Raw genomic sequence first — 141,924 nt, 5'->3', positions numbered from 1 at the left:
ACGTGGACAAAGGGTCTGCAGACGATGACGCTGATCTGTCCGCTCAGGTTACGGAGGAACTGCAAAGCGCCCTGTCCACAACTTGTAAGAGAACGAGTAGTGAACCGTGTTTGCAGCATGAAAAGGCTAAACTGGAACAGTGGTGGTTTAGTTGGTTGTTTCTGTCACAGGTCTCCTGATGTGAACACGGTCCGGTTGCATCTGCTTGATGAGCAACACATCAGTGAAAGGAAAACTGTTCATCTGGGCTGAACGTCACTAGGACCATGAATCATTACGTCAGTGTATTTATGGCCAAAGTAATGTTTAGTTTCACCTAAATTGTACATAATGTCCATGTTAAATATTTAACATTAATATATTTAGGTTCCATCTTTTGGGGTTCTTTTAATGAAAGTAAATAGTCCATTTGATATTTGGTTGAAGTAAACACAAGACTATTAACTGATGAGTTGAATGAGTTCTGTAGTGGCAAAGTGTTTGGTTAAAGTTATGTAACAACCTGAGTTTGATAATGGACATAAACAGTTGTGTGCTCCTTACAATTAGTGTCTTGTCTTTACTGGGTTTTAAGTTAAGTTTGAACTACAGCTGATTCTTCACCAGATGGCGTAATGAAGTCAGGAATATCGTCATGCTGGAGTCTGACAGAGGGAACAGTGAACACTAGAAAAGGCAGCTGCTGCCATGAAGACGCCAAGGTCGAACAGCAGTTTATAGCGCAGACGTTCGTCACATTAATTTTGGAAATGATTTTCTAGTTTTGTACGGAATAAAGGTTTCTGTGAGGAGAAACTGCGACCCGAACGCTCGGCCATCGTGGTACAGCTTTACACCATTTCAGAATAGACCCTGTACGACACAAACGGTGATGACGTAGAAATCACAGCAACTATCTGAGCCCTGTTTAAGGGTGGCGTCAGCATGATTTAAAACACACATGGCTTCACTCTGACGTCCACGTACATACAGTAGTAAAATGCTGACAGTGACAACACAGTAAACAGTAACACACCACACGTCCAGCCGAGACTGTTGAAAAATCTGTGTTTATTAATGATTTACAAAAGGCTAAACATGAAACCATTTCAATGACTCAGTTCATTTGGGGGCGGAGGACAAAGGCGACGCAGCTGTAGTGTTTTTACAGGTCAGTTATTCTAACAGCGTCTCATCTCGTGGTGTAGAATCTGTTTTAGTGGAGGCTCCTGGAGAGAGAAAATAAATCCACACACAAGCTGGTCACTCAAACGAACCGCAGAGAAACACGTGAAGTATCACTATTCAGATTTTATTTGTTAACTGGGAGACACTGGGTTTGAAGTGTCTTCCTTTTCTACAACAGCAGAGGTGGTGAAGGTGATTACGTAAATTGTGTGTATACATATATTTATATAGTCACAATTCTGTCACCTTAACTTCAGTCCTTTTAACTACACCTGGTGCAAAACCCAACAGCTTCTCTTGAACACAAAAAGCAACAGATTACCACAGTATGAGAGGTCCCAAATAGAATCCACTTCTTAAACAGCTTCCGATAGATTAGATAGATAGAATATTAAAAACAAGGTTTTGTGCAAGTATGATTTTTTTTTCCACAAGGTTTGAAATAAATATTCTTCAAGCAAAGGAGCAAGGATTTAAAGTAGTGTTAACTTTGTGTTTAAATTCTGAAACCAACCAACAATCACACCAAGTTAAAGAAGTGTTCTGGGCTTGAATTTAGGTTCTAATCACTCCAGTTAACTTCATACAACCAAGCAAAAGGATGATGAAGACAGTAAAGTTGCGTCAGACTAGGGCCAAACACCAAAAACAAATCAACCCACTGACGGCGAGGAGCAGCAGAAAACCCAGCTTTGGCCGAAACCCCCGTCACCAAAGTTCTGTTAAATCACATTAGTTCTGCAGTTTGGAGTCTGGCGTGTTTCTACAGTAGTAAATAAGTGAGACAGTTGTGGACCTGAATATTTACAGTAATGTTGTGCACTTAAAGATCCTCCTCCTGACTGTACGGCGCCGCCAGAGGAATCATTCTAAAACATCACAAGAAAAACAAAAATCAAAAATCCCATGCTTCCTTGCTACAGAATGAAATAACAGTGTCTCCACTCACTGAGTCATTAAAAAAACAACAAAATAAAAAGAGAGAGATTGGTCTGGAGCTCAGCTTTGAGCGTCTGAGTGGAAAGAAAAATACAAACAAAAAGCATAAAACACCATAAAATCCACATTTGTGTTTCTGCGAGCTTTTTAAAAAAAATGAAGGTGAAAATAAACCTCTCTCCTTCCCTCGCCCCAAGAACCATTTTACAAACAAAAATAGACCCCCTCTGTTGTGATTCTCAAATTGTCACTTGATATAATTAGACCTTTTTTACAGTGCTTTATCGTTACATATCTCTGACAACAGATCATTAAACAAACGCTTCTGTTGCAACGATAACGCGAGGGCAAAAGTGAACAGTCCAGTTACTCAATGGTTAAAATAAAAAAAATGAAGGGGAAAAGAACAATAAAGGAGGAGGCGGTCAGCGCTGCCGGCTCCGGACCCAGATCCGCCCCTGGGGCACCTCAACGCTCCTGTTACGGGGGCTCAAGCCGGGTCTACTGCTTGGTGTTGAGCTCGTTCTCCAGCTCCATGAGTTTGCGAGAAGCTTTGACCTTGTTGGAAACCTCCTTCCCCTGAGAGAAGAGACGCTGGCGCTCCTTGAAGGTCAGACTCTCCGGAGCGCCGCTGGGGATCGAGTTCTCCTGCTCCTGACTGCAAGACACAAGGCAGCGAGAGCTACAGCGTCACTCGCCACGACACGAGAGGCCCGAGAACTGAACCCAGGACCCGACTTACTTCTTCGTCCATTTGTCTCTCGGGTCCTTGTAGATTTCTCCTGATCCTACAACTCCTGTTGAGTTTCCAGTGTACGAGTTAAATCCTGTTGGAGGTTCAGGGAACCACAGACAGAGCAGTAAAACACAGTCAGCATTGTTCAGACGCAGCGTGTGATGCAGGAAAACATGAGACCGCAGCTGCTGGGTGACGGCTGACGAGGCCCTGGCGCTTCAACCTTGACCTACTGGTCAGAGTTACGGTCGAGGCTTTCACAACTACTGTGCTTAAACACACAGAAACTTGGCAAAAGCTACACTTTTAGTCTGAGGTCTGTCCCGAGGCCGCGATCGCCGGCACACAGCAGCTTCGAGCTTCATTTCCCACAGACCGAGAAAGGAAAGCAGCGAGCTCTGGAGAAGCGTTAGGCAGAAACTGGAACCATTAATCTAGAGCAGCGAGCAGAGAAAAGAGAGAGCATTAAAACAAGAGGCCAAGGCCATTCAAGCAGTAGAACGGCCTGTGGACGTGTCTGTGGGGCCTGAGGTCGGGATCTTCATCAAACATGTCGCATCTTCACTGATGATGCGTCTTACATAATTTGTGTTGAGTGTGTGTGAGAAACACACTGGGTTTAATCAAAATCAGTGGCCTCGACATGAAGAGGGAGATCCCGACCTTTGACCCCAGAGAAGATGTTAATCACTGGGCTCATGTGTCGGTGTCGTTCCAAACCACAGCAGCGTTGAGGTTTAAAGGAGATGCGGGTGAACCAGTTATTAACCAATTAGCTGAGCAGGTTCTTGTTTCAGTCAGCGTGTCGCTCCGTATGGAGGCAAGAATGTGTGGAGAGGCTGACGTCAGGAGCTACGTGTGTTTATGTTGAGTAAAAACCTGCAGACACCTTTCATGGCTCTGGGTTCAGACAGTGAATTCTGCTGACGCAGCAGGTTCTGACCAGGATCAACTCAGGACTTAGACATGAAACGCTGAGTGTTGACTCTACTTGTGGTTGGTTCTATGAATGAGTGCAGATGAAAGGTGGGGCTGGTGCAGTTCAGACGCAGACACAGCGACAGCGTGAGCCCCTCCAGCTGGCAGCTCCAGGCCTTTTCTCAGGGCGAGATCTGACACTGGACTGGGACGGGAACAAAGGAACCGCAGGGAACGAGCCTCGTTCAAGGCCAGTGTCGTTCCTGTGCAGAAGTTACACGTCGGCAGAGGAAGAACATCCTTCAGAATGACACAGAACAGTGTGTCAGACTGTGAAGGCTTCCGGGTCCAGCGTTTGTGCTAGTGGAGCTGCCAGCTGGTCAAATAACACTTGAAAACACGCTCGGATCCGTGGCGTTAGAGGAGCCAGAAGCTCAGGTGCCGTTCGTCACCTGAGCCTGACGCAAAGCCTTGTGGGAGCTGTAGTAAAGGTTTAGTCAAGCGCAGCGTTAGACAGCGACAGCAGACACACACACGGGACGGCCATGAGCTGACAGACGGACACAAGCAAAGGTCGGAAAGAGTGGAGGAGGAAGCGAAACGTGGATGAGGGAGCGGCTGGAAGCTGCGCACAGGCAGGAAAAAGCAATAGACATCAAGCCGGTTACTGAGTGGAGCTGCCGTCAGCCAGCTGATGGTGTGAGTGAGTGCGTGGGTGGGTGGGTGGGTGGGGCGACATGCAGATGTGCTTCTGGAGGGGGTGGGGTGGGCGGGGCGGGGGTCACGTGTTAGTGTGGGGGTGTTCCTCTGTCCTTTTCCTGAGTCGTGAGCAGCGCGAGGTGGAGGAGCTGACGCTGAGGATGCAGCGTTTACACTCAAAGCTGCGTTTGTCTGTGGATGCTCAAACGGCGGAAAGGTCCACGGGCAGCGACCCAGCTCCGACTCTGATTCACTAGAAGCTAGTGTTTTACTCATTTCCTTGCGAGGACCAGTAGTAATCACATAGTGACACAGAACAGGAGCATTTAATCTGAGCGAAAACTGGAAGGAACTCAACCTGACCTTAATCCAACAGTCATATGGACTTTAAAAAGCAGTCACATTTGTGACCTTTGCTTTGAGGAGCCTGAGGTCTGAGTCAGAGAAGTCCTCAGGTGGAATGAACCCCTGAAGTCTTTACAACGCACAGACAAAGGAAGCCTTTCTGTCGCACGGCTGCATGTTTGTTCATGAAATGGGGGCTTTTTAATCAGGTGACTGATGACGTGTGCGAAGCCAAATGACTCTTCCCTTTGAAGCCAACACCGCGAAGCAGAGCCACGGGCAGGAAGGGGGCCGGCAGGCAGCAGGCAGGCAGGCAGGCAGCTGACGGCTGGCCTCACCCGCCCCCGGTCCCAAGCAGCAACCAACCACACACAAGGAGGCGGCGGGCGACAACACCAACAGTACTATGATCGGCTCTGATGGGTCTCAGTCTGCAGCGAAAAGGGGTGGCGTGATTATCGATTGCTTTTTCTGTTCGCTAGTGCTGATCGAGGAGGGAGGGGGTGATTGGAGGAGGATGAGGAGGAGGGGAAAATAATTACTGAGGACAGGAGCGTCCCAACAAATCAACACGGGGAAAAATACAGAACAAATACTGATTCACTGAAGAGGAGCGAGGGAAACGTTCACACATAAAATAACCAACGTGAAGGTGATGGTCGACAACAAGTAAATCGGGACAAACATGTAGAGGAGGAATGAGACGGCAGAACACGCGTCTACTGGAAACGAGGGCACGAGAAACAGTAGCACTAGTGGGTATAAATGAAAAGATGAGCGAGTGAGAGGGAGGGAGGGAGGACGAGCTGTGGAGGGCGCCGCTGAGCCTGACTCCTCTCTCCTCTCTGCGCGTCTACCTTTAAAGCCTCCTGGGGGCACGGAGCTGGGTTTGGCAGGAAGGGGGGGGCCTGTACTGTTGGAGTTGTTGACTGGCGGCTGGAACGAGCCAGACAGGAAGATGCCGTCAGAAAGAGGGCGGGGCTTGCGCGCAGTGGGCGGCGGCTGGCGCCGGTGGTCGGGCGAGGCGGAGGCCGGGAGGTCGCCGTACGACTTCCGGGTCGCCGACAGCTTCCCCTGACCCGACCGGCCGCCGCCACCGCTTCCTGCTCTGGTGGCTTCCTTGCCTTCCTCCTCGTCTTCCTCATCGCCCGCGTAGGAGACAAACTTGGCGGTGTAGAGCGTGTCGGGCGAGGCCACCTGGGTTTTGAGGTAGGAGGTGTTTCTCTGTGGCGGGGGCGGGGGGGTGTTAGTAGGGCTGTAGGGGGTGGGGGGTTGGTAATCCCTGGGCAGCGGGGGCCGATACAGACCGGCCGGCTCGTCAGGCGTCAGCAGCTTTCTCTCAGCCTCATCGTGCTGCCGGCGCCGCTCGGCCTCCAGGCGAGCGTAGTACTCCTCCTCCTGCCTCCTCTGGTTGGATGGAGGGGACAACCTGTTAGTATACTCTGCTCCCATTGGCTGACAGCTCACTAACGGACACCAACTCACCAACAGCTACGGCTACACCTACGAGACTGGGACTATTACATAGAAATGGCCAAATTCTTTCCAGTTCCAAATAGAAAAATCCCCTTTAACACGTTTGAACACTGCACTGACTAGAAAACCAAACACTTCCTGCTTCCTCTCATTGTACGTCGGACCCTGTTGACTGAGTGTAAACACCAAAACCAACTAATCTAAGCAGGTTCCTGTTCTAGAGCTAGACCCCCCTGTGAACCTGGGCCCCTTCCCTTATGCATGTGTCTGTGTGACGCTCTGTGGGCAGGACTTCCACCTCCACCCGTCTCCAGTGGCTTCAGGGCAAGATCTGGGACGCGACACGCTTGAATCTACATCTACTCGAGGCTCGCGCTTAGATTTCGGGGTTTGGAGCCCGACCAGCTGCTGCGGGTCGTTTGTGGTCAATGTCGACATCTTGGTCCGTTTGACGTCCGCCGGGGGGCGACTGTGGTCACGCTCTCATGTGTCCTCACCCTGATCACTGAGGCTGAATCCAAACTGATCTGATGTTGGAATCTGGAGAAACTGGGAGGGATTAGTGGGTGTGTGGCTGTGGATGAGCATGGATGACTGGGAGGCGGGTGTGCACGTCTGTGTGTGATGAGGTGGATGTAGAGCATGTGGTCTCGGGTGGAGGACGGGCGGCATTCCCTAAACGCAGCTTCTGCAGCGATGCTGGATGAAGATGATAACAAAAATAATACAGGAAAACCAAAACCCTGCTTCCCCAAATAACTGAAACAACTCAACTCCCTGACACACACCGACAACAACGACGACAGCAACACGATGGAGTCCCATGCTTCAGGTGGGGGGGGGCACATAACATGACACGGGGGGTGAACGGGATGAGGACATGCAGCTGGACACACAACAGCGCTCACTTAAACACTGAGACCAAACATTACGGCTCCTTAAACTACTGCTGTTCATTTAAACGCTTCACGGCCTCTGCCCTGGTTTTACTGCATGTAAGTCTATTACTGAACAGAGATCCACTGAAACACAAGAACTTGACTTTAGACACAAACAGTAGGTTACTAGTAGCCAATGCTAAACGTGAGCAACAGGAGTGTTGATGCTTAAAATGCTTCAGTAATATTTAAATACAAGGTAAATGCATCTTAAATAAGTGATAATAAGGTCATTTAAGGCTCATCTCTTAGCTGGTGGATGACGTAGCTATGAATCCAGTATCTTTCAGAGATTTCAGGGCGACAGACACCGACCTTCTCCTCAGCCTCTCGTCGGACGCGCTCCTCTTCCCTCCACCTCCTCTCCTCCTCCTGCTTCGCCCGCTCCTCCGCCTCCCGCTTGCGAATCTCCTCCAGCTGCTGCTTGCGGCGGCGCTCCTCGTCCTGCAACTGGTCGCACACAAAGAGGCACGCGTGCAGAGCGACACGCCGGAGGCGCGCGTGGAGAAGCACACACGCAGAGAAGCAAAGGTTAGTTCCTCGTCGCGTCGCACACAAGCCCCAAAACAGCTCCACCGCCACTGCTGCAACACTGGATAGCGTGAGGTCGTTGGATTCGCCCACCAGGACCGCGCTGGAGGGGAGGAGCAGTGTGCACTGCAAACACAGCACGAGCAGGCGCGCACGCACGCACACACGCAGCTGAACATGCGACAACAACATGCGACAGAACAAGGCAGACACAGGGACCGCCCTCCGTCAGCTACTTCAGGTTCACCTGATTTGGACTGGCTGGTCGGCGTGCCGCTGAGCAAGAGGAGGCAAATCAAGCGTCCTTGAAGTAACTGCACGCTGAACGGGCTGTTCTGATGAGAACCCCAGCACGAAGCCCACGAAACACGGCGACACACACAACAAACAGCGTCTCCGGTCCGACGGCAGCTAAAGGGTCAGTTCAACCAAATCACAAAAGCACGTTCTCATCGCTGGAGCTTCCTTCAACACGTCCACGTATGGATCGGATCATAAACTGCTTATGTTCTCAACAGCCACTCGGTTTCCTATTGGTGCTTGATTTTTACCATTTTATTTTGCTGATAAATCATTTAAATCATTTTATAATTACTTGTGTTTTATTTAAGTTAAGTTTATTATAGTGTACTATAGTGTTCTATCCATATTTATCTGTATTTGTGCTGTAGTTTGTTTTGTTATTACCTTTATTAGTTTGTTGCTTTTTATTGACAATTTTACTTCAAACAATATGTTTTGTGTCACCTTTTAATATTTTTATGATGTCATGGTCTGTCCAGATTTCTAATCCTGACACCCCAGAAGTCATAAAACCAAGATGACCTGCACGTCCGAACTATACACCCGTTTTTGTTCCTTGCAATTGTAGTTTAACAGACCCTTTAAAACAACATAAGGAGCTGAGCTGGTCACGGACGGATGGACAGTAACACCATGGTGTCAGCGCTGGGGGCTCACAGGATCTCATGCATGGATCTTGACCCGGACGCCCCCGTGATGCAGCCATGCGGGTTCCACCTCAGTATTCACTCAAAACGCGACCGTCAACCTGCAACGGCTGTGAGATTCTAAAGGATAGCAAGCAGCCGCTTCACTCCCAGCAGCTGGTTTGAGTGGACAAAGAGGTGGACAACATGTGCAGCCAAACGCCATTAAGCATCCCAGCAAGCCCCGCCCCCAAGCCAAAGGCCCGCCCCCAGTGACAATGACAACAGCTGGCCAGATGGGTGGGGAGAGACACACAGGAAACATGGGCAGGTGGCAGCCCACACAGAACAGAGTGATGTAAGGGCTGTGAGGGGAGGAGGGGGACAGGAAACTCGTCATTAACAGGAAAAACATACCAAGTCTAGAACAGAGATAGCTGGGACAGCAGTCTGCTGCTGAAGAGGAAGAAGAGAATAAAGAGTGAGAGGAGGAGGGGAGACAGGGAGCAGGAGGAAGAAGGTGAGGAGGACAGCAAATCAATTAGCAAAAGGGGGGGGGGGTGACCGAGGAGTGACGTAGAAATAAGGGAGGGAGAGGACAAACAGTAAAGCACCACTGACCTGACCTCACTATTAGAAAACACCCTGATCACTGAGAGTTCACACATGAAGGGGAATCTGTCAGTGGCAACTTTTAGTATTTAGGGGTGGAGCTAAAGCGTCATTTCTATTTCCCCTTTTGCATCATGTTATATCGATTTGCTTTTAGTGTTGCTTTTATTCTAAAGTCTTAATTATAATTATCATGAAGAAAAACTTTTGATTTCTACTCCAGTATATCTAAAGGACTGAACATTTACGAAACGTTGGCGTAAGGACTGCACAACTAACCTAGACCTCCTCTATAGGAGTTATATATAGTGACTCTACTTTACTATAGTAAATATAGACGGACTCTAATGCTGCTGAAGTCCAGGTGAATGTGTCTACATTACAAAAACGTCCTGGCATCTCCGGGTGTAACTGCTTTAATTCTCCCAAACCAAGCGCACCCTCACAGATTCAGCCTCCACCACATCCAGCCACTCACCTGCCTGTCACACAAAAGGTACAATAATAATAGACGTAAAAAGCGTTTGGGGATCTCTTACAGCTCCAGACTTCACTTAAGGCGGAAAATAAGGAAGTGGGATAAAGTAAAGAGCCATCCAACTCCAACCAGTGACATAATCGAGGCTCCTTCTCGTTTCCTTCTTATGCTGCATTAGCATCATACAGATAAGAAAAATGTGAGTTAAGGTCAAAGACAATTATTCTCTTATTGCATTAGTGTAGGAGACTCAAATCTGAGCCCTAGATGTGAATGCAGCATCAACAGCATGGTTGCCTGCTCCCTCCACCCACCATGCCCCCTAGCAGTCAGTCAGGCTGAAGCAGCTCAGCATGGCAAAGCGATGACAGAAGCATGTTGCAGGTGCACATTGCAGGACATTCATAGTTGGAGCGCTGCCGCGGAGGAACCCCCAGCTGCTTCTCACTCATTTCCTGTGGCTCTGGACTCCTCTATAGGAGCTGATGGGGATCATTTAGTGACTCGGCTTTTATTCCGTCTACTGGGCTTCTCCTCCTCCTGTCTCAGCGCCCCCCTCCCTCCACCCCAGCAGCCGTCTCACCTTGGCTCTCCTCTCCGCCTCCAGCCTCTGCATCATTATTATGGTGTCCATGTCTTCGTCGTCCTCCTCCTCCTCGTCTTCGTCGCTCTGCTTGGACTCCTGCAGACGCTTCTGGAACTGCCACTCCAGCATCAGCTTCCTGAGGCGGTCGCTTTCCTCCGCTGTTCGCTCCGGCTTTGCCTGAAAAATAAAGTGTGTTGGCAACAACTTGACTCCTACAACTAATGGTTATGTCTGGGAGCGAGCAGATCCAAACTGCTGAACTGCTCCTTTACATGACCAGCGCACTCACCTGCAGCTCCTGGATCTCCTTGTCCAGCAGGTCCACGATGTGAAGCTGCTGCTGCTTCTCGGCCTTCTCGCGTGCGTCCCTCTTCCAGGGGTCTGGGGACAGACTGTCGCTGGACGTCAGCTCCTCTTTACTAATGGTGATGTACTGCAGGTCTCGCCTCTCGATGGTCCGCGGCTGCTGCTGTGGTAGGAGCTCCCTGATCACAGTGTCCATGCCTGTGATTACATCACACTTTGTTTTAGCAAAGTGTTACAAGTTAGATGTCCTGAGATACGCTAAAGCGCTAGTGATGCGTTACCGGCAGGACCGCCCGGGGTGGAGGCACTAGCTGGTGGGGGTCCCGTCGACCGCGGCAGGCTGGCCAGTTTCTCTGGTCTGGATGGGGGCGGCTGTGGCTGAGGCTGTGGGGGGAGGTAGGACTGCGGTGCCATGGGGGGCAGGTGGTGAGGGGGGGGCATGACGCCTCCATTGTTGTGAGGTTGGACGGGCATGACGGGGTTGGCCCGGATCTGGCCCAGCTTCCTCTCCTGCTCTCTCCTCTTCCTCTCCCTGGGAAACCAGCAACATCAACCATCACCCGATCAATTACTGGGTCGCATAAAACACTAATACTAGAGCGTGAAGCGTACCTCTCCTCCTCCAACCGAGCTTTCTCCTTCTCGTACCAGCGCTGCTGCTCCTCTCGCTTCTTGCGGTCGGCCGCCTGCTGGGCCGTGATGGGCGTCACGGCGGCGGGAGGCGGCGGCAGCGGCAGGTCGGGCTGTGGGTCGTAGGCGTCGGGGTAGGCGGCGGGTGGAGGCGGCGGCGGAGGCGGCAGGTCGGAGCGGGAGGGCTGAGCCGTGTGCGGCGGCACAGAGTGGGGGGTGTTGGGCGTCTTCCATCGGCCCGGACCCGTCTTCTGGTTCTGGGTCTTGTTGGAGGAGGAGGAGGAGGCGGAGAAGTTGAGGTGCTCTTGGCTCGACGTGGACGACTCCAGCGAGGAGGAGACCTGCGGCTGAGGAGCCCAGTGGTCGAGTCCTCCTACTACTGCAGACACAGTATACACAGTGTCAGATGAGCACAGATTCAAATAAAAACATACGACGTACAAGATTATTGTATTTGAGCGACAGTTCTTTAAAAACAGCGTTGGAGACACGTCAGTAGAGCCACAGTGACGTCTGTTTCTGCCCCAGGCTGCTCATCAGGGCAGTCCTAACAGTATTTGGCTACCTCCTTGTGGACCTCGCTGGGTACTCCATGTCCCGGTGCTGGTAGTCCATTTCACGGTGCTGGTACTCCATGTCCCGGTGCTGGTAGTCCTGCTGGTAGTGAGGCTGCATGCGCTCATCTGGCCGCTTCACATGAGGACAAGGAATTAGACAAAATGAGAGGGATTTTTGTCCAAAGCGCTTTTTCTAGACACACATACGCCGTCGGGTGCAGCGCGTACCTGCATGCTGTTGCTGAGGATGTTGTCGATCCCAGGGAGGTGTTCTCTGTCCTCCACACCCTGCCAGTGCTGTGGAGGCCCCTGCCCCGGGGCCAGGACCCGATCCTGGCTCTTGGATGCAGGAATAGTGAAGTACTCCCTGGAGTAGGTCTGGGTGGGGATTGGATAGGCTTCAGGGCGCGGCGGAGAGGGCTCGTCCTAAAACAGAAACCCAGACATCACAATCGCTATGTGACACATTTAAACAGACGATTTCCCATCTGTGGTACAAATATCGAGCGTCCTCGAGGAGTCCTGTCACTCTAGTGTCACATAGTCAGCGCCAACATTCCTCATCCATGACGCTGCAGTTACTCACGTCTGCACAAAGGTTTCCAGTGGACACAGAGGTGATCTTAGTTCCAGGTCCTCCGGGGTAAACTGCTTTGCCTGCAGGACTCTGGCCTTGATCTGAGGATGAGGAGGGAATCATTTCAGTGTAGTTAAACACAAAGACGACTCAATAATAAAAGAGGAGTTGGGACATAACATGTGCCTCAGTCCAACACTGGCTTGTTTGTCCCAGAGTGATGGGAAGTGGAGGCTCTGAACTTACTGGCTACGTTGGGACTGGAGCGGTGGTCGGCTCGGTTCTTCAGGAGCCGATCTTCACCGCTCATCTTCTTTGGTTCAGGGTAGGAGTCCCATCCCGCCGGTGGGATCTCCGGAGAGCCGTTCTGCACAGAGTTGCTGTACAGCTCGAAGCCCTCGCTCTTTGGTCGCATCTTCCCGTTCTTCTCACGGCCTCTGTCTGACGCTGCCATGTGGAGGATTAGATGATTACTATTTGTTTCTGCTGTTTAAACCGTTATAATCACGAGAGCAGCTGCTTCAGTCCCTGCTGGGCTACATCCACAGTCTGCTCTGGTAAACACACTGTGGCCGAGGGAATTTCAAAGAAACACCCCTTTAGCATCATCTGGCACTGACAGACTTCCTTCATGAATCTGGGGTCACATTCCAGCAGACAAAGACCAGCCCAGAGCCAGACATGCACAGGAACACACGGAGCTCTGGCCTCAAACACTCTTTGGAGCCTTTGAGTCTGCAAACAACAACGGCCAATGTCTGGAAAAGTCTGCTTCTCGTCCGTCATCCACAACACCAGCGTCTTGACAGCCGCTAATAGAGGAACTAACAATGAGTCCATTCATTACAGTGAATGGAAAATCTGTTTCTTTAAATGGTTTGACAGGAGCTGAATTATGTTGCACCTAAAACTGGACATGTAGCGAAAGGGCTGCACATATTAACTATATCAACTGTACACACTGTGTGTGTGTGTGTGTGTGTGTGTGTGTGTGTGTGTGTGTGTGTGTACCTCTGGGCATCATGGGACTGGGCTGGTTGAGGAGCGTGGCCAGTCCATGGTAAATGGCTCCCTGCTTGGCGACCTCCAGAGTCACGACTGAGCCCGTCCTCGTCATCAGCTCCGCTGCCCTGAACGCGGGGAGAGTGAGGGTGATGTCAGACACACGCTTGGTACAAATATATATGTATAAATAAGAGAATGTAGTAAACGCGTGAGAAGGTGGTTGATTCCAGAATAACCACGTTCATCCACTGAACAGAGTTTAACACCTTGATGCGACTGATACGATAATGTGTTTATCCTCTTTTATTTAAGTTTATTAGAGAGTTGAAGATTAATCTCTAGTTCCAGCAGGAAGAACAGACTCAAAACAGCAGCAAACTGTTTCCAAGCGTCAACGCTACAAAACATTTATTATCAAGCAGGAAAGCCAGGGATTATATGAGCCTCTGCCAGGAAGTCACTTCAGTCTAATTTAAATGCAATCCCACACACACACACACACGCGCGCGCACACACACACACACACGCGCACACACGCGCCTGTAATTTTGTGTAATAGCCACATGTGCACTGGCCAATCCTATAAATGTGCGAGGGCCAGATTGGACTAATGAGGCGTGTGTTCCACAGGCTCCAGCTCTGGGAATGTCACATCCACCTGACGATGAGCAAACCCACTCATTTCTGTCTACACACCTTTCACACACGCTCATGTCACTGCGACTGTGGCTCCTGACGCTCCAACCTGCTGCTTGTGCACAGAAGCAATTAAAAGCAATTATCCTAAATCCGGCTCTATCTGAGCTGACACCCAGCGAGCGCTTCAACAGCAGTGAACAACAGGCCCGGACACGCCGAGCCAGAGGAACCGGCGGGTCGCCCTGAGCGGGAGGGGCCGCCAGCACCACTGCTGATCCCACAACACGCTGGAGACTCTCTTTACGAGGACAACTGGGAAACCTCAAAACGTCTGAACCCGAGGCTTCCAGGATGCGGCCGACCCACTGTCACCTCCCCAGCATTTACTGCTTCAGCTCAGCCGAGCGCTGGGGGTGGACGGATCCTAACTAGCATGGACGGACTTTTACTGCATCTGAACGGGTCCGGCATGAAGTCGTTGCGTTACCTCTCCTGTGATAAACCGACCAGACTGCGTCCGTCCACACTCAGCAGCTGGTCGCCTGCAGCCAGGCGGCCGTCCTGTACAAACACACAGGCAACAGTCAGTTGTTTTACTTCGCTGCTTTGTGCCAAGGTCCCAGTGTTGACACGCACCATGTCGGCGGCTCCTCCTTTGACGACTGACTTGATGTAAATGCCGAGCTTCTCCTGTCCAGCGCCCTGCAGAGAGACCACAAGACACATCAATAAACAACTCATTCAAATCATTACAGCAACACAAAACATTCTTCACTGTGCGTTCATGTCACTGTAGCTCATCACATTATGTCACATGGTTTATTTTTCAAGCGGCTCGTTTATTATTAAATGTGTGTCATTTACATGTGGACCAACAACGTGACCGGCTTTATAGCAGATGGGTTGAAGGTTGAAGGCAGATGATCCTGAACCTAAGAGTTTATTTGCTTCCTGGGCACAAACCCAACAACTGTCCCTCACAAGGTTTCAGCAGCAAAATTTGAATGTGATTTGAATGTTGACTCTTCTGGACACAGGAGCTGTGTGTAGTACCCACATCCTAGTGTGACATGCATCATTCCAGAAGACATAAATGCTGTGTGGTCCGATCCCGGCTCCAGTCCAGATTACCTTTAAACTAAATCCTTACTTTACCAGGTAGCAACAAAGGACTGAAACCAGAGACTAAACAGCAACAGCTGGAACCTCTGGGTGGTTCCTCTGAAGCTGGTTCACAGCGGAGCAAAGTGCTGCCGTGCTGTCGGGTACATCGCACGCTTTGCTTTAGCATCTTGACATGTTTATCCCCAGTCTGTAGACAACAGCTGAGCCAGAAGCATGAAAACTATTTCACAAACCCTCCATCGCAGACAAACTGGGCCAACCTAAATAAGAAGCCTCTCTTTATTCTAGGTCCAAATACATTCCTCTGGTTTAAATGCTCCAAAGAATAAAGGAAATCAGCCTCTGCACTGCTGCAGACTAAAACTACAGACACCTTTAATCATTTCCAGAGTGAATCCAGCTGCACAGACTCACTGCAGTACCTAGACATGAAGACAAGAGATTCTCATTGCTCACATCAGTCAAAGATAACAATATTTTCTACATCCTCCATTAGTCACCGATCCCTGTTCTAGTTTTAGAGTTAGTCAACCTCAGCAGACACAACATGCCTTCAAATTATTTGACCCACATTGTTTAAACTCTCTGGAGAACTGTGTGTACACTGTATATACAATAACGAGTCTGGATCCACACAGGCATGAATTTCCTGAGAGTGACATTAAGATGAGAGAAGAGCACTAAATCATCTTGACAGTTTGAAGTCTGTTGTGCATTAAAAGGACGTCTGTTCAAGACCGAGCCGCAGCCTCTTAGACGTGTATAGAAAAGGGCTCCAGAGACACTTGTGGGGTTTCCCCAGATCCCCCGAGGATATTCAGACGGACAGAGTGAGTTGAAGGGGTCCCACAGAGGCCATACCCTCAACGTCTGCTGCTGAAACGCTGGGACTCAGCAGAACAAGCACAAATGTTCACGTTGTTCACTGTGACCCTGCGTTAAAGGCGTTTGAATATAAGGCTGAGCAGAGTTATTAAATATCATACACACATCAGAATATAAAGCGTTTCAGACGGAGATGGATGTGTGACTTAAAGCAGAGCCACGATCTATAACAGGAGCTCCACATTACAACCCAACAGCTGGAACACCTGGGCAGCTTTACTGTTTACAGGACGGCTGTGCTCCTGGTAGCAACAGGCTGCTCCCCACCATGGCGTCATCAAAAAGCTGACAATGATGTTCCCATGAATCAGACCATCACAATGATGATGAGCAGGTTGTTTGTTGATGAGCACACAGATGAGCACATTCCAGTCAGTTTCTGAGGTCATCTGTGGCTGCACTTCACAAACCTGCCTCAGCGCGACAGTCAGCGTGATGGGGCGCTTTTCCTTTGAGCTACAGCATCGGAGCTTATGGGACGTGCAGGTCAACCTGCTGCCACTGAGGTTAAAACCACGTATGAATAAGAGGCTGGAGAAGACAGAGGTGCCACACGGGAATTTTCCATCATTGTGGTGGATTATAGTTGTTCTCTGACACTGGACGGTGGCCTAAAAACCTGAGTCAGACCTCCCAGCGCTGCCAGCAGCAACAGGCCAGTCACTACGAGAAGTTTGATGAAGGACAAAAACACGCTTGACCCAGGTCAGAGTTCAAAGGCAACGAGGACAAACAGCACAGGTTGAATGTGACGTAATGTCAAGAGTGTTTGAGCGTCTCAAAATTTACGGACACGACGGCGTCGCTGATATACTGGATTTCTTAAAACAAGCGCCAAGACATACAAAGATTCTCCCTCACACACCTCCTGCTCACGGTTCACAGGAAAGCCGGCGAGCGCGCTGAGGTACATCCTCCCATTGTTCCAGCCTCGCAGGGGAACCCTCCGACACCATTGTTCCAGCAGCTCTTCAGTATCAGCCAGAAAACAAACACCACAAATACTTCAAACACGCTGGGAACGAGTGCACGAGGAGCATTTTTAAGTTATGAATTCCCAAGCATCGCCTTTGTTACTTGAGACTTTTGAAGCTGGTTTGAAGTTCTCTCGTTCAGATTTCAGATTGCACCGTGCTGTAAACACACGTAGCTGCTTTAACTCTGAACACAGTGAATGTTCTGATAAACAGGCCGGAGGACAGAGTTTCCTCCTCTCCAGCTGGAAGCCGTCCGTAGGAAAGACAAACACCGACGTGGGGGTTTGATGCAGGACGTCAGCAGCACAGGATGCATGGACCCTACAGGTCCTACGGTGCCGGGCCCTGAGTCCATGTGTCCCCGTACGTGCCCTGTGTGACTTGGCTTAACCATTAACACTCTGAAGACAAACACGACGAGCCCGGAGGCCGTCGCACCGCAGGACGCTCCGTACACACAGCTGCCGCGTTACGCAACGCAGGCCGGGTGTTTACAGAGACAGCAGGTGAACAAAGACGTCCCAGCGTGAAGACGGCGCTGGGGAATCTCACCCATCCAGACAGGACCGGGTCACACACACCCATGTGCTCCAGCCCGTACACACCCTTCAAAACCGCACGCCGGAGACGAGTCTCGTCTCCCAGCTCGTTACCTCGTCTCTCCTGCCCACCACCGAAAACCACATGGTCTGCTGCTCGTCAGGGTCCAGACCGGTTCACAGCGGGACGCCTAGAGCGGGACACGCATGTAGAACCACCCACAAGCCTCAAAAAAGTCCTCTAGAGTCGCTCTCTGCACATCAGAACTCCTTTAATCAGTCCAGGACATTTGAAATGGGAGTAAAATCCAAAAATCCAGAAATGCCTCTAAAAACAGAATAGTGTCGCTGCAGAACGCTGTGTAGTGTCAGCATGTGGTTTTGTGAGTGGCAGCAGATGCAGGCAGAGCTCCAGACGCACAGTGAGCTGGGACGGAGCTGGTCAGACTGAGGTGGAGCTGCCGCGGCTCCACTAGGCAAATACCACACACACACTTATATAACAGGACGCGGCTCAGCCCAGTTCCGTGGCAGCTGCTTGGGAAAAGTCACTCTACCTGGCTTTCCTGTCCCACACACTAACCCGCCCTGCTCTCCAATAATAAACGGAGCGTGGAGGTTTCCTCAGTGGGTCCTTCCTCCCTAAACGCACACGCATGCACGGACACACACACGCACAAGCACACACCAGCACACACGCTTAGCAGGAAACGCTCTGGAGAGGGAGAGTCTCAGGAAACATATTGGTCTCACTGCCTCATGCACTTTTTCTTTTGGAGTTTATTCAAAAGATGCCAGATTCAGTTTACAGCTTTTAGTGCAGACTTGTATGACTGTTCAACAATTTCAACCCTTAGATGATTTGCATCCAATATCACTGATATCGGATTGTGATATTATTTCGTCCACCAGACGGCGCCACTGTGCAAAACATCAGCTTCTTAGACGACGATCATTTAATAAGCTCCCAGTTTGTTTGGAGTCTTAAATCAAGCAGTATGTTCTTGAGTCTTGAGTGTAAAATCATAATCTAACCAAACAATGCTCTCAGCTTTCCCCAGTTCCTCAGGCCATATAATTGAGTTCATACCAATTTGGCATTAGAAGCTACAAAAATCGAGTATGTTTGTTAAGTTTGCGCCAGACGTGAGTCAGGATTTATTTTTCCTGAGGCACTGAGGACAAGAACGTGGTGAAATGTTTAATTTACCCAAGTTTCTTCAATAAATCAGACGTGTGAACAAATATACACAGGGGCAGAAAGTGATCCACAACACACACACACACACACATCACCCAGCTCTCCAACTCCTACAGCAGCAACTCCTTCCAGCACTGATCCACGAGTTTCCCTGCAGAACTGCTGTTTAGTCTCTGCTCCGCTGTCAGACTCAACACTGAGAGCAGCCTATTTAAAACAGCCTGTCGTTCCGCCTCACACAGACACACACAACACACGCCGTCTCCACAGCCAAGATGAAAACATTTTTATTTTTGGACTTCCTGTCAAAAATATACGCTCATCCCTTAAAGTAAGAAAAACTATATGACTTGTGCCTCAAAAGACAAGTTCACTGAGAAAAAGTTTCTTAAAAAGTTCCAACAAATCCCAGATCTGCTGGATTTTGGGTGAACCTACAGTGTAACACGCACAGTAACACGCACGCACAGTAACACGCACGCACAGTAACACGCACGCACAGTAACACACACGCACAGTAACACACAGTACACACACACACACAGTAACACACAGTAACACACACACACACCCTTACCTTGGCGGCAACGATGCTCAGGCCCATGCCGTTGTGCTTCTTCAGCGTTACCGTGACAACCTCTGGCTCTTTCCTCATTGGCTACAAGAAGAGATGGACAGAAAAAAGGAAGCTGTGAGTGAGGATGAAACCTCTTCGACCGATCTGTAACAGGGTCTGGGCACCGATGCACAACCGTCCGCTAGCGTGTTCCCTCGGTTTGCTTCTCAAACATCACCAGCGAAAATAAGGAGTAAAAAAAAAAAAAAAAAAAAAAAAAAAAAGGGAGGGATGAGAAGAAGTGAGAGAAGGAATGAAGGAGGGATAGAGGGGAAAAAGGGAAGACCACAGAGGAACCTGTGGTTGCTGGAATAGAGTCAAGAATGAAAACCACATTGTGGATACCCATACAAAGTCATACACACACGACGGCTGAGGAGGGCTGGGTGGGGAGGGAGAAACAAAGAAAGAGAGAGAGCTACCAGGGTTTCCCACATCACCAATACACACACTGGCTAAAGTCTCCAAAGTAAATAGAGTCATGCCAGGTCTGTACAGCACGTCTGCACCATCTATTTGTGTGACGCTACAACCGCCTCCACGGTGACAGCGACATCGAAAATAAGCAACAAACTATGTCATTACTACCGAAGCACAGATGCCCATGTGATGCACGAGCGCTACAGATAAGCCAGACCACACCCTCCGCTGACTAGCTGCACACACCACTAATCAGGAGTGTGTGCATGTGTTTGAGAGAGACGCCTGCATTATGTCGAGACAACAGTCATGTAATAGTAGAGGAGGGATAAACAGAGCAATTACAGAGGAAGTGGATGTATGAAAGAGTGTGTGTGTGTGTGTGTGTGTGTGTGTGTGTGTGTGTGTGTGTGTGTGTGTGTGTGTGTGTGTGTGTGTGTGTGTGTGTGTGTGTGTGTGTGTGTGTGTGTGTGATCCAAAGAAGTCTGTCATTTACCGCTCAGGCTTGCTAACTAACGCTGCAGCGATTGGTGTTGATTAAATAGCGTGCGTGCAAAAAACTAAATTGTCTTTTCTGAAGTCACTAATCACTGCTTTTCACTTTGAGACCACACACAATCTGAATCAAAGCAACGTCTAAGTTTAAACCTTTTCTAAAAATAGTCAAATGTTCGTTGTGCTGTTAAATTGTCTCCTGTTGAGGAATTTTACCTTTTTTAGTTCGTGTTTCACCTCATGTCTACGCTACTGGAATTCCAGCATGATCTCTAATAACTCTGGTAAATCCAGCATAATTTCCATCTGCATCATTCAGCAGAGTGCTCTGACAGCTGGACTGGAGCGATGTCTCTATTTCGCCTCCTGATGCTGCTGCGCTCTGAAAACCTGGAGCTGCTCTTATGTGATCGGACTCGTCTGTCGCTCAAAGGCTGCGTGTCCTCACTCTGCTCAGCCTCAGCTGTCACATCTACTGCAGCTTCTGTGAGTCAGCAACGCAGAGGCCCCTCGGCCAGCTTCACCTGGGATGCGCCTGAAGACACATGGTGGCTGCGTTAGCGACCTACCATCTCAGCGCTGTCAATGGCGGAGAAGTGGCTGTCACAGTCGGCTCCTTCAAAGTGGACAGTCCAGGTACCAGGCGAGCGGGGATGTGGGATCAATCGACAGAAACCTGTTCACGAAAAATTTTTTTGATATTAGTTCACATTTACAGGAAATGAAAAATAATGTATTTTCTGTACCTGATGCACAAACTACAGACACGCAGCCTAAAGACATCTTCAATAAACTCCCTCACCTCTCTGCAGCAGTGGCTCCAGAAAGTCCTGCAGGCCATTAGGGAGGCTCCGCACCACATCACAGGAGTAGCCGTCTTCAGGGAGGAGGAAAGGCAGCTGGAGGTCTGGGTCCTCCTCCAGCTGAACCTCTCTCCCGTCGCTCCTCGCCAGCTCATCCGCAGTGTTTTCTGCCACTGCCACCACGTGGTCTATGAGCTCCTGCACACAAAAACACACGCCATGCAACCAAAACAGGATAGTTACATTCACCAGAACCTGTGTTTACCCCACAATGTTACAGCCTTGAAGGTGGTAAACGTTTGTCTTACAGGCGGGATGGGAGGCTCCTCTGGAGCACAGTGGTAATTGGTCATGAGGGCGTTCAGCTGCAGGGAGTTAAGCTTGAAGCAGGTGTTATGGATGTTCTGCACATCCTGCATGGAGTATTTGTCCATGGTCAGGAGGGTGGTGGCCTGAAAACAGAGGCAAACCCATGTGTGTGTGTTTCAGCTGGTTTTCATGGCACACGGTTCTCTGGAGGAGTCCCATGGTCTCACCTGCACTATTCGACTGAGGTGGCAGTCAGCAGCCAGCTCCAGACCCTGCTTCTCAGCCCAGGCCTCGATGTGGCTGAGCTGCTGCCGGAGGATGGCGCCCCAGTAGTGACAGCACAGCCCCGACTCCGTGTCCGTCACCAGCTTGTTGAACAGCCACATGTTGATGAAGTGGAAGAGCTGCGAGAAGAGCTGGATGGTGAGCGCGGCGTTGACCCGACACCGCCTCAGCAGAGACATGGCTCCTGTCAGGGTGTGTAGGACGTCCTCTGCACGAGACGCAAGTAGAACAAGGGTTATTCTGCAGTCAAGGCAGTTCAGATGGTGTGAAAGTCCACATCCTCCCAGGTGTGTGTCTTACCGATCTTGGGCCTCTGTGGATTGTGTTCCTCTGGGTCGTCCAGGAAGGCAGGCATGTAGTTGTTCAGATCAGCCTGGAGACAGTGGACCAGGTACCTGAAGCCAAATATGACATCTCATCAGACAGCAAACCTCCATAAACCACAAAGGTCCTAAATACTAACTGAGCATCACAAAAATTAACTTTGCATGACACAGCCTGAAATACATTAGAGCTTCCATTACACAGAATTTTATCACCATCTTCCTCATTCAGACTGACTTGAAAGCCATCTGCACCAGATGGGCGAGGATGTCCTGCGCGTCCAGTGTGATGCGACTCAGGTCTCTGTCCTGCTTGATGAAGTTGAGCAGCTCCGAGGCGTTGGCCATCCAGAAAGCCAGAGCTCCTGCGATGTTCTTCTGCTTCTGTAACATACAATACAGCCACGAACAGGACAAGAAAAACAAACATGGAGGAAGTTAGAGCGGCAGGAAGCAGTGGAGAGGGAATTGGTTGGAGGTTGAAGAGGGGTTTCTGTTTGAGTAGCAGCCAGAAGGAGCAGTTACTTAGGGATAGACTCACGCCCTGCCCTCCTGCCCTCCTGCCCCCTCCTCTAAGCCACCTGATGCCCCGAAGCACAGTGGTCAGCGCTGTCACGTGAGTCAATCTTTATTTCTCCACATCCTTTAAACTATGGGAGTAGAGACATGAGTGACAACTCTTCCAGACACCTTCATCTACCAGGTCACCAGACACTCGTCTCCTCCACTAGGCACCTTTTGCTTCTATGATCAATCCAGTGTTTAGTCTGTAGAAGTTCAATGTGCTGAATGTGTCTACAGCCTAAAAGACCGTTTGTGGCACAAAGACCAACAGGAAGGATGGAGCTCAGTGTCTGATGAGCTGATTGGTTAATGTTGCTGCCAATCACCGAGGGAGGAAGGTGCACAGCTGACTCCCCTGGACTCATCTATCCCCGCTGAGAGAAAACATAAAACAAATCAAACAAAAAGACCCTTCATTCAGAACAGCCAGAGGATGAGAGATGGAGCCGAGAGCATCCAAAATGAAACAAGACGTTAAAACATGTAAACACAGACGCATGGCGGGACATTAAACAAACGTCCAAACAGACAAATGAAGCAGGAGCTCTGAGGACGGCGCCTCGTCTCAGCCACACTGTTGAGTAGGAGAAGCAGGATGTGATGTCACGCAACGGGCGCCAGAAGTAAAGATGGAGCAACCATGGAAGAGAGTGGCAGCTTTGGTTTCGCGCTGCAGCTTTTGTTTGTTTGTTTGTTTGTTTGTTTTAGTACCAGGCAGGTCCAGGAAGCTGAATGGAATTAGTTGGGCTGATGTTGCTGTTGTTGCTTAGTTTTCCAGCTGTGGGTGGGACAAATAATCATGGCTCTGTTTGACATATCTGTTAGAATGGAGGAAAAGAAGCAGCAGCAACACTGAAGGGCTGGTCAAAGAAGGAGAGAGAGAGAGAGAGAGAGAGGGGGGGGGGGGGGGGGGGAGAGAGAGTAGAGAGAAAAAGAGAGAGAGAGAGAGAGAGCGAGAGAGAGAGCGAGAGAAGGCAAAAGGCAGAGGTTAAAAGAAGGCGGCCGAGAGGCACAAACAGGTTGGGCGACAGGTTGCATCTATCTATTGTCTGTGTCTATTTTAGGAACAACAAAGAACGATCAGACAGCGCTGCAAGGTCTCAATTATAAATATCAAACGTGGAGTATATGGTTACGCTCCCACAGACATTAAATGGTGATTTGCTCTTTCAAAAGAGAATATTTATTCCGGCAGCATTAGTTTATATGAGCTGCTGCATTCAGGGACACTGCATAGATCCAGTTGTTTAATATTAGTCTTATCTGTTGAATGTTTGTTCTTCAGTGAGCCAATAGGTCTGGTATGATATTTATTAGATGGGTTTTATGCTTCATTTAGTTGAAACCAAACTATACAAACATTAGGATGCTTTGTGCATTATATGTTTACCCGTATCGCCCAAACCAAGAAACAAAGAGATAAGAAGTAAAGGAAGAGTGAGTACGTGAGAGGTAGAGAGGTCTGTAGCAGCCGTATCATGGTGTGCTATTGTGCTATCCTACCTGATCCCCTTCAGGAATCTCCTGGATGGAAAGAAGAGGAGGAGGAGGAGGAAGAGGAGGAAGAGGACACATTCACAGGACAGAAAGAAAACACGTCAACAGCTACAGTATGGACACGGCCACGTAACACACGCACGCACGCACACACACGCACGCACGCACACACGCCCGCACACACGCACGCACGCACACGCCCCACACACCGCACGCACACACACACGCGCACACACGCGCACACACGCACGCACACGCACGCACGCCCACACACACACACGCCCACACACGCACGCACGCGCACACGCACACACGGTTCAGTGTAAAGCCTTAACTGATGGAGCTCAGCTGAAACCACATCTGATTAACAGAACGTTACATCATGAGAAAGTTAAGATGTCACGCGTCACCAACTACACCCCTGTTTAAAGGACACACTTTTTCCAGAACTGAACAATCAGAACCTAGGAACCAGAAAGGAATGAACTAAATTGTGAGCTTCTCTGTTGTGTTGCAAGTGAAGAGGCTAATGATGCACTGAGCCTTGGTAAGAGTCTTTAAACTGTCTGATGGGACAACTTTTACATATTTGCTAATGAACTGTGTTAAAGTGAAGAGAAGACCCCAGCTTTCATGTGCATTGTTGTCTACATGTCTCTGTTTACACTGCTTTACTTCAACACAAACACAAGACGAACTGGTACATGTGACATAACTGTGGAGAGAACGCTGCAAAAAAAAAAAAAAAAAACGCAAAATAAACACGTTACAACTGCCACAAAGGTAGTTTGTAAGAATTGAGTCGGTGGGGAAAAAAAACAACATCCCAAAATGGCCACGTTTAAACAGCAGCGTCATAACGGAGAACGGCAGCATCAGTGAGAGCACCTTCAAAATCACAGCACACAGAGTAGAAGAGCAGCACAACTCACCTGGATGACTCCCTCCATCATGCTCACCATCTTGTTAATGATGGCGATGACCTTGTGCGTCCTCTCGGACGGCGACATGTCGGGTCGGTAGGACGGCGACAGGATGTAGCGGCAGGCCATGTACAGGACGTAGGTGGGCGAGAGCTTGAAGTGGACCGTGGAGCTGTTGGTGTAGTTGATGATGGCGGAGAGGAAGGTGTCTTCAGCTGGTCGGACACAAAGTGGCACCGTTAGACACCTGTCGCTGATGAATAAGTAAGTCTAGGCTGAGCCCAGCTGTGGGATCAGTTCAGCAGCGAACAGCCGCCTGTGAAACCCCGCGGGGGGTCCCAGCGTTCTGTGGCTGAGGGGCACTTTCTCCAGTGTGTCGTAAAAGTGTTCTGCTGCTACGGCCAAAAAAAAACAGATGATCTCATAACGCTGAACGTGTACTGGACCGGACGTACGAGGTAGAGAGAGGCAGACACACACACACACGCGCACACGCACACACACGCGCACACGCACACACCTACACGCGCACACCTACACGCGCACACCTACACGCGCACACCTACACGCGCACACCTACACGCGCACACCTACACGCGCACACCTACACGCGTACACACACGCACACACTTACAGTTGTCTCTGAACTCAATGCTGGCTGGCAAAGTCAGTTCACTTCTGTCTGCTGAAATATCCTGAGATCTGACGAGAGAAAACAACCACCATGAGGAAGAAGATGTAGCGACGGAGTAAAGAGGTGAAAATGAGGAAGCGTCTCTGACCGGATGTCCTGCTGCTCTCCTCTGATTATGGGTTTCACCATCCCTCGCTCCATTTCCAGCTTCCCTGAGCTCTGCACACAGAACACCCTTTTTTTATTTCTTCTTTTTCTGTAAGCTGCTTGGAATTAAAGTAGCTGCCACATGATGAAATGTAGATGTGTCATAATCATGGAAAGAATCAGGAAAGAGAAGCAGCAGGGGGCGAGCGGGAGCGTCCTCACTGTTTTCCTGCTGCTTCTCCTGCTGGTGTTAAATCAACACCTTCCTGCAGCTTTTGCGTGATAGCGACATGAAACTGTGACATTAGACTATTTCTGAAAATACAGTCATGTTAAAGTAAGGTGGACATTTCAAAGCTCTGCAAATACACCTTTACCTTGCTGGTGGGAAGGGCAGAGCCACTGTGGACGTCTCCGTGAAGGTCGAAGGTGGTTTCAGGTACGCTGCTGCAGCACAGACACAGACAGAGCTTTAGGAACAGTTCACCGACGGCCGACTCCTCATCTCTGATAAGAGCTCAGAGTTAATCCACAATCGCTCACACAAGCCCCGCCCCCTCCACACACACACACACACACAGACACACACAGACACACACACACAGACACACACACAGACACACACACACACACACACAGACACACACACACACAGAGCTGGATCAGATATGACTCACTAACACATGCACACAACTGTTTGCTTTGTACACATGCACACTGTTACGTAACAGTTCAATTAGATATAGGGAGGCAGCGGATGCAGCGCTGACGGGACTCTGAGCGGCCGTGTGTGCGTCTGAGTGACAGTAATTGAGTGTGACAGCAGTCGGGTCTAAAAGGCAGGCTCCGGCTTTTCACGGCGGACACGATGGAGGGGCATCAATGTCAAACAGACAGCCGACACCAACATAAACACACAAAGCTCTTTGTCATGTACACAATGACAAGACGGTGCAACCACCAGCAGCAGGACTATTTACCAGGAAATACACGGCAGCTTCAGACTTTAAATACTGCTGACAGACCAAACCTGGCTCCGTGCAGCCCCCGTCCAACAAATCTGTGGCTCTGATCAGCCTAAACAGCCTGATGTGTCTCCAGCTTAACTGCAGGTATCCTGCGAGGTTTGTGCAGGGAAACGCTGGAAAGCAGCCCAGAGGCCCATCATCAGACTCATGTTCCAAAGCGAGGTGATGCTGAGCGGCACAAAGCAACAGCTGGTGATAATGGAGCTCAGCCCGTGACGCTAAGACTCCCCAGAAAAACAACATCAGGGCTCGTTTGGGACGTTTTTAAATTGAATCGTGCTACAAAACACAATGTAATGTGTTTAAAGTGATGAAAGTCAGAAAACCCATGACTGCAGATACACAACAGTAAACACTGCAGTAAATGGCAACGCTCACCATTTCCACCCCACCCACCACATGGCTTAGGGTTACTTCTAATTGAAAAGATGTCTGACGAGAAGCTGTAAAATACACCAGGGTCCAATTTTTCTCCGTGTGCAGTGATTTGCTTGCTGAGATCTATGAGTGATGGGGATTGTGTTCACAGCATGCGGTAGACTATACACCTTGCTCTGGGGTTGATAGAGTTCGGTCCCACCAGGTTAAAGGCATCTGAGTGAACAGATTCTTGCAGAAACACATACAGTCGTCATTTACGGAGCTGGTTTACTTACGACACTCTTCTTTCCCTTTTTTCAGTGTTATTCATCCACCGAGCTGCTCAAACCCCCTTCTGTTGTCCACTCATCCTTAACTTTGTCACACGCTCCTCTCTCTTCCCGTCTCGTGTGCTTCTCTCGCTCATCGCTGTTAGTGTGAGGCCACACCCAGCACCACGCTGATTAGATTAGAGGGCAAGCTGCCTGCCATAACCTAGACCTCCACTGGCTCCTAATTCAGTCCATGCGTCCAACCGCACTCCCTTCCCTCCCCCTCCTCCTTTTCATCTGTCGCTCTGCCTGCCAAGTCCAAACCTCAAGCTTCCCTCCATTCATCTGCCATAACGCCCTCTTCTTGAATTCTGTTAGGACACGATAAAGATGGAGAACGAAAGCAGAGGAGTGAGTCGATCTAGAGGTGAGGACGTCTCTTTCCCTCACCCAGACTTGTTCCGGCTCCTCATCATGGCTGGTTCCCTCTTCCCGGCCTGGTCGAACATTGGGTCCACAAACTTGAAGACGTGCGCGGAGCCAAACTGGAGGGTGGAGCCCGGACGCAGCACCGTGGTCTCAGTGACGCGCTGTCCGTCCACGAAGGTGTCGGCGTCGGGGCCGTGCGGCGTCACGGTCACCATGCCTTCACTGTGCATGAGGTTGCAGTGATGGGGGAGAATCCCGGGGCCGAGCAGCTGGAGACAAACAGCAGGCCCTTCAGAGGAGCGGGCTGCAGAAGCGTTGCTGTGGTCTGGCCGCTGTGCTCACCTGAATAGCGCCGTCCTCTGTGCAGTCTGAGCCAACCTCAGTGATGCTGTGTTGAAGCCGGTACAGCTTGGGCTTGTCCCGAGAGTCAGACCCGTCTGGACAAACACAGACAGACAGACGGACGTAGACCGGGCAGAGCAGCGCGCTCATTCAGTTCAAACCATTCACACACACACACACACACACACACACACACACACACACACACACACACACACACACACACTTCCAACCACTCACAGCTGACTGGACACAATCAATGCATCCATATAAACTGGTGTACAACAGGAGACACGCTGTTAATGATCGCAGCCGGGGAGCAATTATTGATTATTCAGCAATTATTAGTAAAAGCAAAGCGGTGCATTAGTTTGTTGAAGGAGAAAGCAAATGTCATTTAAAAACAAGCCCGGGAGTTTGGCCTTTTACAGAAGTGTTTAAATGCTTCTGTGCTTTGAGCCGCCACCGCTGTTACATTCTAACAGGGCGGACGTGTTTGAATATCATCAGCCAAAACGTGAGTCGGGGGTCGCTGCACCCTCCGCCGCCATCCGCTCAGCCTCAGACAGACACACAGGAGGTGTGGTGGGGTCGTTACCTTCATGGTGCCGATAGGCGTAGTAGGCATAGTGATTCCCTCGCCCTAGGCAGACAGGCAGGCGGGTGCAGAGGTAGGAGGACACATGCACAAGGCCACACACCCACACCCACACCATGCCATAAGGAGGTGGGGAAGAGAACAGACAAAGCAGAGGGTGAAAATGCAGCAAGAAGGAAGGCAGCAGTTCTGTGTTAACCTGAAAACCGCATAGAGCCGAACACACAAACACATTTTACAGTCATTAGTTTCATTAGTGTGCTCAGGTTTGAGTTAAAGACTTCTTCTGCGGTCACTGAGGAGAAGCAGTGCAGTCGAACACAAGTACTAATGGGCAGTCATCCAACTTTACAGCCTGCAGATCCCAGTCCTAAGTCTCACACACTCAGAAGCAGAGGTTTTGCCTAAATTGGTTATCAAAGATAGAAATCTCACACACACACACACACACACACACAGACACAGACCCACACAGACCCAGTAACCAACGTTAAGAAAAGAAACCAAGAGGATTTCCCCTTCTGGCAGCTTTCTACAAACAGAGACCGACCGACCTGCCACTGAAGGAAGCAGAGGTGTTAGTTAGTACATTCCTGACAGACCAGCAGGTGCGTTAAGGCCATGAGGGGGTAAGAGACAAAGACAAGGACCAGTAGAAACAAGCTGTTTACGGGGCGGCTGACTGATGGCAGGACTCAGGTCTATTGTGTACTACTTATAACAGATCGGCGCCGGGACATCTACTGCATTCTGCCTGATACACACTTACTGTTTCCAGGTTCTTAAAAGCATCCTCTTCTCTCTCTCCACTAACATGATGTATAGGTATAATTAGTTTGGTTATGTGCATTTAAGCGGTGATGTCTGGATCACAGAGCAACTTTTAGCTCATTTAATGAGTCTTAAGCTCTTTTTTGCACCTGCTGCTATACTGCACCCTGCTGGCCACTGGCTGTCATTACATCCTAGCCTCTGCTACGTCTATTTCCACCATCACATCCGTGTGACAAGACATTGGCAGGACTTCCACTGAGGCTGTTTGTGGCTCAGTGACAGAGATCAACACTGTCAACAAGCGCCCACGCTCCTGCTGTGTGTGTGTGAGTGTGTGTGTGTGTGTGTGTGTGTGTGTGTGTGTGTGTGTGTGCGTGTGCTGTACCTGGACTCAGCTCCACCAGATAAGGCAGTTTCTCAGGAGGCAGGGAGCTGCTGCCGTCCTTCCCTCTGAAGCCCTTGTCGTCCACTTTCCTTCCCTTCCTCGCCTGGTAGTCAGGCGGTCTCTTCTTCAGCTGGAACACTAGTGCCTCTGAAAGAGGGTCAAACACAAAACATCTTCAACTGATGACTAGAAGATTCTGGAGTTAAACTGTCAATTAAAAGGGCCAATATCAAAGCTATTGTAGTATCTGTAACCTAACAAAAGGGGGCAGTATCTACCAAGAAAAGAGGAACTACAGTGCAAAAATGACCTGCATCAGATTCTACTCATTTAACCCTAAAAGGCTTCATTCGTTTGGTTCCAGTTTTACAGTGCGTGTTGTTCACCTCTGTCATTGGGCCAGTCTCTGAGGATCTGCAGCGGACACTCGTTATCATCCAGAATCACCTCTTTGCTCGACTTATCATCCTGCTGTAAAGAAAGAGACCAGAGCAGCAGTCAGTTTCACAAGAACAAACACGTTTAAGATCAGAAGCTCCTTGATCCTAAACCCCAAATTTACCTCATTAGTTTTAATGGTTAAAGTGACAGTTAAAATAGTTATAGGCACCAGCTGATCAGCTACTCGGTGGTATAGTGGTGCATGCTCATCATCAAATTGCAGCTGACTGTGAGCAGTGTGTGTGTGTGTGTGTGTCTTCAACTGCACTGGTAGCGGGAGCAACAGTTATTTCCCATGATTGGTCATAGCCAGAGTCCATCTAAGAGGAGAGACATGGCAGAAGCTGCGGGGAGGTCGGCCAAGTTCACCGTCCACACGCGTGCACGTCGACACAGACGGGGAGCATCTGCTGCGACAGCGCTCCGTCTGAGAGCAATTCAGCCACATTCCTCCCAAAGGTCGCGTGTGCCAAGCAGCTTCAATCTGCCAGTCTGGTGAAGAGCGCACGCACGCGTGTGAGCGTGACCTTGGCTGTCCTCTCCAGAGCCCGTCAGAAGGATGCCGGCGTTGTTTAATGACTGCGAGGGAAGATCACGGTGGTGGAGACTAGAAACGACCGGTGGATTCGGAGCAGACCGAAATAAACGTGATGAAGTGAAAAGCACTTTTAATCGCTCCCTGTGTCAATGGGACTCAGGCCAGCGGAAGATAACATGACTTATCTTAACTTCAGGTTCCGCAGAACATTTGTAACAAATTAATAAAACTACAAATCACCAGTTTGTATTGTACTGAGGCTGTGGAAAAGACGGTTGAGAACGATCAGGCTAAAGGGACAGATGACTGAGGGAAACAAATCTTCCAGATCTCTAAAACCATGGTTATGTTGATTATTTTCTCTGTACCAAGAACGTTGTGTTGTGTAGCTGTGACAAAGGAGCTGGGACGCCCGCACACTTTACCCGAGCAATGCAGTACTCTCTGGGGTTCTCCTTCTCCAGGCCGTACTTCTCCAACGCCTCCGCCACAGCGAAGTCGGCCGTGTCTCTTGTGGAGAGCAGGATGGTCTTGTAGGGGATGTTGGGCTTCAGGCTGTCTGCATAGATCCGCAAAGTACCTCCTTTGGATGGGGATAGGATGGGACACGCTGTTAGCAGCTGCACCCAGCTGACGCAAAGTTAAACAAACACTGAGGTCGCTCCCTGCTCACAAAATGTATAGAACTTTACAGCAAACTTTTATCTGCGATGCGTCACCTCAGTAAACCCCACAAGGGAGGTGTCCACAAACCGAAGAGGATTTTTAGACGCGTTACATAAAACGAGCTTTTTAAAATGGCACTTTGTGCTGGGACAGCGTCACCGTCTGACCACGAGCCATCCGGCCCCACCGTGCATGTGGACAGCGGTTCCAGCGGGTCCGTCTGCTGCTCTGTCTGACCGAGCGATTAGGTAACGGCTGAGTCACAGCAGTGCGGTGTCAACGCGTGAGACTCTCAGCACAACGCGCGATTCTGAGGACACGATGCCGCGTTCAACAATAAAGAGGCGAAACACACCATGTCTATATGCCCTCACTGGGTGACTGCAGCTGCAGAGCACCTCTACCTACGGTTTCCTCCACCTTGCAGATTTCTCCGCTGCCGTCACATCGGATGAGGAGCAGTGAACTGTGATTATAAGTCTTCACATTTCCCCTGGGGTTCATGTCAGGTTTGAACCCAATGAAGGACATGCAAACTTTCCCCGACGCCTTTAATGGCCACGTTGGAAGCACCAGATGTTACAGAAACACAAAGTCGACAAACTATATTTAGCTCTATGCATCACTCTGCCTGTCCTGATCTTTCTCATCTCCAGCTAATGTGAAGCATCTCTATAGCGCAACGTCTTTAAAACATGACCCTCTTAAGATCAGCTGTATTTATTCCTGTTTCACATTGCTTCTTACACTAGAGGGGCTGTTCACTTACACATTTCAAAGGCTGGGTCTAGAATAGCTGCTGTTCAGTCAGTGAAACATGGCTTTGCAGCCCCTGGAGTTGAAAAAGGCTAAACCTTATGCAAATATCATGCAGGAGTAACAGACAGAAGAACCGGTGGGTTCATCCTGATAGACCGACAGGGAGAAAGAAGCCGTCCATTAGGATCTGCACCATGTTAGACAATGTAAGTCACTACCTGTTCAATTCAGGCAGTTTATCTTGCAAAGACAGGCTGCAGCAATTGTTAGCGTGTCTGACCGTAGCAGATACGTCAAAAAGCAACGCTCCAGTTGGAGCCGAGGATATAAATAACTGGCTCAGCTCCTCCAGGGTCCAGCTACTGATAACTGTAGATACGTGTGAACTAGCTCTGGGGCCGTGCACTAATACCACATCTGTACAAACAGGCTGCTGTAGGAAAGTCCGGCTGCGCTTCTCGTATATCAAAATGATTAATCTCCTTAAGCTCCTGGAAACTGTTCTATACTTCTCCATACATTCATCTGTGCCAAGATTATGCTGTGACAGTAAAGTTTTATCCTAAAATCACTGAACTATGCATGACGGAGGGGTCAGAGGTCAAGCGCTGACAGTTTAAGCACCTGAGTCTGGCCTCCCATCACTGCTCATGAACTCCTGCATGCGCTTCTCCAGTTTCTGCTGGCGCCTTCTCTTCATCACCACCTCCGGGTTGGAGATGGTCCTGGTGAAGCTGGTCTCCGGCATGTCCTTGTAGACCTCTGCTGCCAGACGGCTGTTTTCTCTGGAGACAAGAGAAGAGAAGACGAATGAACGTGGAAGAAAAAAAAAAAAAAAAAAGAATACGCGGGGGGGAAAAGACAAATGAGGAACTAGAAGGTGAAAGGTGAAATCACTGTTCTTGTTTGATCTTTTGGAAGTTTTCTTGGCTTTAAAACACAAGCTCCCCTCCAAGGACAGACAGGGTGCACAGTAAAGGCAGGACAGTAAGACGGATGGCTCCCAGCGTGTGCATGTTACCCGTCCTCCCGGCTCAGCATCTGCTCGTCTCCGTCAGGAATTCGGGTGAACTCCTTCTCCCGCTTCTTCTCCTTCTTCTTCTCTTTCTTGGACAAAGTCCTCTTGAAGTTCTGAATCACTCCATCCTTTTCCTTCTCTGGCCCATTACTCTGACTCTTCTAGCAGAGAAACAAGAGGGAGTGGTACATTAATCAGGCTAATCAGTCTTTTTCTGAACGTAAACATACATAAAGGCTTCCTCTATTCTACACATATGACAGGTTTGCTGCCAGCAACTCTCGCTGCTATAGTGGACGTGTTTATTTATGGGAAAACCAGCTGGTTGGCAGCCAAACGGGTTCATCAACAGAGCAGCTGACCTTGGGCAGGATGTCGTTTTCATTCTTCAGGACAAACCGGCCCTCTCTGTCGTCTTTGTTCCAGTTCAGCTGAACAACGAGAGGCTTCTCGTCCAGATCCAGCTGACGCTCTTCTAACACACACACAGACACACAATTTCACCTGACAGCCAGCCTTTGTACACACATTACTGCTGCATTAAGAATAACTCATCCTCCTCTTTGTGGGGGACTCACCACCGCTGACGTGGACCTCGTACAGGGAGTATTTGGGAGAGGAGAGCATCCTCATATCGGGTCTGAACTTCTCGGCCAGCGTCTCGATGACATCCTGCGTCGTTGCTGTGCTGGACACTCGGATGCACTTGGTGGCAAAGTTACCAGCAACCCGGTCCTGGAAGTAGAACCGCATGACACCATGGAACTCCAGGTCCTGTTCAGGAGACAGAGTGAAACAGAGTCCATCATCTATATGCACAGGTTAAAGTTCACTGCTCGCACTTTGTTTTGCAATTTCAAGTGACTATAATAATAATAATAATAACAACAATAATAATAATAATAATAATAATATTAAGTAATGTTTAGCTGTTGGCTGCTTCTGTTTCTGCTTCCTCCTCTCTCTCTCTCTCTCTCTCTCTCTCTCTCTCTCTCTCTCGCCCCATGTGCGACAGAGACACACTCAAGCAGAGTGGAAACACTGAGTATAGTTTCGATCGGCAAAGGGTGGAGCAGAGAATGCGCGTGTTGTGATTTACTGCTGGAATGTGGGTCATCGAGGGTTGCTGTTGTCGAGCTTGTGTAACCGTTGGTAACCGTTACCGTGGAGACACTCGTCCACTTGGGTTCAAACAAAGCCCAGCTTAGAGCCAGCAGTGGATAATTAACACACAGGCGAGTACAACCGCAGTCCAGTGCACCAGCACTGTGTGATGGTCCATCACAGGCGAGAGGAGGTCGAATAACGGCCGATTGTGATCCAATTTGACCCGCTTCCATCTCACGGCTAATCAGCAGGTGCCCTCATGGTGCCTTCAGGGACAGTACAGAGTTAAGGCCATACACTCGAACTTCGATACTGGGCACTAGCTCCGAACTGTGTCAGCTGAACGCTAAATGGTCAGACTTGCTGGGAAATGTAAAATCAAAGTGTTCAGTTTATCCTTTGCAGCTTTCGTTCCAATAATCCCCAACAGCTCTGCTATTTCACAACGCGACCGGCACAAAACGCTAAAGCAGCAGCCTGTCACCACAAAAAGACCAGAGACAGGCCATGCATCAAACGCGTCTCTACCGAATAAGGCCACATGTTGGACAATACACGGCTAATTAGCTAAACAGTCGTGTACACGTGTGTGTGTGTATTACACCAGCGTGTTGTTGTCTGCCGGCCAGAGTTAATCCGCCTCCCTTGCTGTGCTGTGCCAGGCAGAGGCATGAGCAGAGAGACACACACACACAACAAAGACGTGTGTGTCTGTGTGATACCTGTGACTAAACATCCCAGACGGGGCAGGATATTTATGACACACACACACACACACACACACACACACACACACACACACACACACACACACACACACACACACACACACACACACACACACACACACACACACACAGATAGCTGTTGTCAGATAAAACCTGAAGGAGAACCTCTGTGTGAGCAGTAAGACTAGATGACGTAATGGAGACATTAGCAGCCAACTGTTCATCAGCGTTTACTGGCCAACAAAGCCCTAAAACCCTGCATCGGCTGTACGCGTTATCTTTCCCCTTTTTGCTGTGCAGCGCGTTAGCGTAGCTGCTTTTCAACACCAACTTCATTTACATATTGTCACATTCCCTGTTTACGCCTCAGAGAAATTAAATGTGCAGATACAAACTGAAAGTAAATTCCTCATCAGTTGGAGCTTGGTGTGTGAAGCTGCGCTGCCTTTTACGGCCTTAAGCAGCCTTTTATGTAGCAGCTCTCCTCATTACACCCACTCACACCCACGCATGCGTCCTTTCTATGTCTCACTCTTATCACTCAGGAATGTTCAATGTGGATCCTTTTTTAATGCTACGCACATCAGCTCATCCATACGTGTGTGTGTGTGTGTGTGTGTGTGTGTGTGTGTGTGTGTGTGTGCTGCTGAGAGATAACCCTGCTTTCTAAAGCTGCCCGTCAGGCTGTCTGACTAACACCTCGGGGTTAAAGGTGACCAGGTCAAAGGTCATGTCTGTGTTCGTATGAGAAAGTGAGTTAATGTTGCTGCTAAGCTGTTAAAACATCCACCTGGTGCTCGTCGCTCACCTCTGTGTTTCAAGAAGATGGAAGCAACTGATAAACTTTTATCAGTTAATGTATTATACAAAAAACTATTACTAAAAGTAATAAATACTAACCCTCAATCTGTAGACAGCTTTACAACAACTGGGCTGAAGGATGAGACTCGGCCTGTAGGGAAAATCCACTGCGCTTCTACACCCACAATTAACACTCTGCATCACTCACTCCTTATCTGTCCTCAACATCTCTCCTCACTCTCCTTCACACAAGACAGAGACTTTCCAAAGCCGTTTTAAACACACGCCACAGAGCTTAAGCGCGCGTGTGTGTGTGTGTGTGTGTGTGTGTGTCTGTGAGAAAGTTGGGGAGGGGTGGACGGGGGTTATCAGGTGCTAAGGAAACTAAGCAGAGCTCTGTTTCCTCGCACACGACTGGATTCTTATGCATAAATGGCATGTATTGTATTTGCTGGTTGTACGTATGTGTATTAATCGTCTTAAGCTTCGTTCCCAGGGAACCAATAAATACGGAGTACGAGCGTCTCTTGCATTACAAAGACACTTTAAAGAGAAGGGAGGAGAGGACCTTTCTGCACGATCGCTGTTTAAAAAGGAGAATAGATTCCAGATGCCGTGCGTCATATTGAGTCTCCACACACAAACCTGAACCAAATAAAATGAGCCAAGTTCCTGAGTCAATATTGTTCCAGCCCCACCTGCAGTAACTTGGGGGGATTCCTTCATAGCTCGGCGTCTAAGGTCAGCTGGACTGAAGCTTCAACATGTGGAGGGAAACTCATCCCACATCAGATCCCAGCAGAGACGGAGGAGGACGAAGCCTCTGCCTCCACGATCAGGGAAGGACGTTCCTCTTGGTTCGTTCGAGTCAAATGCAAGATGTCCGCCACAGGATTAACAGCAGTAGATGTAACATCAGGTTTACATTCAGTTATAAACACCAACAATAACTAACTGCTTTGTACACTAGTGGAATGTGACCAACAGCTGATCATTACCAATACCAGGCCCCACACCTTTTGCTCATGGTCAAGCAGGACAGAGGAGGCCTTGAGCGGTTGCTGATTTATTACTGACCTTTTGACTGTCTGTGTAAATGAAAGCTACTATGACTCTACTGTCTGGTCCAGTCCACACAAACACACAATGACAAACAATAAAGCATCAGAAGCCACTGCTGATCAGTGCTAAAGTCCACATTCCAGCGTGGTGAAAGCACTAAAGTGGAATGACTCCTTGAGTTTCCTGCAGGGCAAAAACAACCTGAACCAGTGGGAAAACAAAAGGTTTGCATGAATGAGTGAAAGACTAAATCTACTCATTTCCTCCGTGGCTGCAAAGAAAAGCCTCTTTGTTCCAGGTGAGTTTCTGCTTCGGTATCGAGCTGAGCTGAGCTGAGCTGAGCGGTGCCCCCCCCCCCCATCCATCCAGCGCCACCTGTCATCCTGACAGTGTGATGCATTGTGGGAAGATCTGCTATAAATCACCTGGACCCGGCGTCGATGCACGGTCACAAATCAGATCAAGGCTGGAGATGGTGCCAGAAAGCGCATGCGTGTGTGTGCTGGGGGTAATTTCCCACCACGAGGCTGTGAAGGGCTGAGCTTCATGTGTACACGCACAGAGCGAAAATCCCACAGGTGAGGAGACGCATGACGTACGGCGCCGGCTTAACGCGATTCAGGATGTTGATTTGACTACAGGGAAAAGCTGCCAATTCAAAAAGTGGGAGAAGCATCAGCAGCGGTCTGACTCGCCCGCCTCCGTCTGCGCTGCTTACAGAGCAACTCTGGAACCTTAAGTCACTTTAATCACAGTCATTAAATCCCGGGCTCCACTTAGTGAACGGAGGAGCCGGCGAGCGCCACCGTTCTGAGGACGCGTCATTCAGTACGAGCAGCACTGGGTTCCTGCACCTTCATTTAAGCTCCCCGACGCCTGTAAACTCAATAATAAAGTGAAAGTGAAAATCAGATTTCTGTTTACATAAAAAAAATAAAAAATCAGTGTGTCAATCTTGTGTTGTCTGTGGGCTTAACCTTGATAGAGTAACACAGGGACTCATCTCTCAGCTCCAGGTCAGCAGCAGTGAGGCATTCTGGGATGCTGCCCTGTGTCCATGCGGTTTAAGTGGAATGTTTCCCATCTGACTAGTGATGATGATGACTTTAACCTGGCGGTGGGAACGTGTACGAGCTTTGACTCAACTGAACACAAGTACTACATAGACGAGTCTGTTAATAGTAGAGGCCCAGGCTGGTAGGTGCCACAGAGCAGCTTTTGTTCCAGTGAACATGGCCGGTCCAGCTCAGTTAAGACACATAAACAATGCAGCAGGTTCTAAACATCTGATTCATCTTTAATTCAGCAGATTATTTAATTCTCGTGAACAGAAAAAGTATTTTCATTTGCTGTTTGACACAGAAATTTGTCTAAGTAATGAATGTTGGCCATTAGCAGACACAAGCACAGCATCAGCAGGAGTATTTGTATGAGCTGTGAGAAAGTCATCAGTCCAGCTCTGGGGGAGGCTTCACAGCCAGAGTCTAACTGGATAATGAGAGGAAGCATTCACTTCTGCTCCATTTACTGATATTTTCGCTCTCATTCTCTGCAACTACAAAAGAAGAGAGAGACGAACAGGCAGAAAGGTCACACAGACGTCTGAGTGTGTACAAGTAGAGGAAAGATCAATAACAGTCTGCACTCTAATACAGGAAGTGGTTAAACAGCAGCTTGTAATCAGGGCCAAGTCCATCTCACTCACACATACACACACACGTGCACACGCACACACACTGACCTTAGCAGGTGTTTTTGAAGGTCTGATGTGCAGAGAATAGAAAAGCCCGGTTACAGTACAAACACTGAGTTATGCAGGTACCAGACTGACCAGCAGACCAAACAGTCCAGTTAAACAGTAAGCCCAGCTGATCAGCCAGCCGAGGCCCAGTGAACCCAGCGTGCTGAGTCAGCGTCTGAGCTCGTGAAGTCTGATGAAGGCCTTGACCGTAATTAACTGCTGTTTAATGCAATCTGTGAAGCCCTACTACAAGACACTGTGATAGGCAGAGGTCTAAGCCTGTAGCAATACGTTCCTACACTAACACAAACTGTGTAAGCACAACATAGCATCTGCTAAACCAGTCACACAGTGAGAATAACAGACTGATGGGTCAAAGCCAGCGATTAACACATTTGGTTTAACAAAGCGAATACAATGATCTTTGTTGCGTTACCTGTGGAGGCACCATGCACTTCCTGTCCTCCTGACTCAAAGACTCACTGAAGGTCAGCCATGCAGAACCAGGCGACCACGTCAGTGGACATGAGGCAACAAGGCCTTCTGCCACTAAGCTAATATTTCTATAGTTTCAGAAATAAAAAAAACACCTTTTTTTAAACTTGCTTTTATTCTGCAACAAGGTGCTTCATTATTTCCATTCTAATTTGTCCTGTCCTCCTCCACACTGTTCTGCCTCCAAACACAAACAGCTGACGCCCCTGAATGTTACCCAACACCCACAAGCTGCTGGACGCTGCCATGGCAACCACCTCAGCTGGGTGTCGGGTTGCCATGGCGCCGTGCCGGCTGCTCAGGTGTCAGGTGGACAAGCAGAGAACAGAGGGCTTTAAAACACGCTGCTAGAGCAGAACCGGGTCCAGAGGAACAAGTAACAAGCACTTCATACAGAGCAGCACCTTTAAGTGGTTACATCTGGAACAAAACACACCCTCATCTGATGCAACAGGACCTAAACCCAGCTGTCTTAACATTGTTTAGACTCCAAATAGGCGACTGACGTAACAGATACACAGCCAATAAAATGAAGAATCTAAATCCCCACAAGAAGATGTGACTCTGATCCAGCTGCTCTAGTCTCAGCTCAGACTAAGACAATAACAGTTATGTATTTTATGTCAATATTGGCATTAGACAGTAGCCATTTGTCAGCTGAACACACACACGACACATGTTTCTCTGCGTGGATCAACTGTGTCACTGTGTCACTCGCACTGCAACATGTCCGCCTTGTCAGGAATTCATGTTTCCACCATGGTTTTCATTTGGGTAAAAACAACCAACAATGGTTCATTTCTAACCTGCTGTCAACGGCTTTGTCTTTCAGAGCAGACATTTAAAGATCACCACTGCACAAGGTTCACGTTTCAAACTGCCTTTAAAAAGTCATGAAAGTCGTGATGAAATTTGCAGATATGGTGAATCTGATGCAACCGATGCCACAAGAATTCAAATTAGCAGATGACATCATCCGGGCCTTCGCCAAAAAACCCAGTTCACAGAAAAAGATGCTCGGGTGCGAGTTAATTTCTACCCATGGCGCAGGACAGAAGGCGTCACATCTTCCTCTGGTATCAACAGCATTATGTGGCAAAACCAGCTGCTGATGGATAATGTAGTGCGTTTGCATCAGGCGCTGCCTCCTTAGACAAATAAGAAACCGAGTCCTGTGGCTGCAGCCTCTCCCCTTCTAAACACACATCCACATAGGATTCACAAGCAAAACCACGAGTTTGAGTCAGTGACGTCAGCCCCAGTCACCACCACTACTGTCCGACTGCACCGTCACACGTTAGTGCTTTAATGAGTGTGTTGGTGTCGGATCCAGACTCAAGAAGCAGCAAAGATCAACAAACACGGTCGGGTGGAGCCGTGAGTAGGGAAGTCCCCGGTACACTGAGCTCACACATGCTTTTATTATTGTGTTTTTTGTTCAAATTCCCCACCCAGCCGGACCGGGGGGGTGGGGCTGAGCGGAGACAGGCCAGCTCCAATAATAAGCAGCAGATGAGGAGCGGACGCGGTGCCTGATCAGCTCCATAACCAGTATTTGAAGTGATGGAGACACCGTCGTCACTACTTAGTGGCCAATTTGTGTCTGTCCCACTATTACGCCCATGGATTGATCACGTCCTGACACAAGGCATCAGCGGAACATTTCATCCTGATGTCAACTCGCTCCTTTTCCCAAGCCAGAGGTGGACAGTTTAGTTCCACCACACTCCCTTTTTCTAAGAAATCCCAAACAACGGAGTCCATCTGTGAAGAGTTAGTTAAAGTCCAACGCAACCAAAGCAGCAGCCGTTTCAACACAGAGATGGTGTCAAAAATCCTGCGGTCCCGGTTCTGAGCCGTGGAATGTCTCTTGTTTACGGCAGCGGAGCGTGTGTGTATTTGCAGAAGGATTGTTGTGTTGGCAATTAAGTTTGATTTATCTAAAAAACAAACCAAAATAAATCAACTTTAACATCACACCCTCAGCCAGTTCCTCAAGCCAGACTTCCCACGCCGCCTCAGACCACTGGACCTGTGATTGCTTCCAGTTCCCTTGTTCAACATGCATTTTACAAATCATTTACTTATGTGAAGTTTACCGTTTCGTCATCGCAGGACGAGACGCTGTAGTTCGTTTAGTCAGCACATATCAGACTACCCAGAAGCCACAGACTACTACTATGTCTGCAACAATAGACGGTGGCCCCGTTTTAAAACCAAACATATCTTGGGGCTTCACTTAATCTACCGCCAATGTTCAAATTAATCCCTGAGCATCTTCTGTGATGTCTTCTGCTGATCTGAGCGTCTCACATGCTGCAGGATGTCTGGAAAGCAGCCCACGCTGGGGCTCTAACACAAAAACAACAAACAATCTGCTCTCGTTATTTCAGATTTAGGAAACAGAAATGGGCCAAGACATGAGAGACAGGGAGAGGTCTGCTTTTAATAAATACGGGAATTTTTATTTACTAAGCACTCGCATGCACCACTTTGTGGCTGCAGCCACACTGACCGCATGTAAACCGTCAGCATGTGGCAAACAATGGGTTTTACTCCCAGTCATTACACAGGCTGTTCCTCCTTGTAGGCCCCGACTTAGGCATTGATCTGCTGCAAAGCACCATGGGAGATTGTAGTGCGCGCTTCTAAACACTCCAAGTCATTGGTCCCTAATTGCTGTCTGATCCTGCAAGGTCAACAGGGGGTTACCTCCCACGTGATTGGGCCACAGGGAGACAACAGGTCGTGACTGACAGGTGGGAGAACATATCAGCTGCCAGAGTCGGCCACGAAAACCAATGGAGGCAAGTGGAGGAGTAAAAAAGGGGGAGCAAGCAGGGGAGGAGGTGAGTCTCTGAGGGGATTAACACAGTCTGACAAGCTGGTTGGGACAAACACACACATACATGCAGCTTTGAGGGCGGGCTGCTCTGCTGAACATGCACAATACAGCGCTTGTTTTAGGACAAGAGGAAAGAGAGAAAAGGGAGATAAGAGAGGCCAAATCACAGAGAAGGAATGTGTGTGGAGAATGGGAAAGAGGGCGAGAGTATGAACCGCAGGTGCCTCCACAGAGAGAAACTCCTGCTGTGGCCTCAATAGAAACTACCCGACGTTCCCAAATGTCCACTTCTGGTTTATTAAGCAGTGAAACATCTGTACTCCACCACGCTTTTACTGGAGGGTGTCGACGGCAATAAACGTCTAAAACTAGCAGCTACCACTCAAAAGCACATTTGCTTCACTGCGAAAAAAACTCCCTGACATTCCCCCGTTTCCACAGAGGCTTCGTCAGGTTACCTGACCTTCTCCGTGTGCAGCGGACCTCTCATTCCAGGCATTCCGGGAGCGGTATGACCCCGAAAGCATGTTTCCCAAGTGGAAGCTCCAACGCCGCTCAGGAACGTTTGCATGTATTGATCAGCTTCTCGGGGCCCGTCTAAGAAAATTAAGTGCCTCCGATGTGAAGCCAGGTTTCCGCAAGGCTGACCAAGTTAAAGGATCAATTATCTGAAACATTTTGCAACCTAAATGAATGTGTAAATGAAAAGTGTGCAACTCGGACGGCGTCTCCCTGGAAGCTCTGCACTGACAAACCACAGGTCTTTAAAGAATGTGCTTTTTGTTTTTTTTACAGATCATTCTTGCTGGAAGCGGTTTCAGGACTCTATAAAACGGTGCCTGGGACTGACTAGTTGCTGCACCTCGTGTCTGCATTAGCATCGCTTCCTTTGTTCCTCGTATCTAAAACCACAGATAAGAAAACCTAATGATAGCACAGGCTTAAAAATTAAACCCGACTCATACCAGTCAGTTCTTGCTCCAAAGTTAAACCAGCCTCTTCAGTTTTTACCTAGATTTACTTTACTTAAATTAAGAGAAAAACAGTTGGTAATGTTGAACAATGGCGAGTCCTACTTAGACTTCTGCAGACTGCAGGAGGCTGGAATGGATTTCTAAACGCGCTGGAAATAAACTGTGGTGATAAACATCCTCGCCACCGCGACCCGCCAATGGATCTGCATTAATTACAGCAAATACAGAGACGGGCGTGACTGGAAAAACATCAGCTTCTGCCAAAATGCAGTTTTATGTGTTGTAAAAATGTTTTTGAGTTTTGGCGCATTCTTTAACACCACTGCACCAGCAGCGTCAGCAGGCTGATGTGGCTCTGATGTCAATTCCAGGACTCCAGGATTCTCTACTGAAAGTCCACGTTTGCTGGTTTATTCCTGGAGCAGACTTGACATTAAATTAAAATGACTGACCAAGAGAAAGTCTGTCAACCCGTCAAAGCTCAGAACACCTGAATGAAGTATTGTATAGTATAGTATTGAAACTGAAAACTCATGTCAGGCCTGGTGATAAGGTAAAAAGATGTAGTTGTTGGAGTGTTAAGGGCAAGGAGCTCCCCCCCTCTGGATGAATATGAACGGTCAGATATTATCAGTAGTAGTAGTGGGCTGTGTCTGGGTGGCTGACACGGACACGCAGACAGAATGAATGACCTACCACGGTGACGCATCCAGCTACTGGCCTCATGACATGATGGATGGCAGACAGGACGGGAGGGGACGGCGGACGAGCACACAGGAGGACAGTGAAAGCTGAATAAACCCACGGAGCAGTCAGCTGTGTGCGCATGAGCTCATGGCATTGTAGTGGTGGCTGAGGCCAGCAGATCTGCTAACGGAGCTGAACTGTGCTGCTTTGACCGGCTGCAGAAACAGGTCCACGCCGCCCTTTTAGCTCCACCGATTTTCCATCTTTTCACTTTGTACTGATACAACTGGATGCTGAGGTTAAGATCAACGCTCAGACGTCCACTGTGCCTTTAAAAATCCAAACTACAGCATTGCTTATCTCAGTGATTAGCATGTGTCACACAAACATTTGTTGAAATGCTGATCATTATCTCGCAGGTTCTTCCTGTTACTTTAAAACAACTTCAGTGGAAAGGATGACTAACTAATAAGACATTCAGAGATTTGGATCCTTTCTCATCAACCAGTCGACTCCCTGAGGAGTCACACACATTCAAATCAGTGTCAGTGGAGAACTGACTTTGCAGACGAGCAAACAATTACACTCGAGGAAAAAGTTTCAACTTCCTGTACAGACTCTGATGCAGACGAGAACCATATGATCTGTACCTGGTCGAGTGTGCAACACCTACAACCTGCAAACAGAGTCTGAAATCAAAATGTGCCCAAACACCAGCCTGAAAACCACAGTCGACCACAGGAAAGCCACTATCTCCACACAACACACACGTCCTGTCTGGCTTCCTGCTTCCTGTGAAAAGGAGCGAGTGGTAGCTGGTGTCACGGCGAGGCTGCTGCCATGGTGCGTTCAGGCCCGATAGGAAAGGCCGTGAATATGAGCTTTCTGTGGCTAAAAACCAGACGCTACTCGAGCAGTAAACGGATTGGTTTGTGTATCAGAAAAAGAATGGACAGAATCATTTACAACAAAGTTCAAGTGAGGTTTCATGCTAATATTGATTCTGCTGCACATTGAGTACTTTTCAGTTCAGCGGTGAAGACATTTCTGACCAGATGTGGCTCTTAGTCCCGTATGAACCACTCCCGTCTTTTCATTTTTCTCTAGGGCCGCAGTAAAAACGTGCTAGACTCTGTTGTCTTCTGCTAGGTTCTCAAACAAACTGAGGGCAGAGGTGACTGCACACAGGCTGGAGGCCATGCTCCACCTTTGCAGGCAAAGCAAGATGACCTGTTGCTACATCATCAGCTAGTTTCACACAGAAAACTGTAAGTCAGCTCTTAGCATTTAAGGCAAATTCACCAACCAGAGACACCAGGGCAAAAGCCCAAATAAGCATTGGTGAATTGACTATATTGGAAGAAACACAGTGACTTTGTTGTGCCCTGCAAAGCACAGAACTGAATCAACTTAACATGATGCAATATTTACTTTCATTTCCAGTTTGACAACATAAAAGCTCCAGAAAACGTATGAAAGCATTTCCTTTAAAAGCCTTCGAACCTCAAACTTGCATTTGACACTACTTCTGTTTTAATCCCCTCAATCAGGCTGACACGACATTAAGCCAGTTTGGATGCAGGCAGTGTTACAAACTTGAGCTGTGACGTTCGCTGGCTCCATGCGGGCGCAGAGCATTGCAGCATTGCATGGTTTTCACAGCCTGCAGATGTCTGGAAAGGTCACCGTTTGGCAAGGAGGCAGCACTGGTGGAGGCAGAATCAAACTGGGAGCAAGACAAACAGAAACGCTAGTGTTCCCGTTTCAAATCAGAGGTTTGTACGAGCTGATTTAACAGATTTAGCCGTTCTGAGGAGGTGGGCCCCAAGAACGGATCCAAACCAGCCCCGGTTCTGTTCTCACCTTCTGAAGCTTTACACGTATCATAAGTTATATTTTCTCTACAACCACCTCTCCCTTATGCACAGCCTGACAATAATAAGGAACAGCTGTTTGCGCTTTGTCCAATGTTATTTTCAACGCGACTGTGTGAACCTAGGAGCTCATTACAAAAGGAAAGCAAACGTTCTCTGTCCAAATAAAACAAACTGTTAGCACGTCTGCATCCAGCTCAGAGCGCATCTCTCACCCCATCTCTGCCTGCTGCGAGTCCCCACGTGACGCCGGTACCTGTTATGTTTTAACGAGCCTCATCATAAGTCCCTCAGCAGGACTTATTCAGTTTGGGTCACAAGTTTAAAAAGTTTGAGAACCCTTGGTCCAGACTAATCAGCCGTCCATGGCTAATCTAATCATACGAATGATCTCACTGCTCTCGGTGGAGGTTCAGCCTCAAATTAAACCTTTTTCAAATATGATGACTCCGTATGATGAATTGAAGCTAGACTCTGAATCAATCATAGATTATATTGTAAATGGAGAGGTCATACATACTGTAGCACATTTCATGCACGGCTCCGTACAGTGAGACGCTGTGTAGCGGGTGTGAAGGACACTTGTGCAGCTCGGGGGCCCAACCAGCTGACATATGGGAGGGTGTGGCGTGGCGACCAAGGGCACGCATCTGCTTACATTTAATCATGTGCCACTGGACTAAACACTGAGCGGCAACTCCAGCAACGCTGCTAGCGCGGAGGGGGAATTAAAGCCTGAGGAACTTGTGCGCTGGGTTAATCATTCCTCGCAGAATGTGGAGCTGTGCGGCCAACGGCTGGCCAGCTTCAATCCTGATAATTTAATCAGCTCAAGAAGAGGAGAGGGGCCCTTGCACCCTCACCCACGCAGAGGTGGGGGTGGGGGTGGGCGCCCCTAGCTCCAAATCAAACCTATTTAGCCCAGACGCTTCACTCTGAGGGCAAGGTCTGCTGACTGACGTGTTGAGGAGCCGCTGACGCTCCTCTCTGGCCTCCGTCCAGATGAAGCCTGCACAGAGGGGTTACGCACGTTGACTGCACAACCACAAGCCCGTGATTTACCGACAGCGCTGCTCCTCGGCGTGCGTCAGGGTCACATTACTGCTGGTCAAACAGGCAGCTAGCTGCTAGAAGGACAACGCAGGGCGACGCGACGCGCCCTGACGGGGGAGTCGGCAGTGGCGTCCCCGCTTTCAAAGCCCCGGTCAGCTGATCGCCAGGCTGTCTGTTTACCCACCTTTCCTGATATGACAGCCATTAGCTAACCAGCACACCGCTAGCATAACACGGACGCGGCTACACGCGTGACACCCTCGCTTTCTTGTTAAATATCAATCGCGTCCTATTCTGATGAGCCGCCCGGTCAGTTGACGGTAACACACCGGTGCAGTCCGCGTTCTCTGCGTGTAACGTGTTAGCCAACCAGCTAGCTAGCCCGACCGCGCGCCGAACTCCATTCACGATGTGGCTAATCAGTGCTGTCTCTCTGCTCACACGCACTAAACCAAACGGGCCGATTTGCGAAGCTACTTACTGACAATATGCGACAGTCGAGTGTATTTCGGCCACCGTGTTGCACGCAAACATTTGTTGTGTAACGTGAGAGACTGACGGGTTCCTCCCGCAGCAGTGGGTGGAAGCTAAACTAGTAGCTTAGCCGAGTTTGTGTGGCAACTTAAAGACAAAGTGGACGAGCGGCGAGGTGGTTTGTGAGGCCGTCCGTCGGAAAAGAAAGGGTCGCGTTGTATAAAGGCAGAGTAACAGCACACCCGCACGTTCTCTAATGGCGCGTGCGCGGACGGGAGGAACCCGCGCCGCCCGCAGCACGGCGCCTTCCAGCGCGCCCGACCCGAGTGTCAGCCGGGGCGGCTTTGCGGTCAGTCGTTCCCCCGGGAGAGGCCCCGCGGGACCGCGGGCTGTCCTGCCGCCGCCGGCGGCTCGCCTACCTCCGTGGGCCGGCTGATCTCGAACAGGTCGAGCCGGTTGGCGTTCCAGTGGTTGATGATGTCGGCCAGTTTCCTCCTCTCCTCCTCCCTGCTCCCCGTCATGGTGGACAGCGTTTCTGACCCTCTCCGTCCGTCCGTCCGTCCGTCGGTCCGCTCGAATCACGCTCCCCGTCAATGTTAGTCCACAGGAGCCGCCGCCGACACCAGCGCTTCGGGGGTTTCGTCGCCTGCACTTCACGCGGTCCGTGTCTCTGCGCTCACCGACCGACCGACCTGCTGCTCGCCGCCTGATCGGTCTCTCCGTCGCGTTCCCGGTTCATCTACGCGCGCTCCCGATGCATGGGCGCGCTCCCGAGGCACGTCTGTGAACCTGCAAAATACTTTAACCATTTCAGCTCCGATAAAAGGCGTTAATGAATGCGCTCGGACAAAGAGGCTATTTGATAATGCACAATACAATTAATAAGTATAGCAACAATAATGGTAATTTTATTTAGAATTAGGCAGACGTTCATGCATCCAAAATAATGTAAAACATTAAAAGTAAGGAAAATGTACGCGTTTGCGTCCGTTTTTCAGAAAGAAAATCTCCACAGAAGTGTTTCTTTTTCAGGACACTGTGTTTTCTGCCTGGGTCAGCGGGTGCCAAATGCCACACAGCTCTGCCAAGTCTCTTTTGCAAAGTACAAAACGAAATAATCTTTAATAAAAAGCGTCTCTTCCTGAAGAACACACACATAAACACGTCTATTGTCTGCAGTTCCACCTGATAAAGCCTCACACTCGCTGCAGGATTCCTTCCTTCCTGTGAAAAGACTCAGCAAACTCTGGTTTCCTGTGTATGTGTGTTTTAATGAGGTTGTGTTATTTAATTCATGTCACATTAATGTGGCTGGCGAAAGCGTTGTGTCAGTGAGTGTCTACACACAAATGCACAGCAAGACTCAGGTCTTTGTTAGAACAACACTGTGAGAGACTCTTTAAAGCCTCCGAATATCAAGCAGACACATGTAAAATGCCAGGAATGCAGCGGTGATCACATCCCAGGAATAGCTGCGTGTTAGTGGTTAGTGGAGCGACTCGCCCAGACGGGCTGAGGAACAGGAGCCCCGGCTTCTTGTAAACATTAGTCACCAGCTGAACTTGTGGCTGTTTAATGGATGAGTGCTGCACTGACATCATGCGTGAGTAAGGACTGAAAATAGGCTGGAATCAGAGCAGCTGATCTAACTGTACAGTAGCTGAATGAAAGCATCTTCTAAAGATATCCTGATATTCACCAATATAAAGTACAAGAGTGTATTTACCCTTCAGTACAAAACCTCAGACTGAAGACACATTTAGAATCTTTCTCTCATTATTTTTCATGCATTTGTTATATTTAGTGGTGTTTATATTTTATCTGTTACTTTACTGATCCTAAACTATGTGTCTCGCCTTAAATACTTGTTCTTGTTTCTTCATTGAGAAAAAGTGAATAAGTGAATTGTCACACACTCGTGTGACATCTACAGCAGAAGTGAGAAACCGCAACAGGAAACCAGCTTTACCAGATTGTCCTACCACTTCCTGTGTTATCACCACTTCAAACACACACATACACACACACACACACACACACGAACACACACATACACACACACACACACACACACGAACACACACACACACACACACACACACACACACGAACACACACACACACACACACACACACACACACACACACACACGAACACACACACACACACACACACACAGATCACAGACAGAAGTCACTCGCTGTCAGACGGAAAACCTTCACTTATCAACTACTCAGTCTCCTGCTCTCCATAACATCCGCCTGTTATTTATTAGTAGTTAAAATGATCCATGACAACATTTGGTGACAAATGATTCTATTTATCATTTTTAACATTTTTGCTTTGGACTGTTTAAAGCACAGGAGGTTCATCAAAGCTGATGCAAACAACAGCGACAACAGAGTTACCCGCGCACACAAACATCAGACCATCGCACGTGAAAAGTTGGTTCAGCTCATCCATGCAGCCTTAATTTATGTAAGAAAAAAACAAAAAAGACTGCTTGATAAGAGGAAGCGAAACACATCAAACGAGGAAGTGACCAGTTGAGCCAGAGCACTTTGTTTGGCTGTAAAAGAGAATGATTTGTTTTACAGAATCCAGTGTGCGACACACAGAAACTAGAGCTGAACCTGAATGCATCGTGAAATAGTACAACACATACCTGGATTTAAACCTGAGAGGCGCCATAGTTAATGCTGCAGTTGGTCTTTAGTTCACGGGCGGCGAAGCAGACATCAAATAGAAATTCATATCATGAAAGGTTCCTCTTTAGTAGAATGTAAAACGTTTGATAATGTTTTAACAACAATGGATTCCAATGTGCAACAACAGTTTGGGTTTGGCCATTTCCTGCTTCTGCAGAACAATGTCTCTGTGAACAAACCCTGAGTCCTGACCTCAGCTCCAACCATCACCTTTGGGATGAACTGGGACCAACTATCACCAGGAACCAGTAATGGGAGAAAATATCCAGTTCCCCGCGTCAGACCTTTGTTGTAAAAAGAATGGTTTGAGCAGTGATTTCCACAGAGGAAGAGCGAAGGCAGCGGTGGAGCTGATGCTGCGGTGGAAGGAAATATTCAACCTTTGTGCTCAGACAAACACAGACGTTATTAACCAAGTGTAAGTATTATGCTTGCGGTGATGGTTTCCTCTGTGTGCACTGGTAACCAGTATGAAATGGGGATCACAACCCCACTGACCATTTTACTGCTGTAATTATTTAAAGCAGTTTCAAATGTATTGAAGCTGTGGAACAGAGAATCCACAGGCCTCGTTGTCATTCTTTCTGCCTACATTTGGTTATTTTCTGATCTGTCTGGACACTTTCAGTCTCTTACTGACTGTTCTTCACATTTTCCTGGTTATATTTGTTCACACTTCATAGGTCTCTCGCTAAAGTGTTCGAGCTCTAGAATGTGATCGGACCAGCAGCTGTGGGTCGGATTCCGGTTTTGTTCTCACAATCTGTTGGTCAAATTCCTAAAGAAACATTTATTTCTCCCACAGAGTGCAACAGGAAACATCTGCGGCAGCGTGAAACGTGTCCGTGCAGGAAACGCAGAGGTGGAGGGAGAACGTATGACCTCAGAGGTGTGAACAAGTGACTGGAGCAGAAAGCAGCGACAGCCCGGTCCATGTGAGCGCCTGATGAACGCCCCCCTGCGCAGGACATGTTGGCTGATCAGGACCTTCAGACTAATCTCAGGGATCAATGCAGAGCTAATGGCTCCAGTGTGTGACTTAGAAACTCAAACTGTTGAGCGTGACCTACATTTCAAGCTGCAGGGATTAGCCTAAAAGGATTAACATGACAGAAAAAGGCAAAAACAGTTTTGGTACATTGCAACATGAAAGCGCCGACGTCTATGTGAAGACGTCTTTTCTTAATTCTAAGCATTTCTGAGTCCTGTGATGTTGTTTCAGGTCATTGGAGATGGAATGTGCTGTTTGTCCCCACATCCCACCACCGCGTTCGACTTCCTGCCCTCCGTCGGGCTCCACACATCAGGGGCCACGGAGGCGTCGCGCAGCAGACGAGCCTCAGCAGAAGCAGCGATGTCATTAGAGTCTGAGTCGCCTGAGTCAGCGCTTGAGGTGGAGGCAAATCAATAAACAAAACGCACCAACATGCAACAACACAATCAGACGCTGGCAACGTGATGCATTATCTATAAGCTGCTGTACAAACAGGCCCGGTCCTTCAGCCGTGGACGTTCCTGCCTTTGGTCTAGTTCAACTTTAACTTCGTTTTGATTCAACACGCAGACGTAAACAAAAGGATCAGTATCACGGAGCCTTGTGGCTTCTACAGCAACACCCACGCTTTTGTTCTCGGCTGTGCATCATAGCTTCGCCTTCATTCTGGATTTTTTATGCACATGCAGATGTTATATTCTATGAATCTCAGGCTTTTCTACATAATTGACATCATCCTATCTAGAGTGTAATTAGTTTCCAGGGACACACAACGTCCGCTGGCCACTTTCACTCCATTTGTTTGTTGGTGCCATAAACCACCAGCAGTGCAGCCACTCACATTCATGATCTCTCACCGGCCGTCTGCAGACCACCGGGACTCACAGGCAACATGCTGGAAACAGAGGAGGTGACAAACCCGCAGAGAGGAGCTGGAGTCGGGCAGAGCAGCAGCTGACAAACATCTGGGAAATTCATCAGTAGCTGTGGTTACAAGCACGGAGCGTTCCTCCCTGAATGTGGCTTCCTAGAGCAGCTGCAAGGCTGTTTTAGCCTGAAACATGTCAACATCATAACTGGGCCCAACTAATGTGGTTCTGTAGGCAGATGGAAGCATCCACAGTCCTCAGTGAAGCAAAGCTTTGAGTTAGATTTGATAAAAAGGTGAAAGAGCTCAACCAGAATCCAGACCAGACCATGTGTTAGTTACTGTTAGCCACTGACGGGCTCATGCACCTCAAATAACATCATAATTAAAGTTTCAATTATTAATTATTATTATTATTAATAATAATAAAACATTCTTCATATAGGTGTGTTCTGTTCTATAATCACCTTTAACTCAGACCAGGAAACCTGTAGTCATATTTCCATATGTTAGTCAAATGCAGCAGCTGACAGAGCCTCCTTTATGGCCGCTCGGCACCAGAGCTTTCTGAACGCACCATAAACAACATCACTTCCTTCTCTGGTCTGTGCAGACACGACGTCCAGCCCCGCCAGCCTCCGTTTAGTGGACCACCCACAGGACGGAGCTCATGAATATTAACCAGGGGAAGCGGGGAGTCCTCAGGTCACGTCACTCAAAGGCTGCGTCGGCTTGTAAAGGTCCATCACTGACTCAGATCAGACCACAACTGGTTGTGGGGCGACAGGGACAGGTCCATCACATCTACGACGTGTGCCTGGCGTCATGTGATGGAGACACAGAACCTCTGCAGCTCCCTGTCACAGCTGGAAGCGCTGTCACATCATCCAGCTGATGAAACGAAAGTCCGCCCGCGTGTTATGGTTCGGTGCGAGGCTGAACCCAGCGACGCACAGGCTGCTCCACCAGTCAGACCAGTTTGAAATCGCTCCGTGAACGCTGCCTGACTCAGTAATCAGAAACCGGTTTGTGCAGGATCAGCTGGCGAACAATGGGACGAGTGATTTGGCATCTCCTTTGTTCGAATCACAACACACGGAGTGGCAACTGATTGGCTTGACACAACTTCCTGTTTCAGCCGGCAGCTTTATTTTCCAGTAAATGTGGCAGGACATGAAGGAAGCGAGGTTTTGTTCCTCATTTACAGCACGGACAGTCAACTAGCAGAGGTCAGAGGTCACACTTACTCACAGTCCTGATCAGAGAGTATGTTCACGTGACACAAAACAAAACTTGATATCAAGTTCTGCAGCTTCAACTTAAAACATCTAAACTGTGTTTTCCTCAGGTCTTAGCGCTTTCAGTTTCCTGCATCCGTAACTATCACAGTTTTGTCCGACGTCTTCAGCATCCTTCACTTCTCTTCTCTTTGTTTCACTTGAAATCACTCTCACCTCGTCTTTCTGCTCTTCCTCTAAAAACCCCTGGTCCTCTGCCACGTCTTGAATAAAAGGAAACACTTAAGCTGCCTACGTTTCCCACAGTCCTCGGCTGCAGGCAGGCTGTAATTTGACTGTCTAATTAGCAGGCTATTTCAAGTGGTGTGAGTGTGCATGTGGGTGCACGCGCGCCTTGAGCTCCACTCTCACACAGACTCATTGAGAGGCTCCCAGCAGCTACAATGAAGCCGTCAGAGCCTGTGCAGCTCAGGGAGGATTGGGAGATAAATGGAGAGCAGACAAAGGCGCAGCTGAATAATTCATGGAGGCGTTTTTGTTCTGTTATTGTGGATCTCTCCATCTCACAGCGCCGAGCGAGAAGGGATGATCTTGACCTTGTGCTTCTGAACCCGATAACAGCTACGGTGCGAGAACATGAGGGTGATAAGAAGCTGCTGGAACCGTTCAGAGCATCTGCACAGACAAGAAACGTGCAGCTGCTCAGAAAGGACGTCTCTGCACTGAAAACATCAGGTTATTTGAACGGCCCCCTCACGTCACACGGGCCAATCAGGTCAGGCCTCCAGAGTGACAGACGGACACTAATTATGCTTAGAGCTCACGTCTTTAATCCTAATGATGTCATCGCTATATTTAATTCACTATTATTATATGAGTTAATGTGAAACAAGCCCTTTGCTGCTTTCAGGCGGTTTTGGAGCCAAACCAGTTCTTATCTGCACTGTGACACAGGTTGCATGGTAAACTAAACACACACACACACACACACACACACACACACACACACAGAGTCAAACAGAGCGGTGGCGTGTTGAGCTCAGCATCTCTGTGCTGCCTGTTCATTGTGCTGCAACAGTAACAGCCTCTTGGATGATGCACCACGTCAGCAAACGCAGAACAATGGACGGCCACACACACACACACACACACACACACACACACACACACACACACACACACACACACACACACACACACACACACACACACACACACACACACACACACACACACAAAACAATAGATGCTTCAGAAGTGACGCTGGTATAAAACAGAGTCTTACTGTAGAGCGGCACAAACACACACGTGCACACAGAGAAACAAACATTGCACATTGTTCTGCAGTTCAATCTGGGTTTGCTAGAGTTTTATTATTGTTTTTCTGGGTTACGACTGAGAGTAGTTTAGAAACACTTATTTCATTAAAATTAATTTAAACAATTTAAAGCAAAACTAGAACCACACAGTCGTAGAGCTGTTATCAGGGCAGCACAGCGGTGGAGCAGAGGCAGATCTGGGTAAAGAGTAGAGTCTGATGTGAGGTGGAAAACTCATCAGGCCACTGATGCTGAAACAGACCCCTGGTGGGAGATGCCCCTCTCATGTCTGAGAGGCAGTGGAGACATCTGGAGGAAATGACAGGAAGTGTGTGTGTTTGTGTGTGGTTTACTGTCTGCACAAATCTGACAGAAACAACCACACAAAAGAGAGACACAAAGCAAACAAAACGTTTTCAGCTCTGACCAATGCCGTTTATTTCCCAAGGAGAGAAGTCACATTCCAAGAAAAGTCCTTCAAAGGCCTCTGCTGTGTGAGTGACAGCACGTAACCCCGCCCCTTAATCTGGCTCCTCAGGTCAGGCCTCGCTGCCCTCCCAGCTCAGCTCCAGGAAATATGAGTCTGAACAAATCTCATTAGACTCTATTTCATCAACAGCATCCATCAGATGTAGCTTCATTCACCTTAGTGGTTAAACCTCTGCTCACCTTGGTTTTATGTAGACTTCTGCTTTCTGATCCTTTTTTCCATTTTATAACCTCTGACCTTTGACCTTTCTCTCTTCAACTATAAATTAAAATAATCCCACAACAGGCACATGTTGAAGAGCTACAGCATCTTGTTGATGTCGTTAGTTGCCCACGGCTGCAGCCCGAAGGCCTCGCTGTTCTCTGACCCCACTCGCTTGGCCTGTTTTGGTCACTGAATGCAACAGTGAAATGTGTCTGACAGAGCTGAGCATGTCCAACATATCTGTGAATAGTTTCAGAGACGCTGTCATGATGCAGCCTCAGGTTTTGTCTTTGTTTGGTTGGTGTAACTGTTTTCAAAATCAAAGAACTTCTTAACAGGTTCACATAAATGTTGCTCTTATAAACTCTTGCCAGTACAATATTTCTCAGCATCCCAATGGACTTTAATGTAGACTCTGTGAGGTGCAATTTACTGCAACTGAATCATGGGAAACATAGGATTCTGTGAGCTACTGAAGAATGATGGTGAACGTGATATGGCTGGATTTAATTTGCTGGCGTTAGACTGAAGCAGTAAATGTAGTAAATGCAGCATAGCGAAAATGTGTATATGGCTCCCTCTCCAGGGAAAATATGTTAATTACAAGAAGTCTGCACACAAACCTTAAAGGAATACTTCACCAATTTTCAATGAGGGTCTACCAAAAACATGTTAAGAATGAACAGACACTCAGCTTTCTATCAGAGAAATTAAGAGTTTTTCCTCTGCATAAATGGTTGACCCAAATGATGGCAGGTAGTATTTAAGCATAAAGGGACACCCAGATTCCTCTATATTTCCTATGGAGTTAAATTATCATGTATTCCTCTGCAAAGGTCCCCTGAGACATCTCATGGGATTAAGTGCCATGTGCATGTGAAGTGACAACGTCTTGTTTTTCCAGCCACTAACAGCAGACGAAGAAAGAAAGACGGTGTTGGCTAAATGAACAATCTGTTAAAGACCTGTCTGCTTTGATTCAAAATAAAAAGCTGTTAAACGACTTAGAAATTATGTCTTCAAACACATATAAAAGGTTAAAATATAACCTTTTAAAAGCAAAGTTTGTCTGTGAACTGGAGGAGTAACACACCCTGCAGGATCAAGTACTGTACGTTCCAATCACTGAAGGTCAAGAGGTTCATCTTAGCGTAATGCATTCTGTGTGTTGTAGGATTTGACCAGTTTCAGCCACAACACATAATACTGTAGTTTTTCCCCTTTTCTCTGGACACAGACATTCAATAGTAAACGTTTGCACATTTTTGGCTAAAAAAATATCATATATCATATATATATCATATAATAAAATATATATAAAATTCCTTTCAGGGGTGAAGCATCCCTTTATTATAAACCCAAATTATTGAATGAAGTATAGTTTATTACAGTAATCCTACAAACTATTATTTATGTGACTGAATCCAACAGAGATGCTCACATCCAGGATTGGGTAAGTAACACAACACCCATTTGCAGCTATTGTACAACAGAAAAGAAGAAGAAGGAGGAAAGCATTTTTATTTGTCATTTTCACATTTGTTACAATCAAACTATGAAATTGGTCCTCTCCATTTAACCCATGTCCTCGGGAAGCAGTGGGCTGCCATGCAAGAAACCCGGGGAGGTAGTGCAGGGTGCCTTACTCAAGGACACACCAGGAGCCCTGGTGGGTTTGAACCTGAAACCTTCTGCTTCCCAGGCCAATGCTCTACAATATGGTTCAGAATGTTTAAGCTGCATCATGCTTCATTGTTGAGGAGGAGGATGAGCAGTTACAGTGGCTGTTTATAAATGAAAAGGTCAGCTGTTTTATCAGAACTGATAAAATCAAACAACAGGGTGGAGACGTCTATAAATGTCTGCTATAAATGTCTGCTATAAACGTCTGCTAAGTGTCTTTATATAGAGTTGACAAATCAACAACTTGACGAGTTTAGCCACTGCCACTTTACTTGTCATCCAAACCAAAGTCACATGCTTCTACACGCGTTTCTACACCCTCTACATACTGTACCTCATTCAGTCCACTTGCACAAAATGGGGGGTTAAGGTTAGGTTAAATATCTTAATGTGTCTATATTTTACTAAGATTCAGAAACGGGGAGTAGGGTACAGCTATTACATAACCCGTCATCACTACACTACAGACGCCTTCACTAGAGTCTGAATTAGGACTATTGGGACTCAAATGAGATTAAACACAAAACACTTAATTTAAAGAAGCTGTCTGTGGATTAGTGAACTCTCATTAAAGGAGTACTTCACCTCCGAAAAGCTTTGTGTTATAAAAATTGTACATTTTATTAGATGAAATGCGCAAAAATGTTTAACATTGATGGTCTATGTCCAGTGGAAACAGGGTAAAGCGGCAGTATGATGTGTTGTGGCTGAAAATAGTCAAATCCTACAACACACAGGATGCACTGCACTCTGACGAACCTCCCGACATGCTGTGATTGGACCCGCCTGATCCACCAACTGCAGGGCGTGCGTGTCTGCACATTGTGTTACTCCAGTTTACAGGCAAATGTTCAGACATTACTTTATATTTTTAACAAATTAACAATTTTAACAGTGTCTTTGAATATAGATATCGTTTCTAAGTCATTTACAGTAAAAGCCTTTTATTTTGAATCAAAGCAGACAGTTGTTAGAAAGCCACAGATTATTCATTTAGTTAAAACCTGTTTCTCTTTTTCATCTGCTGTTAGTGGCTGGAAAAACAAGATGGTTGTTACTTCCAAGAGTCTCTGTGACGATATGTGGCCGGCCGATATTATTTACAAAAGGGCGAAATTAATTATTGAATTAGTATTAGAGTTGCTGCCATCCACTCAAAGCTAATGCACAAACTAACATTGGTAACGCAAGCTAGCCCTACTCCGTTAGCGGCTTAAGACAGCGCTACTCCCATTAATAATGTAAGCTAATGCTACACTTTGTCCCAGTTTGTTCTTGGTATCCTGAAGTAAGTTTCTAGTCCATATGTTGGTCAAAACCAATGATTCGTAACAAATATTTTCCCCGTCAACAGCAGAATCTGCAAATTCATCCAAGAGAAACTTGTAGTACTGAAATTAACAGCAGCACTGGGATATTCAGTTCTGCTTCAATCTGCGCATGCTGCAAAGACACCTTCAGATGTTCTCTTTGCATAGAAAATATGAACAGTCCATTCATAAATACTTATCCATTCTTAAATACTACTTGACATGTTAGTGGTCAAACCCCATTGAAAATTGGTGAAGTGATCCTTTAACCTCAATTCATGATCTTTCACAACCCAACACCAACTATCTAACCCAGAATCCGCCTATCTGAGACACACCAGAAGGCAGAGAACTGCTGAAGAGGCTCAGTCTCAGTCTTAAATTAATTCTGCGTATGAGTTTAACCTTTTAAGCAGGTTTCTGTGCTGTTACTCTAAATGTGTCCAATCAACTCAACACCATCTCTGTCTGTCCCAGTAACAGATCTGCCAAACCAGCAGGAACGATGGGCCTCGTCTTTACTCAGTCTCTTATCTGAAAGTATCTGATTAGTGGCCATAAAGATCGATCTCCCCAATTTGCAGCTGATAGATCTGAGCGACATTATGTCGTGCATGACAAAACACAAACAGCAGATCTGCTTAAAGGTCAACACAGGTCGGACACATTAATCTACCAGCATGATAATGACTGACTGAAATGTGGAGCCACTCCAGCCACTACTATGTCCTTCACCAAGGGTTAGACTTTGGTCAAACTATTTGTAGCTACGCCTTTATAACGGTTGTAATCATAGTAAAAGCACTGTTACAACAATATTTCACTCCTCTTTCACGACAGGGGATCTGAGCAGCCATGATGAGTCGTGACTTCAAAAACGTGTTGGTGGTGTCTGTCGGGTTCCTCTTTCTGTTCACAGCTTATGGAGGCCTGCAGAGTCTACAGGTTTGTACACGAGGCTCATTTACTGCGTAGAAGAAGAAGGAGAATTTAAAAAACATCTCATATGCAGCACTGGCAATATTTAACATTTCTAAAGCTATTGGTTATGCTGGAATTAAATGCAAGCATGACTTTTCACAGGGCTGCTTTTACAAATGGATTCAGATCAAGTTTAAGAAAATGAATAATGATTTTCAATTAGTAGTAAATATTATATAATTCAAATGTGATTAAAAGCTGCACATGAACACTAAAACTGAGATGCTAATTTGGGATGTAAACATAAATACTGTACAGGTTGTGTGTTCAGCAAATTAAATTTTTTAAAATCTTTTCAGGCTCTATACATTTTTACCAGCCCTCGTCGTGGAAAAAATGCAAAGAATTTAATACGATGCAGCTTTCAAGTTAAAGTCGATTGATCTGGCTGTAGAAGGAAATAGTGCTGCTGCACGTAACTCAGCATCAAATAAAAATAGAATTTCGTCGGACCAGACCACATCATAAATATGGATGAAGTTCCTTTTATTGCGACAATGAAAAAAAATCTAAAAAAAACATTTGTTTAAATTAAACTTACAAAATATTTCTGTGTAACATGTTTCTGTAAATCACAATATAACAGTATCTCTAACAGTATCTCATGTTACAACGTGGACACCTGCAGCCTACACACAGGTGCGGCCTTAAAAGTGCTGGGTTATTTCTGTAAACACATTTAGGGGTTATTTGTGGCAGGTAACAGTTCCGGGTTGTTTGATGAACTGTAAGCATAACATAACATGTTGGGTTGTTCAACTCCTACAGTATTTGGGTTAATGTGACCCAGCGTATGGGTCAAATATTTTCCCGCGCTTCCATCTTTCTAGAACTTTCGACAGACATTTTTTGACTCCTGCGGTTAGAAGCAGTAACTGGACAGCACACAGAGCAATAGTAAGTAAAATATTCATAAAATCATAATTTCTATAACTAACACTGTGATGAATACTTACATTGAATACATTTTAAGCAGCTACTGGTTTAGTAGTAGTGGTTTAGTATTATTTAACTAGCTAGACACAGCTAGCTAACACTGACTAGGTACTATTTAGTCAAACCCTCTAAAAATTAATTAATTAAAAAAAAATTATTACATGTGCTACAGTTACTTGCTTTATTAGTTATTTAGTTTCTACTTAGTTACTGTCCCGCTCTGAATGTCTTTTTAATACTATTTGCATTAGAAAGCATTAGCTAAAAAATCACTTCGCTAACATTAGCTAGCCAGCGCGTCAGCTCATCTGTTTCAGCTTATCGGCATAATAAATGTTACAACGCTTAGTCAAACGTTGATGGACAAACGTGACGTGAAGGCGTTGATGTCAGTTTATAAATAGCAAAATGTATTGGAGCCTAATTCTATTCTCTACTGGTCACAGCTTTCAAGTATGGGAGACACGTCTTTTATCTTCGACATATAAAAATAATATATAGGGTCAAGAGCTCCGTAAAAATCCATATGGTTAAGCTAATGTTAGCTAATGTTTTGCTGTATTGAAAGTTCATGCTTTCGACTGTTCTGCGGGGTCGTAAGGAATAAACACGTAGTGTATGTTTAGTAGATAACGGAGCCACGGTGCACAAAGCTAAAAGCTAAAGAGGCTGCGAAAAGCATTGTTCGGAGCATTGACGTCCTGGACAGAATTACTCCGGTAAAACGGGACTAACACTGAACTAAGTAGTCTGCAGGGTAATCGTAAAACAGGCGTCTGTTTAAATTAACACTCAAGACAAACGACAAATTCAAACTTTTCATATACAAACAAAGCACTTATACAGTATACCAAGGAAAGTTAGATGGGAACTAAATTAGTATGATTAAAATTATGTAATGTGCTTGACCTGTTCTATATTACTATAGGAACAGAGTTGATGCGGATGAACTACTTTGATGGACATTGACTGAGTGGCTGCTGGACACTTGGTAGAGACAGTTAAAGGTGAGCAACAAAGGTGACTATTTGTCATACAGCATCATGTCATATACAGTGGAAAGTGTACTGCAGCCAAATATTAGACAGTTAGATGTCTCACTAATCTTCATACTGTACTGTGTAATCATCATGTGGAGAGGTACCTGACCGATGGATTCAACCAGTCCTACAAAATCTGGGCCTCAAGGACGAAACAACAACTTCCCAGGGTTTCTGCATTTATGACTGAATCATTGCTGGAAGCTGTTTTTAAAGGATCTTTTGGTTTTTGAAGTGAACTACAGTAAACAAGGAACTGCTGGGGTGTTAGGGAGGTATTTTAATTAAAGTTGTACTTTATTAATTTCATGTACTGTATTTAGATTTTGAAGCAAATAATTTAAATTAAGTATTTGTGCAAATGAAATTAAATACTCAGATTGACTTACTTTCTTGGTATTGTGTTGTCTGTTGTTGCAATGTTGAGTATTATTATTATTATTATTGACTGTTATTAGATTTGTATATTTTTGATTTGGTTTACGGCATAGGCAAGCCTGTTTTTGGAGGGTTTTATTCATTCTTGTTCTGGTTCTGTTCATTGGCAACTGGACTTTCTATTTCTTTTTGATTTGAAATATGTCATTTTTCATTCAAGTCCTCCAGACTTGATGAAGTCTATTGTTTGAATAGTTACATGTCTTCAAGAAGAAATAGAAAGTCCAGTTGCCAATGAACAGAACATTTGGGGTGTAGGTAATGACATAGCATATGGGTAATATTTAACCCAGCTATATGGTTAATTTTGCGTCATCAAATGGCTCAGATCCTTCCTACCTGCTGCTGTCAGACTGTATAATCAGAACTGTTGATCACGTCCCACTACAGTCACTCACCCACTGCATCAGTGGTTTATATAGCAACCTGCTCTGCACAATATTTGTGTAAATCTGTGAACAATCATGTATATTGTTACCGGTAAAAATCTTATACCCATTACTGTGCAATAACCCTGCAATGACCTCATACTCACTAACTGTACTGTACTGCTTTGCACTGTGCCAACACATACTGTTCTGTACCTGTATTCTCGCTCATCTGTACTGCTGTTGTGAGACGTAATTTCCCCACTGCGGGACTATTAAAGGTTTTCTTATTCTTATTCTTATTCTTATTCTTAAATAAAACAACCCAGTGTACAGGTCATATTTAACAAAACAATAGGGGTAATTTGACTCATCAGGTTGGGTCGAATAAAATAACCCAATGTATGGGTAATAATGAGGGTAACGGTTGGGTTAATTTGACTCTTCTGTCCCATTGTGACCCAGCAGCTGGGTTATGGTTGAGTTATTTTTTAACCCAGCATTTTTTAGGGCGTACACATTTGTGTTGAAAATTAAACATTATTTTCATCCATCCATCCATCCATCCATCCATTTTCATCCGCTTATCCGGGGCCGGGTCGCGGGGGCAGCAGTCTAAGCAGAGAGTTCCAGACTTCCCTCTCCCCGGACACTTCCTCCAGCTCTTCCGGTGGGACCCCAAGACGTTCCCAGGCCAGCCGAGAGACGTAGTCTCTCCAGCGAGTCCTAGGTCTTCCTCGGGGCCTCCTACCGGTGGGACATGCCCGGAACACCTCCCCAGGGAGGCGTCCAGGAGGCATCCGAACTAGATGCCCGAGCCACCTCAGCTGGCTCCTCTCGATGTGGAGGAGCAGCGACTCTACTCCGAGCTCCTCCCGGGTGACAGAGCTCCTCACCTTATCTCTAAGGGAGCGCCCAGCCACCCTGCGGAGGAAGCTCATTTCAGCCGCTTGTATCCGTGACCTTGCCCTTTCGGTCATGACCCAAAGCTCATGACCATAGGTGAGGGTAGGAACGTAGATTGACCGGTAAATTGAGAGCTTTGCCTTTCGGCTCAGCTCCCTCTTCACCACGACGGACCGATACACCGACCGCATTACTGCAGCCGCCGCACCGATCCGTCTGTCAAACTCACGCTCCTTCCTTCCCTCACTCGTGAACAAGACCCCAAGATACTTAAACTCCTCCACTTGAGGCAGGAACTCTTCTCCAACCTGGAGAGAGCAAACCACCTTTTTCCGGTCGAGAACCATGGCCTCAGATTTGGAGGAACTGATTCTCATCCCAGCCGCTTCACACTCAGCTGCAAACCGCACCAGCGCACGCTGGAGGTCCTGGCCTGATGAAGCCAACAGGACAACATCATCTGCAAAAAGCAGAGATGCTATCCTGTGGTCCCCAAACCAGACCCCCTCCGGCCCCTGGCTGCGCCTAGAAATTCTGTCCATAAAAATAATGAACAGAACCGGTGACAAAGGGCAGCCCTGCCGGAGTCCAACATGCACCGGGAACAGGTCTGACTTATTGCTGGCAATGCGAACCAAGCTCCTGCTCCGGTTGTACAGAGACCGAACAGCCCTTAGCAAAGGGCCCTGGACTCCATACTCCCGGAGCACCCCCCACAGGATGTCACGAGGGACGCGGTCGAATGCCTTCTCCAGATCCACAAAGCACATGTAGACTGGTTGGGCAAACTCCCACAAACCCTCAAGCACCCTGCTGAGGGTATAAAGCTGGTCCAGCGTTCCACGACCAGGCCGAAAACCACATTGTTCCTCCTGTATCCGAGGTTCGACTATCGGCCGAATTCTCCTCTCCAGTACCCTGGCATAGACTTTCCCAGGGAGGCTGAGAAGTGTGATCCCCCTATAGTTGGAACACACTCTCCTGTCCCCCTTTTTGTAAAGAGGGACAACCACCCCGGTTGTCCAGTCCAGAGGAACTGTCCCCCTCCTCCACGCGATGCTGCAGAGGCGTGTCACCCAAGACAGCCCCACAACATCCAGAGACTTGAGGTACTCAGGACGGATCTCATCCACCCCCGCTGCTCTGCCACCGAGGAGCTTACCAACTACCTCGGTGACCTCAGCCTGGGTGATGGGCCAGTCCGCCTCTGAGTCCCCTGCCTCTGCTTCCTCAGCAGAAGGCATGTCGGAGGGGTTGAGGAGATCCTCAAAGTACTCCTTCCACCGTCCGATAACATCCCCAGTTGAGGTCAACAGCTCCCCACCTCCACTGAAAACAGAGTTGGTAAAGAACTGCTTCCCCCTCCTGAGGCGCCGGACGGTTTGCCAGAATCTCTTTGAGGCCGAGCGATAGTCCTCCTCCATGGCCTCCCCGAACTCCTCCCAAGCCCGAGTTTTTGCCTCCGCAACGGCACGGGCTGCAGCATGCTTGGCCTGCCGGTACCCATCAGCTGCCTCAGGAGTCCTACAGGTCAACCATACCTGGTAGGACTCCTTCTTCAGCTTGATGGCGTCCCTTACCTCCGGCGTCCACCACCGGGTTCGGGGATTACCACCACGACAGGCGCCGGAGACCCTGCGTCCACAGCTCCGAACGGCCGCGTTGACAATGGAGACGGAGAACATGGTCCACTCGGACTCTATGTCTCCCATCTCCCTCGGAATCTGGTCGAAGCTCTCCCGGAGGTGTGAGTTAAAGGTCCGTCTAACAGAGGGTTCAGCCAGGCGTTCCCAACAGACCCTCACAATACGTTTGGGCCTGCCAAGTCGTTCCAGCCTCCTTCTCTGCCAGCGGATCCTACTCACCACCAGGTGGTGATCAGTTGACAGCTCAGCCCCTCTCTTCACCCGAGTGTCCAAAACATATGGCCGAAGGTCAGGTGAAACGACTACAAAGTCTATCATCGACCTCCGGCCTAGGGTGTCCTGGTGCCATGTGCACTGATGGACACCCTTATGTTCGAACATGGTGTTAGTTATGGCCAAACTGTGCCTAGCACAGAAGTCCAATAACATAACACCATTCGGGTTCAGATCAGGGAGGCCGTTCCTCCCAATCACGCCTCTCCAGGTATCACTGTCGTTACCTACGTGGGCATTGAAATCTCCCAGAAGAACGATGGGATCCCCAGTTGGAGCGCTTTCCAACACTCCCTCCAGGGACCCCAAGAAGGCCGGGTACTCCACACTGCCATTCGGCCCGTAAGCACAAATGACAGTGAGTGACCTATCCCCCACCCGAAGGCGCAGGGAAGCGACCCTCTCGTCCACCGGGGAAAACTCCAACACATGGCGACTAAGCTGGGGAGCTATGAGCAAGCCCACACCAGCCCGCCGCCTCTCACCGCAGGCAACTCCAGAGTAGAAAAGGGTCCAGCCCCTCTCAAGGAGTTGGGTTCCAGAGCCCAGGCTGTGTGTGGAGGTGAGCCCGACTATTTCTAGCCGGTACCGCTCGACCTCCTGCACAAGCTCAGGCTCCTTTCCCCCCAGTGACGTGACATTCCATGTCCCAATAACCAGATTGGTTATCCAGGGATTGGGGCGCCCAGGCTCCCGCCTTCGACTGCCGCCCAATCCACTCTGCACCGGCCCCCTACGGTTCCTCCCGCGGATGGTGGGTCCACTTGAGGACGGCCCCACGTCGCTCTTTCGGGCTGTGCCCGGCCGGGCCCCGTGGGAATAGGCCCGGCCACCAGGCGCTCGCATACGAGCCCCAACCCCGGGCCTGGCTCCAGGGTGGGGCCCCGGCTGCGCCATACCGGGCGACGTCTCTGGCCTTGGTGGTTTGTCTTTCATAGGGGGTTGTGAACCGCTCTTAGTCTGGCCCGTCGCCCAGGACCTGTTTGCCTTGGGAGACCCTACCAGGGGCATTTAGCCCCCGACAACATAGCTCCCGGGGTCATTCGGGCACACAAACTCCTCCACCACGGTAAGGCGGCGGTTCAGGGAGGAGTTATTTTCATTAAAACCAAATGTACTTTTATTTGTTTTATAATGTTTATATAGATCCCTCTCACCCAGCACACAACACTTTGAATTCTTGTTGTCGGGACGCCACTACAGAGCACTGAACACCAGAACGGCTTAACTTGAACAGTTAATGACGAAATGAGGGAAATTCAACACAACCGATAGAATAACATAAAACCTACTCACACACCCACATATACAACACCATGTACATTAAGATAAGATCTACTATATACTTTTACTTACTACTACTATTTATATTTTTATGATATGTATACGTTGTCATCTATGTCTGTCATTCTTTCATCTGTCATGCTGTGGAAGCTTCTGTCACTAGAACAAATTCCTCATGTGCAAACTTACCTGGCCATAAAACTTTTTCTGCTGATTTTTAAGTATATTTTGTCTGTTTATTGAAGCTTTAACCGACACCCTGTGTCTGTTCTGTGAGCAGAGCAGTCTAAATGCAGAGGAGGGGATGGGTGTGGCCTCCCTGAGCGTCATCTACGCCTCCATCATCATCTCCTCCATGTTTCTTCCTCCCATCATGATCAAAAACCTGGGCTGTAAATGGACCATCGTGGTGGGCATGGCCTGCTACGTCTCCTACTCCATCGGGAACTTCTTCCCAGGATGGGATGCTCATGTAGAACGTGTGGTCACAGCTGCAGCAGAGACTGACTCCTGTCTCCCCCAGGTACACCCTCATCCCCACCTCGGTGATCCTGGGGCTGGGTGGCTCTCCCCTGTGGGCAGCAAAGTGCACATACCTGACCACTGTTGGGAACATACAGGCGGCCAGGGACGGCAAGAAGGGCTCCAACGTCATCAACCAGTACTTTGGCACCTTCTTCTTCATCTTTCAGTCGTCGGCCGTGTGGGGAAACCTCATGTCGTCGCTTATCTTCGGACAGGACACCAAAATAGGTAAGAAGACAGAGGCAGGCGCTTTGGAGGTAGAGTCTGAGTATGGTGCGGGTGCATTTCTGTGGAGTTTGCATGTGTTCACCGTGTTTGCGTAGGTTCTCTCCGTGTTCGTGTGGGTTCTCTCCAGGTTCTCTGGCTTCCTCCCACGGTCCAAAAACATGCGTTAGATTGATTGGTCACTCTAAAATTGTCCGTAGGTGTGAGTGTGGGTGTGAATGGTTCTTTGTATACAGTATGTGTGGCCCTGTGATGGACTGGCGACCTGTCCAGGGTGTACCCGGCCTCATAGCCAGCTGGGGCCTCTTGCCCCACGACCCCACATACAGGATCAAGCGGAATAGAAGATGGATATGTTGCATGGCAAGACTCAACCTCAGCCTTCATGTAGCACAGATAAACCCACACTTGGTTCAACCAGTATCTGCTGCTTTATTGGCTCAATGTCAGGTTGAATCAGAAAGAGCGTTGCTTTAGTGTTTATTGCTTAAGTCCCTTTCATTTGACAACAGGGACTTAGTTCATTCTGTCATGTGTGATTTTTACTGTTTCTTACAGCTGACATCCCAGAGGAGCAGCTGAGGACGTGTGGAGCAGCTGACTGCAGCCTCAACATCACCTCTAATGCCACCACCACCAGACATGAGCAGCAGCTGGTCTGGATGCTGGTTGGCAGCTACATTGGTAACACCAGCATTTACTGTGTCTCAGGTCAATGAGTTTACTGTGAGACTGTCTTTTTATTGGGCCTTGTTGTTTTATTGTAGTTCTTTGTTGGAATTCCCTCCTTCATCATTATATCTTATCTTGTATCATGGAATAAAAATCCTCCGTGCAGTTTGGAAGCTAGTTTATAGAGGGTTATGGTTGTAGGTCGTTAACATGCATCACTGTGGGACGTGTGCTGTGCCACGTGGCAGGTGTGGGCCTGCTCGCCATCCTCATCGTGGTGGTGTTTCTGGACAACATCGACCAGGAGCAGACCAGTCACTTTCGTGGGAACCGGGAGCCGTTATGCCACACGTTCCTGGCCACGTTCCGGCTGCTGAAGGACTGGCGTCTGGTGACCCTCATCCCTATCACCATGTACACCGGCTTCCAGGAGAGCTTCTTGGCTGGAGAGTACACCAAGGTAGGAAACTATGCAACAGCCTACAATGCCTTAAAGCCAGGGGACAGTAGTATTTAGTTAATACATATGTGCTGTTTTCTTGCAGAATTACGTGACGTGTGCTTTGGGGATCCATTACATTGGATTCGTGATGATGTGCTTCGGCGCCTTCAACTCTGTTAGTTCTTTCACCTTCGGGAGACTTGCTCGTTACACAGGCAGAGCTGCTCTTTTCTTCCTTGGTATGATCTCTTGTTGTAATAAGTTGAGTTGAGGCAGAGCTCCACCCCAAAAACCACCCTGGCAGAAGTACAGGCTAGGGCCAGGCAAAACTCGATGGTCAGACGGTCAGGAAATTTACCACAAGATCCAAGGCGAAGGTACAGACGAGGGTCAGGCAGGAATCAGAGGTCAATGACGGACGTGATCAGAAAACTAGATGACTATACAAGAACGCTGGAATGTGGTACTAAGACTCGACAATCTGGCAGCTAGAGTGTGTAAGAGGTGGAGACTATATACTGGTGTCGAATACTAATTACAGACAGGTGTGGATAATGGGAACCGGTAATGACAGAAACAGATGAGATGAGGTGTGAACAGGAAGTCCTTTCAAAGTAAAACAGGAACTAGCACAGATCGTGACACCCCCGCAAATAAAAGTGCCTCCTGACACCTACGTCTAGCGGTACTGACTACAACCATTCATATTTGAATGAATTCACAAACAGAATCAACTAATCAACAATTTGAGTCTTCTAAAACATAATTCTTATTATACAGTCATATTAATCCACTCTCGAAAAGGTAGCTTGTTCAACCGCCCAGGGAGGTGGACAGGAGATGTGACTGGTAAGTAGGTGGGTCGACTGGTGTAGGATGGAAGAATGGGGTATAAGACACTGGATACGGGTAAGTATACAGTGTGGGCCGAGTACATATGAAGCTGACCATGGGGCCTGTCTGATATGTAGGCTGTCTGAAGCATACTTGAGGTGAACATCTGGCCAGGTCATCTCTCTCTAGATGATTTTCTCAGTGGGTTTTGCATTGGTTCCTGTTCTTCATATCCCTGAGGTCCATAATTCTGCATCACATTCTCATCTTTTCCTCTTTCATCATCTTGTTCATACTCATTCTCTGCTTCCAGTGCAGTCTACCTTTTTATCTGCTCCTGTCTGTAGATTCTAGCCGGCCGAAGGTCGTATCATGGGTCGCAGGGATCATCTTGATGAGGCCTTTCTCATTCCTTTTTTGGCACTTCCGTTGGCATCCACAGCCAGTAACAAGGAACATCCACTTGTAACTTGATCCTGCATCTGTTCACTGTGGTCTGACCGCCTGCTCGATGTGACCATTCTGTGTTCTGACAGGATTGTATTTAATGGCTTTAATGGTAAGTTGTTTACTTTGAGCAACAGGTTCGGGTGAAGGCTGCAAGCGCGACCACCTCCTGCCTTAGGAATGATCTTGTAGGCTGGGTTCTTACCAAACTGCGCTTTGAAGACGAAGATTGTCTTTCATGTGGCCTGATAGATCAATGTGTAGGCATTTGTCATACAGTATTAATATTTTTTCCCCTTAGCACTGGACTGTTGGCTGCGTGAGCTTGTTAACTTCTGTGTCCCCTGTCGTCATGAGGGTGACGATAATATGGCAAAAATCCTGTAGATTAATGTTTGGTGCGATTATATGGATGAACAACATGAGTTAAATATTCCTTCCAGATCTCTGTCTCCTTATCTTCTAATGTCCGGAGAATCTTGAACATGGTTCAATTAAACCTTTCTGCCAGATTAACCTGTGAACCCGAACAGTTCATTTTCAAACTCCCGTTCTTGGTCATGCAGTGCAGGACTGGTTGTCCCTCAGAGATCTTTTCAAGCAGCCTACTCAATCAATGTCCTGTTTCCCTGTATAGCAGCCGCAGCAGCCAGGGGAAGACAGGATATGGCCAACGCAATCAGACAGACCAGTCAGCAGCCCAACCAGCAGGCTAAGCCGGTAAACACAAGGCCATTGGGTAAACATTCATTTGCGGCAGTAGCAGCAAGAGGCTGGTCTTCCGACCCCAGCGAGGCCCACCTGGTCCACCTGGCCCAGGCTCACGTAAATGTGTCAATGCTACAGGCGGCGTTCTTGGCTCTCAAACATCTCTCAAATAAGTTTTCTGCACAGTCATCACGTCACAGTGAAAGCAGACAACTCCACAGTGGTGGCTTATATCAACCTTCAGGGTGGCACTAATTCCATGCAGCCACACAAGTTAGCGCAAAAGATAATCCTGTGGAGCAGCACCAGGTTTCATCATATAAATATATATGTATATATTTTGATGTTTTATAGCTCCAAGCATTATCCTCCCAAGGTGGCAGAGAACAAGCGAGCCAAGATCCTGTGGGACTTCCAGATACAGACGGACAGAATGTTAATGGCGAACCAACCAGACATTGTGGTGGTGGACAAAGAACAGAGGAAAGCTGTGTTGGTGGATGTGGCAATACCAAGCGATGGCAACATCAGGAAAAAATAACATAAGAAACTAGAGAAATACCAAGGGCTGAGAGAAGAATTGGAGAAGGCTTGGAAGGGTGAGAAGGGAGTTTTTTTATATAAACAACTCCCTTCTCACCCTACGGGCACCACTGTGGCCTTCACCTTCCAAGCCTTCTCCAGTTCTTTTCTGAGTCTTGGTATGTCTCTAGTTTCTTATGTTATTTGGATGAGTGCCTCTGTGCTGTCCTTCAGCCCAGCCCTTTCAAGCCATTGGTAGGATTTGTTGAGATCAGCCACTTCAGTTATGTTCCTTTGGTACATCCCGTGTAAGGGCTTCTCCTCCCATGATGGTCCCTCTTCCAGCATCTCATCCTCTGTTCTCCACTGCCTGAGACATTCACTCAGCACGTCATCATATGTGTGGATTACTTTGCCTCTCTTTGTCACCATCCTTGGTGTGTCGCACTCTGCAGTCTTGGGCGACTGTTCTTTCAACCAGGAGTTGGTGTTTGGCTCCTCTGGTATCCTTACCAATGCCCTTCTGTGCTTCGCTCATGTATTGACCCATGTGTCCACTTATCTTAGCTGCAATGATGCCTGACATGAGCTTCCATGTTGTGGAGAGACAGGTTATTGGCCGGTAGTTGGATGGGACTGTACCCTTTGAGGGATCCTTCATTATCAGGATCGTTTGCCCTTCGGTTAGCCATTCAGGGTGAGTCCCATCCTTTAGCAGCTGGTTCATTTGTGCTGCCAGGCGCTCATGGATTGCAGTGAGCTTCTTTAGCCAGTAGGCGTGGATCATGTCAGGGCCAGGTGCTGTCCAGTTTTTCATACCTCAGACTCTTTGTTGGTCGTCTGCCACTGTGATAGTCACTGGATTCTGTTCAGGGAGGTTGCTGTGATCTTCCCTCAGATCCACCAGCCACTGTGCATCACTGTTGTGTGACGCCTCCCTTTCCCATATCCCTTTCCAGTACTGTTCAGTTTCCAGCCTTGGTGGGTCTGCTCTGCTGTTATTGCCCTGTCATTGAGAGTACACTTTCGCAGGTTGTGTTGCGAACAGCCGGTTTATTCGTCTGGCTTCGTTGTCTCTGGTGTATCTCTTTAGGCGGCTGGCCAAGGCTTGTAGCCTTTGCTTGGCAGTTTCGAGTGCTTCAGGTATGGTCATCTGGCTGTACCTCTTGGGCATCGGTCTTCTCATTGCACCTCTCTGGGCCTCTGTCATTTGGCTCACTTCCCTCCGAGCTGCCTTGATTTTTGCCCCCAACCTTCGTTTCCATGGTGGGTATTGTTTCTCATGTTTCCCATGGTGGCTCTTATAGCCAAGCACCTCCAGGATCACTGTTGCTGAAGCGTACAGTATATCAGAGCCTATTGAAAGTGATATATATTGCATATTGTAATACTGTGTATTACAATATGCAGAATATATTGAGCTAATGATTTTATGTTGTGCCACACTGCCACTTGTTTTGTGTACCTTCATGTCTTCAGGTGCGCTGATCAATGTCTCCTGCATCATCGCTTTGCTGTTTTGGAGGCCTCATCCGGACCAGCTTCCCGTCTTCTTTGTGTTCCCCGCTCTGTGGGCAATGGCCGACTCCATTTGGCAAACTCAGACTAACGGTAAGACACAAGGGTGATTATAATGTCCAGAAGACTTAGATCCTCCTCATAGTTAAGCAATCAATAGGATTTGATTTAAGAAGAGTAAGGAAAAGTGATTATGAAAAATCCACAGCTCTTTATGGCGTCCTCTTCCCCCGGGACAAAGAAGCAGCCTTTGCCAACTACCGCATGTGGGAGTCCCTGGGCTACGTCATCTCCTTTGCCTACAGCACCTTCTTGTGCCTGGAGTATAAACTGTACATCGTCCTGGCTGTTCTGCTGCTCACTGCCGTCACCTACCCCATCGTGGAGTACCATGAACACAAGAACCCCACGCCGTCTATAGAACAGGACACCTACCAAATTCATAAGGAAGCCATTAAAGCAGATGAAAAAATAATAATAAACCAGACACGAATATAAGGACCATTTTGCCTCACAGCCTGGCTGCTAGGCGTCTAATCAGGTGACACGCATAGGCACATACAGTAGAAGACAACAAGGAAAATGGAGAAATCGCCACACACCAACTGGACCCTTTACTGTCCTGACCTCTCCAGTGATTCCTGTGAACGAATGGCTTTTTAAATCTTGCCTGTTACTAAACACCAAAACAAATCCAGTTTGAATGATGTTCACAAAACAGCTAATGGACATAAAACATTCTGTTGTCTTCTTAGGAGGAGAGGTAATACAATTCGTAAATGTTTTCTATTCTAGTATTTCTAGTATCTCAGTGTGAAAACTTTAAACCACTCGGCCATTTGTAACAATTGGTTCTGCTAGAATGTTCCTACATCCTATGATCTTATCACACATCAAGTACTGTTTTACAAGCTCTCTAACTGGTGCAAATACATTTAAAATAATAGAATCTCACCATTGACATATTTTAATCAAATAAATTTAAAAAGCTTTTAAATTTGCATGCTTCATCTACAAGGTTCTACATGAACTTGTCCCACCTTCCTTGTCCGATTTCTTTAAATTTAGGATTTATAGTGGTGTCAGGACGAGGGCCTCCTCAGAGGGAAGTGTGCATTGCCTCAGAGAAGAATGACATTTGGAGTAAAATATGGAACAGTCTACTACTCACAAGAGAATGTCCTACATTCCCCACTTTTAAAACTCAACTCAAAGAGTTGCTCAAAGAAAACCAGTCTTCTGATCATTTTTAACTCGTTGTCATTGTGTCTTTGTAGCCTGGTTGTTCTATAGGTAAAACAGAGAAACGGGAGGTCCCAGGTTTGATCCAAGGTGTTTCAAGGTGCTAGCTCAGTTGGTAGAGCATGGTTTAGGAGGCACAAGGTCCCAGGTTCAAGGTTACCTGGATCCCTTTACTGTAACACTGACAAACTTGAACTGCATGTTCTGCTTCAGTGGGACTTTTATGTCCAGTTCTGTTGCTACAGTATCTCTACTACTGATTTAGGGCAAATGTATCTGTATTTGAACAAGCAAGTTTATATGCTTTATATAAAGTATATAAAAATATTTCCTTTACATATAACGATTTAAAAAAAGAATAAAGTGCAAAATAAATGTATAGAAACTGTACCTATGTGAAAAGATGCAGGGTTTTTCGCAGCTTCAGTTCCTCTGATTTGGACTCTTGGTTGTGGAACCTATTTTACGCCACTAGGTGGCGCCTTTTCCTTTGGATCAGGATCTTCCAGTATTTGTAACTGGTCCCTGTGCAGCTCCACTTGTCACGATCTAGACTTCTGTGGGCCATTTCCTGTGTTTATTTTGACATTTCCTGTTTTGGTTCTTCCTGATTTAGTTTGCCCTTTTATTTCTGGTCACGTGCCCCGTCAGCTGTTTTCATGGCTTGTTGTCATGTTGTTTGGGTAAATACAGGGCATAAGGGGCGTTGCGTGGTCCATTAATCGGCTCCCAGACTTTATGTGCTCTAAAGACAGGTCTTCCAAGTAGCAATAGTATTTCTGCGTTTGGATCCAAAACTGGGATGCGTTTGAAAAGGTATCTTAGAGGAAGTTGGTGCAAGATTGGCGTTGGAATCTCTGAACATTTCAACCATTTGGTCACATACCAGGCAAAATCCAAGCAAAGTCCTTCAAAGGCCTCTGCTGTGTGAGTGACAGCACGTAACCCCGCCCCCTAATCTGGCTCCTCAGGTCAGACCTCGCTGCCCTCCCAGCTCAGCTCCAGGAAATATTTGAAAATAGGAAATATCTCAGGGTGTAGTTCAGGATGACCTTCTTCTCACTTTAGGGTTTGTTTCAGAACATTCTGCGTTTCTTAAGTGGGTGTGGTCTGTCATGTAAAGGACAGTTTTTGTTAGGTTTAATATTGGTGATGGAAACATTTGTTTTGTGCACAGAGACTGGTTTGTTTGGGATGAAATAGTTTAAAGTGCACTTAACTGGTTTGGCGTGAGCTGTTGGTGCACTGATACAGTACATGAAACTGGGGTTCCTGTAGCTTTTGCCAAATGGTTTTTCAACCAGGGCAGCACGGGTAGCCTGTGTCGCCTCACAGCTAGAAGGTCCTGGGTTCGATTCCCGGAGGCGGAGTTTGCATGTTCTTCCCGTGTTTGCGTGGGTTCTGTCCGGGTTCTCTGGCTTTCTCCAACAACATGCGTAGGTTGATTGGTTACTCTAAATTGCCCGTAGGCGTGGGTGTAAATGGTTGTTTGTATATGTGTGGCCCTGTGATGGACTGGCGTCCTGTCCAGGGTGTACCCGCCCCTCGCCTATAGCTGGGATAGGCTCCAGCACCCCCGCGACCCCACATACGGGATTAAGTGGAATGGATGGATGGATTCGGCAGTGTCAGCCTGAATGTTTCAGGAGCTGCTTTCAATTAAAAAAGAGCATTTGACTCTTTTAAGCAAGCTTGGATAAGCATAACAATAGAAGCCTCCTTTCATGGTCAGACTGTTTTTTCACCAGCACCTTCTCCCAAAGAGAGGAGTCCTGCAGTGTTACTGTCACCTGATTTGATTTTGATTTAAAATGAAATACATTTCGATTTAAAAGGTACATTTGTGATGACCCAAATGAAATGGCAACTCATTAATGCACTCATTTATATATACTATTAAACCAAACAACAATTTAGAATCCTTTAGAGTCATCACTCAGGTAATATTACATGCTTTAAATATTCTGGACAAGCATTATTTGAGGCTTCTTCCTAAACTACCTTCACTGTTCTTTCTCCTGTGCGCTGCTTAACAAGGACATTTCCCCAATGTAGGATCAGTAATACTATTATGTACTAAACTAAGTTCATGACGTCATGAACTGAGTCCTAAACTTCAGTCTGACATTGTGTCATGATTTGGGTTTCGTTTCTAGTTGTTTCCTGTCGTCACGCCATGTCCTGTTTTATTTTGTTAACTTCCTGTTCCAGTCAGCTGTCCACTTACCGGTTCTCAGTATCCACACCTGTCAGTAATTATGTAATCACTCTGTGTATTTAGCCACCACCTGTTCCATCGTCCTTTGCCAGATTGTCGTGTTTCTTGTGAGTCCCCGAGTTTCATTACTGTCCCGAGTTTCTTGAGTGTTCCGAGTTCTTGTGTCTCCTGAGTGTTCCGAGTTTCCCGAGTTTCATGAGTGTCTTGAAGTTTCCCGTGTTTCGTGTTCCGTGTTCCTCGTGTTTTGTTCCCGTTTGCCTTGAACGTCTTATCCCTGCCTGTACTTTTGCCGTGACCACTTGTGTATGACCTGGACCGTCTGACCTTGCCTTGGAAAATAAACCTCTGTTTGATCATAATCCTGCCTCCGTGCTGTGCATGTGGGTCCGCCGCCTGCTTTGAGTCCTGACAGAACAATCTGGCCAAACTTGGACCCAGCCAGCACTCAGCCTCCGGTCAGGTCAGTGACTGTTTTTTCTTGCTTTTTTTTTACGGCGAATATTATTCACCCGAGGGAGCATGGAGTTTACCTGCGCCGAGTTACCTAGCGACCTCCAAGTTTATTTTAAAATCCTCGCGGAGGATTACCGACGAGCGCGCAACCCGGAGAACCAGCGCAGCGCCGTGGAGGTGGCGATATTGACTTTGGAGGACGAGGACAGCGTTTTTGAGCTTCCCAGTGTTCGTCGCCTCTATGAGCGATTGTGCGCGAGGTTCGATGAGCTAAGCGACGCGCTCCGCACCACGCCAGCGCCGGTCGCACCGCCGATGGTTTCGGTTTCCTCCTCCCAGCCCCGTCGGACCGTCGTGTCTGAACCAACCTGCCCAGCTCCATGTTTGTTCCGCTGGGAGGATGTCCTGCACTCATGCGGTCCCCCGTCTCCAGTTCAGCCGCGCGCTGTTCAGTCTCCAGTTCAGTCGTGTTTTGCCCAGTCTCCAGCTCAGTCGTGTTTCGCCCAGTCTCCAGCTCAGTCGTGTTTCGCCCAGTCTCCAGCTCAGTCGTGTTTCGCCCAGTCTCCAGCTCAGTCGTGTTTCGCCCAGTCTCCAGCTCAGTCGTGTGTTGCCCAGTCCCCAGTTCAGCCGTGTTTTTCCCAGTCCCCAGGTCAGCCATGCCCCGCTCAGGCTCCGGTCGCCGTTCAGCCTCGCCACGCTCATGCTCTAGTGCAGCCCTGTCACGCTCAGGTTCCAGTCCAGTCGAGCCTAGTCCAGTCGAGCCTAGTCCAGTCGAGCCTAGTCCAGTCGAGCCCAGTCCGGGCTCTAGCCCCGCTCCAGTCGAGCCCAGTTCAGTCGAGCCCAGTCCAGGTTTCAGCCCAGTCGAGCCCAGTCCAGGTTTCAGCCCAGTCGAGCCCAGTCCAGGTTTCAGCCCAGTCGAGCCCAGTCCAGGTCTCAGTCCAGGTCTCAGTCCAGTCGAGCCCAGTCCAGTCGAGCCCAGTCCAGTCCAGTCGAGCCCAGTCCAGTCGAGCCCAGTCCGGGTTCTAGCCCAGTCGAGCCCAGTCCGGGTTCCAGCCCAGTCGAGCCCAGTCCGGGCTCTAGTCCCGCTCCAGTCGAGCCCAGTCCAGTCGAGCCCAGTCCAGTTGAGCCCAGTCCAGATCCCAGTCCAGTCGAGCCCAGTCCAGGGCCCCGTTCAGTCCGGTCACGCTCAGGTCCAGCCGAGTCTAGCCCATGTTCCAGTCCAGTCGAGTCACGTCCCAGTCCAGTCCAGTCACGCTCAGTCCTTGTCCCAGTCAGAGGGCACCGTCCGTCGGACAACTGTTAGTTCCACCCAATCAGGCCCGACGTCTCCTCCGTCGAGCTCGGCAGCTGTAAGCAGTCATGCCGGCTCCGGAGGGGACGTCGTCCCAGTTCCTGTCGACCCGTTAGAGGCCGTTCTTGTTCCTGTCGGCCATGTTGCGGCCGTTCCAGTCCCTGTCGGCCATGTTGCGGCCGTTCCAGTCCCTGTCGGCCATGTTGCGGCCGTTCCAGTCCCTGTCCCTGTCGGCCATGTTGCGGCCGTTCCAGTCCCTGTTCCTGTCGGCCATGTTGCGGCCGTTCCAGTCCCTGTTCCAGTCCCTGTCGGCCATGTTGCGGCCGTTCCAGTTCCTGTCCCAGTCCCTGTCGGCCATGTTGCGGCCGTTCCAGTTCCTGTCACCCTCGGAGCCGCAACGCCCGCCGGCCTCCAGGAGGAGGTCGCGCCAGCCGCAGTTCCTGCGCACCTCCAGGAGGAGGTCGCGCCAGCCGCAGTTCCTGCGCACCTCCAGGAGGAGGTCGCGCCAGCCGCAGTTCCTGCGCACCTCCAGGAGGGGGTCGCGCCAGCCGCAGTTCCTGCGGACCTCCAGGAGGGGGTCGCGCCAGCTGCAGCCCCTGCGCACCTCCAGGAGGAGGTCGCGCCAGCTGCAGCCCCTGCGCACCTCCAGGAGGAGGTCGCGCCAGCGGCAGTTCCTGCGGACCTCCAGGAGGGGGTCGCGCCCGCCGCAGTCCCGGCGGACCCCCAGGAGGGGGTCGTGCCCGCCGCAGTCCCGGACCTCCAGGAGGGGGTCGCGCCCGTCATAGTTCCTGCCGGCCTCCAGGAGGGGGTCGTTCCCGTCGCAGCTCCCGCTGCATCTGTACCTGGCGGCCCGGCTCCGGCCGCACCTGCATCGGTTCCTGGCGGCCCGACTCCGGCCGCACCTGCATCGGTTCCTGGCGGCCCGGCTCCGGCCGCACCTGCATCGGTTCCTGGCGGCCCGGCTCCGACCGCACCTGCATCGGTTCCTGGCGGCTCGGCTCCGGCCGCACCTGCATCGGTTCCTGGCGGCTCGGCTCCGGCCGCATCTGCACCTGTTTCTCGTCGCGGTGGTCCAAGGAGGACGCCGCTGGTTCCTGTTTCCCGTCGCGGTGGTCCAAGGAGGACGCCGCTGGTTCCTGTTTCTCGTCGCGGTGGTCCAAGGAGGACGCCGCTGGTTCCTGTGTCTCGTCGCGGTGGTCCAAGGAGGACGCCGCTGGTTCCCGTGTCTCGTCGCGGTGGTCCAAGGAGGACGCCGCTGGTTCCTGCCTCGTCCTTGTCTCGGCTGCCGGATTGGTGGCCTCGCCCTCGGCGCCTCCTGCTGCGTGGATGGCGCTGCCTCCCGCCTCGACTCCTCAGCCTCTCGGATCAGCGTCCGCCTGGAGGACGTTGCCATGCGGGGTGGTCCCCGGGGACATCGGCCCAGCTCAAGGGCACTAAGAGTGCCACCCTGGCTCAGCGGCTGCTGAGCAGGATCTCGCCACGCCGTCACCCTCCGTGACGGAATCCCTGGACTTCGTGTTTTTCCTGTTCGTGGACTTTGGGTTTATCGTGTGGACTGTGTGCATGTGGGTCCGCCGCCTGCTTCGAGTCCTGACACATTGTCATTGAGGCAGAGCCACAACCTGCATGTGATGCTTCAGGTCACAGCTGATCCTGATTCACTGTGTTACATACACAACTTTACATGAGTTGTTTGTTTAGCAGGTGTTTAAAGAATGTGCTGTTCATAAAATGACCTCATGTTTGTGTCTGGTTTCTGCAATAAAGACTTTCAGTTCATTTGTACATTATGTTATTCTGTTGACTAAACTAGACTTTGGTTCATTGTTATCCAGCTGTTTATTAGCTGCTAGTGTGAGCAGTCAAACGTGATTAAAGACACTTCCTTCGTCTCATCACTGCTGTAAAGACTCTGGAAGAACTACATTGTTCACAGAGTCAAAGCTGAGCTGAGTGCTTGGATCCGTCTGTGGAGAAGAGAAGAACCGCGTGAGACAGGTTTCAGGTTTGATTATAGCTGCAATTAAGGAGCTCAGCTTGATGATCCGTTAAAATAAGAAAACCTTAAATAGTCCCACAATGGGGAAACTGCGTCACACAACAACACAATACAGAGAAGAAAAATAAAAACACAGCAGCAAGAATCAACACAGTACAACAATATACAGGTGGGTAGAGAGAGTATGGAGTAATAGGAGGGGTTATTGCATATTACTGTATACAAGTGTATAAATATTGCACATACAGTAGGAGATTTTCTACATAGCCACTTATACAAGGGGTAAGTTTGAGGTATGTGACCTTAGGGTCCTAAAGGTCAGAGGTCATGTAAGTTTACAGGGGACCAGTGTCGAGCTCGTAGGGAGGGCCATTAGGCTCGTAGGGAGGAGATTTGAGGTCAAATTATACATGTATATATTGAGAACAAACAATAAAATAACAAAACTACAACAATAACACACTTGACAGCAACTCTATATCTGCAAACACTGTGTGTCAATCAGCCCTTGGCGCCGCTAGAGGCGCTCTTGTTTTGGCTCCCCACCTTCTTAGTTTGGTTTAGCTGAGGATGTCATTTCCTGTCTGTGCTGTGTGTCGTTAGTTTGATGCCGCCCACCTGTGTTTGTTAGCATTTACAGTAAGTCCTGCTTTTGTTTGCAGTGCATTGTGTCGTTCGTAAGCTGGGAAGCTACATCTAACTTATAATAAGTTAAGAGAGGAGTTTTTATAGAAGTGGACATTTGGTTTTGATTTGATGTCCTGTGTTATTCTTTGAGGTTCGTGCTGCGTTCTTGTCTTTCATATCTAGGATTTAGTTGCCTGTTGTGATGGAGCATTTATAGTTTAAGCCTGTAGGACACAGAGCGTTTTGTGTTAATTACTTTAGTTACCAGAGTCCTGTATGTTCAGGTATGGTGTTTGTGTGTAGGTACAGGAAGGAGTGTTTCCCATGTGTTTCCATGTTTTAGGATTTAGTTGCCTGTAGAATACGGAGCGTATTAGACAAAGTGAGTTTAGTTAGTTATTCCAGTGTAGCAGTGATTTTAAGTTCAGTTTATGTTCTGAGCTTTGGTCCTGTCACGCAGTGACTTTATGTTTGATTACTATTTGTGTGGTGTTATAGTTCCTGTTGAGTCAGTGACATCCTTTTTGTATTTTATATTTACTTTCCTTCTGCGTTTGAGTCGTGACGTTGGGTTCTTCCTCCCTCCATATTCCCTGTGACCTGGTCTGTGGATGCGACAGGGAAACGTTCAGGTGAAGGGTGTTTTTTAACCCAGTGTTTTATTATCGCGATGAGGTTGCAGCTGCCGTGTCCACGTTTGGCCGTAGCGCTGTAAATCCCTACTCCCGCTACTCCCACTTGTAGCGGCCGCGTGTTACCGTTTCCACCTCCACATCAGCTCCTCTCATGTCCCTGTACCCTGCCAAAGCCCGCGGGTTGGAACACACTGCAGGCTGTAAACCCTCAGACTCCATTCTGAGTTTAGCATCTGTTCAAAAGGTTGTGTTCAGGTGCACCCTTTAAAGCCAGGTGAAGGTGGGATTTTACTGTTCTTGTGCTACCTCAGTGACATACTCTCACAATGGTGGTGAGAGATGAGGCTTCCTCCTCAATGTGTCCGGGTCCTAAAATGGCTCGTCATCTCCTTCGTCAAGGAGAAAATCCAACTTCAGGGAATGTCAGTAACTTGTACAACAACAAAACTCATTTACAATCACAAGAATTTTTATGTATGTATGGCCATGTCATAATTTACATCCAACTCCAACATCCAACAATAATTAATACATCCATGAAATACATTTTAACTGTTCAGTAGCTCCTTTATGGAATGTTTTATCTCCTTTTTTAACCCTAGTTTATGATTAATTAACATTTTAATTATGTAATGATAATAATGTGTGGTTATCAAGCATCAACATACATTTTACAGCATTAGAGAACACACATTACTAGAACATTGTGTATATTTCTATAATTACGGTAATTAATTAAATGCTCTCGTTCCTGAATTGTTTCTTATCCTTAACATTTTTTTTTGCTTAACAGCTTAGAATTCTTGCTACAACAGACTCTGGTCTCTGGTCCGGTGAGTCATACAAATGTAAAACTCCTTGTGTTTAGATGGTGTTATTAAAACGGCAGAGAATTCAATGTTGACCCGCTTGCTAGAACGCTAACACACAGCATGCGTTAGCTCAGTTAGCATCGCGTATGTTGTAAGTGTTTAAGGTTTGCGTCACTTTACTTTTACCTCTTTAGATGCTGGTCTAGTGTTTTTCACAGTCTGGGGTTTTTGTCATGCACTTCCTGCTTTATTTTGGTATACTTCCTGTTTTTGTCCCACCGCGTCTCTGGTCACGTGATCCCACAGCTGCCGTCAATCGCTCATTAGGTCGTATATTACCATTATTCGTTCTCTGCCAGATCGTCGCATGAAGTCACCTGAATCTCATGTTTCGTTCTCATTATCCGCTCATGTAGGAACCCCTTGTCGTTATCATCCTTTCCCGTCATTGTCTGCTCCCTGTTTGTATTCTTGCCTGTATTATGCTGATTTTGTCTGCTGCGCACTAAATGGCTGTCTATTAAACGGACACTCAAGCCTCTGGCTGTGCACGTGGGTCCTGCATCACGCGCTCTCTGACAGTGTGTGCCTCTCAGGGGTTTTTATAACATTTCTGACACCAGGTTTTTTGAGGAGTCAGTTTCTTTGTGAGAAATAATATTAACAAATGATGGTAAAAGACTGAAAGTGGTGGAAGATCTTATTACAGATTATGTTAATAGAGACAAAGCAGAAAAGATGTCAACTGTGTCTTGTTTTATTCTTTATAACCGTTTAACATTTTGTGAAAACTTCTGTTGCAATGTATTTAGGTAAAAGTTTCAGCCTTTAGAGCGACTATAATAATAATAGTAAGAAGAAATAAACAGAGGCAAAAAAAAAACGTCAGACTGAAGCAGACGAGACTCCGTCGTTCTCATAGTTCACTTCATCGTCATCACACACCTGGAAAACAACAAGCTGAGCTTCAGTCTGTGGTTGAACTGAACTGTTGTCGGCTTCATTCAGACTCAGATCAGCCTGATTTCATTTCTTCACTGATTCATTCTTTTATTTGATAATGTGTCATTTGTTGGTCAGAAGTCAGACCAGGTCATGGACTCTGTAACTGGTCGTAGACCTTAAACTTACACAGATTTCTTCCATCTGCTTCTTGTTCCCTGATGAGACAAAGACAAATCGGGTCCAGTTCAGCGTCAGTAGAACCAATAACAGCACAAATGTTCCTGTGAATGTTCTGACCTTTAGTTCTCGTCCACATGTTGACGGTAACAACAGAAATGATCAGCGCTGCTAAAGCCACAGACACCATGATGGACCTCAGCACATGAGGGAAACCTGCAAACAATGAAGCACGTGTTCAAATGTTCTGTTCCAGCTCCAGTGTTCAGGAGCCAGAACAAATCCTGGTTCTGGTGCCGTCTGTCCCCGATGTGACAGAAGCTGCTCGGCAGCGTCTCACTGCAGGCGACTGTGGTTCAGTCCGACCTCATGACCTGCAGCTGGTCTCTGGACACATGGACTGAGGAGCTGAGCCTCGGTTCTGCAGGTCTGTGCTGGTTCTGATGAGTCAGCAGATGCCTCTGACTAAACTACACTAAGACCTGATGCAACGAAACACAAACAGCTCAAAGCTCTGAAAAGCCACTGACAGAAGTAAATGTGATACAGAACCTGTGTGAGGGTCTGGGTCGGTGCTGGTTGTCTCTGCTGATGCTTTGGTTCCTGTTGTGTCGCCTGAACAACAACAGCGACATGAAGCCAAGTCAACAGTGACACTAAGCAACAAAGCGTGTGACCAGTGAGATGGTCAGTACCCTGTGGTTTGGTTGGGTCACGTCTGCTGGTGGAGGAGACCACGTCTGAGGGTTCTGGAGGTGGAGGCTCGGTGGTTGGTGTTGTTGTTGTTGGTGGTGGTGGTTTAGTAGCGCTGGTGGAGGAGACCACGTCTGAGGGTTCTGAAGGTGTTGGTTCAGTAGCAGTCGCTGATCGTCTGAAGGGAAACGTCTGCTTCCTCCCGTCATCATCGGTCACTTCACACGTCAGTGAGTCTGAAAGCGTCTGAAGCTGAGATGTGGTGAACGTCACAGTAGCAGAACAGTCACTCTGTGACTGTGTGTTAGTTTTCAGCCACTTCACTGTGTGTCTGCATGAACCATATCTCTGCACAGAGCAGCTTAAAGTCACCTCATCTGTGTTCTGATGTTCAGAGTCTGGAGACGATGATTGAGACACAAAGACAAGAGTGAAATGAACTTCACTGGTTCAGAATTATTAGAACGGTTCAGTTCATTGATGTAAATACTCACTGGAAACAACAGACAAGTCAACGTGAGCATCTCCACCTATTTGTTCTGATCCATCAAACTGTCTGCAGACGTAAAGACCTTCATGCTGATGTGTGACCTTCTCTACAACCAGAGAACATTTCTCTGTAACTCTCAGTCTGACTGGTTTAAATGCAGCTGCTCCTTTAATCTTTCCATATTCAAACAGTGAAACTGCTGGTGAACGTCCTAATCCAACAAACAGCCAATCAGTTTTGTCACATTGATGCTGATCATAGATCATGTTCCCACAGGGTAAAGTGACGTCGTCTCCAGGTCTCACAGTGAAGCGGTAAAACTGTCCAGTTACTGTTAAGACAAAGACAGAGAGGAATGAATGTGATGTCACCTCCATAGTCTGAGTCTTCATGTGTTTGTAGTCCAACGTTAGAGCCCAGTTCAACCTGAGCTTCATTCACTGCTGGAGCAGAACCAACAGGAAGCTGCAGGTTGGAGCAGGTCTGATGGACGCTGCTGTGACAGCAGTCATTCATCATCATAATGAACACAGACACTGATCCATCAGCACAAACATGACGATAAAGGTAAAATACTCACTGGAAACAACAGAGAGAAACACAGAGTCTCCTCCTAGACCTCGTCCTGATGCATCAAACTGTTCGCAGACGTATTGACCCACATCCTGAACTAAGACCTGCTTTATGACCAGAGAACATTTCTCTGTGAGCCTCAGTCTGTTTGATTTAGATTTGGCTGCTTCATGAATCTTCCCATGTTCAAACAATGTAACTGATGCTGAACGTTCTGAACCACTGAACGTCCAGGTGATTCCATCACACTGATCCAGATGTTTTAACCCGTTTCCACAGGTTAAAGTGACGTCATCTCTTTGTCCGACAGTGACGTGTAGATACTGTCCTGATGACGATGATGATGATGATGATGATGATGATGATGAACAGACAGAAATGTTCATTCAGATCAAATCGTTGTTTCTGCTCTTTCAGTCTCAGTTCTGAACTGATCTCTGTAACAGTAAACATCCTAACGTCTGTGTTAGAGGTGATTCTAGGATTCTTACCTGTGACGTGAAGCATCAGAACCAGAACTAAAGACGCTTGAATCCATCTGAGTTCCACCATCCTGCTTCTTGTCTCTTCTTCAACGTCTGACAGACTCAGTGAAGTCGTTTCCTCTCATTGACCAGTTGAGGTGTCGCTTCCTTTAAATGTAACGTCTTCCGTTTCTTAAAGACGTGAAGTTAAACATTCAGGTGTTAACCACACGTCCGTTTTATGTGATGATATCAGCTTCTTTGTTAAACGTTTCCACTCAGCTCACACGCAAACATGTGTTTGTAGCTATAATGAGAACTGATCTCAGACCAGTAACAGACCAGATTTAGCTTCTCTCCCACCACACAGTTGATGTGATGTCAAACTCCATCGATCCTCTCTGTTTTCTGATAAACAGTAAATAAACGTTTTGTTGTTTGTTTCCTATCGTCACCATCACGTGTTGAAGTGTTTGATTCTTTCCTGGAGTTAAAACGTTACATCTTTAAGAAAATTAGTTGAGAGAACAAAAAAACATTATTTGATGAAGTCATTTAGAGGAAGCGACACCTCAACTGGTCAATGAGAGGAAACGACTTCACTGAGTCTGTCAGACGTTGAAGAAGAGACGAGAAGCAGGATGGTTGAACTCAGATGGATTCAAGCGTCTTTAGTTCTGGTTCTGATGCTTCACGTCACAGGTAAGAATCCTAGAATCACCTCTAACACAGACGTTAGGATGTTTACTGTTACAGAGATCAGTTCAGAACTGAGACTGAAAGAGCAGAAACAATGATTTAATCTGAATGAACGTTTCTGTCTGTTCATCATCACAGTTACAGGTACACACAAGGAAGTATGGGGAATTAAAAATAAAAAGGTCACAGATACACACACACACACACACACACACATTCACATCAAAATTACTAGCTAACTATTACAAGATTGAAGGTCAACCCTTACAGAGAAGGAGCAGTTGTACAGGCTGATGGCACCGGTAGGAAGGTTCTCCAGTGGCGTTCTGTGGAGAACCTAATACTGATCAGCTGTGGCTGAAGGTGCTCCTCTGTCCAGCCACACACTGTGTGGGGGTGGAGGTGTTGTCTATAGAGAGGAGTTGGACCAGCATCCTCCTCTCAGCTACAGCATGTAGGGGTCCAGCTCCACCTCAGAACAGAACCAGCCCTCCTGATCACTTTGTCCAGTCTGTTACTGTCTGCTACATTCATGCTACGTTAAAGGACCTGAGCCTCCTCAGGAAGAACATCCTTCTGGTTCACAGCTGAGGAGTCCTTTTTCTAGTCCAGTTTATTGTTCACTCCCAGGTATTTGTACTCTTTTACCACCTCCACCTCTTCATTTTAAATAGTGAGAGCGGTGACAGCACTCACAGATTTCCTAAACTCCATCACCAGCTCCTTAGTTTTACTGATGTTCAGTTGAAAGTGGTTCTGTCCACATGTCCACAAAGCTGTCCACCACTCCGTGATACTCTGTGACATCACCACCCTGGATACCTCCTACAATAGCAGAGTCACCAGAGAAGTTCTGGAGATGACAGGACTCTGAGTTGGACCTGAAGTGTGAGGTGTACAGGGTGAAGAGGAAGGAGACAGGACTGATTCCAGTACTGTACAATATGTGTGTGTTGGGCCAGAGCGTCCAAACTGAATCATATCAGAGGAGGATGAGCAAACAGTTACAGTCACTGTTTATAAATGAAGAGCTCAGCTGTTTTATCAAAACTGATAAAACCCAACAACAGGGTGGAGACGTCTATAAACGTCTGCTCGCTCTGCGTGGAACCAATGTGGTTTTTATAGAGTTGGTGAACGTGATCAGTTACGACTTTACCACTTTACTTGTCATCCAGACCAAACTCACATGCTTCTACATGCGTTTCTCAGAGTTACTGTGTCTGTGACAGCACGTCTGACTCCACGTGTGATAACTCTCAAAAGGAAGACAGAAAAAGGTCACTGTCATTGATAGCTTGAAAACAATGTAGCTGCTCTGAAAGGTGCAGTCGTCATTATGACCCGTAAGAGACTCCAGAACCAGCTGATCTGAGAGAGCCCAGAGCCTCTGTCATAGTTCTGTTAAGACCTTCCAGCTAGAATCCAACCCTCTACATACTGTACCTCATCCAGTCCACTTGTACTAAATTGGGTTAAATACTGTATCTTTAAACTTTTTCCAAACGGTTCTGAGAATGAATGGATGGAAGTTTTGTGATGCTTCTATGTGTCACTGAGATTCAGAAATGGAGAACCTGTCATCACTACACTACAAACACCTTCATTAGAGTCTAAACCAGGATTGTTGGGACTCAAATGACATAAAACACAAAACACTTTGAAGAAGCTGTCTGTGGATCAGTGAACTCTTCAGCTGCTCTGAAGGTCATTAATCTCATTTTATGACCCTTCACAACCAAACATCTGTCTAACCAAGAATCCTATCATCTGATAAACAGAAGAGAACAACTTGGTTTAAGACTAAGAGTCTTAAACTAAGACTAAGTTTAAGAGGCTCAGTCCTAAATGAATTCTGTGTGTGTTTAACCTTTAAAGGTGAGCAGTCCACTCGTCACCAGCTCTGTCACAGTAACAGATCTGTTACCCAGCAGGAACGCTGGGCCTTATCTCAAAGTATCTGATTAATGGCCATAAAGATTCATCCTTCCAACAGGTCACCAGAATTCCTGAACGATGTACAGCCCTAGTGCATTATTTAGGTCAGCTGCAGACAAAGATTTGCAGCTGTTAGGTCCTTAGGGACATTATGTCATGCATTACAAAGCAGATCTGCTTAAAGTTCAACACGGGTCGGATGTGACTTCAGACAGTTCAGGCCTATTTCTCCAACAAGTGTCACTGTTAAAGAACAGACGCTCCAGTAACATAAACAACCTGTTCTGGGTGTCGGTGCAGCTATTGTATGTATGACCTCCCAATGATGGATGAGCCTCAGGTTAAAGAGCAGAAACAGGCCAATGAGTCAGAAGGAGGAGGAGGATGAGGAGGCGGAGGAGGGGGACGACGAGGACGAGGAAGAGGAGGGCCCCGAGCAGCTGGGTGACACCGTATGGTAAGACTCAAGAGGGTGAGGGGGTGTCCAGCTGTGTGTGTGTGTGTGTGTGTGTGTGTGTGTGTGTGTGTGTGTGTGTGTGTGTGTGTGTGTGTGTGTGTGTGTGTGTGTGTGTGTGTGTGCGTGTGCGTCACAGGGCTGGACTTTGCTCAAACTATTTCCAGCTACGCCTTTATCACAGTTGTAGTCATTTTGAGTAAACCCACAGTAACAGCAGGTCTTTCCTCCTGTATTTCACAACAGTGGATCTGAAGGGAGCAGCCATGATCAGCCGAAACTTCAAGAACGTGTTGGTGGTGTCCATCGGGTTCCTCTCTCTGTTCACGGCTTATGGAGGCCTGCAGAGTCTACAGGTTGGTGCAAAGTCTCATTTACTGTGTTAAAGGAGGAAAACACGCCTTGTATATGCAGCAATGCAACAATTCCAAAGGCAGCGGTTACGTTAGATGCAAACATGACTTTTTACAGGGCTGCTTTCACAAATGGATTCAGATCAAGTGTAAGAAAACATTAATGATTTAACCAATTAATATAGAATAGGTCATTATTAAAAGCAGCACATTAACACTAACACTGAGGTGATGTAAATGTAAACACTCTACAGGTTGTGTTATGTTGTGCAGTTGTTCAGCAAATGTTACAGTAAATCTTTATAAATCTTTAATAATAGTAACTATGAGCTGCTTTAAAAAAGACGCAACTGAAACTTGTAGAAGCCAAATGTACTTTTATTAGTTTTAGAATGTTTTCAAGTATAATTCATCTGTTTGGATTCATATTGAAGCTTTAACCCACACCCTGTGTCTGTTCTGTGAGCAGAGCAGTCTGAACGCAGAGGAGGGGATGGGTGTGGCCTCCCTGAGCGTCATCTACGCCTCCATCATCATCTCCTCCATGTTTCTTCCTCCCATCATGATCAAAAACCTGGGCTGTAAATGGACCATCGTGGTGGGCATGGCCTGCTACGTCTCCTACTCCATCGGGAACTTCTTCCCAGGATGGTAACGTCCTGCTCATGTAGAACGTGTGTTCACAGCTGCAGCACAGACTGACTCCTGTCTCCCCCAGGTACACCCTCATCCCCACCTCGGTGATCCTGGGGCTGGGTGGCTCTCCCCTGTGGTCAGCAAAGTGCACATACCTGACCATTGTTGGGAACATACAGGCGGCCAGGGACGGCAAGAAGGGCTCCGACGTCATCAACCAGTACTTCGGCATCTTCTTCTTCATCTTTCAGTCGTCGGCCGTGTGGGGAAACCTCATGTCGTCGCTCATCTTCGGACAGGACACCAAAATAGGTAAGAAGACAGTCAGACAAGCAACGAGGAACGAGATGCTCAACTTGAACTTAACTCTCGCGAGGCTCAGACTCAGACCCATGTTGCACAGATAAACCCACACTCAGCTGCCAGCGGCCAAGGTCCAACCAGTATCTGCTGCTTTATGGGGTCAATGTCAGGCTCAATCAGGAAGAGCGTTGCTTTAGTGTCTTATCAGCTCATTTGATGACTTGCTGCGCTACATTTCTTGTAAGATGGTAAAATGGATAGTAATGTTAATTGTGTGATGGTTTCTCACAGCTGACATCCCAGAGGAGCAGCTGAGGACGTGTGGAGCAGCTGACTGCGGCCTCAACGTCACCTCCAACGCCAACGGCACCACCAGACCTGAGCAGCAGCTGGAGTGGACGCTGGTCGGCAGCTACATTGGTAAAACCAGCGTTTTCTGCGTCTGAGCGATGAGTTTATTGTGGGACTGTCTTTTTATTGGTCCTTATCTTTTATTGTAGATCTACTTTGTTGGAATTCCCTCCTTGTGGATCATTAAATCTTATCTTATATCGTGACATAAAAATGCAGTTTGGGGGCTAGTTTATGGAAGGTTCTGGTTGTAGGTCGTTAACATGCATCACTGTGGGACGTGTGCTGTGCCACGTGGCAGGTGTGGGCCTGCTCGCCATCCTCATCGTGGCGGTGTTTCTGGACAACATCGACCAGGAGCAGACCAGTCACTTCCGTGGGAACCGGGAGCCGTTATGCAACACGTTCCTGGCCACGTTCCGGCTGCTGAAGGACTGGCGTCTGGTGACCCTCATCCCTCTCACCATGTACAGCGGTTTTGAGCAGAGCTTCCTGTCTGGAGAATACACAAAGGTAGGAAGCTGCCTGCGAGGCCCTGAGGCTGAGCCAATGCAGAGCCTGGCCACCAGGGGGCAGTAGCTGAATGTGTTACATTTGTGCTGTTTCCTTGCAGAATTACGTGACCTGTGCTTTAGGGATCCACTACATTGGATTCGTGATGATGTGCTTCGGAGCATCCAACTCTGTTTGTTCGTTCATCTTCGGGAGACTTGCTCGTTACACGGGCAGAGCTGCTCTCTTCTTCTTTGGTATGATCTCCTGTAGGCACGCAGACTGGATGCGGTGCTGGCAATGGTTTGATTCACTGTCCTGTCTTCAGGTGCGCTGATCAACGTCTCCTGCATCATCGCTTTGCGGTTCTGGAGGCCTCATCCGGACCAGCTGCCCGTCTTCTTCGTGTTCCCCGCTCTGTGGGGAATGGCCGACGCCATCTGGCAAACTCAGACCAATGGTAAAACAACAGGCCTAGTTAAGGCATCCACTGTCACTATTGAACTAAAACCCATGAACTCTGTTTGTGTTTGCTGCAACAGCTCTTTATGGCGTCCTCTTCCCCCGGGACAAAGAAGCAGCCTTTGCCAACTACCGCATGTGGGAGTCCCTGGGCTTCGTCATCGCCTTCGCCTACAGCACCTTCTTGTGCCTGGAGTATAAACTGTACATCGTCCTGGCTGTTCTGCTGCTCAGTGCCGTCACCTACCCCATCGTGGAGTACCATGAACACAAGAACCCCACGCCGCCCATAGAACAGGACACCCACCAGGCTCACAAGGAAGTCATTGAAGCCGATGGAAAAGTGATCATTAACCAGACACAGATGTAAGACGTTTAGCTCCTGGCCTGGTGCTACACTAGGCTGCCAATCAGCTGATACTGAGGCACTGAGGAGAGGTCAACACACCGACTGCACCCTTTACTGTAACACTGTGGCCCAAACAAACTGGAACTGCATTTTCTGCCTCAGTGGGACTTTTACATCCACTTCTGTTTTTATCTTTTCTATTCAATTAGGGCAAATGTGTCTGTATTTGAAAAAGCACTTTATGTACTTTATATATCAATGCAATTATTTACCTCATAATATAAAATGAAAAAATAAAGTGCAGAATAAATATGTGAAAAGGTTCAGGGTTTGTCACCACTTCAGTTCATCTGATTTGGATTCTGACGCCACTAGGTGACGCCCTTTCCTTTGGAGCGGGATCTCCCAGTATTTGTAACTGGTCCCTGTGCAGTTCCACTAAATCACATGGAAGCGGGGCTTTGCTTTTTCACATCCCTCCCTGGTTTTAACTCTGATTTAACTTTGTGACAACCTTCAGCTGCCGATGGCTATAACAAGTGAACTGTCCGTTCTGCACCGTAGCCTTGACGTGGTTATAACTTTGACTTATTGCGGTTCTTCAGCTCTGTTCTGCAGGTTCTGATGCCAGATGTCAGGGGTCAAAGGTCAGCAGCTCTCGCAGTCCCTTTAGCCGGCTGGAGGTCGAGCCTTACTTTATTAATGTCTGAACATCTCCTCACATAGAAACAGAGACTTTGTCACAGTTATAGGCTGAACCTAAGTCAAGCAGAGGATATAAATTCTACTAAATGCATGCGAGCACTTTTCCAGTGGATTTGGACTTGACGAGTCATTAATGTCACAGTGAGCGTATCAACAAGTTGTAACAGATTTAGTTTTCAACACAGACTTGTTTTGTACCTTTTGCTCAGGGAAAATAATTCACATAATGAGCCTTCAGTGTCAAGTTAGATCATGTACAACGTCTGCTGGATGAGCGATGAGCAACTCATAACTGTTTCCACTGATTGTTTGTGGTAATGTATTTGGCTGAGCAGGACTCACGTGAGGAGAATCACTTTTTAAGCCATGAAAGGTGACCTCAGGGGAACTTCCTCAGTCAGAGGGAGCCTCGTCTTATAACAACTATCCTGTGTTTCTGGACAGGGTGGGTAAACAAACTTCCCACGTGAGAGACCCCACTTCTAATTAGAAAGAATGCATTAGGAAAGCAGAGTGAGATGGAGCAGCCACAGAAGCCGCCCACCGGGCAGCACTCAGCTCCCCTCAGCAGCTGATCCAAAGCAGAGCGGAGGTGAGAGTTCCACTAAAATGCAGACGGAACCTGGAAACCTTGCATGGGAACATATAAGCTCCTGTGAGTGCAGTTCAGGGTCAAGTGTACCACAGGGATCTTCCATCCAATCCTCCAGCAGTCGATCCAGAAACTGGAATCTAGAGATGATGTAAGACCCACACAGCCACACAAAGGCTCATTTGTGTCACTGTGCCGCACAGCGGCCTCCGTGAGCATTAGGCCTGCAGCAGGATTAGGTTTTCCTCACAGTGTGGAAACCGCTTCAAGGTCAGAGTTTGGGCTGCGAACAGGACTGATACAGGACAGACCGCGCTGGGCCACTAGTGGCTGAGCACCAGCTCTTGAACCTGGCGAATGAGGCGGCGTCATGAATATGTTTGGTTCTGATACAGGGTCCAGTTGCCCTGTAGGAAAATAAAACAACAAATGCACAGTGTCCTTTCGTTCCATGGTGCTCATCACGTGACCAAGCCTCCATTGCACTTGCACCTTTTGGTGTCCCTCTCTTTTATTGCTTTTCCAGTTGTTTCAGGTATGCTGCTAATGTTGTGATCTCAATGCGTCACTCACATTCCTCTGCAGATTGGTAAAGGCCATGGATTTCAGGCTGGAAGCGGTTTTTCCACAGCACGTACAGGACGTCCAGGAAACGTCTGACTGCAGCTGCAGTAACAACACGGAGCGACTCGTGGCTTCTTCTCTCTGCGGGAGCTCATCCAGGGCCGCAACTGTTTTCAAAGCTTCTCCACAGGTACGAGCTGCGCCGTGAATGAGAGTAATATACATGGTGCATGTGTCTGATGGGTAAATGCCCTGCGCAGTATTTCATCTGGTTGGAATGAGTTAAATGCCCTGTTCACATCTCTCAGGTGAGCAGGGGCAGTTCAGGAGCTGTTGTCCTCAGTGGTTGGTCTGGGAGCATCCCCCACAAGAGCCCTTTCATCTCCACAGGTAGGTAGCTAGCAGACATACATTATTAGGCAGCCTGCAGAGTGACCCCAGGCTGACATCCATCAGTTAGTGAATGTGCACCCGGAGGGCTGTGGAGGTGCAATGATGAGCAGTCGTCTCCTTGCAGGTTTAATCTGTGACCTTTGACATCTCAGGGAGAATGGGAGTTGATCCAGCACAACAACATGGAACCTGAAAGAAATTCTTTAATCTGTCCCAAGAAGATTTCCTGCTGTGTGTCCAGGTCATTTCCCAAAGTGGTCTTTGTTTCCCAGCTGACATTCACCATAAGCAGGATTTCTTTCGGGGCAGAAGCTGATACTCTTATCATTTGTTCAGATGCGTATGTCAGTGAATTCCTTCCTGAGGGACTTAAAACGGAGGTTAACGAGGGGAATCCTGGTCATACGCCAGTGGAGACAGAGGCGACATGTAAGTTATGATGCTCTAAACCAGTGAAACCGCATCTGCTGCTCCAAAGCCTCCACTCATTCACAATCGTATCCTGTTGCCCGAGTGGAGTTCTCTGCATTACTCCTGGGAGACCATGTTGGCTTGTTCTCCATAACACAGTTTTAAAATCTAAAACCAGTTCTGAAGTTTTTATGCTTGTACACTGGAAGACCACAGCTGAGATGATTGGTGTCCGTCGCCTGTTGTTGGTGCTCATGTTACTGCAGCTGAAAGCCACATGTCCTACAAACCATCCTATCTCAATACCATCACCAAATATGTTGTCAGGAGGAGACGCGCTCCCCAGGGGCAGGAGCCACATCAAGCCAGGGGACGAAATCTGTCAAATCTGGGAAAAGACGACAGTCTGGCTGCTGGTTTTGGGTGGTGCACGGCTACATTTACGCTTCTATTTTGGAAAACGTACCCGTGTCCAGATGGGAACTTCTCGGGGTAGAGAAATGTAAATGAGGAATAATGACACATAGATGCAGCTGTGGTCCTCAGTTTGTTAAGTTGTCATGATGGCATCAGCCATACGTGGTCACGGAGCAACGCATCAAACATCATTGTTGTTAAGTTGACTATTTATGCGTCACCAAGCAGAACCAGGTCTGTGATGCACAATGGCACAGTTCACGATCAACCCACTAAAAACACTGCTCGAGACAGTAGAAGCAGAACCAAGACGCTGCAGACCACCATGATCAATAGGACACAGCAGCAGCGATGGATGCGCCTGATGCTGCACTTCAGTTTTACTTGATATACTGTAAACGCAAGCACAGAGAGCTAAACGCTTTCACCACTAGGTTTTATGTTATAGGTCTGAACGAGTCACGTGGCCCAGACAGAACCGACGGGTGATGTGAGTCACAGCACATTAAACTGCATTATAACAAGCACAAGCTTTTGGAAATCCTGTTGAAATAACTACGTGTTTATGTACAAACCTTGTAGATGTTTTCTTTGTGCCAACTCCATTTATACATGTGGCTATGAAGTCACAGCGCAGGGGCCGTGTGGTGGAGCAGCACCGGCGGTGCCTGAACACGATGACGGCTCAGAATCTCTGAGAAACAGAACCAGAAACACTTAAAGACAAATGTGCAATAAGAAATAGACGATCTAACCTTTAAACTCTTCCTCCCCCTCAGCAGCTGCAGTTCATGGTTAGTTACATATTCACCTGTTTACCTTTGAATGAGATGAATATCATTGAGTTTTGAGTGACTGAAGCTGATTTAATCTCTCCACGATTGAATTCTTTCCAGTTACTACTAGACTGAAGCCTAAGTAATAACATATGGATTTGATAAGACTATAACGATGGTGGAAAAGGCTTTTTACAGGGGTAGTAGGTCAAGGGAAAATCTGTGAAACGTCTAAGACCTTACCTGCATTTACATCATGGCGACCTGACAAATGTGTCTTAATACATTGCAATGCATGACTTTGTCTGTCAGAGAAATGCAATATGTGAGCTCTGGGGGACAAAGAGCACATTCCCAAAATTGAATGGCTGTTGAAAGGGCGGTTTGACTCCAGCCAGCGAAAATGAAATCATTCTGTCAGATTCCTGGAGGAGCTTGTCGATGAAAGCGTCCGCTCAGAACCACCCTCCTTTCTCTGAAAACTGCCTCTGAAGGTACGAGATGCCACAGGAATAAGAATAATAAAGTTGTGCTGACGGACAATAAAAACCTTTAAATAAAGGCAGATTACCGGTCATAGATATTCTACATAAGTAGAATTTATGCTCATAAATTCACATTTATTAATAAGATATCAACAGCACAGCTAATTTGATTAACAACACTTACCTTAACGTTAGCATGTCCTGGTTGACACAGGTGTGCTAATGATGGAACGCCCAGTGACGTTCCCACCTGGGGGCGGGGCTTAGCGCCCGTTAATAATCAGCTATTATTTTATTGGATTTTATTCCTACTACTGTACTTTAACGGAGGTTCCTATTAACCGATAAAACGGTGTGCGCTTTAACGTTCTCCATCCTACTCTTTCTTTAGAACAGGCTGTCCTGAACCACAGAGGCCCCTTTTTCTAGCTAGCTAGCATGCTAGTGCTACTAGCACGTGTTGCTGTGAGGCTAATGTAAGGCTTTATTACGTTTATGCAGCTTAACCTGCTAAAGCTAGCTGTTAAATAACTGCCTTAGGGGCTTGTCAGCAACATTGTGCTTTTTATTTTTTAAAAAACGAACTTTTTATGGTCAGTATATATAAGTTATATCTTCCTTCTACTGTAGCTGTTCTTGGTTGGTGGTTTTGAGGTTTCCACATCACATCACTTGTACTGCCTGGTAGGTTATAAAGCATGGTGACTTGATGCACAGCTCTGTCACAGTCATAGATTTATCAATCATCTAAATCACCCTGTTAAAGCCACAGACACGCTTCTTGCAGAAGTGGAGTAAACATGATCGGAGTCCTGCTGTGGCCCATAGTGAACCTCCTTAGTGGTAAGTAGCTCATATTTACCTACTGTCATTTTCCTGTAATAACTGAGCACAGGCAATTAAGAAAATAGTTTTATGATCTGTTAATATGTTTTCCTTTATTTATTCCCCATATTTCTGCTTTCTGCGTTCATATGTAGATGTTAGATTCAGCTGTGATTTGACAAAGAAACTTGATTGGAGGCTCAATAAGGATAAAAACAGTTCATATTGTTTCAAATAAAACTGCTTTCATTTGATGCCAACATTGGCCAAAGTCCTACAATTGTTCTCCAATTGTTCTCATTCTGCATTTATACTGTTTATGCTTTATGAAAAACTATTATCTGATTCAGTACAATGGTTCATCAGATATGAGAATGAAAATGTCCAAGTTTTTGTTTTGAACACATTAAGATATTAGGTTCAAGTTGCATTCATGGATCTTCTGCTTTTGTGACTTGTGGGGTCCAATATGATTTAAGAAGCTCACTCACTCAAAATTGCATCATTCTCATCAATGAATAATGTTCAAACAATGAAACACTGGTTAAAATGATTAAGTAGGTTTTGTGTGTCGTCATTGTGACATTCAGGTTTTAAATGATTCCAGTGTGTTCAGTTCCTTCACACCAGTGGGATCCCCATCCCTACCCCAACTCCTGGCTTCTAATCTAGACTCTCTCAAACACATGTCAACAAAACAATAGTGAAAAGAGCAATGTTTCAGTGGGTGGCACTCATCTCATAATCCAATTTACATTAGAACAACACAACAACAAACTGCCATCCGTCTGAGTGTGGTTGGAGAAAATATTGACAAATAGATGCAAATCCTGGGTTTTTGGACCTCATTGTTCATGAGGTGATGTTGTAATTGTTTTCAAATTACAGCACTGTCCATGTGCTTTCACTTGGAATTTGGCGTCCCCTCGTTGATTTAAATGGATCCCGTGCTGGTTGTGTTTGTGTGGTCTTGAACACAGTTTGTCTTTGTCACTGGCAGCCTTTACAGCAGGGACCATCATGGAGCCTTATTGAACCATTCAGGTCTGTTATGTGTATAAAGAGGTATAATTTTCTCCTGACCCATATCTAGAATCTGATATGATTTCATGGAGGGGTCTCATATTGGCTGGATGACGACAGCATCTTTTTTTTGGTGGACTGTAGAGTTGAGTTGGACCTGAGGCCAAGAGTAAAATGCACAGATTTGTCCTTTGTACACAGCTAAAATCATATGTTTGAGGCTATGAGGCTACAGGGATGAGGCTGTACTATACAGCAGGGTGCATGACAGACCCCAACAGGAAGCTGTTTATGTCCAATTCAATAAGTTCTCATTAGGTGTGTTTATAGTTGAAGCTCCTAAGTAACAGGTTACTCTTTACTAAGGGAGAAAACATGCAGAAATCCAACAGACTGACACCTAATGCAACATATGTACACACTTTGATACTCTCACTATACATTGAAACATTTTCACAGCCTCTGGAGTTAGTTTACTGGGCAGATGTGCTTGAGCAATCTCTGTTTTCTTCTTCCACCTGCTAATAATTTATTTTTTCCTTTTGCCTGCTTCAGCAGTAAACACGTGATGTAGCGTAATGTGTAATTTAGCTTCCGCCAACTTTTCAGATATGGTGCAGATTTGATAGAGAAATTTGTGTTTGTGCATGGAAGCCATTGATGGTGCGGCATTGATAGCGTGTAACCCCAATTGATTTGGACAAACATTAGCAAAGCTAGTTTTGAAGAATTTTGTTTCAGAACCAGTGTTTGTCACTCGTTGGCAGATTTATTGACTGATTTAAATTCAGTGGAGCTTCAGTAGTAGACGTATCAGGTTTGCAACATTTACTATAGTGATTATTATATTTATGTATTAATTCCTGTATTTATCCAGCAAATGTTTTAGTATCTTTTGCAGCTTGTTGTCAGTGCGAAAACCCAAACACTGCTGTCAGAAGAATAACAGCCTGAGTGTAATTTGTTGTGTTTTTGATTTAGTGATCTGCTTACCCACAGGCAATGATGTGACTGGAATCAATCACTCTCACTGAGCTGAACATGTAGCTCTGGGATCAGTTTCAGTATCTAGGCCACCCAATATTTAGCTCATGAGGTCAGGGATTGAATGGAACAGCTGAACTTATGTTTATTGGCCGTATGCTACCAGACAAAGCCTTAGGACCAGTGGAAGCCGACTGGCATCTTCTAAGTGGTGCTGCCCACGGTTCGGCTGCTGGGACGCGTTAACGTGGCAGCCCGTCCCAGTCTGCGCCGCTTCCTGGCCGGCTCCCTTGCTGCGCGCGTTTCCTCGTCTCCGTTTCCAGGCCTGAGGTGAGCTCGCGGAGCGGGTTGAGGATCACACAAGGACAGGCCCATGTGGAAAGTCTAAGTGAGCTGCACTTGCCAGCTATGGAGCTGGTGCTAATGAGAAGCAGGAGTGTGCCTCCTGCTCACATGGCCAATCATCTGCTCATCTGCTCTCCTTAACGTGCCTCCATCTTCTTCCAGCCTTTCCCTCACCTCCAGTGTTTATAATATGGTGGCGTACATCATTTTGCATGCAGTGGAGGACAGAAGGGGAATGTGAGGTTATAATGTTTAAATGGTGGCTATAGGAAAGCTGTATTTTAGCTGGTAATGTTAATGTCTCTTCATACATTTATTAGTCTTAGTGGTCTGAGGAGTGAGTACATACAGTACACATCTTTTACTGTGACACCTCAGTCACATGGGAGTGAATTTACAAAGGCTGCTTTTGACTATACCCTGTTTGTTTAAGTCCTTGCAAAGTGCACAGTGTGTCAACATTCATGCTCATGAATCTTTCCTAAGCACGTGACGATAATCTCACACATGACTGAAAACCACAACCAGCAGCTCGGAGCCAGGCGCATTACAGTGGCTTCAGGTTGTCCAGGCTTTCCCCTCTCTCATCTCTGCCTCGATCTGTCCATGTCAGGCTGCCATGAGCTGAAGGTGTGAAAGGTGTAAGACAACCCAGCTCATATGAGCCCATAGGATGCTCACAGCTCTATTGTATGTAGGAATGTTCATCTTCACGAAAAAACGAGATTTAGATTTCACGTCTATGATTCGTTGACCAGAACAGTGATTGTTTCAAAGCCTGTATTTGTGGAGAGGCCGACTCAGGTCAGTCACAGAGTGTAAACGTTCAGCCTGCTGAGCTAAAAGCTTGCATCCATTCACAACTTCCTCCTCTGTGATCCTCCGTTCCATCCATCTTGTGGCTGTAGCATGGAGACCAGCCAGAAACAGACCAGACGTAACTGTATCCACTTCAACGTGCACTTGGTTGAAACGACGGTCGGCCTCAAGAATCCGAGGGAGTCTGTACAAAGGATCCTGGAAATGAGTGCCTGTGTCATTTGTTTACTTGAACAAAGCAACACGGCCTCGTCTCACGTTTCTGAAGCAGTGTTTATTCTCTGGGCTTCTGTGTTTGGGTGACGTCTAACAAAAACTAAATATATTTTACCAGGGAACTCTTTGCTTTGCATTTTTTCTAGAGTAAACAGCTCTGCGTTCATGACTTCTGTTTGCCCACGTGCGTGACGGAATTTCAAAGTTTCAGTGTTCTTCAATGCTGGGTTTTCCATGAAAATAAAAGTTCAACCCTGTGATCTAATGATTACCTTTCTGCAAACACACACACAGGAATGTTATTACAACCAGATTGATCTGGCTTTGACCATAATGACACTTTGTTGACAGTTAAAGGGAAATGCATTAATACAGAACTTAGTGCCAGCAATGACAGAAGATGCATCTTTTCATCATAAATTTGAATCTTTAGCCGAACGTTTGTGCTCACACTGTTATTTACCTCTCTGCCCTGAGAATTAGACGCCCTAATAATGGGCTTTTGGTAATTAATCACACTGCGTGGCTGCGTGAACGTGATTGTGTGATTGTAGTTTTTTGTATAGAAGTGGCATTTTTTAGGAGGCAGGTGTCAATGTTTTGTCAGCTTATATTTATTTGGCAAATTCATGCAAAACTGGGTCTTTATTTTGATTAAAGCAGTGTGTGATTAAAAACTGGAATTTAAGTAGCGTCTCCTAGAAAACCACATGAAGGCAGTGATGAATCATTAGCTGTGTCAGGCGTTTGAACCGTCAACATATTGCGAACAGACAGAAATGTCTTTTTTTCACACATGTTTGTGGTTATGATTAGATTGTTTTTCAAAAAGCAAAACTCGTTTGAATTCAATGCATTTCTAATCATCCAGCACTAATCCAGTTACCCAAACTTCTCTTTGAACCAAAGCCCCAGAGGTTCTGGTTCTGTGTCTGTCATTGATTGTAATGATGAGCAATTAGGCATGACTGGGAGCTGTAGTACGTGATGTCCCACTATCTGCACACCTCCACATTGTGAATGACAAGGGTTGACTGATCGTCAGCTGGACCAGTAGTAGTGCTGCGAGTTTTTGTGTCATTACTTTTGTTTGACACCAAGAGGAAAACCTGAAGTCCTAGGAGCCAGGTCTTACTGTTCTTATCCTGTTCAGCTCTAAATGCCTCATGTGCCCTTTGCACTTGCGTTTCAAATTTCAGCAGCAGGTTCCTAGAAACCTGCTGCTGAAATCTGCTGAAATACACCATGCAGATTTATTATTTTCAAGAGGACAGCGAGAAGGAGGACTAAAAAATAGGACTCTGAAAAAAATTGGTGCCATAAAGACTGGGAAACTTGTAAAAACCCAGGGCAGCAGTGTATAGGAAAGTATGCAGTAAAAGAGCCTTTCTAGCAGCCAGGAGGTGGACTGAACCAGGGCCAGACTGATGCACGGACAGCATAGAGCCAGACACGAGGACTCAGTCAGGCTGCTCAACAGCACACTATGCGTATCAGACTGGGCTTTGTCAGAGGAAAAATAACCTGCCTGCCTGAGTTAAAGCTCAGAAGCCACAGTCCAAGTATCTCAGGCCCATTCACGTACAGTGTGAGAACCAGGGTATGAGCATATTTAGTATATTTACTATATTTAATGAAGCTGAAAAGCCCCAACGTACTGTAAAAGCGAGCTGCTATTCCAGTGTCTCTGTCTTATTGAGCTTCAGCCCATCACAAAAATGACAAAAATGATCATAACCTCTACATCAACCTAGAATTCAATGAGATGAAATCACAAGCATGCTGTGACAAATGTCACTGTTTGAGCAGCTAATGGTAACTACAGTACACAGGCTTCATCCCAGTGCAGTCACAGCGTGATGTTGGTGAAATGACTTGATTATTGCGGCTATAAAATCTACATCTGAAGCTTAGTTTGTATTTGGAACCTGTCTAGACGGGTAATGCTAGGTTGTAATTTTATAAATAGCTTTGTTTCTCTCATGCATGGGCTCATATTTAAACTGTAGTGGGTTGAACATGAATGTAAAACAAAGGGAAAAGCAGACTGTTTAGTTTTGGCAACTGTTTGAGGCACATTAGCAACAGGCCCCACGTTGTTTTTTGCAGTCACCCGACAGAAGAGACTGCTGTATAGGCGGATTTAATCAGCTACCATGAATTATTTATTGAATTATGATTTGTCAAATTTAAGGATTAAAATAGTTCCTCAAAAGCCAATGCTGTCTTATAAAGCACATCCGTGATGAGTGTACAGTAGTTTGTCCTGCAGACTTCTTGAACAGCAACCTCCACTAACCTCCCCGGGAGTTGCAACCAGGCCACAGCAGACGTCAGCAGGTCTGCAGAGATGTTGGACTCCTTTGTGTGTTGCCTCTACGATAAGCTGACACAGTCAACCTGACATAATACGTTGTCTGGGGCTTGTTTAGGTTGTGAATTGCTGCTGTGGTGTAAATCAGCAAGGAGCCGGCAGCCGACGAGCCACATTAAAGACGGGGCGGCCGCTCTGCCACCGGCCACGTTCACAGCTCAGCTTCCCATTGTTTGCACTGCAGGACTTGGCAACTTGGCAGCTGCAGTTGGAGCTGCGCTCACAGTTCTTCTCACCATTTGTCCCCTGGTACGACGTGTAAGGTTGTTGCAACGTGTCAAACCGAGAAACAGCTTGCAGTTTGAACTGCAGACTGCAGGAAGTGAGGAGCATTTATATATGGTCTCACACAGACTATACGTGGAGCATTGAGATAGAAAGCTGCTTTCCTCATACTGTACAATGAGGCACATGAGGAGTCAGGCTGTCTGAGCAGACCCACTTTTGGTCAAAGGGAAAGTTTCAGCACGTGCAGACATTTCACCTTTCATGTCAACAAGCCCGCGAGAGGAAAGTTGTTGGAAACATGCAAAACAGAGACGGGGAAGAGAAGCAGAGGTTGTCAGAGCGGAGCTCCCTCCCAGCGCAGATATTTATACGACGCTCCCAAGGCTATAATCGCGGTCTCCTAACTATGTCCTAGGGATTGAGGAATGGAAGTGTTTATCTGAACCCCGTGGAGAAGTGACAGGAATAGCCGGTGGCAGAATAAGTAGAAACAGCCCTCTGCTGGCCAGAGTGGGGCTGGAGGGAGACGCCGCTATTTTGGGTCGGGAACCTCTGGTCTCATTTTAGAGCGTTTCCAACTGGCCCTGTCTCTAATCGAAGGATCAAAACCACTTCATTCTGAAAATGGGAAATTACAGAACCAACTACATAAAAATGGCACAAAAGACCTCGGCTGGAGTTTTTGCTGACTTGTTCAGACAATGTGATTTTTAGCCCAGCTGCAGAGTTTTTTAGGGATGTTTTTCATATTTAGCCAAACGGGGATTAGTGGTAGCGAGGTGGTTCTGGTCTCCGAGCTCACATTTATGCATAACAATTGACTTAACAAGTGTTGTCTTCAGTTTTCATTCACCAGATGATTCATTTGAGTCATTTACAGTTAAAGCAAATCATGAATAATATTGTACAGAGTTCTCAAAACAAGCGAAAGTCAAGTTAAATCAGAGTGTGCCACTAAATATGACACTTGTCCAGACAACACTGTACCTTGTGCTTGTTTTGGTGTCTCTCAGCTGAGAGCAGAGCTGTTCAGACATACAGTAGAGCTGTGTTACTGTCTCCACCACAGTCTCTGCTTTGAGCTGCACTCATCTCATATTGTTTGCTGTTCCTGTTCTGGCAGTTCCATACAGACGCGGCGTCAAGCCCATTCCACGCAGTAAAACATACAAAGCACTTAAATTGAATCCAAATTGTGAAAAGAACCTATTGAGTGTGTCACTGCCCTGTTAATGTGTCTTTCAGCTGCCACCTTTGAATGACGGTGTATAAAAAGCAGCTTCATAAATTAAATCTGCTACCTTGTTTTAATATTGTGCAGGATCCCCGTGTTTGAATCTCGCTGGACGCTATTGTGTCTTCACTCACACATTCGCTGCAGGGGTCCCGCCCCGAGCTGCATTAAGCCCAGTGACACGGCTGTCAAACAGAGTCTCCGTGCTTCCATAAGTCCCCGTTGCCAGGGGCGACCATCAGGAATGTCGCATGGTGACAATGCACGATTAGGGGCCTGATTTCTCCGTACGCTGACATTTGTTGGTTTTCATGCGTTGTGCAGGAATTCACGGCACAAAAGATGTTGAAACACGTGCAAGTTTGGTCTTAATCTGACAAACTGAGAATCTGGACAAAAGTATCTTTTCGCCTTTTTCTTTAAAGGCCGGTGTTTACAGCTACACCACGTTTATGCTGTCACCTAAAAAGAAGAGTAACGAGTTAATACAAAGCGTTTTTTGATAGCAGCTTGAATTTTACGTTTCCGAACGTGTCTGATGTGAAAAAGGACATTTATAGTTGACATAATCTTATTAATAAATGGATGTGAAGATCTAAATAGCAGATGATCACTTTATGTAACGACCACAAACGCTGATCCTGTTCCTTCCCTCTAAGCACTTTGTTTGCTGAATGAACTCTTGTGTTTTTCCAGGCAGGCCTTTGTTTGAATGAGGACTGTGCGCATGCTTCAGGGACCCAATCTGATTTACTTGAGTCACCACAGTAGCTAAGTGTGTTGATCCTGGCGTTAATCTCCATGGATTCTGCTGGAGAACCTGCTGTTTGGAGACGTCCTGGAAAAGCAGATTCTAATCACCTGACTGCGTTCTGAGCCTGTTGAGCGCAGACGTTAACCACTTGCTGATCAATATGTTCAATAAACTTTGACTTTTGCCTTGAGGGGAAGGTGGTCATTGTGTTTGCCACCTGGGTTCCACTGTTTCCCATTAAGCAGCCGCACACTGGTCATACTGGGCACGTCCCGCACGCCTGCCTCACGCCCTCAGCTGTGTCTAACTGCATCCAGGATGGAGAGGGGTTTCCTCAGACACAACTAGAGGTTTGTTCCATTTAAATCCAGCTAATGTGAGGAGCAGAGGGGAACCTCTGTCAGATGTTGTTCTGTGCACACATGCTCCCACTCAGACCAACGCACTCTCACTCGCACCCATTTTACGGCTCACACTCAAAAGGTAATAGTTCTCACTGCGCGTCTCTCACACTGGGTTTGTGACATTTTAACAGAAACACCACTCAAATGAACAGAATATTTGGGACATTACTGTTTGTTAAGCCACGTGAGGCGCTTGTCCTGTTGGGACCACACACTTCTTGTTCGCTGTCCGCTTGGGTCAGGCCCTCGGCCTCACACCAACAAACCCGCTCCAGGTTTAAGTGGATCATTTCCACCCCGATAATCACAAGCCGGCATCGCTGCAGTAGATTGGATGTGACTCACTGGCCTCGTTAGGACCGCAGACACGTTTGAGCCTGGCCGTTCCACTGTGCTGATCGTGCTTCGTACGGCTTCGTTAGCAGAGACGCCGACTCGCGTTGGTCGTACAGCGAGGGCACAGGCGCTGAGGTGATGGAAAACCCACAGCCATTCTCTGCCTTTTTGTGGTCGTCCTCCTAAAACTTTAATCCCCAAATTGGCATGTAGATAACGGTGTAAGTGCACGGCTGCTAAGTGAGCCACGCTTGAACGCTTGAGGTGGTAAACGATGTAATTACAGGACTTTTACAAATAAAAATAGCCTTCATTGTAATGATTGACAGATAATATCTACAACCCGATGGCTTCAGTTCAAGCTGTTTTCGTTCTTTTTACATCTGTGGAGTCACAAACTGCAGGTTCCACATCAGAACCTACCAAACAGACGCTGGTGAATTAGGTCACTGTATCTGCTGTGCTGCTTTGAAACAATACTGCAAATGCTTTTACCACAAACTTGGCTCTTATGACCTAAACTCCAAAATATTTAAGGAGATAATTAGATTGTGCGTTTACAGCGGTTGCGTTTTTCTGTCATAATAGTTTAGGTTTCGTTGTGTATCGTCATCAGTGACTTGAGCAGACAGGCCACAAGTTTATTGGACACAGTGACACTTGTGTAAACCTTTGGGATGCTCTTATCAGGAGCAGTGTCTTTCCATGGAATTAGGTGCCGTCATGCTGCAGACTGGAGACACAAGCTTTAATCAGTGAGGCTTTAACTTTTCTACCAGCATGAGGATCATTTGAAATGTATTGTGAGGAACAATTCAAGTCTCTAAATGAGATTGTCCCTTGATCCTTGATTGACCTGGAAGTTGTGCGGTCCTGCATTTTAAAGGACGTTCAGATCACAGAATGGAGAAGTGTAACTGATGTGATGGAGATAATGAAACACTGGAAAGGTTCATGTATCCGGACTCCAAACATCAAATGGCACACGTGTGTGTGTACATACCTGTACAGTATTTCTGGCAAAAGGAGCCCTCTGTTCTGAGCAGCAGCCTAAGTTCTGCCAGGAATGTTAGTAATTAGCTCAGCAAACACAGCTTAAAGAAAGTCTACAGGAAACGGCTTCATCACTGCGTGGAAGCTTCCTGCCTGTTCTGCTTCAGCTTCGCTGTGATGAATGTAGAGGGTGTTCGGACTCTGCTCACAGACCAGTGGAGGTTCAGCCTCTTCTTCATGGACCTGGTGTGTGTGAGGGTGCAGTGGTGGCAGACGTGTCCCCTCCTGGGTCCCAGTCCTCTGTCTGGCTGCTTCTCTTGGACCCGTGCTCGGCTTCCTCCCACCTGGATGAACTGCCCTCATGCACAGTTTGGACCGGCGTTTCTGTGACGCCGGGTCCATTGTTCAGAGCTCCGTTGTCCTGGGAGTATCGCTGTTCCGTGTGTGACTCGTTGAGCCAGTTTCTCACTTGAATGTGTGTGTGAGCCGTTGTCGGCTTCGTCCGCTCGGTGCCGCTTGGTTTGAGGACTCGCCTTCGCCAACGCGCTGACGAGCAGCCTGTTTTTTCTATTGACGAGACGAGAACGGCGCTTTTCTGGCTTCGCCGTTCAAGTGTGAGAGCAGCGAGTCAGCGAGCAGGTGAATTCACACCAGCTGAATGCCTCAGCTCCCTGGCCTTCGCATCTGTGAGTGTTTGTGTGTCCACTATCAGGGGAGCCCATCTCCTCTCTGTGCTGAGTGCTTCTCCAAGGTGTACAGTACAGCTCGCCAGGACGCGCACAGAAAGGACTCCTTTCTTCGGAGCCTCCGACTCACAGCAAAGGTGCAGCACTACCTGCAGCTCCGGTTTCTGTGCTTCTTTTGTGTCTCGCTACAGATCCAGGACACCAAATGGGTCTGGAAGGAACCCAATACTGCGCTTTGACGTGTTTCATTCCCTTCTGTCAAAGCTGCAGGCGCAGGAACGGCCGAGTCGCACAGGTAGAGATAGAAAGACACAGAAACGTTATGTGTTTTCAGCACAGACACAACGTCATCATTGAACAGACTTAAGCTGCATCTGTGCGTAACCTTTAGGGAGGTATTTTCCACTCACACTGGAAGCTGTCCCAGGTGGGCTGCCCAGTAAAGCAATGCCGCTGACCCAGTAATGTGAGCACTTACTCTGCTCTGCAGGCTCTGGAGCACAGTATCACTGGGGCTCGTAATCAGAGCTTCTCACTGAAGGAATGTTAGCGCTAACACACATTGGCCATTAGATACAGTACGTGTGCTGCCAACGCTGACCTTCACTATCAAAGGGGAACAGAAAATATTAGCCCGTATGTGCAGAATGAATCTGAGCACCTCAGTCCTTAGACGGAACGCAAATGCTCTCGTGTCGTTCGTACGGACCCAGTCGCAGGGTTTTCCCCGCTCTCAGCTGCCGTGACAGTGGAAACCTGGGGTCTGTAGCCCGTAGTTCCTCCTGTGAGCGGCATCAGGATGTCAGAGCTGGATCTGTGCCCGTCGCCGTTTCCTTTCCTGGCTCGGCTCTGCTGGAGCCGCAACATGCTCACGCCAAGCTGTCAGATACCTCCAACATGGCTCCTTGTGTATTAACATTGTGCCTGTACAAACATGTTTAATGAATAAGTCAAAATTCAGGTTACACATAGAAAGTCAACCTTCAACAAGCTAGAAGTCGTTCCATGTTAAAAGCCGATCTGTGTTCTGGAGCACGAGTCTACCAGCGTCAGACAAACAGGTGTCTCATCTGCCTCTGTTTCTCACACTGTGCTGACTGTAGGGCAGCATGGACCTGTGGAGATGTGTCTGCCACACTTATCTCTAATATTTCACACCTGTGTGGAGAGTGGGGGCCGGTCCAGAACGGGACCTCCTCTGGGTTGTCTGTCACGGCTGCAAACACTGGTCATGTGTGGATCCCTGGTGCTCCTGCTGTAGGTCAGACATTAGTGCTCATGGACTTGCAGCAGCTCAATGTACAGGCCTCATCGCTCAGCCTTTCATTATCAGTGTCCCTCATGCCGAGTCAAGGCATGGCCGCATGGGTTCTACTCCCCAACGCGAAGGCCGGACCCCAGGAATTACAGGCCTTGGGGTAAACGGGAGCAGAGCAGCAGCAGGGCGTGCTCCCTCCAGGAAATTAAAAGCCATCGGCTCTTCCTTCAGCCTCGGCATCCTGTCATCTCATCTGCTGCCAGTTCAGTCAATGAGTAGCACGCTACTCGTGTCTGGGATCTTTTCTTTCCCAGGGAGGATTTAACTGCATTTTATTCATTCTTTGCTGTCAAATTCAAGGTGTGGCAGAACACTATCCTCTAACACAGTCCTATTGAAACCCTTAATCAATAATCAGTATCGCGTCTGTCACAGATGAGGCACAAGCTGTCCAACTGTTCCGTAAACTCTGTTTAGTGCAAGATGCTCCATGTAGATATATTGAAAACATCAACACATGGGGAAGAAATCTCTGTCTGGATCATAGAGGACTTGTAAATGAAAGGATGTGAAGGCATGTGTTGGTGTTTCCACACTGCAGAGAAACATCAGGTATTTAATAGGAACAGCCATAAAACAGAGAACAAGGACAGTTTTCATCCTTAATGGAATTCAGGTCACGCGTCACCAACATCGTCCTCTTCAGGTTGTTCTGGAATGTTCGTCTTTTGACCAACAGTAAAATCTTTTTATGTCACGCTCGTGTCCAGAGGAGGACAAAAACAAGTATCAGTGAGCGTAGAATAACGTGACAGGATTAAGCAGCCAGACAACGCGCAGTTTGAATTTCATGCCAATTAGAAAGGAACGGGACATTTTCAGCTTGTTGTGAAACAAGGCAACAACAGTGCTGCTGTCTGAAAACAAGTTGGAAGATGGAGCTTTCCATCGCCGGAGTCACGTTTTCCATCAAAATAGTGTGTTTGACCTCGTAACAGAACATCCTAGACAGGGACCCCACCTGCCAACAATCACAGGAACCAGATTGTTCTCTATGGGATGTCGGCCTATGGGGGGAGTGAGTTTGTGATTGTCACTTAGAGAGAGTCAGTGGGGGGTCTTCAGGCCTTGAGACACAGACAGGGGGTTATTATAAATCCATCATGATGATGAGGAGGAGTTTTTTAATAGTTATTGGGAAACACCTATTAGTTATTCAGCAAAAATACCAAACCAGACATAAAGAGGTTGGTTTTATTTCTGTGTTGAAAGCGCTTATTGTTTGAATTGTAATAACAGGCTTGTACGTACGGTCTGGAAGCTTCAGCCCTTTGAAGCATTTTGTCTCATAACAGCGGAGCATGTGTAAAAACATGTACTGGACCTTTCAGCATTTCTAGTGCTGCTTTTAGAAGCGGGGTTTTCATTTCCATCCTACTCATCGGACTCATAATATCCCAACCACATTTCTTCTTCTCTGACTTATAAATACTGTATGCACAGGTGGTGCTCTGGTACCGGACTGAACACAACTCCATACACAGCAGCATGGAGCACAAAGGTGTCGAATGGCAGATTACAGGAGGAAGGAGGCCAGATCCGAACTGTGGCTTGAGACAAATTAAGGAGGTGGCTTCTGCAGCCGGTGCACGGGCTCCACTCTCCTGGGTGGATTACAGGAGCTAAATAAAGCCGCTGTAACTCTGGGGTGAATGGCCTTTGTTCCGCAGCGAAGCTTCAAGGCTGAAGTATATATGCCTTTACTGTAAAAGGTGCTTTTTGCAGAATCATTAAAGGTGATGGAGGTAATTGTGTGTGTGCTTTTTAGCTCAGCCTGTCATTATTCCAGGAGTGTTTGCTGGTGAGTTGCGACCGGAAGCCGTCCAGTTTTAGGTCCTGGTCTCTGTGGCGACACAAGACTTCAAAGCCAGGAGGACTTTACTTCTGTGGTGGTTTACTGTATGTTTGATCTTGTTTAGGATAATGAAGGTATATGTAAGAAAACAATTTGAATTGAAGGGGCTTATGAATGGTGTAACCCTCACTACAATGGGTGTAGGTGAAGTGTGAGAACTGCTTCTGCCATTAGGACGCTTAGGCCTCAGTCTTGCTACATTGTAATGATCCATAATAACCGACCTGACATTGTTAATAAGAGGCTTCAGAATTGACTTCCCAGATTAAAAAGGATCAAATTTCATAGTGAGCTCATAAATGTCTATGTGTTCTTCAGCATTACTTTGCTCCAAAGTAGCAGTGAGTCAGTCTTTACTCATTCCATGCAAAGCTTTCTCTAGGGGTGTGGAGGCGAACGCTTTCATTGCTTTAACACATTGCTTGGAACTATTTACAGCTATGCGACCTGGAGCGAGTGTGACCTATAAAGAGAGAAGCGGTTCCTAACGACTTCTGGCTCATCAGGCCAGTTTCATGGAAGCTGTGTCAGAAGGTTTAGTCTGTGGACACTGTGGACGATGTGGAGTTTGGGCCTAATATTTGCTCTCTGTGTTTTTGAGCTGTTGCACAGGTCAGTGCGGATCATGGAGGTCGGGCAGATCAAGCTGAGGAGCAGACGTTTGTGTCACATTCCTCACGTGGCCTTCGCAGACGATGTGTGTCTGCACAGACAGGACTAAATGTACAACCCTTGGTGCCTCTGGAGAACTGGCTGCTCATGGTCATGTGTGGACTTTTCTGCTTATCTTATGTTAATAGAAATCATAGTCTTGTGTTTTTGTCTTGTGTGAACCAGTTTGTGTTTAAAGAACACATCTTTGACTCCACATCTAAAGAAGTTATTGAGAAATGTTCCAATCTGAATAGAAACACAGACGAGGTTAAGAATTTTAACAACTATTTATTGTTGCTGTGAATTAAAACACTATTTTTGCTTTGTACAGCTAAAGAAATGTTTACACACAAGCAAAACTAATTGTACAAAAATAATAGTAACGATGATACACAATAACAAAAAGGTCAAAACGATAAAGAACAGAACATCCTCACGTCAGTGTGCAAACCGTTTATACAGACGGACTCGTGCCCTGTTACGAGGCAGCGCATCCTGATAAATTATTTAAATAGCATTTACCTACACTCACACGCACACACACAGATCAACCTCTCAAACAGCTAAATCAGAATAGAACAATAATTTACCTGCCAAGAACATAAACGATGAAGCAAAAGAACAAAGCTGGCTCCCATCTGACTCCTATTCGTGAAACTGGGAGCTCGGTTGTGTTTATGGATATAAAATATATTATTTACAGCTCATGTTACAGTAGCACTAATATATGAAAGGAATGAAAAAGTACTTGTGTTGTGTTTTTCTGATCAAATTATAAAACAGTAATGAGGTAATATTGTATATTAAATGTTTATCATCTCTCTGTAGAAAAGGTGCAAAAATATGCTTCAGAAAACTGAACGGGGTTTGTACAGTGGGAGATGATGGACGATCTGCTCTTACTTTAGCTCCTGCTTAATTTGGTCATCACTGCTAATTCATGGCTGGAGCATGTGAGGTTCTATTTTTTCAGATTTGTGTAAAATATAAACCCTGCATTTGTTCCGTGTAAGTCGTCACTTCTTTCTCACCCTGAGATTCTTTTAGTTAATCAGACAAATTTGACTAAGACTCTAACATTTGTATGTTAAGAAAAAATAGTTAACAAAGCTGCAATATTGTGTTTGTCTAAAGAGATGTTTAGACCTTTGTTTTGCATTCATGGCCAGTTTTTCACACACAGGTCATTTTTTAACAACAACGGTTCCTGTTTTTCTAATTCACTTTACCTTCAACCATTTTCTAATATTTCAAATCTTCCACAACATATTCCTAAAAATCAAGAGAAAATCAAAATCTCTCATCCTGGGATCTCGTGACGCAAAGGGAATACTTGAAATGTTCTTTTTCTTTGGGATGTCCATCCAGAAGGCAAAGCAGAAAGGCACACTGGCAGAAGAGGTGAGATACAAAGACAACACAGATACATAAAAGGTTGGAAGTGCATAGTTTGTTTATGGGGAGCTAAAGGTCTTTCAGAGAGCGATCAGGCGGAGGTGGGGAAGAAACCTGTCTTCTACTGGCAGAGCTACAGGAGTCTGGCCTTTCCTGATTCTGGGGGTCCTCATGAAGGAGAAGGGGCTCTCTGACCCTTAACTGGCAGTCAGCTAATTGGTGCGGCCCCAAACCAGCCTCCAGCATGTGCCACATGCCCTCCACCCTGTCTGGGTGTGCGTGCCACAGGAGGTGTCGCATGAAAAATCGGTCCCTGGACTTGGCATCAGAATATATAAGTTCCTGTTTTATACAAAAAGGTGCTAGAGCTTCCTGCGCCGTGCGTTTATGCATCTGTAAAAGAAAGAACGTGATGTCAGTTGTTGGACACAGACATGCTAACACCTCACGGGGCGCTGCTTTACAGGACTCCTTACCTCTGCATTCGTACTTGAGGTCTGAGAAGTAAACCATCTCCTGTGAAAAGACAAAGAGCCCGAGCCTGCCACCGGCGTACGTCTTGTCATAGATGCTTCCAGAATCTGCCATGATCTTCTTACCTTCATACATCACAACTCTGTGGGAACAACAAGTGTCAACTCTCTATGAACTTTTATATGGTCTTGCTAATTCAATGCACTCACCTAATGTGTCCTGTTCTCGGCCTGTGGATCAGATGCCATCTGTAGGCAGTGAAGTCTTTCCATCCAACATTTTTGGGGTCATGCCAGAGAGTGCGGACCTAAAGAAGACAACCACCCAATAATATGTAACAGAACCTTATCACATACTGAAGGAAGTCACCCATAGGAGCATAGAGTCCTACCTGTCCTGGGGTATTCCCAGTGTGCCAGAGGGCATTCCTGAGATGTTCTCCAGGGCCAGTGGTGGAGTTGACTACTTTAATGGACAGGCCAGAGTATCCCTGAGCCTTGGTGGGTTTATTAGACCAGTACGTTTGGGTAATTTGCTTCCACATTACGACATAGAACCTGGAGCTGGACTGGTAGCCAAACACAAACCCTGCGTAATCATCGTCCCTCTCTGTATTGATGAAGAAGGTCCCACTAAAGTCCACTGCATTGAACTCATGGTACCCTGACAAAGGAGTAGATTCAGTTAGAGAATTTCTGTATTCTTAATTATTGACATGACAAGAAGACCTCAGACTCACCAACAGCGATGCCAGGGTCGCAGTTCACAGTCTGCACCAGCTCCTTGCCTTGATGGCGGACAACCCAGTTAGGATCAATCTGGGAGGTGCCTTTAGGGTCCAGAGGAACCATCTGAAACTTGCGGAAGTCAGTCTCACTAATATCAAAGTTTTCTGGACAGACGTCATAGATGTCAGGCACATTGTCCTGGTCAAAGTCGTCTTTGCAGGCATCCCCACGGCCATCACCTGGAAAAAATGTGGCATTAATAATGACACCCAAGGTGTCTCAAGGAACTGCGGCCAACTGAAAGGATTTTTCCAACCATCAGAATCCACTTGATCAGGGTTGAAGGCCAATCTGCAGTTGTCCTTCTCATCAGGAATGCCATCATTGTCATCATCGTGGTCACAGGCGTCGCCTTTGCCGTCCTTGTCATGGTCCGCCTGGTTGGCGTTGGGGATGTACGGACAGTTGTCCAGGTTATTCTGGTGCCCGTCCTCATCTATGTCCTGGTTGCTGTCACACTTGTCTCCCACACGGTCGTCGTCTGAATCCACCTGCAGTGGTACATAGTTTAGCTTTGAGAGTCTTTACTTTTAGTTTGGCTCATGTCACAAGGACACAGTGTAGATGGATTTCCTGTCCTGTGCACTTCTTGATGGTTGCTTGTGTTTTCCATAGTGGCGGTGATGACCTTTGATGGAGCCTTTTTGCTCTTAACGTGTCTATGTCCGTGTCTGGACTTGTAGCGTTTGTCATTAAATTGCAGTGGGCAAGCCACATCAGTGTACATTTTGATCCCCCCTCCTTCCCTCATTCTCTCTTGAGGCCCATTGTTCAACACATTCCTATTTCTCAATGTAGCATGGCACAGGTGGAGTGATCTGGCCTGTGGAGCAGCAGCGGGGTCTGCTCATAGCCCAGGGGCAACACGTTACTCAACAATATGCCGCCTGGGGCCTCACTTTAGCCTGCTAACGTCAGAGGGTCATTAAAAAGAGCCGCAGCCCCATCACGCCCTATTGAACCGATGTGCCCCTGAGCAGCAGACAGGATTTACTTTATTTTTACACAGCTACACAGGGCTAATCACTGCTGGCTTTCTCTCAATTGAATGAGCGATATATGCTGAGCTATTGAGAAAGGCAGAGGGATGAATGTGGATTATTCTTGGCAGGTGAGGTGGAAGGAAATGGGAAAAGGCTCGTGTATGTGTGAGCGTGTCCACACACCTGGTCAGGATTATGTTCCAAAGGACAGTTATCGCACATGTCTCCCACTCCGTCCAGGTCGGTGTCCTTCTGGTCAACATTGTAAACATAGGGACAGTTGTCTTTCTCATTCAGTATGCCTGGGGAACAAGAGACATCACATGATTAAAATGCTTTATCCGTAGGGATGTTGAACATTTATCTTCTGAAGTCTAGTTCTCACCATCTCCATCGATGTCCACTGCGCAGGCGTCTCCCTCTCCATTGTTGTCTGTGTCCGTCTGGTCTGGATTACTGTTGTAGGGGCAGTTGTCACAGCGGTCGCCCACTTCATCACGATCATAGTCGTACTGCCTGGGGTTGTAAATGAACGGGCAGTTGTCCTATTCCACACAAGATAATGTCATTAACACACTGTGATCCCTTCACTGTACCCGTGTTACACTTCGGGCTTCGGGCTTTGTGTTGAGGCTGCCCTCCCCTTCTCTCTCTCCACGCGCTGTCACTTACTCTGTCATCAGGGATTCCATCGTTGTCGTCATCGTTGTCACAAGCGTCTCCAATGCCGTCCTTATCGTAATCTTCCTGCCCAGAGTTGGGGAGGTTGGGGCAGTTGTCCTGAAGAACAGACAGACAAGAATTACAACAATGTAAAGGTGATTTAACATGTGAAAGGCATAAAACAGTGCATTACTGTACGTGACGGTCTACCTTCTTGCAGTGGTAGGTGGCGTTCTCCACACAGATCAAGTCAGCGTTCGGCCATCCATCCAGGTCAGTGTCCTCGCCACAGATGTGCCCGTTTCCAGCATAACCAGGCCTGCACTCACAGCGGTACATGGGATCTGCAAAGTGTCCAAGGTAGTTGCAGCGAGCATTTTTGTTGCAGTCGTGGCTTCCATCAAGGCAGGGATTACGGGGTGTGCATACCTGGCAGAGAAGAAGGCGTTTTAACGGAGGGCGATCCTACGCTGAAGATGACGTGTGCTCACCTTCCTTCTGTTTCATCAGGTCACATGTCTGTCTTGTTGGTTGCTTGACCAACCTGGGCCTAGTAAACTTGCCTGTTTATTAGCTGCAGCCTGCTCCACACCCTTGCCGAACGGCTGAGGTCCTGAGTAGCGCGGAGGGCAGGGCAGACAGTTGTAGCCAGGATCTGTGTTCTCGCAGCGGTGCACACCGTTAAACTCAAAGCAAGCGTCTGGGACCTCCTTGCACTGTTTATGAATTTATAAATAGTAGTGGTGATTAAAATGGACGTGGTGCCTGGAGGTACAAAGCACTACACTATAGAGCCTAGGAGGCTTTTACCTCATTGATGTCTTTACATTTAACACCGTTGCCAGCGTAGCCAGTTGGACACTTTCCACACTTCCAGGACCCATCAGGGAAACTGGTGCACTTTGCTCCAGCAAAGCAGGGGTTAGATAGGCAGCCGTCTGAAACCAATTATCAAGACATCAGGCAAGGTAAACAGTGTGTGCAAGTCCTATTATCAGTAATGTAGTTAATGAAAGCACAGAGGAAACGTGTGGCGGCTCAGGGATTCCAGCCTCACCGACAGGGCAGGCTTTCTTGTTGCATATCTGGGAGTCTTTGGCTTCACCAACACACTCCTTGCCACCGTATTGTGGTGCAGGGCCGTTGCACAGGCGTGTACGAGTCTGGGCGCCACCTCCACAGGTGAGAGTGCACGCGTTCCACGGTGACCACGGTCCCCAGTTGCCATTGACTTTGAAGACAAGAAAAAAAGAGTTTCTTCTTGCTCTGGACACACAAAAGCAGTGGGCGCTGGACAATGGCTCTTACTGGGGCAGGGAGACTTGTGACACGTCTCTGTTTGCCGGCCCTCTCCTTTGCACTCCTTGCCTCCGAACTGTGGCGTGGGGGAGTTGCAGAGGCGGATACGGGTGATTACACCAGAATCGCAGGTGACGGAGCAGGAAGACCATGGGGACCAATGGCTCCAGTTGCCATCCTGCTTGACTAGAGGCCAAAAAGGAAGGTCAGAGGTCAGGAGAAATCAAAAACACTGGACACTGTGGAATTTATAAAAACATTCAGACACACAGATAATGACAGGCTCAACACCCAACCCCAGGTTAGAACACAGATGGGGGCATGAGGCTGGCTGTTTTTATCGTGTTTGCTTTTGCCTGATGGGTGAGAGCATGTTGTGTTAACTCACAGCGCTTGTCACACTCCTGGAGGTAGCAGTCACGGGTCTGAACAGAGGTCCCATCACAGTTGTTATTGATACGGTCGCAGGAGCGTCCACGCTGCTGGGTGCCCCGCCCACATGACACAGAACAATGAGTCCATTCAGACCACGGCGACCAGCCGTCCTCTGCATAGTCGCTCGCTGAGGAGGAGGGAGAGAATATGAGAGGGAGACAATAAAAGAGCTATTCCATGAGGCAGCACCCCCCCAGAAAACACTCCCAGACCCAAATGAAGAGGGAAGGGCCTCAAAGCAGACGACTAATAGTGTGGATTTAGCTGGGATGGAGAGAAGGCCCTCTGTTCAGTGGAAGGACAGACTAACACACTTAGGCGCGTTTTGGAAACATAAGGAGCCACTGTCTGCAGGAAACGCAGGGATGCCCCAGTGGCAGAGGTTCTGCAAACATCAGCCAGCGTGTGCAAGGGCTTCAGCAAGTGGCTCTGCTGTTTATTTAGCCTGCGTAGGTATGAGGATGGTTTCGCTGCGCTGCCAGCTCCTTTTCCACCCCGCTGTAACCAATTTGGCAAATTACAGTTGTTTCAAGGTGAAGATTCAAAGCTGTTTGGGAGCACAAAGCACCAATGTCCAAACATACTGTAAGCTCCCTTTCATGTACTGGGATGTTAGTGCAGTTCAGTCATCTCTAACGTTAACATTTACATCCTGGTAAATGTGGCATTTTGTCTCACATAACATGTAGCGGCTGCAGTATTTGAATGAGCCGTGTGTTTAGAGCTCAGGGGACATTCACATCCATCCTTGCAGTGGTAATAGTAACTGCAGCGCTGAGCAGATTCTAACACTTACGTGTTCCACAGCGCGGGCAGCACTCTCCATCGGGAACAGTGGCGTTTGCACAAGGGATCAGGGGGCAGGAGATCTTGCGGCACACGGTAGCAGAGTTCTGCACAGAATCAGATTCACTCTTAAACACAAGCCCTGAAACATGGTCATCACCAAGTGGTTCTTTTACCAAAACACATTCGAATGAACCCATCAGCTGCCTACACTGCTGATACTGTGGAGTCTGAAGTGGGATCTAAGCTTTGTGTCCGCACTAATCTGAGACATTACTGATGCTGCATTTAATGGGGCTCCAGACAAGTGAAGCTGGAGGAGTCTATTGACTAACAATTACCTGAAGCTAAAACCTGGTGAAATGCCAGCATCCTGTTGCCCCTTTGCACTTGTCAGGGTCACGTTTGTTGTTAATAATTGGCATCATTGGTCTGCTCAGGCACTTGTAAATCACACTTAGGTTAAACTTCTGGCAAGAGACCTCTCATTACAACGTACAAGCCGGCACTAATACCCAGACCTCACACTAGAATTACTGGCAGATCAGCTGAGTGCTGGTACAGTAAGTGTGTGCTCTGTGTTTGTGTAGCTGTGCAGACAGGTCACTTCCCCCAGACGTGTGTTTAACTTCTGAAGGTCTCACCTGACAAGTGCACTCTGTGCACACGTCGACGGTCCACTCGTCCCGGTTCTTGTGCACGATGCCGTTGTGGATGCAGACGCCCGTGTGGATGCCGATGTGGTTCTTGATGAGTTTGTTCTCGTCCGTCTGGTGCGAGGTCGGGCAAAAACAAACAGAACGTCTGGATTCTTAAGTCACTCGTATCAGATTATTAGGACACATCTGGAAAATATTGTGTAAATGAATACTATGAACATATTTTAGTCAGTACAGTTTGTGTTAGTGTGTATATTAAGCAGAATAGTGATAAATGAAAGTAGTCTCAACCCGGTTTGGTTGAGTTTAGCATTTACAGTGTGAGAGCTACAAATACACAGGTCACTGCATGGTTAAATGTGCACACGCTGCCTCCAGGCACGTTCCCTCTTACCAGCTGGCGGAGATCGTTGGACAGCTCCTTCACCACCACGCCGAGGCCCCTCAGCTCCTTGAACATGCTGACCAGATCCTCACAGGAGAAGCCACAGACCATCTGCAGGTCTAAACCAGGACGCAAACAGACGCTCGTACCTAGCACTCACTCCCTTCAATCTCTTTCATCTACTTCAGGAGCAGCTACGTGTCACAGGAGCGGCTTCACCTTTAGTCTTGTGTCCAGTGTACTCGGTTCTGATGGCTGACGACCCGTTGAGGTTCTCCAGGTTCAGGGTGTCGAGCGCTGGAAGCGTGACCATAAATCAAATCACACGCATGCTCGTCTTTATGGCTGATGTATTAATAAAGAATGGTATTTGCACGTTGTGTCACACATCCCACATCTCTATAAATAATTATGAAAAGTAATTAGATAACACTATTAGACCCTAGAGGACATGCTTCTACACCGCAGCACCCTTGCATTCCACGGTGACAAGTGGTAAACAGCGTTCGTGTAGAAATCGGAAGGAAAACGACGTGATGACATGTTTCTTTGGAGTTTGTCGCATTTGAGTAAACACACTTACAGCTCTGGCAGCCTTTGTTGCGGAGGATGGCGTCCAGCGTCGTTCCGAACACAAAGCGCACGTTTTGTAGGACCCCCTGAAAACACGGATGTTTAGGTTCAAGTCAAAACCTCGGGATGCGAGACTCTGCGCGTAACGACACCAATGTGTTTGTCATTTTAGCAGAGCGTCGCTCCAAATAGGCGAATGAGCGCCTTCAAACAGTGAGGTGTGACTTCGCGGCCTCACCATGAACCGGTCCTTCACGGCGCCCTTCCCGATCCGGAGGCGCGCGCCGCCCGGCGTCTCGTGCGTCAGGATGCTCTGGATGGGCGCGTCCAGCTCGGCCGCGTTCACCTCCTCGCACCCCGCGTACAGCAGCGCGCGGTCCTCCTGCACGAACAGCGTGATGTTCTTCCAGTGGCCCGTGGCCAGGTCCGCTTCCTCGATGGAGACCACCTGCTGCTTGTTCTCGGTGGAGAAAACGATGTCCAGGGTGTTGGCTTTGCCGTTGGAGACGACCTCGAAGACGGGCCCGGAGCCGTCCAGCTTCTCCACCGTCAGCAGGCTGCCGCGGGTGCGTTTGAACTGCTTGAAGTTGAGCAGCAGCAGGAAGCCCCTCTCGGCGTGGATGGTGTCGATCAGGTCCCTGAAGGCGCTCTCGGGAACCGGGGGGATCAGGTCCGGGTTGAGGATCTTGTAGGCGGGGCTGTACGGGTCGTCCCCCTTCACCAGCGTCACCCCGCCGTTCTTCCTGGGCACCTGGACCAGCTCGAACAGGTCGTACACGCTGTCGTCCTCGCGGCTCTCTGCGGGTCAGAGACAACGGCCAGTGAGCCTTTGGCGCTGCGGGGTTCTGTTACACGCGTTTTAAACGGCACCGTCCGCGAATGAGGAAAAAGTAACGTTCCGACGACTTTGGCCAAACTCACCTGCGACCCTCGCGCTCTCGCAGGTCCAAAGCATCAGCAGCAAAAAAATTCCGGTCAACTTCATGGTGAGACTCAAAGCTGCAGCCTGAGAAGTAACCACAAAACACAGCCTGGTGAGTGTGAGGAATTAAAGGCAGCTCCGTCTCTAGACGAGCAAATGTTTGTGACTCACCTGTCTGAGCTAAAACACGACCCAAAGCAAATAAAATCCCAAAGGAAGACGCAGAAATCCGGGAATAATCCCCAGGGAAGCTCGAATGGCCAAAACGTCCCACAGTCAAAAGGAGCGAGACAATAAAAAGTCTATTGTTTTGTTGATCTTCGTTGAAAACCACGTCCTTGCTGCTATCACAGCTAAAACACTCTTTTAAGCGGAGGGGAGGGGGGCAAAGTGCTATTTAAACAGTTTGATGCCATTCCCAAGGATCGGCCTCGTCCAATCAGGAGGGAAAGGGACGAGCTTATCCTCTTAGAGAGAGGGGGGGGGAGAAAGAGAGAGAGGGAGAGAGAGAGGCAGAGAGAGAGAGAGAGGGAGAGAGAGAGAGGGGGGGGGGGGGGAGAGGGAGAGAGAGAGAGAGAGGGAGAGGGAGGGAGGGAGAGAAGAGAGGAGAGGAGAGCAGAGAGAGAGAGGGAGGGAGGAGAGTTAGAGAGAGAGAGGGGGGGGGGGAGGAGAGGAGGGGGGGGAGGAGGGAGGAGGGGGAGGGGGAGAGAGAGAGCGGGGAATGGAAGCGGGAGAGAGAGGGAGGGAGAGAGAGAGAGGGAGAGAGAGAGAGAGAAGAGGAGGAGGGAGGGGGAAGAGGAGGAGGAGGAGAGATGAGGGGAGAGAAGGAGAGAGAGGGGAGGAGGAGAGAGGCGAGAGAGGGAGGGAGAGAGAGAGAGAGAGGGAGGGAGGGAGAGAGAGAGAGAGAGTGAGAGAGAGAGAGAGAGGGGGGAGAGAGAGAGAGAAGAGAGAGAGAGAGGGAGGCAGAGAGAGAGAGAGGGAGAGAGAGAGGGGGGTTGGGGGGTTGGGAGAGCGAGAGAGACAGAGGGAGAGAGAGAGAGAAAGAGAGAGACAGAGGGAGAGAGAGAGAGCGGTACCAAAGCGGGTCCAAGGATCAGCTTCAGCTGCTCTCAGGCTTTAATGGACCGGTGTTTCCTCTACCATCAGTCCACATGAAATAATCCAGCAGCAGCTCTGCTCCGTGTGAAAGATAAAACCTGCTGGTCCACAAACACCACCGTTCCTTACAGCTGACACATTTCAGCATGCACTTTTGCTGGGTGTTTCTAGATAAAAGTTGTGTAACTGTAGATGTTCTTTTTTCATATCAGACTTGAACGTCAGACTCTCCGCTGGTTGCAGTTCCACTTGCAACCGCTAGGAGCCGACGTGAGTTCGCTAGACAGGACGCCTGGGGCAGCGACGCCTGAACTTATGGTCTGCAGAGCAATCATTACATATGAAGGAACCTGTAATGATCCTATTTTTACATTTTCAAACATAAGCAAACAGAAACCTATTAAGAATACAATAAAAATTTAAATAATAATAATTGAATCAAAATAGAATTAGTAAATCATTTGTTGTACAAACACTTCAGAAGGACACTCAGGTGTTGTTGGTTATTTACATGATGCTTTTGTTCAGTTCACTCACCCAAAAACACACAACTTCACTCTTAAACTTCGCAGCAGCCGTTCACTTGTTACTCAGTTATTTTGTCACATTTAATAATGTGTATTAATAAGGGCAAAACCAGGGATGGATAGAGGATCTACTGCAATGTAATATTAAAATGATAGAAGCAAAGATATGTCACTGTGTGAAGGAGAAAGACGCTGAGCAGAGATGCATGAAGCAGCAGTTTGTTCAAGCTCATGTTACTGTAGTTTGCGAAGCTCAGCCTCTGAAGATGAAAAGACGTGCGCAGAGAATAATGCGTTGCTGTCTTTGGCAGAGGAGAATGTAAATACGCTGAAAGAGGAGAGGGGAAAAAGGAGGAGACGAGAGGAGGCAGGAATGTAATGACGAGTAGAGGAGGCGTAGACGAGACTGAAGGAGGAGAAGATCACTGGTGGCACTGCTGCTCGACCCCCTCCCCTTGGTTTCACTGTGTCAGGTTCAACTGAAGCATCAAACGGGCTGAAATGTGTGAAACATACAATCAGAGGTCAAAGACACTGACGTTAATCTTCAGTCAGCTCTTCCCTGCTCCAGTCACTGTGAGGCACGGTGAAATGTGCATGTTAGTGCCAGCCAAAAATGAGCCTGAGGTCACACACTCCCACTGCAGATTACACCCAGACAGACAAACAGCAGCAGCACAAAGCCCACAGACACTCACAAATGCTGACAGACGCTGACAGACGCTTTCAGACGCCCACAGACGCTCACAGACGCTCACAGACGCTCACAGACACTCAAAGATGCCCACAGACTCTCACAAATGCTGACAGACGCCCACAGACGCTCTCAGACGCCCACAGACGCCCACAGATGCCCACAGACGCTCTCAGACGCCCACAGACGCCCACATACGCCCACAGACGCTCACAGACACAGACTAACCCTAAGAAGCCATGGTTGATGTCGGCCGTATGAGGTGGATGTTTGTTTCTGGCCTCCATCCAACAGATGCTGCCTGTCTCTGTCTCTGACCCCGTCTCTGCTCCTAATAGCTTCTAATAAACCACTCATTGGAGTGTTGACTGGACAAGACCATTAGCGGCCTGTGAGAACGACGCTGCTCAGTGATCTCTAAATATCAAAAAGGCTCTTGGAATGCGTGTTGAGTGCGTTCCTTCTCGGGCCCGTGCAGAGGTCACAGTGTGCCGGCTTCCTCTCACGGGCTCCATGGACGTGGTCGTTTGCATTCCAGAGCTCAGCGGGTCGGGGAGGAAAGACGCGGGGTGTTCTCCATCGTCTGAATCACCTATGATTGCTGCTGAAAGCATAACTGCTGAGCCTGTTTAATTCTAATGGGACATGTTGGTGAATTAATACAGCTGAGGCCTGTCTTGGCCGTTGGTGATGCTGCAGCTGTGAACCAGCTGTTTACTAACGCAGCTTTTCACTCATTTGCTGGTGTCTTGGCTTCAAACTTCACCAAATCCAATAAATATAGGCGACGTGCTGTTTTCATGAAGTGCAGAGTAGTGTTGATACAAGGAGTGATTGATTTTCTTCCTTATTAAGGTATTTCCTGTGTTAAATGCGTCTCTAAGGAGCGATGTAGTTAAACAGTAGCAAGCAGTTACTTTGAACACGCTTTCACACTAACTGACACACAACTACTTAGGAAAAGCCAGAGGAGGCTGTTCTGGTGCAGGTGAGCTCCATTCTCCTGTGTGTGAATAAGACCCTGACTGTGTGGACTGTTCTGTCCCCACGCGGTCGAAGCAGACGGACGCCCGCCCTGCGCATTGGTTCGAATGGTAGCGCTTGCTAATGAGCTTCTCCCGTTCTCTGCTACCATTGTACTTTTATTTTTGGGAAGTGCCCAAAAGTATTAGACTTTGTCACTTTTTTGCGACATTACCTTGCTTAGACGTCAGCTAATGGAACCATACCAGCATACTGGAGGGAGCACGGCTCATCCTTTATGGGTCCACACTCATCCTGCTGGGGAGCGAACACACTGTGGACCTGGGCCTCGTTTGGAGACATAGAGGTCACCTGGCGCGTCCACATTCCAGACATGCCTCTGTAGCGCATAAATAACCAAACGGACACAGATCGGCCTGGGTCGCTCCCAGCTCACTCAACAGTAAAAGCCACTGGAGAACCTCTGCTTCTCCTGCGTCATGAGTCGGTCTGCGTTCATGTTTATTAGAGTGAAGAACGTCACCTACAGCAACACAGTGTTTAGACTGCAGGTAATGTTCCCAGAGGGAGCAACGCCGTGTTGAAACAGAGGCACCGGGGCACGGAGGTGATGCAGGATTGGTCCAGACCCGCCAGGATAAAGTAAAGCAGCGCACAGATGGTTGAGTGTGTTGGCAGTGAGCGCGATGGGCTGCACGCTCCAGCCCTGAACCAGCAGCCTGTCACTCAGATCCTCCTGCTGGAGCCGGAAGCTGCTTGGTTCCTTGTGTTAACGTTCCTCCACATCCCAAACAGCGCTTCTAGAGCGAGCTTTGAACCTGCGGCCGCACGGAGCCGCTCGGTGCTGGGCCTTTGTCCCGTGTTTCTGGCTGTAGGCAACTTCCTGACAGTCGTGTCGCTTCATGTTAGCAGTGGGATTGGAGACTCAGTGAGGCATTCGAGGGCATGTGTGCATAGTCTTGAGTTTAATGTCTCCACAATGGTTCACATAAAGCAGGTTTTACCCGCTGAGACCTCCTCAGTGTGTTTAGTCTCTGGGGGAAAACTCTTTTGTTGCTAAGTCTATGTGACAAAACGCACGTTAACGAGTCTGTCATGCAGACATTGATTCCAGTGTTTATTTAAATCTTCTTCATGTGTGCTACTTTATCTTCAGGCCCCATCATAAGAATCGTGCTCCATATAGGCCACCTGTCCCAGCGAGACCCTGAAGGCACCTGTTCTTTTTCATATCTGTGATTCTAAACAACATTGAAAACCAAACAAAAATCCAGGCTTAAGGGCAAAGAATCTAGAAGAAGTCTCCCATAACATTTAAAGCAGCAGCCTATGCATTGGCTTGTTAGCTTATTATATCGGGTCCTGCCTATGGAGGATGGCAGTGAGGTGGAACATCGTGAACCGTGAATGAAAACACATTTAAAACCTCTCCATTAATCATGGAGCACTTCCTGGGAGGCGTCAGGCTCGTCTGTCACATCTAAATGATCAGTTTCTTTCACGTATTGTATTTTTTCTGTAGATGTTCATTCTACCACATAACTTTAGCTTTTTGTGTCCAAACTGTTGTTTTCTCATCCATTTGGCACAAATGTCCACTTGGAAACAAGCTGATAACTGATTAAAGGTCAAAGGTCACGCTTACCTCAACCTCTGATGTGTTTCCTGTCTTTTCCTTACTTATCACCACATGTATTTGTTCATGACTGTAATGGAACAGATGTGCATGATTAGAACGTATTGAGCAGATGTGCATACAAACTGTAACTCCTCTGGCTGTTGGACGCATTAAACCAGAGTGTAATTATTGTGTTAGACACAGGAACATACAGGCACAAAATGAAGATGCCATATTATATCAGTGTCACAGTAACTTGGATGAATTAACTTGATTTTCAGGCCTTAAGGGAGAGTGTTTAAATACAGAACAGGAAGTATTAACATGCTTTCTGTCTGATTAGTCACACGCTCCATCACCGAAGGAATGTTGTTATTGTAATTGGTCTTTAAACTGTTTATACCAATAATCACTTGCTTATTTTGGCAAAGACTAATTTTTTCCTTCTCATGTTTTTTTACTAACGTGGTGATTCCCCAAATACCAAATTTTCGTGCTCCACTCGAGTCACTGACACAAACCAGGCTCGTATCAACAGCTCTGTTGATGCGGTTGCCAGGCAACAGTAAGATACAGGGAGGAAGGAGGTGGACACATTGATTCAGGGCTGTGACCCCAGAGAAAAGGCCAGCGACTCTGAGAGGTGGAGGTTCTGACACAGACCACTCGTCCTATCTGGAAGACAAATAACATCATAATAGACTTGAACTCATTGAAGTCTGCTCCAGCTTCCGTTGGCATCGGTTCCACTAATCGCTATCTTGCTGACCTGACCGCTGTTCTCGCCTGGTATGTTTCTGTTTTAAATGTCGTAAGAGACGTGATAATGTCCTGAGTGCTGATAAAACAAAGCCAGGCTGAAGCTAAAACCTGGGATTTTACTTACTGACTTCTCGTTGACAGTTGTTTTTACTTCTCTCACGTGCGCAGAGGACAAACGCTCAGAACCTGACGTATTGTTTTCTGTGAGCGTGTGACTGACTGTGTAGTTGTCACAGCTGTCAATCATCCAGCGTTGAGCTCGTTAACGCTAAGGACGTGTGAGGCGCCGGGACTCGACTCTCATCTGCAGCATCGTCTCCTGAGGCCGTGTCGTAAAAACCAACTGGACCTTTCTGTTGATTGTCATGTGGTTGTAAACAGGAGTTCCACCCTCTCCAGCTGCGTTTCCAGGCCTGGCGTTGGTGTCCAACGTCACGTGGAGCCACTACACAGACACGCTGGTTCTGTCTAATTATGCTCAGAAACCACAGATTCGGAACAATTGTTTTTTGTCACTTAGGAGCAGCCAGTTGGTGATTCACCCAGAATTTCCATAAAGATTGTTTGTTGTTGCTGTTGGACAAGAGTTGATGTTTCAAACTATAGGGTTGGGTTCAGTGAAACGACTGTGGCTTGGGGTAAATGAAGTAGTCCAGCGTCAGGCTCCTGTGGGAAAGTCCTGGACACGCAGACCTCCTCAACCTCCGGCTCCAGAAACGTGAACCAAACGCTGAAACCCGACGAGGAGCGGGTTCGTCCCTGACTTTATAGACCCGTCATGGCTTATTGTGGGGAGGAGACCTGGTCCTGGTGCTGCTGTGTGACACCCTTTACTTAAATCACATCACAAAGCTTTAAACTGTGACAAGTTGAAACTGTCACATGCTTCCAACACTTCATAGTTTGTTGCACGTTTATATAGGGACACACCGTGAATCCTTGTTGTAATGACTCTGTAAACGATGCCCTGAGTGATGCTGTCAGCTACAAGCCCACAAGCTGCATTTGACCCTAATAAGACTGTGGTTTGTAGAAGAGACACGCATTACGCTATAAAAACATCTTTGTCTTTTGTCGTTAAGTTGTCAACACGTTGTTCTTTTCTCTTGATGAGTTCCTCTTTGTGATTATTGCATTCCTGAAGAAAGCCATTAGCGAACCCAGCTGGGTGGAGCGGCTGTAATACGGCTTTGAACTTTAGCATGGAAAGGAATAAAACCAATCAGAGGGACATGAATTGTTGCTGCATTGATGTGATTATGTGCAACACATTTTACAGCCTCTGGATCCCGGCACGTCTTTCCCTCACATGACGCTGTTGCACTTCTTTCCTCCAGTTTTCCTGGAGAGTGTTGGGCCTGTGACTGATTTGAGCAGCGGGGATCATTTCATTTCTTCCTCGCTGTTAAGCCTGCGTCCTGCAGAGTTAACAGCAGCCCCGGCTTCACCGTCCACAGGGGAAACAATCCCCGGACGCTGCTCTGGCGCGGCCCCAACAGCAGCACAAGCTGGATGACAAGGCCTGACCGGAGGTTTACGGCCGTGCCTCTGGACGCTGGGAGGCGCGGAGGTCATGTTTGTGTGGGGATCAACAGGATTTACGGCACAACAGCAGTCACGTCCAGAGTGTGAGCACAAAGCCGGTTTGATTTATGCCCCGTTTTCTTGCAGGAGACGGTGATTTGGTGCTTTTCATTCTGGGAGGCGTCTGTCTCCCAGGGAGGTGTGTGCTCTGGGTCGCTCCGGTGCCCCAGTGATCTTAACTATGATGATGAATCATGAAAACAATGTAGGCAGGACAAGAGAATGGCCCTGACCTTACGCACAGATGACGTAACTGAAGCTGAAATGTTTGAGAGCTTTGAGTTAAACTAAATAAACCATCGCCTCTGAACCAGCGAGTCCTTGGTTTAAATACATAGTGATGAGAGTCTGCGCTCGCTTCATGTGTGACGGTAGCGTTTGTTGATTTCTCAGAGGCTTTGGACACATTACTGCGACTATGATGTAAAAAAATCTAATTTGCCTTTAATTATTGTGGATAAAGTGTTAAACCGTTTGTTCCCTCGAGTCTTGTTTTCAAACTCTGTGTCACACGAGGCTGTAAAGAGTGTCATTTGAGTTTACAAGCAGCTTTTATGGGGAGCGGCAGCGCACGCTCGGCTTCAGGATCTTTCTGCGAGGTGCGACGTGATGGAGCTGTGTTTGTCACAATCATTGTGATGCATTCGATAAGATGTCCCTGGATGTGGCAGCGAGTGATAGGACGGAGACGCAGGCACCAGCAGTGGCCGAACCCAGACTCCATGTGTTCTATGCTGCAGCGCTCAGCTGAGGAGGAGATCTTATCGCGTTGATGCTGTCAGTGAAGCAGACACAGTAAACGCTTTCTCTCCTCTCAGGCTCACGAGGCTGTGATGGTTTGTGCAGGTGTTCTTTCAGGATAAGACTCTTATCCCGTATCTTCCGTCCTGCATCACTTAAAGCTATCGCCTGTTTGGCCCTGGGACCATCCTGATCTCTGCTAACGTCTGTCATGGTCACGGCTGTTGACTCCAAGCACAGAAGAACCTGCTGAGACGCCATGATTAGCTCAGTCCTTGGTGTCATATCATGTTACGCTGGCCCTGATGGAAACACAGCACATCTTAGCACTTAAACTACCTTGTTTTTCAGCAGTATCTGGATCCAGAGAGAGGAATCCGACCCGATATTTAAATTCCAGTTTGTGGGTTTTTTCACTGATATATTTTTAGGTTTTGGTGGTGCCTTAGCAAAACATATCCCAAGACTCAATGTAAGGCCCACGTCTTATGCATTAAACGCTGAGGGTAGTTAAAAATAATATCTTCACTTCTCCGGTTGGTCTTGAGAAACTGTTTATGAAATACAGTGAGCAAATAGGAAAAACACAAAATATGCCTCAGAAATGAAAGCAAGTGGATCTACATCAGGAAAAGTGAGGTTTTACAGTTTCACCTGAAGGGTGGAGACACTTGTGCTCTTTAATTCCTGAACGTCCATCTGCATCAGCAAAACGATCGCTCCCTATAATGATCCAGTAGACAATCATCCTGTTTTTATGTTCAGTACATGCAGCGTTGTGCATGTTCTTAGCAAAAACAGTGAAAGTGAAAGATTTGTCCGGAATGTGATCACATCTGCTTCATTCTCTCATTATTGCAGCCTGTCTGACTTTACTAAAGGTCTGGTTATTATATCTGGTGGAGCACGTTGCAGAATCCCTTCATAGCTCATTGCACACATGCTCCCCAGCTGTGAACAGCAAACTAATGATGAAAAGAAGTTTTCGTCTGTCCGTTGTTCGTGTTCTCACATTTGCTGCTGGCCACTAGCTGGGACTGAAGGCCTGTTCTGTCTGGGTTCTGTTAGTAATGAGGAGGAGCCGGTCGATGGGCGACGAAAACTGTTTGCACAAAGATGCTCAGAAAACCTGATCCTGCCAATAAATGCTTCGCACATGGAAAACATCCCCCAAGTCAAACCAGCGGGCAATAAATTCAGATGAATTGACTGAAGATGCTCGTTCAAAGAATCACAATGCAGTTGAATCTCAGCATCAAAGACGGAATCTGCCCAGAACATGACTGACACCTGCCACAGCCTGAGCTGCTTGAGCAGGTGTTCTTGGTTTGTAAAGACGCTGAGGCTTTAATTGTGCTCTGGCCTGTGAGGTCCAGCAGGAAACCCATACATGGCAATGAGCGTTTAAGGACTTGACCTTTGTCTGCTTCTAGTGGTGAGCAGTGGTAAAAGCGCAGGTGTTGCTCATAACATTAACAACGCGCACTAATAATTCAGGACCCTGACACTAAAGCGGCCGTCATTCATGTCATGCTTATAACATTTACAGCCGTCCCATGTCAGAGTCACCGGATGCTTCAGATTCTTCCAGTTTGGCGGAAGTGCTGGTCGTGAATGTGAATAACATGTGACATCACATATCATTGTGTGTCTGTGAAGTGAATATTTAAACTGCAGCTCAGTTTGAAACGTCTGGACAATCTCTCAACCACTGAAGTGTGTCAGCAGGTGTCTGACACTGTGGGATTCATTGGCCGGTGGTCGGGGCCTCACCAGTAAACACCAGTAAACCACCAGCAGCTCGCTGTCTGTGGGTTGGGTTCGCTGCTGTCACGGGTGTGGTGTTGGGCCATCGGAGCTCAGTGTTTTCTACAAAGCTCCTGTTATTGTGCAGGTCTGTGTGTCAGGAGCCTGATCTCCACATGTATGTAGGGCATCTGTCACATAGATGGAGCACGTGAAGGCTCAGAGGCATGTGCAGGCTCCTTAGGAATGCTGTGTGTGGGTATCATATACATGGACCAGCGCCACATTTCTCTACAGTGACAAGCAAATATTAGGGAAACTCCAGTGGCTTCTCATACGTGAGTGATAAGAGCACGCGAGCGTGGGCAGACGAGCGGCCTCACGTTGACTGGATCTGCACACAGAGCAGCACATGAAAGATGCTGCAGCCCAGACAGGACATGGACAGATGACTCAGTCACTGCTGTCAGAGGAGAAATCAAACAGCAGAAGGCAGCAGGAATGCAAGGAATGTCTGTCGTCTGACAGGAACCTTTGAAACAGTCTTCATTTCAGGGCGGCGGCTTCTTATCCCTGTACGGAATAAATGAAATTACATATCCTGTATGTGAATGGAATAGAGACCAGCTACAGAGACAGCTACCCTGCATCTGCATCTGCATCTGCAACTCTTCTAGTTTAAAGCCAGTTTAGGAACAATCCATCACTTTCTGCAAGAGATGCTGATGTCAGCAGAACTGTGGCCCGGCTCAGTTCCCCCATTGTTTTTAAAACACAAAGACTTATCTTACAATTAGGAGCCATTTAGAAAAACTGAAGCAGATTTCTGTGTTACGACTCTGCGCTGAAAAGCTTTCACGGGTGTTTGTAACTCATTTTTTGTTTAATGTTCCCAAAAGCAGCAGCAGCAGCGGTTTGAAGTAAAACAGCAGCAGCGATGAACGTGAACAGCGGATGGAAGACGATGATAAATGGACTGGGTTCAGTTCTGAAACACGTTGCTGCTCTATCTGCTGTTAATGAACACTGACTTGCACCAGTGCAGATGTTACTGTAGGTCTCTGTTTGAATCCGGTGCCGTCCCGGTGCCCGCGGTCTGCAGGCGGTTCCATGCGCCGTGCCCGTACAAACACAGGCTCACGTTGCTGCCCTGGTGATTAAGCGTGTTGCTCCACAACCAGGCATATTTTGCACAGTTAATTTGGCAGGAGATGCTTAAATGACTCATTCTGGTTCTCAGGCTTGTCACAAGTTGCAACTGAATCCCTGAGAAAGTGGTCTGAGGATGCCCTCACTGTAGCTGAACCAATTACTGCTAAGTGCTCATTAATGCAAGCAGGGGTTCAGAAATGAAAAGAGACAGGACGCGTAATGGAAAGTGTGTGAGCTACAGCAGATCTGAGACCAGTGGCTTTGCTCGCAGCTGCTTTGTTGGTGTGTCTACTGTAGGTTTGCAGGTGTGTGTGTGTCTGTGTCTAATTTTATTACAGTGCACAACTTAAAACTGCACATGTAAAAACTCAATCGCTCAAAGATCATGAACATGATAATATCTGTTGAGGTTGTTGTGACCATAAATCATTCAGATCTGATGGTTAAGGTGTGCGGATACACCATGTACCTGTATCCTGCCCTTTGTGGAGCTACATGCTACATGCCACATCCCCGATGCTACATGCTACATGTTACATGCTACATGTTACATGCCAGATGCTACATGTTACATGCTATATGTTACATGCTACATGTTACATGCCACATGTTATGTGCTACATTTTACATGCCATGTACTTCATGCCACGTGTTACGTGCTACATGTTACATGCTACATACCACAAGCTACTTGCTACATGGCGCTGCCGCCACTGCTGCTCTCGCAGACTCACCACTAATAACAGTGAAGAAACCCACTTTTTAAATTGTGTTAGTTTTAAAATTACAGCAACAGCCTCACGTAACTAGTTGAAACTTGATCCATGGAGAAGTGGAAAACCGCACGTTCTGGGGAAATGTTACATGCAAATTGGAAATTAAATCTAAATTAAAATCTTCACCTAATGATTATGTGGTTTCAGAACTTTTCCATTAAAGTCACAGCCGTAGTTTTAGCAGGTCAGAGGTGAAGAGGTTCAGTGAAGTCCCGTTTTACTCTTTAGCTCCATTCTTGCTGTGAGCTCTGATACTGTCAGTCTCAGTTAGTGACTCCCAATGACAGATCTGTAGTCGACTGCTTGGTCTGTTCCAGGTGTACGCGGATCCACATGTGGCTCCGCTCCTGCAGGCCACACACAGTCAACAGGACCTGTGCTCTTATTCAGGCTCAGGTTGAGTGGTTCTGCGCCGTGTCCTCGCCCTCGCTGGCCCCTGTTTTGTCTGTACATCCCTCATTTCTGTCTTTAGCTCCTGCAGATGTTGATGTGGTCGTGAGTGTGACTTTTGCTGAGCAGATCAAAGACGCCGCCGTCCAGTCAGAGGAAACGTTGTTAACGCTGCTGATACCGTGCCATCGGCCTATTTGCAACAGGAAGCCACGAGGAATGAGCTTTCCATAATTATGTCGGCCCTGTTTTCTGTTCCTCCCCTTATAGATTTCTGGGGGTAAACTGGTGCCGAGATCAAAGGCTGGAATGTTGAATCTTGATCTTGTATCAGAGGAGGCTTCCAGGGCTCTGCTGCTCTCCTTTTATAAACCCTAATGCCACTTCATAAATGGGCTCTTTCACATTATATACAGTATACACCAAGCTGGAAAAGATACTGGACAAGCGTGGCCAGTGTAGCCAGTGAAAGGCATTCAAAACGCTAGAATAATGGATCTGCTGAAACGCTGCCGATCCGGAGCCCCATTACTGACCTACTGTATAGTGAGTAAGTTGGATCAGACGTCTGCCACACCCACATCTTTAGACGTTTTACACTGAAAAGGAGGCTGGGGACATGACATCAGCATGGACCCCGTTCAGAACTCATCATCAAAGCAGCTGCAGGTTCTGTAGCCACTCAGCAGTGGTCACTGGTGGCAAAGCGCAGGGGGACTGGGAGGCCAGGGTTCTGCAGCTGTGGTGCTGGTGTGGGAGGACTCGCCGCTTCTGGAGGAGAGCAGTGAACAGTGTTATTCCTGCTCTGGGCCAGTGGAAGCATAAATGGACTTAACCTGCACATGTTGGAAGGCTGGGCTCCAAACAGCAGCACAGCATGAGTCGGAGCACATATTATGACCTGCGGCGGTCGTGACCTTTGACCTGACCTCAGACACGTAAACGCACTTTTTAATGCCAGGTGCTCAAGTGGCAGCTGCTGTAACACTCACTCGTGTCCTAAACCATGGATGGATGTTGAAGCTGTCGAAGCCGCTTGTTTCCTGAGAAGTGAACTTTGTGCGTCGTCTTCTTCTTCTGTGCTTGTTGGGAAAGCAGTCAGAGGACTGCGTGTGGAAAATACCAAGATGCTGCACTGCTGCACGTGGAGGCTTTTGAAAAGAATCCATCTCACTGTTAACAGACACTTGGACAAAGAGACAAAGAGTGGAAGCGCTTCCCAACTGCCTGTAGAGCACATGCACTCACACACACGTCCCGGTTGAAGCGCCTGCGCTTGCTGCTTGTTGTCTGTTCCCCATTTGAGTCTTTGTGCACTGATTGCATAACACAAAATCAGCGTCTGTCTCATTAGAGCCGTGATTACCAGTGTTGGAACAGACGTTGTGTGCTGCCATGCAGAGCGAGCAGGAAATTTGCTGCGCACAGAGAAGCTACTGTGGCAGAACGGATGTTATCCTTTCACGGTCGTAAGCTAATAATTTCAGTATTTATGGAGGCCGGTTCCCTTTTAGTTCCCTTCCACCGCGGCTAGCATGCTCACGCTAGCCGCCCGCTGCAGCGCTGCCTGTCTGTGCACGCGCGTGTTTGAGTTTCCAGCTGAGGTCAGGTCCATTAACAGCTGCCGGCGAGGCCGTTAACAGGTGCCACGAGTTGTGAGTGCTGACTGTCTGTGCACACAGCTGACGGCCTAATTAGTCCCTCCTGACCTCTGACCTCAGTCTGGTAACTGCAGCTGTAAATGGCTGCACTTGCACTTGAAGTAAAGTACAAAGGTCAGCTCTAAGCGGAGGCCGTGCAAAGTAGTGAACGCGTGCAGTCGATGGAATACAGGTCAAGTCTAACACAACCGTGCTTATAACCACCAGCTTACATGCTCTATTTACGGACTCTAAACGGTCTAAACGCGTTGACAGCTGACAGGAACCAGCAGACGATCCGTCTTCAGTCTGACGGCGGAGCTTTATCGCCAGGAAACACCAGCTACATCCGGGCTGACGTGTTTACTGTACAGTCCATGCAAAAGAATGTTCCTTATTTACACTAAATAACAACTGGTTACTAATGAGGAAAGGTTCTGTGAGAATTATTCCAACTGTTTGTTTCTGTCCTGCAGAGTCGTAACCTGAAATGAGATTAGCGCTCGGTGACATATTTATTCTTCCTCCCACGGCCGCACACTCTTGAACCCACTAAGACTTTTATGTAAGATCACAGTTTACCTTTGATTCAACCTTAATATTGTCATCAGAGGGATTTTAATGCCTTAAATCTGTGATTAAACACATTCACTAGTCTGGAAGGTGACAAGGTGAAGGCTCTCTTTGAAATCATTCACGCCTCTGTGCATCATTAAAGCACTTAATGGCCTCTCGGAGCGTTTAGCTGGAGGAGGGACAGGCGGAGAATGGAGCTGTTGTGCGGCTGACGAGCATGGGAGCGAGAACAGACGGAAGTAACAGAATGAGGAGACGCGAGCGGAGTGACGGCCGGTGAGAAGATCCACTGAGCTCCAGCTCTCAAATATGAGAATGGGGATTAGGTGGTGGATAGCGTTTACCTCCACGCTGACCTGCCAACGGCTGTAATCAAGGACAGTGCGAGTGATGCCATGATTGGCCCCAAGGACGAAGCCGGTGACAGTAATCTGTGGGAAAATGTGGCCGACAATGACAGCTGGCGCGTAGAGGCGACAGCAGCGGCTCCATCACCTTTCAGAGCCACGGAAACGAGGAGAAGCCTTTTAAACCTGTTGGGCTCTTTAGATGCAGGAGAACTGTATAAAAAGCTCTTCAGTAATGACTTGATAACATCCTGCAGGTCATTGTTACTATAATAGGATCAGACCATGCAGCTGCTAATTCCTCTGACCACCCACACCATCAGCTCTGCTCTCCATTAGCCTTTCTCAGCAGGAGGTGGAGAGCGATAGCCTCAAAGTTCAATCTAGCCAGAGCCGCGTGGACCTGCAGCTGGACCCTGTTTAGTTAAAGTTTAAGTACGTGGAGTATTAGAGGCTCTGTGGGGGGTCAGGTTGTTATTAACAAAGCCACACTGATACTCAGCCCAGTGCTCTGCAGCGGAGCAGCTCCACAGATTAGAACGGAGCAGCTTTCATGCTTGATGCTGCACAAAGAGTCAGGAGGGACATTGTTCTCTAATCCAAAGGGGAGATAAACATTTTAATCAAGTAGTCAGAGTGAAGGTGTCTTTGGAGAAGTTGTTGATGTGATGACGTCTGTGGTTCTAATGACAAACACGCACAGCGTTTTGCACACATCCACGCGGCTGCTCAGCCTCTTCTTCTCTGTCATTACAGACATTAGTCCACCACTAACAGCCACTCAGTGAAGAAGCCTGCCCTCAGTTATGACAGGGGTTAATAGGAGACAAAGCCTTAAATGTGGGAGAGGACAAACGAAAGCCAGGTTTGTTTCTGTTTCTGTATCTGTATCTGCGTCTGCGACAGGACGGAGCTGCGTCTGCGTCTGCCGGCTTCAGCATCTGCTGAGCGCAGACACGCTGACGGAGCCTGCGGCGTCGCGCTCGGGGGGGCGGGCCCTCGCGCTGCATGTCTCGCATGCTTCAGGGATCCCAGGTGCTGGTTTACATAAGAGAAGCCCCGACGCAGCCTGTCCACCGGCCCCAGGAATGCCCGGAATGGAGTTTTAATTAACTTTCACCGGCAGTAAATCCACACACTCACCGCCTGACTTTGCATCATTTGCAAACAATGAATGTTCTGTAAGATTCTCCCCTTTAGTGTGATGCATCAGGCATCAGGAGTTTTGTACCAATGCCTGGTTGAGGGCTGAGGGTCCTACCGTGGACTGCATTCGATGTCCTGGCTGGCGTTTGGGTGCAGTTTGACGTCTGAGGGCCTCCTGAAGGCCTCGTCCTCCTCTCCCTGCTGTCTCTTAACTCTGCGGTGGGTCCTGCAGCCAAGCTGGACTCAGCGCTCAGGCTCTAATGTGTTTGCCAGGTGAACGCCGTATCAAACCCAACTTGTGAACAGGACCACTGGTCTTGTGAGCAGTGGGTTTTTGACTTCCTCCAAAGGGAAGCGTCGTTGGCAGTTCTGGTAGCTCTCCTCTGTTTTCCCCAGCTGACAGGCTGAATTACATAATATACAAAACAGTGTAGGACCTGTGACCCTGCTGGCGATGGAGCGGCTTGGCTTCTCTGAGCTATGTCGAATCCAGTGGAAACATCCACGCATCAAAGGAAGAAAAATGTAGATTGACTGCTCCAGATAGGGTTGCGATGCACAAAGGTGGGTTTTGTGTGATGAAAATGGTCCATAAAGGTCCATTGAGAAGCCCAGGAGAAAAGTAAATGTGATCTGATTGAAGAAGGCATGTTGTGACGGGGTGGAGGACGTGTTTGGAACAGGAGCTCAGCTGTGAGACGGCAGCTTTGAGAGTCTGCCTTCCCCAGCAGACCTGTGGCATCACGGCTGCTTGAGCTGAACTAATAAACACAGCGGTGGTAGAAACGTGAACTCGGGCGGCTCAGGTACAGCACGCGTCCTGAAAGCGCCGTAATAGAAGATCAGGCGGCTGCTGCAGTGATTGTTTTCCATCCTGTGTGTTATGCTTCTGCTCGGTGATGAGATCACTCAGGCTCAAACGTATTCACTCGCTCTGCTGCTTCACTTAAGCCTCAGTCACAAATATTGTGCTTTTGTGCTGTAGTGAAGGTCTCCACTCGGGCCTCTGGAGGACAGAGCTGTGGCTGTGACACTCAGGGCTTGTAGGTTTTACCCCCTGCTGAGTGTGAGATGCCTCCAGATGTGCGACTGGGTTGCTTCTGCAGGAGCTCTGGTGCCTTTAGTGAAGGGCCGGGATGTGCAGCAGGCAGCAGACGGAGCATGACCTTCCTGGTGGGAAGAGAAAGCACATCTTTGGAATGATGATGATGGATCACAGCAGGGACAGCAGTGTGAAATACATGAACGATGTACAAGCCTCTGCTTCTCGTCAACACAACAGAACCTTCCCACGACCGACCTGAGGTTCTTCATCCCGGTCGGTACCAGAACCTTCCTGACTGATTGGAGCTGTCACAGCACTTGATAATGGACTTGACCCACTGGAACCAGGATAAGCAGCAACACACAACAAGAGGAGACTGTGACATGTTACTACAATTAGTGCTAACTACTGTAAACAGAAGCTCAATTGCTGTAAAACCACTTTCCTCAGGCAACTGTGATAAAATCGACTTCCTTTTGTGCTGCTAATCAAACTTACAGGCTCCGTGTTGTACTTGTATCTGTCCACAGGGAGCGTTGAGGTGGAAAACACCCTGAGCTCCTTGGCAGAGGCTGAACCTCAGCTAAGACAGAACGGCGCGTATTTCACCCCCCGCCTCAGGTGAACAGAGCGAATGCACAGGACAGCGGTGGGGTGTGTGTTGCGCTGCCAGCTGATCCTGAGCCTGTGCGTTTACAGCAGCTGCTCGTTAGCTGCTCTCCCATCGCTGCCCAAGCCTCGTAAACTCTCAGAATACGTTTGACTAACGTATCCACCAGCAAACACTTTACTGCTTCTCATAGCAGAATATGACGCATCATATTTGCAGCAGTAATGAAAAACGAGCAGCAGTGAGATTCTCATGGCTGCTTTGATAAGAGTGAATGAAGCTGGAGGACCTGCTGTGCTGGTCCAGGTACTGGTTTCACTGGTATCCCACAGCTGCTGTAGTTGGAGTCACTACTTCCAGCTGCTACGACCTCTCACGTCGACTCAGACAACAAACCTTTCAAACCACATCTCACTGTCGTCTTCCTGATCGCAGGTTCAGTAGAAGGTTCTGTACCTGAGGTCTGAGGAACATCTGTTAATCCACACCAAGTAGATTATTGGATTGTGGGGTCAAAGTGCTGCTGAAGGTTTATTGTGCAATGGTTTCTGTGGCCTGAACGGCTCCTGCAGCGGCTTCATTCCCTTTCTGGTCTTTGGACCAACTGATTTATGTGAAACAAAGGGAAGAGCACTTCAGCTGCTAGACTGTTGAATCAAACCACCTGTTAGTTTATTTCCCTGTGAATGTATTCATAGCAGTTCATTCTGACTGCTTGGCTGCTTGGACTAAACCCATGGCACCTTCTGAAGCCAGTCTGCCCTAACTGTCCGCCAGTGAAACTGACCCCAGCACAGCCTGCGACGTCACGGCCGCCGGTGCCCTGCTGTTTGGAGGCTCAGGCTTAAGTTAGTGGAGATCATATCTGCATAAAGGCTCAGAGGAGCTGCATTCTTCAGTGGCAGACGCGGTGCAGATAGAGCTAATAACACCAGGCATGGAGCGAATCACAGCAGCCCAGATTAGGCCGCAGAGCAGGAAGTGGAAAGGAATGTGAGCTTTTCAGCAGCGCACTGTTGTTCCACCGGCGTTCACGCTCGCTCCCTGAAGCCTTAATACCACAAACAAGGAGGGACGAGATGCTCAGGAGTCAGCGGTGGCGGTGATGGAGGTCTGAACGAAGCCACGTGTGAAGCGCTCAGTCAGTCCTCCATCTGCTGCACTGCTCACACTCCTGAGCCTTTACTCGCAGCCGCTTAAGGATTTTCACCGACTTCAGTTACAGATAGATGTGACATAGAAAGAACCATGTTGACTTTGTGATATATTTGGTCTCATAAAACGAGTCATGGCAGTTTGAGTCAGATCCAGTTTCAGGTGTGTGAAAGTATTTATGGCTTTAGTTTAGTCAGCTCCAGTAGCTGAAACAGTGGCTCTAGATCTAGAAGAGATAGAGTGTTGATTCAGTGTTGATAATAGAAATGTCATAGTTGTCGTTTAAATACTTGCCTTTGATCAGAACTAATCAGTTCCACATCTATAGGGATAATAATATCTATAATAATAATCTGAGCCAGACAGGTTCCCAACATGTTAATTAATTAGGTCATTTAGCAAACGTGTACAGTTCTAATCTGAACAGCAAACAAGGCGTTCAGTCCAAATCCATTCATGGGCTCTAATAAGGTGATTGTTACGTAACCAGAGTGTGATGTTACGTAAGGAGGAGCGACTCGGCCGACACACTTCTGAGACCGAGCAGGTGGCGACAACACTGGACTCACTGAGCAGCACAGACGCTCCGTGTTCCGTCCGCGTGGTTCCGTTCTGAGTTGTTCACATCTACACTCCTCCCACTGAGACACTCTGTCGTGTGACTTTCTGTGATTATCTCATCAGCGTGTTTTGGATGATGGTGACACGAACGAGCCGATGATGTTTATATGAGGATTCAGAGTATAAATATTAGCATTAAATATGTGTTAGTTGCTTCAGCACGGGCTCTAATGGTTTCTTTCTTCTGAAGTGACGTATGCACTGTTACCTCTTCTAGCCTGAAAGCGGCAGACACTCAGTGACACGTGACAGCAGGTGATGGATGTGACTCCGTGAGCTCCAGCTTCCCACCAGTCTGTGTGCGTGTGCTGGCAGACAGATGAGACAGATGTGGCTGCAGTGAATGGGTGAAGGTCCATCAGCCTTCAGTTTCTCGTCTGTGCAGCGATGCAAATATTTACCAGTCAGTGTTTGGAGGCTTTCGGTCCAGATCCACTCAGACCTGCTGCTCATCTGCAGGTTTCCAGCCTCGTCTGCCTGTTACACAACTCCACACTGCACAAAAACACTCCACATGTGACCACAGGACGAGCATGTGCGTTACCACGAGTACAGTTAAATACTTTATTACTTCATCCAGTGTCTGCAGTAAAAGGCCACTGTGATCTGGACCGGAGCAGTCCGAACATTAATTCATTGTCCGTCCAGCGGTTCTGACATGTGAGTCGGTCCAGATCTCATCTAAAGCAAAGTGAGGGAGTTCATGTCCCCTGTTTTTAAAGTTGAACCTGCTTTTAGCAGGGTCGACCGACTCTGGGATCAGTAGCTGCTTCGTTTATTATGGAGCTTGGGTGTTGTACGACTCCAGCACATTAGCATAAACTAAAACTGTGTGATGTCATTAAAGGCTGATGCTGATTGCTCCACATACCCAGAGGTGGTTCTCCAATTTATTGGAATTAACTGTTTCAGCAGCTGTGAACATTAATCAGCAGACGCGCAGATGTTGAGCCGTGACTATTTTTACTACTATTCGTGATTTATTGGGGGATGTTATCCAGGTGTTTACGCAACCACTGCAGCTCTTGTCCTCTCTGGCCTCTGCTTAGGGAACTGATCTGACAGGAACCTTTGTTTGATCGTCTGCTCAAACCGCTATGGTTGTGGCCGTCAGAGGTCAGAGGTCAGGCGCCTGCTGGTTTCCAGTGTGAATGAACTTGAAGCCACTGGTCATAACTGTGTGAAGCTTCATGCTTTACGGCTGTTGGTGAGCAGCTCTTGGCTGGTGAGTGACGCCGCCCGCCGTCCCACGGTGGCTCATTAGATCTCCTTCCAGTGGCCGTCGGTTTATTGAGGCGCGCTCGATAACATGACTGCGCTGGACGTTGTAGCGAAACAAAGCTTCCAGCCAGCGAGGGACACGTCAGAAGGACCTTCTCACTTGGTCGGCTGTAAAACGGATGAATGGGGGCTTGTTCGCACAGTTTGCCCTCTGTGTGTCGTCACACATACTGAGCCATCAGCCGCATATTTTACTGTGGGAAAGCATTCAGTTAATTAGTTTCTGTGGGAAAAGGCTGTTTAGGGTTTATAGTTTAGCTTTAGGTTAGGAAGTGTTTGTGTGTTGCGTGCTTTCTGTGTGAGTTCGCTGTGACGGAGCCTCAACCGGACTCTCACTGACCAATTGTGGGCCTGATGTTGACGAAGCGCTACGTCAGACTTTACTGAACCCTGGTGCTTGTTAAAACCCCCCAAAATAGCCTGCGGCTGCATTCCAGTCTGCCTCCTGAGACACGACCAGCGTCGACTGCGGCTGCAGCACTGCGCTGCGTGGCCAAGTTGATCCAACTGGTTGGTTCAAGCACTGGGAGATTTGGTTACCGTCATAAAAATCGTGTGCGGTGGGAAATCCCATTGTTTGCGCTCCTTCACTTGCATCAGGAGGTGAGTGCCAGCAGACACACAAACTGGCAGGTTGCTGGCGTCAGTGAGTGTGACACCACAGGCCTTTAATGGCTTACCGCTGGTCTCCTCACGGTGGCCGTCAGCACGTGATTGCCCTGAACGCATCACAACACAAGCAGCAGCGAGGAATCATTGGACTGGAAGATTAAAGGTCCTGGTGGTGTCTGACGAACTCAGCCGTTCCCCGTCAGAGGCTCAGGCTTGTCCCATCACGTCTCCACAGCTTCAGTACAACATAACAAACATGTTTTCATCCAAAAACCATTAGCGGACTTTCTCTGTCCTTGCTTGTCTCAGGTTTCCTCCTGATTTGGCTCGTTTGTCAGTGGCTGTTCCTCCTGTGCCTTCAGGCTTCACATTCTTCTCAGTCAGTATCTTGCTCAGCATCTGCAGGACAAAGGCTGCAGTGGTGGATGCAGCAGCTGGGAAACTATCGCACACGTTCCCCTCATTGGAGCGACACATCGTTGCTGTAGTGTGTGTTAAAGCACAACTCTCCTGTGTGAAGTCATTCACAGATAAAAACATCCAGTCAGTCCTGCTTGTTCTGCAGCCATGTGATTGATTCCCCATAAGCAGCTCTGCTTTAAAGTGCAGTCAGTGAAACGACCCTGGCAGACGTCAGGTCCGTCAGCGAGCAGCCAGCGGGAGCTGGAAACGTTGCGTCTTTGTTTACCATGAACCTTCATACCTCAGCGGCTACTCCACCAACAACAAGCTTAGCAAACTAGCTTAAACGCGCTGCAGCGCCTTTTCTTTTGTCCGCGGACTGTACAAAGAGCGTGTGTGGAGATTCTCTGACCTCTTGAAGGTCATTTGAAGGTTACGTGTCCTTGGCTGAGCTTGAATTTCTGCCCTGTTCCATGTGGGACTGATACTCATGGGAATGAGCGGAGGACGTCCCGCAGATGAAAGCGGCCGTGATGACGCTCTGGCTCGGTCTTTGTGCCTCTGGCTCGCTGTCATCGCAGCCATCAGCCTCTCCCTGATCCAAGCTTCTGTCTGGAGCCTCGCGTGGTTAAACCCTACTCGTGTTTGTCGCCACTCGCCAAGGTAGAATCCAAGTCCACTTCCAGTGAAAGTCAGAGCTTTCCCACTGCTGGAGCCAATGAGCAAACAAAAACAGAGACGAGAGCTTCGACTGTGAGGCCAAAATATGCCTTTGAACTGTAACATGAGGCCGAGTGATCTGGAGATTCTCTTGATTTAGCGCTTCGCCGGGAACGCGTGGACGCTCGTATCTGGCCGAGCTCCGAGTTCCTCTACGGGTTCCACGAAGACGCAGGTCTCCATCGTCTCTCTCCTCCAGGGACTAACTGTCAGGCTGGAGCTGCAGCGGAGACGCAGCGAGGCCTCCTCCTCCAGTGAGGTGATTTCCACGCTGGCGGCGCCTCCGCCAGGCGTCCTCCTCTCGCGCTCCTTCACCAAACGCAGTAAAAGACGGTGGAGCCGCCGCTGCCAGTTCACACATGAAGGCTGTGCGCTGGAGCTGTGAACGCCCCAGACTGTGGGAGACGGGAGCGAAGCAGAACACGGAGTGATCCTCCAGCTGAAGC

At 47.8% G+C, this 141,924-nt stretch overlaps 6 protein-coding genes and 4 long non-coding RNA genes across 14 annotated transcripts in view; 5 read left to right on the top strand and 5 right to left on the bottom strand.

Annotated features, from left to right (window-relative positions):
• The window catches only part of tdrd15 (tudor domain containing 15), a 6,427-nt gene extending 5,882 nt beyond the window's left edge, over positions 1–545 (top strand). For both annotated transcript variants that reach the window (XM_029141529.3, XM_029141531.3), the window contains exons 4-5: positions 1–84; positions 171–545. The exon at positions 1–84 is cut by the window's left edge and continues 29 nt beyond it. In XM_029141529.3, the coding sequence (XP_028997362.1) occupies positions 1–84; positions 171–184 (98 nt within the window). In that variant the 3' untranslated portion in view covers positions 185–545. The remainder of the gene's footprint in view (positions 85–170) is intronic.
• A 488-nt stretch (positions 546–1,033) lies between these two features.
• LOC114849151 (afadin-like) lies at positions 1,034–48,040 on the bottom strand. The gene is given in 39 exon segments (XM_041069400.2): positions 1,034–2,764; positions 2,849–2,933; positions 5,902–6,211; positions 7,534–7,668; positions 10,352–10,531; positions 10,644–10,858; positions 10,942–11,192; positions 11,273–11,660; positions 11,662–11,669; positions 11,856–11,980; positions 12,076–12,273; positions 12,434–12,525; positions 12,671–12,871; positions 13,436–13,554; positions 14,556–14,629; positions 14,705–14,770; positions 19,373–19,453; positions 20,896–21,002; positions 21,129–21,327; positions 21,438–21,581; positions 21,666–21,931; positions 22,024–22,118; positions 22,285–22,430; positions 24,114–24,134; positions 25,040–25,245; positions 25,665–25,732; positions 25,813–25,883; positions 26,189–26,258; positions 27,922–28,169; positions 28,243–28,337; positions 28,841–28,885; positions 30,000–30,146; positions 30,386–30,470; positions 31,404–31,561; positions 33,028–33,188; positions 33,425–33,582; positions 33,784–33,893; positions 34,000–34,195; positions 47,682–48,040. Coding segments are annotated over 39 exon segments (5,583 nt in total). The 5' UTR covers positions 47,784–48,040; the 3' UTR covers positions 1,034–2,607.
• Positions 48,041–58,932: 10,892 nt separating this feature from the next.
• On the top strand, positions 58,933–76,668 carry LOC114849530 (protein unc-93 homolog A-like). Its single transcript, XM_055506502.1, has 8 exons — positions 58,933–59,022; positions 66,230–66,410; positions 66,472–66,702; positions 67,258–67,383; positions 67,620–67,831; positions 67,917–68,052; positions 71,804–71,935; positions 72,051–76,668. Exons 1-8 carry the CDS (start codon positions 58,933–58,935, stop codon positions 72,338–72,340), a joined length of 1,398 nt encoding a protein of 465 aa, XP_055362477.1. The 3' UTR covers positions 72,341–76,668.
• Positions 59,506–61,997, top strand: LOC129603713 (uncharacterized). Its single transcript, XR_008693896.1, has 3 exons — positions 59,506–59,955; positions 60,923–61,001; positions 61,135–61,997. It is a non-coding gene; the product is annotated as an uncharacterized LOC129603713 (long non-coding RNA).
• A 5,192-nt stretch (positions 76,669–81,860) lies between the features above and the next one.
• LOC121202014 (mucin-2-like) lies at positions 81,861–83,690 on the bottom strand. Its single transcript, XM_055506644.1, has 6 exons — positions 83,429–83,690; positions 82,937–83,332; positions 82,794–82,856; positions 82,362–82,457; positions 82,251–82,279; positions 81,861–82,064 (listed from the first exon to the last, which is right to left on the bottom strand). Exons 1-6 carry the CDS (start codon positions 83,688–83,690, stop codon positions 82,005–82,007), a joined length of 906 nt encoding a protein of 301 aa, XP_055362619.1. The 3' UTR covers positions 81,861–82,004.
• Positions 83,691–85,209: 1,519 nt separating this feature from the next.
• Positions 85,210–90,940, top strand: LOC114849529 (protein unc-93 homolog A-like). The gene is made up of 9 exons (XM_029141099.3): positions 85,210–87,555; positions 87,799–87,908; positions 88,375–88,556; positions 88,624–88,853; positions 89,136–89,264; positions 89,497–89,708; positions 89,809–89,944; positions 90,016–90,147; positions 90,230–90,940. The coding sequence occupies exons 1-9, from the start codon at positions 87,483–87,485 to the stop codon at positions 90,517–90,519; spliced, it is 1,494 nt and encodes a 497-aa protein (XP_028996932.1). The 5' UTR covers positions 85,210–87,482; the 3' UTR covers positions 90,520–90,940.
• On the bottom strand, positions 88,428–95,166 carry LOC121202015 (uncharacterized). Of its 4 annotated transcripts, XR_008693878.1 has the most exons (5): positions 95,026–95,145; positions 94,600–94,844; positions 94,156–94,274; positions 88,697–88,830; positions 88,428–88,564 (listed from the first exon to the last, which is right to left on the bottom strand). It is a non-coding gene; the product is annotated as an uncharacterized LOC121202015 (long non-coding RNA). The 4 variants fall into 4 exon arrangements; XR_005897327.2 differs by lacking the exon at positions 94,600–94,844 and having other exon boundaries at positions 95,026–95,166; XR_008693877.1 differs by lacking the exon at positions 95,026–95,145 and having other exon boundaries at positions 94,600–94,864.
• A 244-nt stretch (positions 95,167–95,410) lies between these two features.
• On the top strand, positions 95,411–110,055 carry LOC114849531 (uncharacterized). Its single transcript, XR_003784635.2, has 3 exons — positions 95,411–95,525; positions 95,608–95,684; positions 109,837–110,055. It is a non-coding gene; the product is annotated as an uncharacterized LOC114849531 (long non-coding RNA).
• A 102-nt stretch (positions 110,056–110,157) lies between these two features.
• thbs1b (thrombospondin 1b) lies at positions 110,158–119,626 on the bottom strand. The gene is made up of 23 exons (XM_029141098.3): positions 119,423–119,626; positions 119,251–119,335; positions 118,568–119,127; positions 118,340–118,415; positions 117,976–118,053; positions 117,766–117,875; positions 117,357–117,482; positions 116,723–116,819; positions 115,880–116,053; positions 115,501–115,677; positions 115,250–115,423; positions 115,003–115,130; positions 114,756–114,908; positions 114,403–114,621; positions 114,202–114,309; positions 113,915–114,074; positions 113,713–113,831; positions 112,803–113,037; positions 112,498–112,725; positions 112,150–112,421; positions 111,968–112,065; positions 111,761–111,900; positions 110,158–111,677 (listed from the first exon to the last, which is right to left on the bottom strand). Exons 2-23 carry the CDS (start codon positions 119,312–119,314, stop codon positions 111,670–111,672), a joined length of 3,504 nt encoding a protein of 1,167 aa, XP_028996931.1. The 5' UTR covers positions 119,315–119,335; positions 119,423–119,626; the 3' UTR covers positions 110,158–111,669.
• A 19,024-nt stretch (positions 119,627–138,650) lies between these two features.
• On the bottom strand, positions 138,651–140,552 carry LOC121201998 (uncharacterized). Its single transcript, XR_005897286.2, has 3 exons — positions 140,425–140,552; positions 138,865–138,958; positions 138,651–138,771 (listed from the first exon to the last, which is right to left on the bottom strand). It is a non-coding gene; the product is annotated as an uncharacterized LOC121201998 (long non-coding RNA).
• Positions 140,553–141,924: the final 1,372 nt, after the last annotated feature.

The sequence above is a fragment of the Betta splendens genome, chromosome 24, assembly GCF_900634795.4.
Source record: "Betta splendens chromosome 24, fBetSpl5.4, whole genome shotgun sequence".
NCBI lineage: Eukaryota > Metazoa > Chordata > Actinopteri > Anabantiformes > Osphronemidae > Betta > Betta splendens.
Note: the sequence above shows the minus strand (reverse complement) of the source record. Positions and strands in the feature narration are given on the sequence as shown.

Coding starts and splice junctions, on each gene's coding strand:
- LOC114849530 (XM_055506502.1), top strand. CDS start 58,933: ATGATGAGTCGTGACTTCAAAAACGTGTTGGTGGTGTCTGTCGGGTTC. Junction 59,023..66,229: donor GAGGCCTGCAGAGTCTACAG/GTTTGTACACGA, acceptor TTCTGTGAGCAG/AGCAGTCTAAATGCAGAGGA. Junction 66,703..67,257: donor CGGACAGGACACCAAAATAG/GTAAGAAGACAG, acceptor TGTTTCTTACAG/CTGACATCCCAGAGGAGCAG.
- LOC121202014 (XM_055506644.1), bottom strand. CDS start 83,690: ATGATCTATGATCAGCATCAATGTGACAAAACTGATTGGCTGTTTGTT. Junction 82,857..82,936: donor TGACCCAACCAAACCACAGG/GTACTGACCATC, acceptor GTTGTTGTTCAG/GCGACACAACAGGAACCAAA. Junction 82,065..82,250: donor AGCAGATGGAAGAAATCTGT/GTAAGTTTAAGG, acceptor GTTGTTTTCCAG/GTGTGTGATGACGATGAAGT.
- LOC114849529 (XM_029141099.3), top strand. CDS start 87,483: ATGAGGAGGCGGAGGAGGGGGACGACGAGGACGAGGAAGAGGAGGGCC. Junction 87,909..88,374: donor GAGGCCTGCAGAGTCTACAG/GTTGGTGCAAAG, acceptor TTCTGTGAGCAG/AGCAGTCTGAACGCAGAGGA. Junction 89,945..90,015: donor AGCTGCTCTCTTCTTCTTTG/GTATGATCTCCT, acceptor TCCTGTCTTCAG/GTGCGCTGATCAACGTCTCC.
- thbs1b (XM_029141098.3), bottom strand. CDS start 119,314: ATGAAGTTGACCGGAATTTTTTTGCTGCTGATGCTTTGGACCTGCGAG. Junction 118,054..118,339: donor CAACAAAGGCTGCCAGAGCT/GTAAGTGTGTTT, acceptor TCACGCTTCCAG/CGCTCGACACCCTGAACCTG. Junction 114,909..115,002: donor AATGTAAAGACATCAATGAG/GTAAAAGCCTCC, acceptor ATTCATAAACAG/TGCAAGGAGGTCCCAGACGC.